The sequence below is a fragment of the Silene latifolia genome, chromosome 11, assembly GCF_048544455.1.
Source record: "Silene latifolia isolate original U9 population chromosome 11, ASM4854445v1, whole genome shotgun sequence".
NCBI lineage: Eukaryota > Viridiplantae > Streptophyta > Magnoliopsida > Caryophyllales > Caryophyllaceae > Silene > Silene latifolia.
Genome location: NC_133536.1, coordinates 205,802,458 through 205,946,636, shown reverse-complemented (window position 1 = coordinate 205,946,636; position 144,179 = coordinate 205,802,458). Strand labels below are relative to the sequence as shown.

General features: G+C 38.7%; 10 protein-coding genes, 1 long non-coding RNA gene and 3 other non-coding genes across 19 annotated transcripts; 10 read left to right on the top strand and 4 right to left on the bottom strand.

The window, feature by feature from the left end:
• Positions 1-42,282: 42,282 nt before the first annotated feature.
• On the top strand, positions 42,283-46,551 carry LOC141612443 (uncharacterized). Its single transcript, XM_074431220.1, has 2 exons — positions 42,283-42,738; positions 44,938-46,551. Exons 1-2 carry the CDS (start codon positions 42,472-42,474, stop codon positions 46,378-46,380), a joined length of 1,710 nt encoding a protein of 569 aa, XP_074287321.1. The 5' UTR covers positions 42,283-42,471; the 3' UTR covers positions 46,381-46,551.
• A 735-nt stretch (positions 46,552-47,286) lies between these two features.
• Positions 47,287-50,347, top strand: LOC141612442 (uncharacterized). The gene is made up of 4 exons (XR_012529096.1): positions 47,287-47,821; positions 48,215-49,243; positions 49,307-49,749; positions 49,873-50,347. It is a non-coding gene; the product is annotated as an uncharacterized LOC141612442 (long non-coding RNA).
• Positions 50,348-52,290: 1,943 nt separating this feature from the next.
• LOC141614752 (uncharacterized) lies at positions 52,291-53,574 on the top strand. Its single transcript, XM_074433498.1, has one exon. It carries the CDS (start codon positions 52,291-52,293, stop codon positions 53,572-53,574), a length of 1,284 nt encoding a protein of 427 aa, XP_074289599.1.
• A 2,101-nt stretch (positions 53,575-55,675) lies between these two features.
• On the bottom strand, positions 55,676-58,950 carry LOC141612438 (DNA replication complex GINS protein PSF2). 3 transcript variants are annotated; one of them, XM_074431213.1, is made up of 10 exons: positions 58,726-58,950; positions 58,533-58,582; positions 58,364-58,438; positions 58,133-58,247; positions 57,271-57,370; positions 57,146-57,176; positions 56,970-57,062; positions 56,682-56,834; positions 56,076-56,124; positions 55,676-55,835 (listed from the first exon to the last, which is right to left on the bottom strand). In XM_074431213.1, exons 2-9 carry the CDS (start codon positions 58,578-58,580, stop codon positions 56,104-56,106), a joined length of 636 nt encoding a protein of 211 aa, XP_074287314.1. In that variant the 5' UTR covers positions 58,581-58,582; positions 58,726-58,950; the 3' UTR covers positions 55,676-55,835; positions 56,076-56,103. The 3 variants fall into 3 exon arrangements, with proteins under 3 accessions (XP_074287314.1, XP_074287315.1, XP_074287313.1); XM_074431214.1 differs by having other exon boundaries at positions 58,533-58,584; positions 58,729-58,829; XM_074431212.1 differs by having other exon boundaries at positions 58,533-58,879.
• A 3,424-nt stretch (positions 58,951-62,374) lies between these two features.
• On the top strand, positions 62,375-68,102 carry LOC141612441 (triosephosphate isomerase, cytosolic). The gene is made up of 9 exons (XM_074431218.1): positions 62,375-62,579; positions 63,161-63,236; positions 63,333-63,456; positions 64,320-64,404; positions 64,530-64,662; positions 65,152-65,246; positions 65,735-65,813; positions 67,606-67,688; positions 67,777-68,102. Exons 1-9 carry the CDS (start codon positions 62,541-62,543, stop codon positions 67,822-67,824), a joined length of 762 nt encoding a protein of 253 aa, XP_074287319.1. The 5' UTR covers positions 62,375-62,540; the 3' UTR covers positions 67,825-68,102.
• A 1,973-nt stretch (positions 68,103-70,075) lies between these two features.
• On the top strand, positions 70,076-88,519 carry LOC141612439 (16 kDa phloem protein 1-like). 3 transcript variants are annotated; one of them, XM_074431217.1, is made up of 5 exons: positions 70,076-70,290; positions 71,189-71,254; positions 71,374-71,512; positions 71,659-71,794; positions 71,905-72,342. In XM_074431217.1, the coding sequence occupies exons 1-5, from the start codon at positions 70,224-70,226 to the stop codon at positions 71,965-71,967; spliced, it is 471 nt and encodes a 156-aa protein (XP_074287318.1). In that variant the 5' UTR covers positions 70,076-70,223; the 3' UTR covers positions 71,968-72,342. The 3 variants fall into 3 exon arrangements, with proteins under 3 accessions (XP_074287318.1, XP_074287317.1, XP_074287316.1); XM_074431216.1 differs by lacking the exon at positions 71,905-72,342 and adding an exon at positions 88,117-88,346 and having other exon boundaries at positions 70,117-70,290; XM_074431215.1 differs by lacking the exons at positions 70,076-70,290; positions 71,189-71,254; positions 71,374-71,512; positions 71,659-71,794; positions 71,905-72,342 and adding exons at positions 84,711-84,869; positions 86,064-86,129; positions 86,432-86,570; positions 87,291-87,426; positions 88,117-88,519.
• A 627-nt stretch (positions 88,520-89,146) lies between these two features.
• On the top strand, positions 89,147-89,218 carry TRNAK-UUU (transfer RNA lysine (anticodon UUU)). Its single transcript has one exon. It is a non-coding gene; the product is annotated as a tRNA-Lys (tRNA).
• A 987-nt stretch (positions 89,219-90,205) lies between these two features.
• LOC141616262 (small nucleolar RNA snoR143) lies at positions 90,206-90,372 on the top strand. Its single transcript, XR_012530618.1, has one exon. It is a non-coding gene; the product is annotated as a small nucleolar RNA snoR143 (small nucleolar RNA).
• A 59-nt stretch (positions 90,373-90,431) lies between these two features.
• Positions 90,432-90,601, top strand: LOC141616261 (small nucleolar RNA snoR143). Its single transcript, XR_012530617.1, has one exon. It is a non-coding gene; the product is annotated as a small nucleolar RNA snoR143 (small nucleolar RNA).
• Positions 90,602-94,227: 3,626 nt separating this feature from the next.
• LOC141612437 (expansin-A6-like) lies at positions 94,228-96,296 on the bottom strand. Its single transcript, XM_074431211.1, has 3 exons — positions 96,095-96,296; positions 95,353-95,671; positions 94,228-94,874 (listed from the first exon to the last, which is right to left on the bottom strand). The coding sequence occupies exons 1-3, from the start codon at positions 96,231-96,233 to the stop codon at positions 94,565-94,567; spliced, it is 768 nt and encodes a 255-aa protein (XP_074287312.1). The 5' UTR covers positions 96,234-96,296; the 3' UTR covers positions 94,228-94,564.
• Positions 96,297-104,080: 7,784 nt separating this feature from the next.
• LOC141614751 (uncharacterized) lies at positions 104,081-104,926 on the top strand. Its single transcript, XM_074433497.1, has one exon. The coding sequence runs from the start codon at positions 104,081-104,083 to the stop codon at positions 104,924-104,926; it is 846 nt and encodes a 281-aa protein (XP_074289598.1).
• Positions 104,927-109,010: 4,084 nt separating this feature from the next.
• Positions 109,011-112,642, bottom strand: LOC141615383 (uncharacterized). 2 transcript variants are annotated; one of them, XR_012529830.1, is made up of 3 exons: positions 112,019-112,642; positions 109,519-111,845; positions 109,011-109,345 (listed from the first exon to the last, which is right to left on the bottom strand). XR_012529830.1 is itself a non-coding variant. In XM_074433764.1 (2 exons), exons 1-2 carry the CDS (start codon positions 112,371-112,373, stop codon positions 111,700-111,702), a joined length of 501 nt encoding a protein of 166 aa, XP_074289865.1. In that variant the 5' UTR covers positions 112,374-112,589; the 3' UTR covers positions 109,011-111,699. The 2 variants fall into 2 exon arrangements, 1 of the variants encoding a protein (XP_074289865.1); XM_074433764.1 differs by having other exon boundaries at positions 109,011-111,845; positions 112,019-112,589.
• Positions 109,763-110,629, top strand: LOC141614750 (uncharacterized). The gene has a single exon (XM_074433496.1). The coding sequence runs from the start codon at positions 109,763-109,765 to the stop codon at positions 110,627-110,629; it is 867 nt and encodes a 288-aa protein (XP_074289597.1).
• A 3,876-nt stretch (positions 112,643-116,518) lies between the features above and the next one.
• On the bottom strand, positions 116,519-118,630 carry LOC141615382 (putative metal-nicotianamine transporter YSL7). The gene has a single exon (XM_074433763.1). The coding sequence runs from the start codon at positions 118,560-118,562 to the stop codon at positions 116,550-116,552; it is 2,013 nt and encodes a 670-aa protein (XP_074289864.1). The 5' UTR covers positions 118,563-118,630; the 3' UTR covers positions 116,519-116,549.
• Between the last annotated feature and the right edge of the window lie 25,549 nt (positions 118,631-144,179).

Below are 144,179 nucleotides of genomic sequence, written 5' to 3'. Positions count from 1 at the left end.
TGACGGCCAACTGGGAAGGACCCTACAAAGTGGTTGAAGAAATGAGGCCGGGTACATACCGGCTGACAGACATGGAGGGTGTTCCTCTAATGAGCCATTGGAACACGGACAATCTAAGGAAATACTTTGTATAACGGCGGAGGTGTCCAAAACCGTTGTGGGCACCCCAACGCATGATTATACCTTATGAAAAATGATCCAAGTTTTCCATCAAAGTACTTGTCCCCTCCATAAGTCATGCCAAAGAAGACGCCACGGCCAAGCTCGGGCAGTTACTACAAGTGCAGTTGAGACTCGCGAAAGCGGCCAACATGCTTAAGAACGTATACTCGGTACAGTTGAGACGCAAATCTAGCCGCCTCGGCCAACCGAGGGCCTGGCAGAGGAAGCGATCAATATGTCTACAGATACGAACGCTGTCGAGGCGTAACTCCGATTGCCTCGGCCAAAGCCGGGAGTGACGGGGACACATCGACCGACATGCTTAGGAACGTATGAGTACAGTTGAGTACGCAATTCTAGTCGCCCCGGCCAGTCCGGAAGTGGAAGAGGAAGCGATCAATATGTCTACAGATACGAACGCTGTCGAGCCGTAACCCCGATTACCCCGGCCAAGGCCGGGAGCGACGGGGACACATCAACCGATACGCTAACATGTTCACAACGGTGGTTGGGAAACGCAAATCTGACCGTCTCGGCTAAGACCGTGCGCGGAGGAGGAAGCGACCAACATGCCAACATGTTGATAAACGTTTAAGTACAGTTGAGATGCGCCTTCTAGCTGTATCGGCCAAGCCGAGGCAAAAACGAAATAGCACTCAATATGTTGAAACGTAATACCCCGGCCAAGCCGGGGGCAAAGAAACAAACTTTATTGAAATGTTTTATAGGTGAGGAGAATACAAACGACGGCCGTCCCCATGGGGATAGCCTAAACACAGCCTACCAAAGTTTAACAAAAAAATAAAAGGTACAACAAAAAGTTACAGACATAAGACTTGAAGCGCCAAAAGCTTGGCAGGGAGGAAAGGCTCAATAGTTGGCCCCCGAACAGCTGAAGCTGTCCGAAATGCCGGGTGAATCCGGTGACGACCGTCCGTCTCCCTATGCCTGTTTCTGCTCGTCACCGGCAGCAGTAGCAGCATCACCAGCGTTGGGCGGCCCAGAAGCCAACTTGGCAGCTTCATCTTCCTTAGCCCTCTCAGCTTCCTCCCTGGCCTCCTTCACCTTAGCATCCCTGGCCGCCTTCTCCGCAGCCTCCTCAGCGGCCTTTGCCGCCTCTGCCTCCTCCGCAGCCTTTGTCTCCGCAGCAATAGCCTTCTCATCAAGATGCCGGTCAAAATCTTGCCACGAGAAGTCGCCTTCGGGAAAGATCTCTTTGATCACATCCCTGGTAGCATCTTCAGCCTGGTCCCGGTACTGGGCACACATGCCAGGGATGACGACGGTTTGGAGCGTCCCAATGTCCTTCTCCCTCTGAACAAGGACAGCCTTAGTATTCCTGTGCTCCTTCGCCTCGACGCCATGCAGGGACTTCCATTTTTCCCTATGCTCAACCATGGCCTTATAGCCGACCTCAAGCTTGTCCTTCTCCTCCCGCAGCTTAGCGGCATCAGACTCAGCCTTAGCTCTCTCAGCCAAGACTGCCTTCTCAGCATCCTCCCTAAGCTTCCGCTCATCGAGGAGGTCCAGCTTCGCCTTCCCGGCCACCTTCTTAGTAGCAGCAAGCTCAAGCCTAAGCCGTTCCAGCCCAGGAGCGGATTGAGCCACGGCCTTTTCTTGCTCTATAATGTGAGCGCCGGCTAGCTCAGTCCACTTCGCCAGCCTCTTGGACAACCTTGCGCCTTCCGTCACAAGCTGAGCAGGGGAAACCTTCTGGGATGAAGAGTCAACGGTGACGTTTTGATCGCCCGCCTGCACAGGTTTCTTCCCCAATTGCCGTTCAGTGAGAGCGACGGCCGACGACGGCGGATCTGCAAAAAACTCAGACAAATCATCCATGTCAACATTCATTGACATGTCAGAGAGCCTATCATCAGGAATGCCTAAAGAACCGGCTAAATCCGAGCCGTGGGTTAGATCCGTACCAGTCTAGACCTTCTTGAATGGAGGGCCGGCTGAGTCCTTCTTTCCCCCCGCCTCGGTAGCAGCGGTAGCAGGCATTGTTTCTTTCCTTTTCTTCGAAGGAAGAGGACCCTCCACAACGGCGACCTCCTCATCGGTAATATCGACGACCACCACCTGCTCCTTTTGGACTTCGGGGATCGAAGATTGGGCTGGAGTTGACGTCGTGGCCGTCGTAGTAATTGTCTTCGGTGTTCGGCGCGTCACACGTCCGCCAATCTTCGCCTGAGCCGCCGCCACATCCAGTGCCTTAAACTGCTGCTCCATAAGTTCGTTGGGGCCGGTCTACGATCACGCGGCTCGACCTTAGGATGCCGCTCAACAACTCTCCCGTTCTTGTCAAGTCCCAACCTCTTGAGGACGGAGGCAGAGAGTTCCGGGCCAAATCGGTCTGCAAAAGAAACGAAGCAAGAGTTAAACAAAAGAAGTAAAACCAAGGTTCCAATACAGAAACATAAAAGCAAAGGTGGGCCTCACACCGACCCTACTCACCCTGGCGGAGGGCCGGTATGAGGCCGACGTGGCAAAGCGGCTCGTCCTAAAGAACGATCTGCGTTGGGGGCATCCACCCCTTCGACGTGCCGTCCTTCTCAGCCTCAAACAGCCTCATTGCCCGCTTCTCGTCCTCATTAAGATAGACCTTCGCGGCGTCCATCTTAATTTTATTACGGGAGACGTATTTTTCATACTCCCCTATTCTCACACCGCAAGTTGACACGGCTCTGGAATGACCGAGGCAATGGGTAATCCTCCGGCACCTCGACGTACACCCACCTCCCCTTCCAGTCCTTGCAAGACGACAACTTGGTAACGTTAATGAAACCCAGCTCCGTCTGAACGCTGTACCACCCCGTGCCACCTAGGGTGGCCTGCCGAAGATGATGGAGCCGGCGGAACAGGTTAACCGTTGGGGCCTCCCCCTTAAAGAGACAGAGCCACACGAAGCTAATAATCGTCCTGATGGCCAACGGATGCAGTTGAGCCACGGCGACGTTCATAGCTTTAATGATGGCGGCAACGTATGCATTCAGAGGAAACCGGAGCCCATACTCCAGGTGTCTGATGTACACGCCGATATGGCCTTCAGGAGGGCAACAGACCGCCTGACCTTCCTCAGGGATAACATTTTTATACCCCCTGTCAAAGGAGTAATGATCTTCAAAGAGGTCAGGACCGGAGCAACTAGCGAACTTATTCGTCCAAGCACGATCAGGATTGATCGAACAGGCGTCGCCGTGGTCCAAGAGATGCGGCCTCTCCCCATCAGAATGAGTCCTTTCCTCATCATCATCATCATCAATACCCTCCAAAAATTGCTCATCAATTTCAGGAGACGGCGACTTGGGACCCCCAAACCCTATCGGGGTGACGACCAGTGGCTCCTCTTCATAAGGATGCGACGGTTCGCCCCCCGGCACAGAGGTACTGGGTCCGGCATCAGCAGAAGACATGGTGACAGCAAATAATTAACAAGTAAAAAAGTTGAAAATTTTGTTTGTTTATCTTGGGAATAAGTGTTACGCCGAGTAACGCTTTGAAGACTAGAGAGAGATTTCTTCGAAAAATTAAGAGAGAGAAATTTTTTTGAGAAAATGAAGATTGTGCGGAAAATTGAGGGGCACACTGCTCTATTTATAGATGCAAAGCCCACTCAATTGACCAATCAGGGCAAAGCCCACGAAGACGAAGCGTCCACCAACCGACACCAGGACACGTGTCACGCATGCAGCCATGGAATGTCAATCGACACAACAGTTACCAAACTTCTTTAACACGCTCCTTGGTATGTACTTGGAAACCGGCCAGCTGATCAACCAAACTTGGCAGCACCGGCCGGGGGCAATCAAAAGCAGCCGGCACTCTCAAACCTTGGTCTCGGCCAGCGCCGTTTTCTTTTCCACATTGGATGTCCATTACACAACCATGTGGAGGGGGGATATGGTACGGCCTGAACAGAACCAAGGGAACAGAAGAAGCCGAAGAAGAAGAAGCCGATGGAGAAATTCAACATGCGCAGAATATACGCTCAACACTCATCGAAGATCCATACCACGGCACAGACTACGCTGGGGGCAAATTGATGGGGCATATTCTGCACCCGCTGACCGAGTCAACATATTGACCAAGGTCAAAGCTAAAAGACAACAAGTCAACAAGAAGGACAGCCTAGCCGACGAAGCATGCCGGCCTGTCACTTGGGTCTCGGCCACGACAACTAGCCAGCCGAGAGACAAATCTGTGTACTCACATCCAGTCCCCTCGGCATGAAGACAAATAGGCCTGCCGGCCTGCCATGGGTCACCCGGCCGAGGGTAGAACAGTCTTTCCACCTGCACTGCCACTTGGCCACTTGGCCACTACGTGACAAAAGGTGAAAGTCTATAAATACTCCACTTCTCTCAACGAGAAAAGGATCCAAAATCTATCTCACAAATCACATAATCTGGTATAAACTCCTTTATCTCTCTACAATATACTTCGCCAAGTAACATACAACTTATCTCTCTAAGTTTACTGACTTGAGCGTCGGAGTGAATACACTCGGCCCCAATAGGGATGTCAATTTCACCCGAACCCGCTCAAAATCCGATCCACACGATTTTTAAAGATGGATGAAAACCCGACTTAAATGGATGATGGTTGGATGACGGATGAAACGGATGACGGATGACGGATGGGTTGGATGAAGAAATTTCACCCGCCATCCATCCATCACCCGATTTTATTGCTTTTTGTTTAATTTTTTTTTACATATAATACATTATTAAGATATAAAATATGCAAATATTCAAATTTTTCTACTCTTAAATTATATATTTTGTGAAACTACCCACTAGAAAGTTAAACTAAAATAATTATCTAACATTATTTTTTGAATAGAATAAAAAATCATAATTTTTTTAAGTGGAAACATATAAATACACAACACCCGTTTATCACCCGATCCACCCGTTTCATCCATGGATGATGGATGGATGGATGACGGATGATATGTTTCACGGATGACGGACGGGTTGGATGAGATTTTAAAGCGACGGATGGATGACGGATGAGGCTTCACCCGACCTGAACCCGATCCATTGACATCTCTAGGCCCCAAGCCGAGTCCTCAGTTTGTTTATCTTAAACAGGAAAGATCGAAAGGAAGAGTAACGCAACGACATCATTCAACAAGCTCACGTGGTAACAACACTGCTCCGAAATTACACCCGGAACAGTCGTATTACCAAATCAAAGTAAAACTATCTCAGGACTAACAAGAATAGCTAGTAGTAAGACAGGTATCGAATCCACAGGGAGGCGGTAAAAGCTAAGTCTAAGAGTATTTAAGCTGTCTAGAAGTAACCGATTTCTGGGGGTTTGTTTGTTTTGATTCTATTAAACTAATTGCAAGTAATTAAATGAAGGTTTAAACGATATTATTAAAAGTCTAGGATTTACGGTTCACTAGGTCAATCAGTCGGGGTTATTCAATCAATTGCTAAATCTATCAAGTTGTTTAAGGTCATAAGATCGGTCGACTCAATTATGCCCTTTAGATCGATTCTAACATGCGGTCGCTATGGTTAGATACTCTCTATTTGATTATCGCAGCCTATATTAATTCTAACCCGGTCGGCGTTAGGATCAATTTGCTACACTAATTAATAACTCAGGCCTTAAGTTGATTAACTAGAAGAATTACAATAATCAAACAACAACTTTAACGATATCAATAGCAACTAATTAATTTTCCCTTTTTGATTAACCTAGATCCCCTTCATCCTAGATGAGGGGATTAGCTACTCATAACTTTAATAACAACAACAATAATGATTAAAGAGGAAGACATGATTGAAAGCATAGAACAATAATTAATGAACATAAAACAATCAAAGATTAATTAATGAAGAAAGATTAGTACCATAGAAGGGAAAGATTAGGGTTCTAGAGAGTTTTCCAGCAATATCCAAGCAAAATATAACGTACTCTAACAATAAAACACGAGTCTTTAATTTATAACAAAAGATTAACGTTTTAGGAAATTCCGGAAATAAGCCCGCCAGATAGGATCCTCGATCGAGTCAGAGGTGACTCGATCGAGGACAGCTGCTCGATCGAGTCAGCAGTGACTCGATCAAGGAACTTGCTTCACAGGTCATTTCTTCTCTTCTTTCACATCTAGTCTTCGTGATTCCTCGTTTCCCGTGCCATGCTTCGTGTATTCTTCTATGCCGTCTCCGCCATGCTAATCTTAGCTTGATCATACTCATAACGAGTCATTTCTGCATCAAAACACAAAATAGCGGCAGTATCGACAATTCATTGAAATAAAGCATATAAAAGGTATAATAGGCACAAAACGGTATGTAAAATGGTATAAAGGGAGCTATAAAAGTATATATGAAAGTGATACATCAAACTCCCCCAAACCAAACCTTTGCTTGTCCTCAAGCAAAGCAATCAGGCCAAACAAAGAACAATAAACATATGGTGAATGAATAACTCAGAGCAAATGTCTAGGCACATACAAATCTCAGCTGTCCATATCTATAACTAAGTAATGACCAAGGTTGTGCTAATAAAACAAATCCAAAAGCACGGGTAATAGACTAACGCAGCTCTTACTCAAGATGTGACATGATACTGAGACTCAGCGAAATACTTTTCAACCTTGCAAGACAATTTTGTTGGATTCTCGCGGTTTCACTCATGCACTCATAATGGGTGAGATATATGTAAGATAGAAAGAAATAAGACTCTCACTCAACTTATGAAATATGCATGCAATCTAATGTGATAAGAGATTCTCCAACTAATACGCATTCACAAAACAGACCAAGTACATGTATCAAGGACAGAAAGGTGGTAAAGTGGCATGGGTATAGAAGTGGCTTGTGCAAAAGCACGTATGGATATGTGAGGCTCATACGGTAGTCGCACCGCTAGACCAATAGCCAAATCTAATAAGTAATTAAACAAACATCCAACTTGGAGAAATAATCTTAACTTTGACAACATATGAGAGGAATGTAGAGGCTCTCCAAATGTGCATTAGACTCCAGTAATTACCACACACGACCTCTTAACAAAACTGAATGAAGCAAACATTTTTTTCTTCTTTTCTTTTCTTTTCTTTTCTTTTCTTTTCTTCTTCTTTTTTTTTTCTGAATTTTTCGAAACTCTTTTTTTTTTCATCTCTTTTTTTTCTTTTCTTTCTTTTCGAGACTTTCTTTCTCTTTTTTTCTTTTTTTTCCGTTGCTTCATAATACTTCTCTTTTTCAACATAAGAGGTCACACAATTGCTACAAAAAGATAGCTACTACCCACATGACAATAAAAGTCCCAACCCAACCAAAGTAGCTATAACAATAAGGACTCAAGCAATCTATGATCGTCCCGAAAAAGGTAGGCAAATTCTGGAATGTAGCTAAGAAATAGGATATAAAATGGCTACATGGTTCAAACGGGCTAACAAAAACTGAGTAATGTAAGGCTTATTTGAACAAAAAGAACCGCCTATCCTCATGTACTTAATCATGTGAACGCGCAAAAGCAAAGAAACTAATGTCACACTTATGCAGTTTGATATTACATATTCCACAAGGAGACCACACTCATCAGCCTAAATAACAATGAGACCGGTTTATTAATGTTCCCGGCCTAGGAAGCTCTAAAGACCTCAGAAATTTAAGTGGTTTACCAACAAAATAAAGTCAAGTCTACTCGGCATAAGGCATATTGTGACGGTCAAGACTTGAGTAAAGAGCTTTGTTCATCATAGCTAACAGGTCAAAACAAAGTACATGGACAACTAAATGAGACTCAAATGCAAAGACAAAGCAAATTATCATCATTGCTATACAATTCACCAAGACTCGACTCAAAGTAAATAAAAATAAATAAAAACATGTTTTTGTATTTTATAATTTTTTCAATTTTTTTGATTTTTTTGATTTTTTCACACACAACAGAAATAAAATCTAAAAGCACACAACAGAAATAAACACACTCCCCCAAACCGAAATGTCACAATGTCCTCATTGTGACGCCTACAGCATAGCAATCACACAGAAATCCAGCAACCTATGGGACACAACTAACAAAGGGAAGAGGGTAAAAAGGAAATGCAATAAAAACAAAATAAGGAAGATAAAACCAGCTGTAATGCAGTAGCCTCTCCCAAACCAGCTAGAAAGAGAGGGATGTAGTGACCAGCTGTCACTACTGGGCTCCATCATCATAATCATCGATCTCAGCATAAAGAGACATCAACTCAGGATCAGGAACTGGGGCACCACGGCCTCTACCACGAGTGGGTCTCCGAACACGGCCTCGACCACGAGTGCCTTCAGGAGCAGCAGCAGTGGAAGTAGAAGCACTAAACTGGCCAAACGGGCCTCTCTGGGAGCAAAGGATACCGGTGTCCTCCGCAAAAACAGAAGTAGGCTGAGGAGGGTGGACGGGAGTGTAGAAAGGACGGCCTAATGCACCGTATTCGGTGCTAAACTGTCCAAACTCCGTAGGGGTGTAACGCCCCGGATAAGCAGACAGGCAGCTCAAAATAGCTCTTTTTATTAAAAATAAACAACAGCTGAATTACAAGGGCGTCATCGCCGTATTCCCCCTTCGGAGAATACAAGGCTTATACAAAAATAAAGATAAATACAACTATTAAAGATAAAAACTAATAACTCTATAACATATTCATCCTATTGATTCATTGGTCCTATCTGAAATTTCTCACATTTGTCCTTCCCCGACACTTGTACCTGAAAAAGAATGAAAGTAACGGAATCGGCCAACCACAGGCTGAGTATGACTTCGGTCACCTCCACCGGCCCTACTTACCTCCATTTTAATATTTCACTTCTTCCTGGTAGCACAAGTACTATAAAATAGGTCATATGAACACAGTCGGATAATTATTAAATAGACATGCATATCCTGTCATTTCAGCATACAATAACTTACTTTACAATTATACCGGTCTACCATTACTGAATAGAGAGACATTACGGAGTAAAACTCCCTTAGGCTAAGCCCTCCTCCATGTACACAGGATCCCGAGTCTAAGACCCGTGTAAACCCCCTGGCACTTTCACCAGTAATAATCAGAACCGTAGTTCACATGGGGACGTGCCCCCTTCCATGTACACGGGATAAATTTATAATGTCATCTCTCCCCCGTAATCGTATCCCGAATGCTACAATTGGCCAATAGTACATTATAACAGAAGTACTGACATGACAGTCACATTTTCATATAGACAGTTAATATAACATGAGAGTAACATAATGATAATATAACATTATACGGTCGATAATATTATACAATAATCACTACTTATTATTACTTATTTATACGACGAAGGATCCCGAAATCATACCTTATTATTATTATACGGTGTAATAGAAGTAGTGTATATGTAAAAGGTGTCCTCACCCCTCTCCCATTTCCACGTTATTATATGTGAACATATGAAAAATACAATAAAATGTTGAATGGTAGGCTATTTATAGCCCCGTAATGTCGGTTAGCAAAGTTAGTAGGCAAAAAGGATTTTACTACATTATTTCTTAGTCATTAAGCAAATATTAAAGCTTATCCTATTTTACTAGGATATGTACTACAATAACCATGCATCTTTATCTAAATGTATTAATAAAAACTATTATTATTATTATTATTATTATTATTATTATTATTATTATTATTATTATTATTATTATTATTATTATTATTATTATTATTATTATTCGGGTTATTACATTCTACCCTCCTTAAAATAAGTTTCGTCCCGAAACTTAAAATAGAAAATGGAATTGTTAAAACCCCGGTTTCTCAAAAATCAAGAGAGTTATAAGAATTAATTGAACAAAAGTCTTTTAATAATCACATTTAGGAAATGAGTAAAAACGTAGGTCTTATATAATGGAAGGCACGAATTCCCGCCGCGAACAAAAATTCGAGTAATCCAATTCAAAGACAAAATAAAGTCATATGTTGGTAGGCGCTGAACCGGTTATTAGATGCATCTAATAACAAGTCATAGCATCCCACCAACCGCATAAAACCAAAGAAAACAAAAATTGAAAATTTCATTTTCAAAATCTTATTAAACGGTTTTTTTTATATACAATATAAAATTTTGAAAATATACGAATCACTAACTTAAACAAGTTTGAACTTTTGTAATACGAGAAATAGTTTGAGTATAAAAACTTCGAAATCATGGAAACAAAATCAAGATATAATGAGTGGAAGGATAAAGAGTAAAATCTTAAAGGTAAAATGCCCCGAAACTTTCTTAACATATAGCACACAAATAAATATGCATATATCTCATGAGACTCGCAAGTAGCAACTTCATGCAAAAATGTAATGTACGCAGAAGAAAAACAATTAGAACACCCAAACTATACATTATTAAAGCAATAAAAGAATTAGTAAACAAATCACTTAAACAAGTAATCCGAGACACTTTATATCTACCCCTCTCTCTTTTAGTCGGTTTTTATAAGTTTGATACGAGTTTTATACTAGACTCAAAATTCTATTCCCCCGCTAGACGTATAGCCGAAGGCTCAACACGCGGTCGCAAGGTTGCTCTGATACCATTTTTGTAACGCCCCCGAAAAGCAGACATGCAGCTCAAAATAGCTCTTTTTATTAAAAATAAACAGCAGCGGAATTACAAGGGCGTCACCGCCGTATTCCCCCTTCGGAGAATACAAGGCTTATACAAAAATAAAGATAAATACAACTATTAAAGATAAAAACTAATAACTCTATAACATATTCATCCTATTGATTCATTGGTCCTATCTGAAATTTCTCACATTTGTCCTTCCCCGACACTTGTACCTGAAAAAGAATGAAAGTAACGGAATCGGCCAACCACAGGCTGAGTATGACTTTGGTCACCTCCACCGGCCCTACTTACCTCCATTTTAATATTTCACTTCTTCCTAGTAGCACAAGTACTATAAAATAGGTCATATGAACACAGTTGGATAATTATTAAATAGACATGCATATCCTGTCATTTCAGCATACAATAACTTACTTTACAATTATACCGGTCTACCATTACTGAATAGAGAGACATTACGGAGTAAAAGTCCCTTAGGCTAAGCCCTCCTCCATGTACACAGGATCCCGAGTCTAAGACCCGTGTAAACCCCCTGGCACTTTCACCAGTAATAATCAGAACCGTAGTTCACATGGGGATGTGCCCCCTTCCATGTACACGGGATAAATTTATAATGTCATCTCCCCCGTAATCGTATCCCGAATGCTACAATTGGCCAATAGTACATTATAACAGAAGTACTGACATGACAGTCACATTTTCATATAGACAGTTAATATAACATGAGAGTAACATAATGATAATATAACATTATACGGTCGATAATATTATAAAATAATCACTACTTATTATTACTTATTTCTACGACGAAGGGTCCCGAAATCATACCTTATTATTATTATACGGTGTAATAGAAGTAGTGTATATGTAAAAGGTGTCCTCACCCCTCTCCCATTTCCACGTTATTATATGTGAACATATGAAAAATACAATAAAATGTTGAATGGTAGGCTATTTATAGCCCCGTAATGTCGGTTAGCAAAGTTAGTAGGCAAAAAGGATTTTACTACATTATTTCTTAGTCATTAAGCAAATATTAAAGCTTATCCTATTTTACTAGGATATGTACTACAATAACCATGCATCTTTATCTAAATGTATTAATAAAAACTATTATTATTATTATTATTATTATTATTATTATTATTATTATTATTATTATTATTATTATTCGGGTTATTACAAGGGGTCACTCCGTAAAGATGGAACACACGGCTGTCATCACCCGGAGTGGTGTAATAGGTAGGTGTCACACCCCCATACTGGCTCCCTGAAGTAAGAGACATGGCCTCCATCTGTTCCCACATCCTCCTCTCAGTCAAAGCAGTGTTGATGCCCGTATGCATCCTCACCTCTCGCTCGATAAGTGGATCAAAATGGTAACCTGAAGCATAGCCGGAAGTAGGATAGGCTGAAGGAGGTGGAGGAGGAGTAGAAATGAGCCGGCAGATGGGTAGTGGGTGCACGACGTCTCCGGCGCCCGCCGTAGTGGTAGTAGTACTAGACCCGGAAAAGTGACCGAAAGGTCCTCGGAATCGATAAGTAACGGGTGGGGGTCGCACCACAGCCGTACTCTCCTCGAGGGGGTCTATAGCAGGCAAACGGGCGCAAGGAAGAAGCATGTAAGACTCACCCCGGACCCTCCAGTAATGGTCCGTCCCATTCTTAATGTCGAGATAAGAAATGTCATACCGAAGGTGGTCATCATCAACAAGTGGCTCATAGTCAGCCATGGGCTCATATGGGTCATCACCCTCAAAATCACAAACAGCCCTAGCAATCTTGGTGACAAGAGCACCACAGTCGAGGTTCCCGTACCTCCCAATCATCCGGTCAAAAGCCATACACACAAGAGCAGGGGGAGAGAACTGGAAGGTCTCTTCCCTAAAAGGATTCAAGTTACCAGCAAGGATTAAGACCTCAATAGTGGAGGTCTTGCTCTTGTCGGTCCGACCATACAACAAATAGCTCAAATATCTCAAAAACATACGAAGACAAACGTGTTGGACGTCCAACAAAGCCATAGCACTAACGTCGGCATCCCCATAACCGATAAATAATGGAAAATAACGAACAGCGGACAACCCACCAACACCGTACAAGTCCCCGTCAGTATGCTTATCTATTCCCAGGATGTGTGACAGACGGTCAAAGTCTAAAGACCGTGAAACATTAAGCAAACGAAATTTGATTAGATGATCACTGGGAAAGTAAGTAAAAGAGCTCAGAAATTCAAGAGTTAAAGCAGGGTAAGATAATTCGTGGAGCGTGAATAGACCCTGTAACCCTATCTCATTAAACATGCCATACATAATGGCGTCTATCTTCAAAGTGCGCAAAATCTTTCTATCGACACATCGAGTGGCATTCATAGACTTAGTTAACAGATACTCGAACCTGTCCTTTTGAGCTTTGTCACGGAATTCGATAAATGGATAATCGTCTAAAGGAGACAAGTCGTCCTCCGAAGACACAACTTCTTCGGGAATCACCTCGGGTTGCGGAACCGGGGCTCTCCTTTCTCTAGTCCGCTTATTTCCTTGCCTAGAAGTCGACATTATCTACATACAAGCAAGTAGAAAATTAAACCTCAACCTTAGCATAAAAACAGTCCCGTTTTTGGCAATAATGGGTCCAAAAAATCAATTTTTAAGACTCCAAATGACAATGAAGCATCCAAAAACTTAGGGGAACATGAGTGTATCAAAAATAGAAGATTCCAAGCAATAGAACACAATTCTAACCAATTTAATGCATAATTTCTACCCGAATTTTGAAGAACCCTAATTCCCAAATTAGCAAATTAGGCATGAATTTCAACAATTAAGGGGCTAGAAAGCAAGGAAATAGCAACTGTATACTAGCAATGGAAGATTTAATACAACAAACTCAAGAAATAAGCAAGAAATTTCAGAATTTTCGAGACACATATAGACGATTCGTGACATACCTGAGCAATTTAAGCAATGAAATTGAGAAAATAAGCACAAGAAAGTGATGTAAACAAGTAATAAGCAAGTAAGCACAAGTTTTAGGTGAGTTTTGATGATGATTAATGAAGAATATAGAGAGAAAGAGTAGTAGAGGAGGAAGAATGCAGTAATGGGGCACGAATAGAAGAAAGGAAGTGAAAGAAAGTAAAGTAATTAGAGCATAAAACCGGCGGAAGAAAAACGCGGAACCCGGTTCAGGTTGGATCCTCGATCGAGTCGCAGCTGGCTCGATCGAGGAACCAATTTCAGGAATACCCAACTTTCGTTTTAAACTTTTTTAATTTCTTCACAGGTTCCTCGATCGAGTCGCAGCTGACTCGATCGAGCTGATAGGTTCCTCGATCGAGTCGCATCTGGCTCGATCGAGGAAGTAGGCTGGGGCTCCTTTCTTCGTCCTTTGTTACTCATAACTTCAAAACCCGTCAAAATTCCAGCAAAAGACACTTGAAAGCAATCAAGTGCCCTCTCCTCATCTCTCAAAGTTCAAGGAACATAAAAAAAAAACAAAACTTGAATTTAAAATCCTAATTACAAACTATTAATTTACAAAATCCGAGCTGCCTCTCGGTAGCGCTGGTTTTTGCGGTCCCGCACGTCCGTAATTCTTCATCGAAAAGAAGAATCAATGGGGAAGAGGTCAAGAGCCTCTATTACCCCCCCCCCCCCACAAAAGCACCTTCATAGTATGTTTTCAAGCATTGCCCATTCACTTTGAAGGTCTTTCCTCTGTCGAAATGCGCAGTAAATCGACCCAAATTTGTTCACATCGAATGCGATGAACGGTCCAGACCATTTACTCTTCAATTTACCTGGAAACAAGCGCAAACGAGAGTTAAATAAGAGAACTTTCTCACCAACATGAAATTCTCTTTGCAAGATATACTTGTCATGCCACTTCTTCGTTCGCTCCTTGTATACTTGAACACTATCATAGGCATGCAGTCGAAATTCATCAAGCTCATTCAACTGCATCAGTCGTTTCTCACCCGCCAGTGAGGGATCCATATTCAGCTCTTTAATGGCCCACATAGCCTTGTACTCAAGCTCCACAGGTAAATGACAGGACTTGCCATAGACAAGTCGGTAAGGTGAGGTTCCAATCGGCGTTTTGAAAGCAGTACGGTAAGCCCACAAAGTATCATCGAGCTTCCGACTCCAATCCTTTCTGTTCTTGCTTACTACCTTCTCCAAGATCTGTTTCAGCTATCTGTTGGAAATCTCTCCTTGTCCACTGGTTTGAGGATGATAAGCCAATCCTCTGCGGTGTGTAACGCCATATTTTTTCAAGAGAGAATTAAGATGACGCTCATTGAAATGCTTGCCTCCATCACTGATCACTGCGCGAGGCACTCCAAACCGTGGAAAGATAGTCTTCTGAAACAGCTTAACAACAGATTTAGCATCACAAGTGGGGGTGGCAATTGCCTCCACCCATTTAGAAACATAATCTACAGCTACTAATATGTATTGGTTCCCAAAAGATGTAGGGAACGGCCCTTGGTAATCAATGCCCCAAACGTAAAAAATCTCTACTTCGGAGATTCCAGTTTGAGGCATCTCATGCCTTTGCGAGATATTGCCCGTCCTTTGACATGCATCACAAGAACGGACAAAAGTAGTAGCATCCTTCAAGATAGTAGGCCAATAAAAACCCGATTGCATTACCTTAGCAAATGTCCTAGAAGGACCATGATGACCACCATATGAAGAAGAGTGACAATGAGAAAGGATGGCACGTACCTCACCCTCTGGGATACATCGTCAGTATATACCATCGGCACACTCTCGGAACAGGATAGGGATCGTCCCGAAAGTACCTCTTCACGTCATGCGAAAACCTCTTCTTCTTCTCGATAAGAAAGATCGGGAGGAAGCATACCTCCTACCAAATAATTGGCATAATCTGCAAACCACGGAGTATTTGCGGCTTTCTGAAACAATTGGTCATCCGGAAAAGAGTCATCAATGGGCAAAATCTCTCTTCCCGAGAATCGCAATCTGACAAATGATCTGCAACAACATTTTCAAAGACTGGACTTATCACGGATTTCTAAATCAAATTCTTGTAACAATAAAATCCATCTAATAAGTCTAGGTTTAGCCTCTTGTTTGGTTAAAAGATACTTTAAAGATGCATGGTCAGTGTGTACAATAACTTTAGAACCAACAAGATAAGCTCTAAATTTGTCTAATGAATAGACAACTGCAAGAAGCTCCTTCTCTGTAGTAGCATAGTTGATTTGGGCATCGTCGAGAGTCTTGCTTGCATAGTAAATGGCATGTAACACCTTGTCCTTTCGCTGCCCTAAAACAGCTCCAACGGCATAGTCACTAGCATCGCACATAATCTCAAAAGGAAGGCTCCAATCCGGTGATCGGATAATAGGAGCTGAGATAAGAGCTTGTTTGATCCTGTCAAAGGCTTGAATACACTTGTCAGTAAACACAAAAGGAGCATCTTTATGCAGAAGCTGAGTTAGAGGTTGAGCAATTTTAGAAAAATCCTTTATAAAGCGGCGATAGAACCCTGCATGACCAAGAAAACTACGCACACTTTTAACATTAACCGGCTACGGGAGTTGCTCAATTACCGCAACCTTAGCTTTGTCCACTTGGATACCCTTACCTCGACACCAAATGACCGAGTACCACCCCTTCAAGAACCATGAAGTGGCACTTCTCCCATTGAGAACAAGGTTGCTCTCCTCACAAATGCTATGAAAACTTTAGTCAAGTTTCTCAAGCAAATATCAAAATCAGTACCATATACACTGAAATCATCCATAAAGACCTCCATGATAGACTCTATGTAATCAGAAAATATGGCCATCATACAACGCTGAAAGGTAGCAGGAGCATTACATAAACCAAAGGGCATCCTCCTATAAGCAAATACACCATACGGACAAGTGAAAGTAGTCTTTTCCTGATCCTCAGGATGAATGGGTATCTGAAAGAAACCGGAGTAACCATCTAGGTAACAGAAATAACTATGACATTCTAATCTCTCTAACATTTGGTCAATGTAAGGAAGTAGGAAGTGGTCCTTTTTAGTGGCCGTGTTCAACTTCCTATAGTCAATGCACATCCTCCACCCTGTAACAAGTCTAGTAGCAATCAATTCATTCTTATCATTCTTTACAACTGTAGCACCTCCCTTCTTAGGTACAACTTGGACAGGACTGACCCATTTAGAATCAGAAATAGAGAAAATAATACCAGCATCAAGTAATTTCTGTACCTCTTTTCTTACCACCTCCTGCATTGGAGGATTTAGTCGTCTCTGACCTTGCGCAGAAGGCTTGTGGCCCTCTTCCAAATGAATTCTATGCATACAAAAGTCATGACTAATACCTTTGAGATCATCAATGCTATACCCAATTGCCTTTTTATGAGTTCTCAAAACAGTCAACAAAGCAGATAGTTGACCTTCAGTTAGGCTAGCATTGACGATCACTGGGTTCATTTCACAATCATCAATAAATTCATACTTAAGATGAGAGGGAAGAGGTTTTAATTCAGGCTTCTTTACCTCAGTTACCTTAGGTGTAGTACCGGAGTACCCAAACTGTATACCCTTTGATGGGGGCATTCCTCTCCAGTTAGAAGCCTCTCAATCTGATGAACTTCTGGACTCTATGAACCCGTCTGATCAGCTGGATCTGAAACCAGGGCAATCTCCAGAGGATCCCTGTCAAAACACATAGGAAGACACTCATCAATAGTAAAATCAACAACATCTATACTATGACAAGTCTCTTCTATCATGGGGTTTTTCAATGCTTTTTCTAAGTTAAAAACAATCATATCATCCCCCACAGCTAAGGTCAGTCTCCCTTGCCTAACATCTATAACCGCCCCCGCAGTATGTAAGAACGGTCTGCCCAAGATGATAGGGATTTGGTTGTCTTCAGCTATGTCCATGACAACAAAATCAACGGGGATGAAAAACTTCCCAATTCGAACGGGAACGTCCTCCAACACACCCAATGGGTGCTTAACAGTTCTATCGGCCATCTGCAATGTCATATTAGTAACTGTCAACGGACCAATATTTAATTTCTTACAAATAGAATACGGCATGACGCTCACAGTAGCTCCTAAATCACAAAGAGCTTTACTAATAGAAAGATGACCAATTTGACAAGGGATAGAAAAACTTCCTGGATCCTTTAATTTCGGTGGTGAGTTAATTGGCAACATGGCACTGCACTTCTGAGTGTAAGCAATAGTTTCCACCGCGTCAAAGGATCTCTTCCTTGTCAAAATCTCCTTCATGAATTTTGCATAAGCCGGCACTTGAGTAATTAATTCGAGAAAAGGGACACTTACTCGTAGATTCTTCACGACCTCCATAAACTTACCGAACTGCTTATCCAGCTTGGATTTTTGTTGTCGATGAGGAAAAGGTAGTGAAATAGTTATGGGCTCGGCTTGCTTATCCTTAGAAACAACTTTTGAAACACCGTCGGCTGTCAATTTTGGATCCTCGATCGAGTCAGGGGTGACTCGATCGAGCTGGGTGGATCCTCGATCGAGTTGCCTGTGACTCGATCGAGGAACCTTTACAGATTCAGCTTCTTCGTCTTTTTTACTTTTATCGTCAGCTCGTGTTTCAACTTCGTCAGGCTCTTTCTCAGTATCACTAAGATCCATATTACCCAATCCTTTGGGATGCATATAAGGGGCTTCATCAACAGTAATGGGCACATCTTTCTCAAGGCTTTGTAGGTCGGGATTCACGTAAGAAGTACCGCTCCTCAGCTGAATAACATTAGCTTGCTCATGAGCTTGTTGACCTTGAGGAGGAAGACCTATGGCCTGTTTTGATGGGTTTTGAAGTGCCATCTGAGCCACTTGAGTATCTAGCATCTTGTTATGGGCAATTAGCTCAGAAATTTGAGCCGTCTGCTTCTGCTGCATCGTCAAAGTTTGTTGCAAAAGGTTGCGCAACTCAGCCATATCATTATTCGGAGCTTGTTGAGGAGTTTGCTGAGGAGGCTGCTGATATTGATTGTTGAACTGCTGGCCTCCTTGATTTTGCCTTTGATACCCCCCTTGTTGCTGATTACCGCGATTGTTGGGAGGGATATAAGGATTCTTTTGCGGTTGTGACTGCTGCGGGTTTTGCACATTCTGGCTAGACCATTGAAGGAACGGATGTTCCTTCGTTCTTTCATTGTAAAAGTTGGAGAAAGGTGTACCTTGTCTGTAAGCCTGAAAGGCATTAACCTGCTCAAATGTGCTCATACAATCAGCTGCACCGTGACCATCCAAACCGCATCTAGCACAAGTCTCCTCTACTTGCTGACTCATAGCATGAACTCTCTCTTTGCTACCCAATGATTGGGTAGTCTTTATCTCAAAGAATCTGGGCGAAATAGTCTCCGGTTGTGCCGCCAAAGCACTATCAACTCCGATCGCGCGTGCTTCCCCTAGGATTTCCATACCTGGCGGTATGGGTAGCAATCTGATCAATCAACTTCCACGCGTCACCATCATTGGTGTTATCTTGAAACCTCCCATTAGCAGATGAATCCAAAAGGGCACGATGATCGTCAAACAACCCGTTGTAAAACTGGTTGCAAAGGAACCACTTTTGGAAACCGTGATGGGGAACTGATCGAACTAAACGCTTGAAGCGAGTCCAAGCTTCATTCAAATCTTCAGTAGGTCCTTGCTTGAAACTAGTAATTTGATTCCTCAAGGCATTAGTTTTTTGAGGTGGGAAGTACCTCTTGTAGAAAGCAAGGGCCAAGGAATTCCAGTCTGTAACTCCCTCAGTATCCATATCCATATCTCTCAACCACTCAGCAGCTCCATCTTTCAGAGAGAAAGGAAAGAGCACTTGCTTCACTGATCTTGTGTCACTCCAGCTTTGTTAATGGAATAGAACAAAGAGAGGGTGACAAATTTCTCCATATGCGTCGCAGATCCTCGCTTTGTCCCTCCAAACATATTTCGTTCCACCAAATTGATATAAGATGGCCGAATCTCGAATGTTCCATTGGTAGTAGTGGGCAGCTTAAATCCTTGTGGGATAGAAGCTAAGGTTGGCTCAGAGTGACTGGCTAAAGTAGGCATGATGGGAGCTTTGGGAATTTCAGTGATAACTGGAATGTCAGGAATAGGAATTTCGGCCTCTTCCTCCTCGTAGGACCGATCGGCTGACTCAGTGGAGCACGCCGTTTCGACGTCAAGTATACTCAAGTCTTCTACTTGACCCACTTCTTGATTAAATTTCCGTCTGTAGCGAAAAGTCCGCTCAGGCTCAGGATTAAAAGGAATAATCTCGGACCTGTTAGACCTGGGCATAAACGGAACTAACAAGAAAGTGTGAGAACGGTCTCAAGGAACTGGGTTCCCTGAGACAAAAAGACAAAATAAACACAAAAAGACTAAACAATTGTTGCCTCCCCTGCAACGGCGCCAAATTTGATGTGGCTAAAGTCGTATTACCAAGTCAAAGTAAAACTATCTCATGACTAACAAGAATAGCTAGTAGTAAGACAGGTATCGAATCCACAAGGAGGCGGTAAAAGCTAAGTCTAAGAGTATTTAAGCTGTCTAGAAGTAACCGATTTCTAGGGGTTTGTTTGTTTTGATTCTATTAAACTAATTCCAAGTAATTAAATGAAGGTTTAAACGATATTATTAAAAGTCTAGGATTTACGGTTCACTAGGTCAATCAGTCGGGGTTATTCAATCAATTGCTAAATCTATCAAGTTGTTTAAGGTCATAAGATCGGTCGACTCAATTATGCCCTTTAGATCGATTCTAACATGCGGTCGCTATGATTAGATACTCTCTATTTGATTATCGCAGCCTATATTAATTCTAACCCGGTCGGCGATAGGATCAATTTGCTACACTAATTAATAACTCAGGCCTTAAGTTGATTAACTAGAAGAACTACAATAATCAAACAACAACTTTAACGATATCAATAGCAACTAATTAATTTTCCCTTTTTGATTAACCTAGATCCCCTTCAAGACATGATTGAAAGCATAGAACAATAATTAATGAACATAAAACAATCAAAGATTAATTAATGAAGAAATATTAGTACCATACAAGGGAAAGATTAGGGTTCTAGAGAGTTTTCCAGCAATATCCAAGCAAAATATAACGTACTCTAACAATAAAACACGAGTCTTTAATTTATAACAAAAGATTAACGTTTTAGGAAATTCCGGAAATAAGCCCGCCAGAGAGGATCCTCGATCGAGTCAGAGGTGACTCGATCGAGGACAGCTGCTCGATCGAGTCAGCAGTGACTCGATCGAGGAACTTGCTTCACAGGTCATTTCTTCTATTCTTTCACTTCTAGTCTTCGTGATTCCTCGTTTCCCGTGCCATGCTTTGTGTATTCTTCTATGCCGTCTCCGCCATGCTAATCTTAGCTTGATCATACTCATAACGAGTCATTTCTGCATCAAAACACAAAATAGCGGCAGTATCGATAATTCATTGAAATAAAGCATATAAAAGGTATAATAGGCACGAAACGGTATGTAAAATGGTATAAAGGGAGCTATAAAAGTATATATGAAAGTGATACATCACTAGACAAGCTCAAGCTTTTTCCGATCCGAGCTTGGACTTTCTCAGAGCCGAGCTCAAACATCATTTTTTTAGGCTCGACAAGTTTCGAGATGAGCCTGAGCCTACCCAAACTCGAGCTTTGATCAACTCGTTTACAACCCTAGACATATATAGGTTAGAAAAAATCGTTAAAGTGATTGTAGTTGCAGCGAGAGTAATGCTAGCGCCGTACTGGAAGTTAGAGTTCTACGTACAAGAAGTTCCACTTTCCACAACCAAACAAAGGCCGTGTTATTTTGAACTTAATTTCAGCTCATTTAAGTGCAGTTTAGCACTATTCAGTTTAGTTTAACTTTTCTTTTCACAAATTAATTTTTACTTTACTTTAATTCAGCTCAATTAAGTTCAGTTCAGCTCCATTAACGTCAGTTTAGACAGTTTCAGGGCCTTACTTTAGTTTAATTCAGCTCTATTAAATCAGTTCAGTCCAATTCAACTTCAATCAATTCAGTTAAGATAATTTCAGTTTCAAAAAACAGGCAAAATTTTCATGCTAGGTATACGTCCAAATTGACTAGAGAGGAAGGAAATTGGTTGCAGCAAATTAGATATTAGTTTTGAGTTCCCTGTTTTTTGTATGGTATTTGTGTATATTTTATAGATCCCTAGATACCTAGTTGTAGATACCTCATTTCTGCACCTCCCGCAAACGACCCGGTGATGATTGGGCCGCATGTTTGATACGCGGAACGATTTGTGACAGTTCGTAAGATTATCGTCAAGTGATTGCTCAAATATTAATGTTGACCTCTTAGTTGTCATCTACGTCCCGATACGGTCGTTTTGGCAGTAATTAGAGTACATTCGGAGTCCGGGTCAAAAACCGTCTCCATTTTCTGATAACTGTTAAATCCCGAGTCGGAATGTTCTGGAATGTTCCGGATATTTCTATTCCATATTTTACAAATTTTATCTTTTGGCAAATAATATCCCGTAATATTCATATTAAATATTAAGGAATATCGGATTATTTCCGTCTTACCATAACTCAAACGCGGAAATCTTTCTTCAGCAGGAGGAAACCTCCTGGGAATAGACGCAGCAGGTGCTGCGCCTCTTCCAAGAGACGGGGTGGCTGCTGCGCCTCTTCCCAGGCCCTTCTCTGCATGTTCCACGTATCTTTTTCATATCTTTCCGAGATTCACTTCCAAAGAGTCTCCGAAACCCTAATTCCGTCACGTGATTAGTATAAATAGGAGCCTTTGTTCCTCATATTTCTCACGCGAGTGTCCGCCCTTCTCTTCTCCCTTTGCATTCTAGACTTTGTTCTTACTAATTGGCGCCTACGTGCTTGAACATTCGACCACGTAAGCTCGGATACTTCCGGGTACCAGCCTCTCCGTTGCATGACCGACCAATTTGACCAACTCCACAATAATCAATCTAATTAATCAATTAATCAATCGTTTTCCTCTTACGAGGGCACTTTCTTTGCATTCGCGTCGAGCATCACTAATCGATATCTTAGTTCTTCTCGTTTCGTCAACATGTAAGTCTGAGGGTGTATAATCCTTATTTATTTATTGTATTTATTTATCGTATCATCATTGTAAGGTTTATGTCGAAAATACCTCATTAAAACCGATTTCTAAAACCGTCTTTAAAAATCTCTTTTTACGGATTTCCAGTAGACAGACGAAGAGAAAGGACGCAGCAACTGCTGCGCCTCTTCGAAGGAGCGCAGTACCTGCTGCGCCTCTTCGTGAGGCTGCCGCAGTTCCTGCTTCCTTTCTTCTTCCTTCGTCCTCTGTAATTCGTTTCAACTTTGTTTGTTTCGTTTGTTCTGTCAATTCTTCGTCATAGTCATAGTATATAATTCACATGTATATTATTAATCATTCATTCACATGTTTAGTTCATTAAAAACCCGACTTAAATCCCAAGTAATCCATATTTGCGGGTTTTCGTCATAAATTCAATCCGGGTTTTAGAGATTCAATTCATCAATATTGAGTTTCTGGAATTCATCCTTTAATACATTCTAATCTGTTTATTCATTAATTTGTCACCAATTCACCATGTTTAGGCTAGTTAATTGATTTCAATAGAGGACTCATTAATATCTTTCACTCATCAATCATTCGTTCATGTAATTAATTCGTTTGCATCCGTCTCGTTCATGTTTTACTGTTTTTATGACCCATTCACATGTTAAATAACCTGCTAATCACTTTCATCCGAGTAAATAATTTAATCCATCATTAAATTTACCAATTAACATTAACGGCTTGCAAATACGGCTTCACAGCCAGAACTGAGCCACGGAACAGACGCAGCGTCTGCTGCGCCTATTCAAAGGGACGCAGCTCTGCTGCGCCTGTTCCTGGCTGAGTTCTGTCCCTGAACTCCGTTTCTGCATTAACTTAATTAATTAATCTACGTATTAATTAACTATTATCCGTAATATCACGATAATTTCTGTTCGTTAATTTATTTGATTCTTTTTCTTTATTCTTTTATTCATTTTTATCAAATTATCCGTTTTAAAGGTATTTTCGACATAAATCGCCTATCCATTGTAATTATTGTAATTTTCATTATTGTAATTTTATCCATTGTAATTTTTATTGCTTTGTATCATTTGTGTGTTTTCACATGTAAATGAGCATTAAATCCTACTTCGACCCAATTGTATGATTAATTAATTGTTCACCGACTTAGTATTAATCTTCACATGTTAGGATTAAAACTTGGATGTTGCATTGCATGCATATAATCGACGATACATCGAGTATGAATAACTTCCCTAATCATTAGTAGAGGCCGCTATCGAGGCGGGCGGGATTAGGTGTTCGATCAAAAGAGCTTTCTAATACGTACCCTCACCCCTTACTCCAGATCTCCGTGAGCACCCGTGTTCATTGGCATCCACGAGAGTCATTCTAGACATAGAATGCTAAGGGTAACGATTGCTTAGTGTTCATGTCACTACTTTATGTCTTGACATGACATGAGGTATTCGAACGGTTCCAATTTCCCATAAAAATTGGTGGCGACTCCATACAAAATGCAAACGCTTGTTTTCGCCTCTCACCATGCGCCCCCGTGGGCGGCCCGCTGTCCACAGTTTGGCGACTCCGCTGGGGAAATACACTTACGTGTAGCTAGGGTGAAACTCGAACAAGGTTAGGGAATAGTTTGTACAAGACAATTGTCGGTTTTCATAACTCGGTCTTCCTAGACCGTTTAATTCGGCCTTCCTAGGCCCAACCCAACCCATTCGACCAATCGTCCCGTCTAAACGGTCCTAATTCTTATTTGAGCCTAAGGATGGATAGCGATTGACGTCATCCATACCATGATGCTTACTCTTGTTTATATCAAGGGCCTTCACTACTTGAGGAAATGGACTAGGAATCGGCCTTACTCTTGTTTGGCACGAGCCTCTCCACAGACTTCGGGTTTGATGGTTCGGTATGGCAACCCACCCTTTAAACCAAAACCCTTCTAAATGCACTCAGCATCCCGTTATAATGCTTGTATAAATGTGTAAACCATACGTGATCACCACTTCTAAACAAAACCATGACGAATTTTCAAAAATCAAAATCCTTTCTTTCAAACAAGAATTTCGAAAAAAGGCCTTCAATTAGCGCAAAATCCGGTCAAAAATCTGTCCGTTTGTCGTGTCAAAATTCGGGCCACAAGCCCATTTCAAAACCTCACTTCGAGTCCACTCCTACAACTACACTACAGTTGACTAGGACACACATTTTCAAAGACCTTGTCTTTCTTCAAAACTCACTCAACACAAGTGGCACACACCCACTTCAAGAGTCAAAACTTTTCCTCTTTTAGCAAGTGTGATAGAATGGTCGATCGTGTTTTGATTCGTCGCCGATCTCTTATCCAGTTTCCAAGATGCCCGGATCAAGTGATGAAACAAATCTCCGCCAAATTCAAGATGGTAATGATCGAATCCTAGCCGCGCTAGCCCAAATCCAAGTCGCCCAAGACCAAACATACGATCGCCTTGAAACTATCGAAGGACGAATCTATTCCTTAGAAGGGAGACTTCCCCCTCACGAAGAGGAAGTACTAGGCAATTCCGATGACGAATCTAGAGACGGAAATCCTTTCATGGGGATGATCAGAGGGCGAGAAAAGACTCCAACATCTGGAGGAGCAATTGATGTACCTTAAGGGGAATGACATTTACATGGAGAACAATCGCAAGTATGAGGTCGTCGATGCCAAATTGCCAACTAACTTCAATATGACGGATATCCCTAAATTCAAGGGGCACGAGAACCCTTTGAACCACATCCGTGCTTTCAAAGATTACATGTCTATCAAAGGCATTAAACCCGGGATGTTCTTAAGGATATTTCCTTCATCTCTTGACACTATCCCGAAGCAATGGTTCTACTCTTTAGATCACAAGAAGGTCGATACTTGGGAAGACGCCGCAATCGAGTTCTCTAAACAATATGCGGATAATGCCGAGATCCAAGTCAACATGCGTACTCTAGAGGTTCTTACCCAAAATGACAAAGAAGGATTTACCGACTTCCTAAGTAGGTGGAGGAAGACTAGTACTCAACTAGTTGAACGCCCGGATGAGGCTACTCTTGTGGAAAAGTTCGTGGATAATCTCAAGCCCATATATGCCAATCATTTGAGATATCAAAACATCAAAAGCTTCAAGGACTTAACTGTACTAGGGACACGAATTGAAGATGACATCCGTAAAGGACTCTTGTCCAAAACGGTAGGTAGAGGATATCAAGGGTCCACAAGTCGTTCATACGGCTCTACTAGCAAGACCGATGAGGTTAACCTTCTCGAGCCATCCAAGAAAACTAGCCCACCAAGGAAGTTCACAAACCTTGGGGATACTTACTCCAACGCTCTAAAAAGGTTAATGAAGCAAGGTAAACTCCAACCCATACCTAATCCCGAACCCGAAAAGAAGTCTAAGTTCTGGAACGAAAATTCCTACTGTGAATACCATAGGGGCAAAGGGCACGACACAGAAGAATGCTACAAGTTGAAACACGTGCTTCAAGATATGATCGAAGATGGTCGACTCCCAATACCACCAGGAGGTAAACCCAACAACACTCAGAATACTCTTGGAGTTCTAGTGATTACAAGTGATGAATCTACCTTAGATTGCTCACACCTCATTTCTCCCACCGAAAATGAAATTCATGCGATCGAGAAAGAGGGGTTCTACTCTACCATCTCCCCTACCATTTCCGACTTTATCACATGGGCAAGGAGTGTAGATAGACAAGTGTGGGAGCTAGAGAGCATGGTAACAACCTTACGCAATCCCAACGCGATACCCGAAGAACACGCGCCACTAACCTTCTCTCAAAATGCCACCATACAAGAAGTAGTCACCGTGGTTGATAGACTAGTCGATCAAATCATACGACTAGAAAGTAATATCATGAGAATGAGGGAACTAGCTGCAATCAATGGGGTTTGGGCCGATAATGATGAGGATGAGTATCTCATTGAAAACTCCGTAGTCAAGGAAATAGTCCAAAATGGTGAAGACCAAGACGTGGATCACCTAACTCGTTCCGGTCGCCCATATCAAAACACTACTCAAAACGGTCCAACCAACGTCATCACGCCGAATGACAACAAAGATGACCCCACTGATCAGTTGCTCAAGCAATTACAGAAGACCAAGGCTGATCTTTCAGTCTGGCAATTAATAGCAAGCTCATTCCCACATCGCCAAGCTTTACTGCAAGCTTTGGCCAAGCTAAGTGTAGCACATAACTCCACTCCTGAGGATGTAGTCAACTTGGTCTTCCAAGAATCACCAAAGCTAAGTAATCCTATTACTTTCTCAGACGAAGACTTGCCACCTTTTGGCGCTATTCACAACCTCGCTCTATACATCACTGTCATTTGTCTAAAGAAGAATGTACCAATGACCTTGGTAGATGATGGCTCCGCGGTCAACGTCATACCCCTCAAAACGGCATACAAGCTAGGCATGAAAGAGTTGGATTGGACTCCCACCAATCAAGGTGTACGTGCATATGACGGTACACGACGAAAAGTGGTTGGGCTTGCTAGCCTAACCATAGCCACGGGACCAATCGAACGAAAGGTTAACTTCCAAATAGTGGACATCGAAGCTTCATTCAATATACTTCTGGGAAGGCCTTGGATTCAAGCTTCCAAAGCGGTGACATCCACCCTTCATCAAAAGATCAAGATCCCACTAAATGGCAAAGTAGTGACGATCACTTCGTCACCCATCAAGGCAATAATCGAGAAACAATCAAACAATCAAGTCCTTGAGGATCCCGTATACGAACTTGGGGGCTTCCAAAGTGTAAATGTCATAGAAAGTGAGTTGGCACCCTTATACTATAATCCCTACTCCAACTTAGTGGTCAACCACATACTCAAGTCCCAGGGATACTTCCCTGGAATGCCTTTGAACCCAATTCGGAAGAATACGTTTGCACCACACAAGAAAGGCAACTCAACAAGGATACCACTTGGACTAGGGTACAAACCTACAAAAGAGGAAGTCCTCGAAATGCTGGCCCAAGTCCAAAACCGCAAGCACGTGGGAGTCCAAATGAGGCCCTATCTCCCTACCTTAAATGGATACTTTGTTCAAGAAGGAAGTTCGGAGCTCTTTCATGGATTTCCCGAACCTTGGCATTATCTTGAGAGGAAGTTAGCCGGAATCGAGATCTTTCACGATTGCTATTTCATTCCTCCAGAAACGGTTCTTACCGTCAAAACCCGTCAAGCACCTTGCTTAGACGAGCAAGCTGTTAGCCTATTGTTTGGAGAAGACCGATTCATTAGGGCTGCGCAGGATGAGATCATTACTATGATACTTCAGGACGATCGCTTCAACCCTACCGCGTTGATCACAGAAACCAACACAAAGCAGCAGAAAGGGTGGAGAAAATCAATCAAATGGACCAACAACCAAGGAAGACTCTTCAAGCTCACCACTGGAGAAGGAGAGATGTTCAAAGGAGAACCAGAAGACGATGAGTTCGAGTCGGAGTCGGAGTCAGAGTCGGAGTCTAGAGAAGTCATTAGAGAGTCTACTCCTGTTGTCATCCCCACTCCTTTCGTTTCTCCTAGCTTAGCCTCGAGTAGTCACAGTAGTTTGGGAAATGCCCCAACCACTGTCCCTTTGCCGCCACTGACCATGGATCAGTTGGCTTCTTTGTTTCAACTTTACTCAAATCTTAATATGAATAAATCAAGTTCTGCTTACTCTCTGTGTTCTTTCGAGTGCAATTCTGTTTATGATGATACTGAGGATGACCAAGACCCAGACTTGACCGAAATACCTCCCTACGTAGCCAAAGAAATACTGCAGGAAGGGGAAGGGGGACCAGTAATAGAGGACACCGAACCCATCAACGTAGGAACCGAACTAGAACCCCAAGAACTTAGGATAGGGACTACCTTGAGCTCTACCGAAAGGGCCGATTTCATAGACCTCCTAAATGAATTCAAAGACGTTTTCGCTTGGTCCTACAAAGACATGCCAGGGATCGACAGGGATATTGCCGAACATAGGATTCCGATTAAGCCGTGGTTTCAAACCCGTGAAACAAAGCTTCGACGAATGAGAACAGAATGGGCTCTAAAGATTAAGGAAGAAGTTGATAAGCAATTCAAAGCCGGGTTCATCAAAGTTTCCGAGTATTCTGACTGGGTAGCTAACATAGTACCCGTACCCAAAAAGGATGGGAGAATCCGTGTTTGTGTTGACTTTAGGGACTTGAACAAAGCAAGTCCAAAAGATGACTTTCCTCTACCTCACATCGACATATTAGTGGACAATACTGCAGACCATGCATTACTATCCTTCATGGATGGATATGCGGGTTATAACCAAATCAAGATGGCCATGGAAGATATGCATAAGACCGCATTTGTCACCCAATGGGGAACCTACTGCTATACAGTAATGCCGTTTGGATTGATCAACGCCGAGTTACATACCAACGCACCGCAACTACGCTCTTACATGACATGATGCACAAAGAAGTTGAGGTATACGTAGATGACATGATCGTCAAATCCAAAGAAAGAGAGGGACATATTGCGAACCTTCGCAAGTTCTTCGCAAGGCTACGAAAGTACAACATGAGACTCAATCCTCAGAAATGCACAGTTGGGGTGACATCTGGCAAACTCCTGGGATACGTGGTTAGTCAAAGAGGAATAGAAATAGATCCTTCTAAAATCAAAGCTCTGATCGAAATGCCACAACCCCAAACAGAAAAAGAAGTCAGAGGGTTCCTGGGAAAAGTACAATACATAAGCCGATTCATATCGAAACTTACGATGATTTGCGAGCCTATCTTCAAGAAACTCAAGAAAACAGACCACACCATGTGGGATGATGATTGTCAAAAGGCGTTTGATCGAATCAAGGAGATATTGGCTAAACCACCAGTGCTCATGCCGCCACAACGAGATCAACCTCTTGGTTTATATCTCACAAGAATCGAAACCGCCATGGGTGCTATCTTTGGCTCAAACTCGTAGGAAGTGAAGAAAGAGCTATTTACTATCTAAGTAAGAAGTTCTTGGAATATGAGTGCAAATACTCACAACTCGAAAAGACATGCCTCGCTCTTGTGTGGGCAACGAAGAAGCTACGTCACTACATGCTTAGCTACTCCATCAAGATATACTCCAAAATGGATCCAGTCAAATACCTCTTCGAGAAACCCGTCCTCAACGGACGTCTAGCAAGGTGGACTCTGATGCTCTCAGAATTCGACCTTAAATATGTGCCTCTGAAAGTCATAAAAGGTCGCGCCGTCGCCGAATTCTTCGCAGAAAATCCTATCAACGACGCACAAACCATAGATACTTGGTCATTTCCCGACGAGAATATACTTCAAACAGATGTAGACTCCTGGGATCTATACTTTGATGGAGCATCAAACTTAAGAGGATTCGGAATAGGAGTGTTGCTCATTTCTCCTGAAGGTGAGCATACACCGATTCTTTGTCAAAACTCGACTTCGAGGTGACAAACAACGCTGCAGAGTATGAAGCTTGTCTCATCGGACTACAAGCGGCAGTAAGCTTAGGAATCAAAAACCTCCGAGTACATGGGGATTCATCACTGATCATCAACCAAGTCACAGGATCTTGGAAAATCCGAAGTGAAAGCCTCGCACCCTATCAAGCTAGGATAGACCAAGTGGCTCAATTCTTTGACCACGTAACATACCTACACCTACCTCGGGAGGAAAACCAATTTGCAGACGCTCTTGCGAAACTTGCATCTTTGATAAATATGCCAGATCACATGGTGGAAATGCCTTTGTGCATCGAACGACGGTCAGAACCGGCTTATGTCCACCAAATCACCGATGAAGAGGAAATCGCGCAGGAACCCTGGTTCCAAGCGATCCTGAATTTTAAGCTTAATGGTACCTATCCGCCAGATATGGACAAGAGGGGACAACGTACTATACGCCTATTAGCTTCCCAATACATTCTGATGCAAGGAGATTTATACAAAAGAACACCTCTTGGTGTAGTCCTACGCTGCCTTGATCATTCACAGGCACGAAAGGTGATGGAAGAAGTCCATGATGGAGAATGAGGTCCTCACATGAGTGGGCCTATGATGGCAAAGAAAATCACACGTTTGGGATATTATTGGACTACAATGGAATCCGATTGTATCAAATACGTAAGACATTGCCATAATTGTCAAATCTTCGGGAATGTACAACACGTCCCTCCTTCATTGCTCTATACGATGACATCTCCTTGGCCATTTTCTGCATGGGGAATTGACATAATCGGAAAGATAACCCCAGCCGGAACAGGAGGTCACTGTTTCATCCTAGTAGCAATTGACTATTTCACCAAATGGGTAGAAGCGGCTTCCTACACCAGTCTTACGGCTAAGAATGTGGCAAAATTCATACAAAACAACATTATCTGTCGATATGGTTGCCCACATGAGATCGTTAGCGATAATGAGTCACACTTCCAAGCTGAAACCGAGCAATTGCTAGCCAAGTACAAGATTAAGCATCACCACTCTTCGCCCTATAGACCACAGACTAACGGTGCGGTAGAGGCGGCGAATAAGAATGTTGTCACAATTCTCAAGAAAATGACCGACAACTACAGAGATTGGCCAAGCAAAATACCCTTTGCCTTATGGGGGTATCGTACATCTGTCAGGACGCCCACTGGGGCTACTCCTTTCTATTTAACCTACGGCATGGAAGCCGTACAACCAGTCGAGCTAGAAATACCATCCTTGCGTATTCTACTAGAAAGTCAAATCCTGGAAGCCGAATGGAAGAAGGATAGATATGAAGAACTCATCCTCCTGGATGAACGTAGGCTGCGCGCCTTGCATAATGTCCAAACATATCAAGCACGTATCAAACAAGCTTTCAACAAAAGGGTTAGGCCAAGAAACATCAAAGAAGGAGACTTAGTACTCAAGTCGGTTAGGGCTCTTTTACCTGTCGACCCAAGAGGAAAATTCAAACCTAATTGGGCCGGGCCATTTCTAGTCAAATCCATACTCCCAGGGGGTGCGGTTAGGATCACAGACCTAGATGGGAATGAGTTTTCCAACCCCACAAACCTTGACCAATTGAAGCGATACTATGCCTAGAATAGGACCAAACACGCGCCTCGCGTAAACCCATGTGTCGCTCTTGTGGCACTAAATAAACGGCCCCTGGCCAAGCTGAAATAAACTAGTGTCACTGTGCTCTTGCATTTTGACAAGATTGACATCCTCATATCATCAAATAAACTAAATTCGCACCTTGAGAACAAGCAAAAGCTCATGCTTATTTTCTATGTTCATTAAAAGCTCTTGCTTCGAACAATTATTCTTTTACATTTACTCGAACTACGCGCAAGGGTTTGATTTCGCTTTTTTTAAGTGAATACGTAGGCAATCCTTCACAGGATTCAACCCATTATATCTAAAATATAAATAGAAGGACATTTGCATTGCATTTGAAATTCGACAAGGATAATAAAAGAAAATCACAACGGTTTCATAACCTTTTTACTTTTTTTATTCCATTTGCTTTCTAATAATAATAGTACGTTACATAATAAAAGAATAGGCTAGGATTCTAAAAATCCCTCCTTTTTATTACAACGACAATAATAATCAAATAATAAATAAAGACTCGGGCTATTCTTCCATCTTCCCTTTGCCCTTGTCATTCTTGTTATATTTCTTGTCACGACCTCGAGCTGGGCGCTCTTGCACCACTTCAGACCTAATCACCAACGGTCTTTCTCGAGGCCTGACTCTTCCACTCTTGCCAACCACCATTTCTCGCGGGAGTAGTCTTTGATTTCTTTGAAGGACGAATGACCAAGCCCGGCTTCTTCTTCTCCCTCTGTCAGATGCTTCTCTTTCTCTTTCTCTCCCTCGCGCACCTTGTAATCAACGGGTTCACGTTTCCTCAGTCTCTCACGCTCTTCCGGAGTTGCAGCCTTTCTCCACCTCAGATAGGAATCTGACACCCATAAAGCATTAGCGGAGAAGTTCAAGAACCACATGTTTCTTTGGGCCCATTTAATAGCCCACTCTCTTCGGCTCTCGGTAGTAAGCGCCAAGGCAGTCTGCGGGACGGTGTCAAGCCTCGGGATCGTCTGCTTCAGCCCAACTTGCCTCATCAATCTTTCCGGAAAGATGCATACCATGAACTCCAATCCCGGAATGCGCACGGACCTAGTGGGATCCAAAGAAGACACTCCAGTAACAGACTTGAGGTGCCACCACGGTACGATCCACCTAATCAACGGACCATCATCACTTTTCAGCTTGTTCTTCCAATAATCGCAGACCCGGGTGAAGTCCACCATGTACAATCGCGTCCTCATCGCAATCATACGGGAATGATAGAAAAGTGCATGAACTGGGGGCTCGATCAATCGGAGCCGTTCCATAAGCCAAACCTACCAAAAGCAGGTATTAGACACTAAAAAACGAAAAAAAAAACGAAAAAAAAAAGAAAACAAAAAGAATAAACGAAAAGAAAAAAAAGGGAAAAAGAAAAGAAAAGATGTCTTTTACCTGCAGAATGACGGGACTCCCCAAAAACGGCAGATCGCGGTTGGATTTCCTATTATCCAAGCCCAAAATAATCTCCCCTAAGCATAAGCAAGCTGGGCTCATGCGCAGCTCCATTTGCTCAATAAGGCATAAAAGACGAGGATCACCTCTCAAGTCTTCATCAACATGCCCTTGGAAGACATACACATGCAACAAACAAAAGCCAAATGCTCTCCTCCTAGCAACATGAGAGACAGTAGGGTCGGCCCTGTTGATGAATCGATCAATAAAGTCCAACATTCTCACGCCTTTCGGGGTAACTAGACGATCCACCTCAAGTCTGGTCAGTCCAAGCAAGTCTCTGAATTTGCTCTTATACCCTTGAGAAGTGGAAGGAATGGCAGGTAAATGTTCAGGATCCCATCCACCAATAGCAGCTATTTCTTCAGGGAATGGGCAAATATCACCTCCTGGGAACGCGAAAACATGATAATTCGGGTCCCAATAGTCAAGGCAAGCATCCAAGAATGGTTTTACAATTTTAATGAGTTTCAAACTCAATAAAGATCCAAGGTTATAAGCACCCATGTCATGTTTCTCCACATTCGAAAATTCATTGGTCCATTCCTTCAGGCGGATCTCCAAAGTATTCATGATGATAATTTTCTCTTGAAGATTTATTTTGGGAGTTTTTATGTGAGTAGACGAAGAAAAGACGGAAGATTTATGTGAATTAAAACTCCATCGACGCTTCTATTTATACTAATTGCTGTTTCCAAAAATCCGCCGAATCGCAGACCGGGGAACAAAAAGACTGCGGCCTGCTTTGCGCCTCTTCAAAGGGACGCAGCTCATGCTGCGCCTCTTCCCCAGTCTCGTTTCTGTGATTTCCGCGTTGGATCTTTCCTAATTCTATAACGCATGATTTCCTATTCCTGCGAGGTTTTATTTTGGTAAATACGAGGAGATTACCATACTTCAACTTCCCTAAATTCGCGGGCACGCATTTCGAGGCAACGTCGAAACCTTCGCCATTTCGTCACACTTAATTTTTTTTTTTAGGAAATAATTTCCTTTTGATTTCTCTTGTTTTTAATTTCAACACTTCATTTCTACATTTCTACACTTATAGATTTCTCTTTTTTCTTTTTTTAGGGGGTAACCCTCCCTACCGTCCGGTCATTTCCGGCAAAATTTCTCCGGTCATTTCCGGCAAAATTTTTGCATTTTCGCATTTTCGTGTTCTTTCGAGTCTCATTTTGCACTAATTTAAGGCCACATGTGTATAAAATGTATGTTTTGCGTGATTTCCATGTAAAATTCGGCAGCATGACGGCATAAACCGTTATCTACCAAACCTGTTTAAAAACTAACCTGCAGATACAAGCAACACAACCCAGCAGCAAAGGCACTCAGGCCGTCGTATATACACCAAATGAAGAAAATGTACGACAAACTGGGGGCTTGCGCCCCAAACAAAGTCCAAAAATGTTCAAATCAGATGTCCAAATGTACAAGTCTACAAAACTACACAAAACTACTGTTGGGCACCCTCCAACTCAGCAACTCTTGCCGTAATAGCGGCAATCTCGGCATCCCGAAACTCGAGCTCCCTCAACAAGCGAGCCGTCTCCTCCCGAGACTGGGTCAACTCTCGCTCCAGCTCACGGCCACCCTGTAAACAGAAGTAAATTGGCTCATGTCAATCAATTCAAGCAAAATTGAAAATCAAAAATCAAAAGAAATCAAATGAGGTTCATGCCTGACGACCTCGACCACCGACGAGTGCCTCAATGGCAGTAGCTCGCAGCCGGTTGGCCACCCTCCATAGTGCCACAAACCGGGACGGCGCAACCTGCATTTCAAAAGAAATTCTCAGCAAATTGAACAAGTCCAATCAAATGTGTTCTTACACGGAAGTCATATAAGCTAGAGGCTCACCCTCCGAATCAGATGCTGCCAGTCGTCTAGGCCAGCATCCGTCACCGCTACGTCAAAGTCACGCAGCTCGGAGATCGTCGTCCTCCCGGTCGCGTCGGTGTACTCAAGAGTCTCGGGGAACACTGGGGCTCGATGCCCGCCGCCTCGACCTCCTGCAAAGACAAATAGCTCTCATTAATCGATGATCTTTCGTCGTAATTCTCAAAATCAAAATCGAGGAAAAATAAAAGATACTCACCACTACCGGCCAGTACGCCAACCTCCCGTAAAGGAACGCCGAGTAATCCTCACCAGGGAGAAGAAGATCGTCGCCACTGGCACCAGCCAGGTCCGCCTCCCTCTCAGCATCAGAAGGCTCCCTAAACATCGTCCTGGGAGGGTCAACGGGAACCGTCAACGCGTCCCAAGAGCACTGACGAGCCAAACGCTCGCTCAGATACCACACAGGACCCATCGACGTCCACAACAGCAGCCGACTCGGGCTCCTAGGTCGAAGGACCTCAACGACAAAAGGAGGCGCTCCAGCGTACTCCGCCCAAGGTCTGGGCACCCACTGCGACAAGATAAGGCAAAGATCATTCCTACGATCAATTGAAAGACAATATAAGAAGCAAGTGTATACAGATGAGATACTCACGCTGCTCAGCTGAAGGGCGTTCACGTCCCGCCGGTAGACGTTGTGAGAAGAACGCTTGCTCTTCGTCCGGCACATCACCCAATCCCTCACCACGGGATAAGCCTTCTCCAGCGGCTCCATCCTCTTCGGCGCGAGACTCGGGAAGTAGGAGTACACCCACGCCTATAAAGCAGAATAATCAGTGACGATCTTTCGTGGCTCGATAAAGGAAGGAATTTACTATTGGTCTAAAGGAAGGTTCATACCTCCAACAGTAGTCCAGGTCCGACAGCACCAGGAGAAGTCCCCTTGTCCATCAACTCCGGACGAACCATGGCCCTCATGAAGCGGATGAGGACTGCAAAACCAGCAGTGACCCAGTCCCAACGCCCTAGGGAACTCAGGTCATAAAGAAAGGGAAGAAGCTTCGTCGACAGCCTCTCGCCCTTGTCTCCGAGATAAATCGAAGACAGAAACCACCACAGCCACAAGCGAGCCCTCTGCTCAGCTGTACAAGGAGGAGGAGCCGTCTCCCTCCCTTCGATCGTCACCAGCGCCGGGGTCTTCCCCGCAAAGTAGTCTCGAACGTAAGTACTGGGTGCCAAACCCGGCACTGCAACAGCCTTCGGCGACAATTTCCAGCCGATCAATCTCCTCGCCTCGGCCGAGTCCACCCTCATGGCAGTCGCCGGCCACACCATCTCCTCGGTCCCACACGGCAGACCAGAAATCATGCCGTAGTCCTCCAAAGTGACTCCCACCTCACCAAAAGGCAGGTGAAACGTGGAAGTCGTATCCCAGAATCGGTCCAAGAAAGCACGAACCAGGCTAAGGTTAGCCCGCAAATTCCTCTTCACGATATCCCTCCAGACCTGAACCAGAGGACCGAACGCTCCACGCTCGATAATAGCCCTCTCCTCCGCCGACAGCCGCTCGTAGTGCTCCATCGCTGTCGTGTAACCCGAGAACGACCTGATGTTCCCGGCCTCCTATTATGATTTGAAACAAAGCTATCTTTAGTTTTGAATGAAATGTGAAAGAAATTTGGACAAAAAGAATGAAAGAGGATGGATAATGAGTAGTGAATTCCTATTTACCAGACTCTTCACCGTCCCGTAGGACGGGTGACCCTCGACACCCACACACCAGTGCCTACTCTCCCGTGTCTCGGCCCACGCAGAGCTCCCCTCGGTGACCGACGACCTCCTCGCCCAACGTTGGCTCGTCTCGGGATCTCCTCCTCCTCGACGGCCTCCTCCTCATGAAACTCAGCAGCCATCACCGCAGCGGTGAAGGCCTGCTCTAAAGCCTCCTCAACAGTAGTGGCGTCTATCTCCATGGGAGTCCTCCCAGAAGTAGAAGCATCATCACCTGCAGCATTGAAGTAAATTCAGGCCGCGTCACATGACGACAAGCCTTTGTTAAGGAGTTTTCGAGCCTTCAAAGCCCTGGAAACACCCTTTCCGGCCATCTTTGGCCATATTCCCACCAACCCAATCACTCATGTGATAAATTGGGTCAAGACAAGTCCAAGTCAAAGCCTAGTTCCGAGTTCGAGTCGAAAATTTGGCAGCATTTCGCTATAACGGCGATTATGCCCTAAAAGGTGTCCCGAAAAAGTTGTTACAAACCAAAATTCCGAGATGGTAGAAAGTTTACCCATCATTCAAGGATTCCAAATATCAAATTTCATCGCAAATGGGCATTCCTAAGGCTATTTTCGAAGCAATTTACGATTTAGCTGTAAAACCGTCTCAAATTTCACTCAAGGGCTCAAAACTCGACAAAAATTCGAAGCAAATACATGGTTATGTTCCTAACATTGCCTAATATCCGTTTCTAACATCAAATTGGCATGGCAAATCCATTTGGGGGAAAAGCCCCAAAATTTTCGATCAAAAGGGTCGAAAACCCTAAATCTCGCGGCTCAAAATTCAACAAATGTAGATGATTAATGCAAGATTGGGATACATACCTCGGTTAGTCATGTTTAATGCAAGCTTTTGGATCAAACCTCGACGGAAATGGTGAAGATTTGAGAGAGAAATTGCAAGAATTTGTGTTTCGAAATAATGAACACAATCCTTCTGAGTTCGCGTTTTTACGCAGAAATAGCCAATTTGGGGAAAAGACGCAGCAGGTGCTGCGCCTCTTCCAAGAGACGCAGCTCTTGCTGCGCCTCTTCCTTGTGTTCCCTCCATACGGATTTTCAAAAATTCGTTATGAGTTCGTTATTTGTGGGCCCATCTTTGGTGCGCCTCTTCCTCGACGCTGTTATATTCTTTTGGTCCATTTCAACGATTTTCTTTCGTTCCGTCCCGCATTTCATCAGCCAGCAGCGGACCATTGCATATTATTATCCAGCGCAGCAATATTTTGTAGTATTGCCCAAAATCCTTTTATCCAGCGCAGTAGTATTTTGCAGTACTGCTCACTCAAGATTTCTCCCATGACGATCAAGATGTCCCTAGTCGTCAATATATTCCCCAACAAGAGTTTGTTTGAGACCGACGCAAGCAGATTCAACCTCAAGTTTCGCCAGAGTTTGTTTGAGACCGACGCAAGCAGATTCAACCTCAAGTTTCGCCAGAGTTCGCTTGAGACCGACGCAAGCGGATTCCCCAGCAGTTTCTACCGACGTCCTGCTGCTCTCAATATTTCTTGTTTCCCCGCGAAGTTCGATTATATCTCAGGTATGGTCTCTTCTTATGGCTGGCGAGCTTCCTTACGTAGTCTAATGGACTTTAAACGACCCTCCCCGATAGTCGACAGACTCTAAAATGTTCCCAACGACAGGTCCTTGGCTCAGACCCCTTGAGCCGCCTCGCGTCGCCATAGTCGTCAGGTTGTAATCTTCGATTGACCTGATGGCTATACTTTGACTTTTGCCTTGTCCAAGCCTCGGTCAAAGTGGGGGCTCAGAGATACCTCATTTCGCACCTCCCGCAAACCACCCGGTGATGATTGGGCCGCATTTTTGGTACGCGAACGATTTGTGACAGTTCGTAAGATTATCGTCAAGTGATTGCTCAAATATTAATGTCGACCTCTTAGTTGTCATCTACGTCCCGATACGGTCGTTTTGGCGAAATTAGAGTACATTCGAGTCCGGGTCAAAAACCGTCTCCATTTTCTCGATAATCATTAAATCCCGAGTCGGAATGTTCGAATGTTCCTGGATATTTCTATTCCATATTTTACAAATTTTATCTTTTGGCAAATAATATCCCGTAATATTCATATTAAATATTAAGGAATATCGGATTATTTCCGTCCTACCATAACTCAAACGCGAAATCTTTCTTCAAATAGGAGGAAACCTCCTGGGAATAGACGCAGCGGCAGTCTTTGCGCCTCTTCTAAGAGACGCAAGGGCTGCTGCGCCTCTTCCCAGGCCCTTCTCTGCATGTTCCACGTATCTTTTTCATATCTTTCCGAGATTCACTTCCAAAGAGTCTCCGAAACCCTAATTCCGTCACGTGATTAGTATAAATAGGAGCCTTTGTTCCTCATATTTCTCACGCGAGTGTCCGCCCTTCTCTTCTCCCTTTGCATTCTAGACTTTGTTCTTACTAATTGGCGCCTACGTGCTTGAACATTCGACCACGTAAGCTTGGATCCTTCCGGGTACCAGCCTCTCCGTTGCATGACCGACCAATTTGACCAACTCCACAATAATCAATCTAATTAATCAATTAATCAATCGTTTTCCTCTTACGAGGGCACTTTCTTTGCATTCGCGTCGAGCATCACTAATCGATATCTTAGTTCTTCTCGTTTCGTCAACATGTAAGTCTGAGGGTGTATAATCCTTATTTATTTATTGTATTTATTTATCGTATCATCATTGTAAGGTTTATGTCGAAAATACCTCATTAAAACCGATTTCTAAAACCGTCTTTAAAAATCTCTTTTTACGGATTTCCAGTAGACAGACGAAGAGAAATGACGCAGCAACTGCTGCGCCTCTTCGAAGGAGCGCAGTACCTGCTGCGCCTCTTCGTGAGGCTGCCGCAGTTCCTGCTTCCTTTCTTCTTCCTTCGTCCTCTGTAATTCGTTTCAACTTTGTTTGTTTCGTTTGTTCTGTCAATTCTTCGTCATAGTCATAGTATATAATTCACATGTATATTATTAATCATTCATTCACATGTTTAGTTCATTAAAAACCCGACTTAAATCCCAAGTAATCCATATTTGCGGGTTTTCGTCATAAATTCAATCCGGGTTTTAGAGATTCAATTCATCAATATTGAGTTTCTGGAATTCATCCTTTGATACATTCTAATCTGTTTATTCATTAATTTGTCACCAATTCACCATGTTTAGGCTAGTTAATTGATTTCAATAGAGGACTCATTAATATCTTTCACTCATCAATCATTCCTTCATGTAATTAATTCGTTTGCATCCGTCTCGTTCATGTTTTACTGTTTTTATGACCCATTCACATGTTAAATAACCTGCTAATCACTTTCATCCGAGTAAATAATTTAATCCATCATTAAATTTACCAATTAACATTAACGGCTTGCAAATACGGCTTCACAGCCAGAACTGAGCCACGGAACAGACGCAGCGTCTGCTGCGCCTATTCAAAGGGACGCAGCTCTGCTGCGCCTGTTCCTGGCTGAGTTCTGTCCCTGAACTCCGTTTCTGCATTGACTTAATTAATTAATCTACGTATTAATTAACTATTATCCGTAATATCACGATAATTTCTGTTCGTTAATTTATTTGATTCTTTTTCTTTATTCTTTTATTCATTTTTATCAAATTATCCGTTTTAAAGGTATTTTCGACATAAATCGCCTATCCATTGTAATTATTGTAATTTTCATTATTGTAATTTTATCCATTGTAATTTTTATTGCTTTGTATCATTTGTGTGTTTTCACATGTAAATGAGCATTAAATCCTACTTCGACCCAATTGTATGATTAATTAATTGTTCACCGACTTAGTATTAATCTTCACATGTTAGGATTAAAACTTGGATGTTGCATTGCATGCATATAATCGACGATACATCGAGTATGAATAACTTCCCTAATCATTAGTAGAGGCCGCTATCGAGGCGGGCGGGATTAGGTGTTCGATCAAAAGAGCTTCCTAATACGTACCCTCACCCCTTACTCCAGATCTCCGTGAGCACCCGTGTTCATTGGCATCCACGAGAGTCATTCTAGACATAGAATGCTAAGGGTAACGATTGCTTAGTGTTCATGTCACTACTTTATGTCTTGACATGACATGAGGTATTCGAACGGTTCCAATTTCCCATAAAAATTGGTGGCGACTCCATACAAAATGCAAACGCTTGTTTTCGCCTCTCACCAAGCGCCCCCGTGGGCGGCCCGCTGTCCACACTAGTGAACTTATACTCCATTTTTATACTCTTTCTGAGAAGATGATTAATATACTTAACCTTTCCCAAAAAAAAAAACAGGCAAAATTTCAATTTATTCCATTCGTGATAATTAGTTTTCTCTCTCCCTTCTCTCTAAAAAACAAAACCCTAAATCTCCCCCTTTGCTGCCGCCGTTCTCCTCCTTCCTCCCACCGCCACCCATCAACCTCATACCATGTCGTCGGGATGGGGTCTCTCAAGACCTTTCTCCGGTGACCCGTCTCCTCTCTTCCGATTAACCCTCCTCCCCTTTCTTACCCACACCCGGTTCTGGATCGTACGGGTCTGCCCGTTCCTCTCGGTCTGCGTGGTGTATGTGGGCTGTTCGGGTCTTATCAGACGAGTTTGTTGAGGTGGTGTGGCAGGGTGGTGTTTGGATATGGCGGTGTTGTGGGTTGGTAGGGAGGCGGTGGCTTTCGTTTTTTTCCCCTGTGTTCCGCTTTGTTTCTTTTATGTTTTTGTTTAATATCCGCTTTCGTTTTTGTTTCGTCTCTCTTTCTGAGGGCTCTGTCCCCGTCTATCGGTGGTGTCCTTCTTCCAGTTTGAGAGCTTTCGTTTTCCGTTCGTTTGCGGTTTTAATAAGTCGCTGAGAAGATCGGCGTTGTTATAGATCGTTATATGGTTTTACATATTTTGCCCGATTCATGGTTACAATCAATCACGTCGGAAGAAATGGATACTCGTCGAAAGATTCGGAGACCTCTTATGAATGAAAGCCTTTTGCGGCGAATCGATGATAGAGACTCTGTTGCAGTGTTTCATTCTTTGAACAAGAATTTATTTCCTATGGTTGTAATCGATTTGTATCCGATTGAGCTTGACATATATTGTAAATGTTGTATGACTTTTTATTAATGATAATGATCTTTTCTTAAAAAAAAAATATTAATTGAACCCTATAAATATCGGATCGAATATAAAATGAAATCCCTTGTCCTCCATCCTACTTAACGAGGGCATCACGCACTTACTTATTATAGCCCGCGCGAACCCATCTCCTAAACCAAAACGAAAAATTAACATCCAATCACCAATTCATCATCAAACCCTAATCCCTAAAATCCCAAATCAAAATCAAATCGATCTATCCTTCAAAAAAAAAAAAAAATCAAATCGATCTATAATGGAGACATCAAGTGAAGAAATTAAGGGGGAAGCGTCAAGTAAATCTTTGAAATCTGTTAATGCGTGGCTACGTTTCCAAAATACAAAAAAGATTTTAAAGAGGAAGAAAATGAATTTGCTTTCTAATCTTAATCTTGATCATCATCATAATCATCTTGATCTAACTAACGATCTTAGCACTTGGTCTAACCGTCGTCGAATGAGGTGCATCCAACGTCGTCTCCCTGTTGATGATTATTTTCATCGCCTTTCTGTTATGAACTCGGTAATAAATTCTTATATGAGATGGTCTCATGATAATAATATTGTTTGTTATTTTAATGTGTTCATCTTTTATAATTTATACTCCGTATCATGTTTAGGGTACCCATGAACACTTAGATCAACAGTAAGGGACTAAGGGTGTGTTTGGATTGAGTGATTTGGAGGGAAAAGAAAGGGAGGGAGAGTAGGGAATTTAAAATCCCTTGTTTGGATAGCAAATAAGGTTGGAGGGATTTGGAGGGGAGGGATTTGGAGGGATCCATTTTCCCTCCTTGAAGGCAAATCAAAATCTCTCCACAATAGGCAAGATTTGGAAGGAAATTGTATCCAAACACCCACTCCCCATTTCCCCTCCCCTCCCTTTCTCTTCCCTCCTTCCCCCTCCCCTCCCTTTCCCTCCACTTTCGCTATCCAAACACACCCTAAGGGTTGCTCTAACTTAAACCTAGGTCTTGGGCTCAATTTCTACATTGCAGCCGTGTTAAAACTCATACCGCCCTAGCCCTAGTGGTCATACCCGCTAAAATTCAGATATTGTTTGTTTGGATTTTTGATGATAATTGGCCGGCATTGTTTGTTTATAGGTTTGGAAATCGGAATCGCTACCTTTGATACACATTGGGTATGGGTATTGGGTAATACCCGGACGTAGTTAATGACAGTAGACAGTAGTTACCGTGAAAGGCGTACTTAGGTTGTGTTTCCATAGTAAAAGTGGAGAGAAAGGGAAGGGAGGGGAAAGGAGGGAAGAGAAAGGGAGGTAAGGGATGGGGAGGGCAAATGGGATGTGGGTGTTTGTATACAATTTCCTTCCAAATCTCGTCTCCGGTAGAGAGATTTTGATTTGCCTACAGAGGACCTACCACATAAATCTTGGTTTTATATGTGCGAAAATGGATCTCTCCAAATCTCTCCCTCTCCATTCCCCGACCCTTATTTGCTATCCAAACAGGGGATTTTAAATCCCCCACCCCCCTCCCTTTCTTTTTCCCTCCAAATTCCTCAATCCAAATACACCCTTAGTGTGTGAGATGATCCTTGTATATATAGAAAACTTGTTTATTGATCGTTTTAATCTTTATACTCTATTTAAATTCTAAGCTTCTATAAGAGAAATTCGGACTTCAATTTTCAAACCTATAAGTTTACTTTGACTTTTGTATTATGTTTCCCTCCCTATTGGCTTTTCACTCTTTTTTTTCTATACTTTTGCATTTTGAGGTGTAAGTGATGATTCTAAAGGATGATTCATGTCCGTCCACCCCGAATCATTTTGGGATTAAGGCAGTGATGTTGTTGTATTGATAGTAGTAAGTCCGTGTTTAACGAATAAAAGGACTGCTCAACCCGTATTACTGTAAGGCGGTGTTACTTAATGAAAGTAGCTTGGAAATCACATGTCACATATATGAAGTGAATCACCCTTTTCACTTCGTGTAGTTCAGACTCCGCAAGACTGGTCTCAAGCTAGGTTGATCCGTGAGGATTTGTATGTGAGATAGTGAGACCTATACGGCCATAAGTTAGTTTATTTCTTAACCAAATGTGTCAACCTATACGAAATTTACGGACATTAGCTATATTATTGCACATTACACTTGAGTTTGACTATGAATTATGAGCATGGTTTCTAAGCCTGTTGTGGATGGAATAAAAATTTACCACACTGGATTCTGTAATTAATTAACACAGTAAATTTTTGGAGTAGACTTTTCTTTGTTAAGTATCATTAAGACTTGCCGGGGTTTTAACTTTTAAGAATTTTTAATGGTTTAATGGAGTAGAACGATATTTATAGAAGTCGGTTGGTATAATTCTTGACGGAACTTTCATTACTGGTGTGTACATTTGATCCCTTTATGCTACCATATGAGGACCCTCTGAAGTACTGTATTCATATCTTAGCATAATTAGCAAATATACTACTCGTTTTATATATACCCACATTCTTGATGATTATACTATATTCATCTCTTAGTAGTTAAGGAGTATGTTAGTAAGCCTATCCATGAGTTCGTGAGCTTTGACTGTGGAATTTGAGACTGATTTAGATTACTTATTACGGAGTATTTAATTACAATGTTTGAATTGAAAAAGACCCAATTTGCGTCTTCGAATTACCAAGTATATATAGTTATTACTATTGTTGTGTCTTTGTATGTTTTTCTATGAGGACTAATCAACAACTTGTTTTCTGAAGATAAATAAGGATATCCCAGGCACTACATTATGCAGCAAGTGTGGAGCCGTATTCTGTCCGACGAACGGCAATTTATGCAACAGTTGTCTCACATGTCTGAATATCCAAGAAGACAGTGTTGACGGAATACCAAGTTCCCTTGCCGTCAAGTATTGTCAAGGTTGCCAAAGTTATTCCTTCACAGGGAGAGCAAATTTTGTCCCGGCTTCGACACTATCAACTGCCTTGTTAAATTTTCTTCTCAGAAGGATTGATATTCATCTATATCGACTCCATCTAAGCTTGTTGGGCGCTTCGTTTTTGCCCACAGGTCCTAATCCAAGCAACATCAAAATCGCGTTACTGCTCCAAGAAGACGCGGTTGATGGGTTGAATCTTATGAAGCGTCATATTATCAACTACATTGTTGCTCCTCAAACTTGTTATAGTTGCTCTTCTCAGAAACCTGCCTCTCAATTTACCAACGTTGTGCAATTTAGGCGGTGTGATTCCGACAAGAGAACTATAGGAAGATTTATGCTCAAAATTGGTAGTCATCGGACTCATCGCCGTGAAGTAGCACTTAAGAAGATGGAGCTAGTGAAAAAGGGGTTGGACTTCTATTTCGATACCATTGATGGTGCAATAACATATTTCAATTTCTTATGTACTCGATTACCTATCAAGCCCGACAAACTTCAAATAAGCCCGAGTAACAAGGACTACATTATTCCGGCTTTGGTGTGTCCTATTGGTCATGAAGATCTAGTCTACATTCGTTCCAATAAGGTCTTGGTCGATTTGGGTTTTTCAGGGCCTCTAGTGATTTGTACAAAAGTTACTAATTGCATTTCGTTGTTGGATCCCTTGAAACTTATAGAGCGCACTATAACTGCTGATGAGTATTGGAACGAACCAAATGCTTTTGATCTTTATAAAAATGTTTGGGATCTCGTGGAGTATGTTGTGCTAGATGTGCAAATTATTTCCAAGGAAGATGAGTATTCTTTGGCGGATGTATTAGTTGCTCAAAGTGAAGATTTTGGTAGATCTGACATTGCCTTTACAACTCGGACTCATCTTGGTCACATTTTGAAGATCGGGGATTATGCTTTTGGATATGATTTATACAGCAGGAATAACAGTAATACTGGTAATATGGATGAACAGAGGGAGTCGCTACCAGATGTCATTCTTGTGAAGAAGAGAGGTGAACGAATGAGACCCCAAGTTCGGAGGAAGAATACCAGTCCAGAGTATGAAGAGTTTTTGAGAGAGTTGGATAACAACCCTGAAGCAATGTTTAATTTGTCATTGAATGGTGAGAGTAAAGATATGAACAAACAGCCTGTAAAAGATGGAGAGGATTCTGATTTCGACTTGGGAGGCTTGCTAGCTGATCTTGCGTTGGGTGATAAGCAAGATACCGATACCCCTGGGCGCAGCGACGAGCAACATAGGTAGGACTTACAAGACTTTATATTTGAAGTTTCTGAGATTATTGGTGAGAAGTTAATAAATGGTACTACCCTTATGAATTTTATGATATATCTGGTATCGAGATTGTATATCTGAACCCAACGGTGTATCCTGAGACGGTGTATTATAATAATAATTAGTTAATTACGATTACAATAACAATTAAGTAGTATGATGATAATAATTACGATTACAGTTACAGTAACAATTGAGGTAAACCATACTGTACCTCCGAGATTGGGGTAAGGATGTTGCTAGTGGTGATGTCATTATGACCTCATGTGATGGCTTATGACCTACACGGTTCACTATTTTGCCTAACCGGTCAACCGGTTCAATTCACCAAATTGTAAGCCAACACTCATAATCAAATATTGGTGCACGTATGAATCATAGGGTGGCAATCAGGTCAGTTAGGTCGGCTTTGAGTCGAGTCGGGTCAGGTCAGGTTTTATCTAGTTTGGGTCATATTTGGTCAGCTTATTCTTTTGGGTTAGCTTGGATAGTTTCGTTTAACATGTTGAGTTATTTTATTGCATTACTTTAGTTTTCTAATGTAAATTTTTGTTTTTAAACTAATTCACTCTCATTTGAACATATTAAGCTTGATTATCATGGGGTCATCAATATAAAAATAATTAAGTCATTATTGGATCGCATTCATATGAGGTCAAGTTGGATTTGGGACTGGGTCATCTGATCATATCAAGAGTTGAGTTGGAAATGTGTCAGGTCGGATCGGTTTTGAGCTATTAATTTTTCGAGTTTTGTCAAGTCGGAATTCAGTCAGATCGTGTGAAGTCTGTCGGGTCAAGTTTTGCGAGCTCTATTGATTTACCCCAAACTTTGAAGGGATGGTTCAGATCAACCTACTGATTGATTAATTTCAAACCTGCCTTTTTGTCGGTAGGAAAGAAAAAGGAGACGTAAAACATGCAACATCTAAAAATCTAAAAATACAAAAAAAGGAAAATTCATAACAGCTGTCCTTCCATTGAAATAATCTCCTCCACATAAAAAATATCGATAACCGACTCAAACACGTTGATACATATCTAACCGTCCATCTCACATCCACCTACTCAATCTCAACCGCACGATTCTTTCTTTTCCGTCCATAAATACGCTCCATCTCTTGACCTAATTTTCATACCGCATACGATCCCATCTCTTCTTCTATCTTATCAATGGCGTTTTATTTCCCTCCAAATTCTCTAGATCTACTCTTCTCACCTTCGAATCTCGTGTTTTTTCCTCGGGATTCGCGTAGTTCGTCTCCCGATCTATCTTTCGAGCCTACTTTCTCCGATTTTCGACCGTAAATCATATCGTAAATTTCATATATTGCGTTTACTTAAGCTGCTTGGTTGATCGATCGATCGATCTAGTTCTTGATGTTCTTCGTCTCTCTGATATCGATTTGATGGTGAGTTTCTTAAGTTCTTTGTTATTTCATTTGATTTATGTTTTCAATTGAATCTTCATGAATATTTGATTAGTTATCGTAATCCAATTGATGTTTATTTGTTCGATTCGATTTTTTTTTTTTAATTTTTATTTTTCGATTCCTCACCTAATAATCGTTCTTTATGTTATCAATTCGATTTAAAATCTTCATCGATTAGCAAATTATTTGAAAAATTCAATGGTATTAGGTTCATCTGTGTTTTCCTTTGATTTAAAATTACTCATATATGATTGATTTTTTTCCTCTATTTGATTTGATTCGATTTATACCTTGAAAGTAACAATTATTGAGCTAATATCTACGGATTAAGGTCTTCATAGTTATTGAGATTGTTTTTCTGTAATATCTCAGGTTGCTGATAAGATCTTTATGAAGCGGTTATGAACGAAGAAGACAATTGTTTACTTGATTGAGAAGCGGTTATCGAAACCAAAGAGGATCATCTTCTAAATTCTTTAAAGACTATTTTGATACGAAATCGATAATATATGTTTGAGCTAGTAGATATGAATCTAGTATTAGGTTCATCTCTATGTTAAAAGGTAATTTATTATTTATTTACAGTGAGGTAAAAAAATTGTGAGTGTAGTGTGTGGTAGTAAAGACCTTTGCCATGTCGGGTGCGCTCGCTTGGCAGGTTGCCTATCTCAATAAAAAAAGGAAGTTTGTTTGGTGTTTTGAGGGAGTAGGTACGGGTATTTGCCCGACTCTCCCTCGTTGTGGTGTGTGCTGTGTTCTCGTGTTCGGTTTTTCTTTTGCACTTGAATTTCTTGTGCTCATGAATAACGCGGGTATGGACTAGTCGTTAAAGACGGGATAAGTTGTTGCTAAACTCAAGTATTTGAGTTTATCATGTCCTCGCTGATGTCCATATCCGCGTTATTCTAGCATGTTCCATACCCTATTCACCAGCAGTTTTGCCCGCGCTCAACATAGCAAAGTTACTCGTAATGGGAGATTGAAGAGCGCACAGCCACAAGGTATAATTCGCATCATATTTTGTTTCCATGTTAGATTTATTTCCTCGTTTCGCAGTTATCTTCACTTCATGTCATAACAGAGTTTTTCCATAAGTCGGAGTCCCGAAAACATAAATTGTCAGCAATTAAATTCACTTCATCCCTCCGTTCTGATTGTTGGCTTTACCTTTAATCTTTTATATCATGGCAATTATTTTAACAAAAGGTAAACCAATGATTGGGAAGGAGGGAGTAGTACAGGGATTGAAGTAGTCAACTCTCAATAATTAAACTTCAATTCTCTACAGTTCTTGGGAAATACTCCTGCTACTACATCGAAGGATAAGTTCCTTAAACGTCTTTAGTTCAATCGTCTATTGTGTCACATCCTCAAATATCATCCTGAACACTCAGTACATCAGTACATGCACGTGTAGTTCCTTACATTTGAGTGATTATTATTGACAAGCAAAGTCCTTTTGAGCTTCGAAGTTTTTACAATTTTAATTAAGTTCGCCAAATTACTTGCAAAACAGTTCTGCATTTCAAATCGAATGATCTTGCAATTCATTTCATTTAATACCCAGCTGTAGTTTACTGTTCTGATTTCAACCACAATTTTCTTTTTGTTTAGCATGTTTGAGATTTGAGTTATACGGAAGTGTGTTCATTTTCTAGTAGTAATTATTTTACTAGCAGTAGTGGAATACCTCTCTTTGAGCAAGTAGCTAAGATTGCTGCTATGATTTGTTAGTGGAGGAGGTAAAATTATTGTTGTTTGTAGTAGAAATGTAAGTAGTGTGATATATAAATGCTTGTATAATAGTTAGTTATCAACAACCATGGCGGAAGGATCATCTGCTACCTATCACGGCGTTGAGGAATGCACAAGCTGTGGAGGCAACTGTCGACAGACGTTTTTTTGAGGTACTTAAGTTGTCTGATCCCTTCTGTTCATCAATACTTTGATATTGGAGTCCTCAACTGTATATGTCCGTCTTATCTTTCATGTTTAATTTCTGTACTGATGCATGCTTGTTCTCATACCAGGTTATCATCCTCATCTTACTATCGTGGCCGCGGAGGGAGCTGACAGGAGTAGTCGTCGTAGTAGATCGCACCTGTTCCTTCTATTCTGCATTTCTTCTGTTTGTTGAAGATCTGAAGGTTCTATGCCAGGCATTCAAACTTGATATTATTGGTGTCCGTGAGTGACTGTTGCATTCATTTTTGCTTGGAAGCTGGATCTTCCATCTTTGGGTGAGATGTTTTTCTATTATCATCAAGACAACTTTCGATCACTACATTATTGTCTCAATATTTATTTACTTTTACCGCATATACTACTGCTATCTTGGAGTTGGATCACTTGAGGAGTTGATGATGATATGCGCTCTTGTAGCTCGCTCCACTTTCGAATTTTAATTTTCTCGTTTTTCTTCCCGTCTTTGTAATGGAGTCTCTCTTGAATTGAACCTGGTCGTATCTTAATTGATGTGATTGCATCAATTCCTATTTTTCTAAACGTGAAATATTGTAGGGGGTATTGTTACTCTGACTGTAATTATTACCTAAATAAATCATAATCTTACTAGATTTGTCATAAAACAGTTGTAATACTGTGGATAGAATCGTTTTGATTGGACGAAGTAGAAAACTGAATTGTTCAAATCTTTTGGGTACGTGTAACCAGAAAATAGGACGATATAATTAAGAATATATTAATGGAGTATTACAAGTACTACATATAAAAATATCAAAAATATTAATGATTTCCTGTTCTAGATTAGATTATATATATCCTTAATTATATATCTGGGAGAGATGAGCTGCAAGCCTGCAAGGCATTCCACAATGTTGAAGTGCTGGTTCTTCGAACACACCAAAACCGTAAACACTGGGTTATTTACTGGGTTATCGCTGTAATATGACACTAATAAGCACGAGAGGTAATGTTTAAAACAACAGGAGTCATAATTTGAGGGTGAAAATGGAAGCTCCTGTAAGCGCTGTGTTATTTTTCCATTTCAAAATTGGGTTATTGTGTGGTTGATCCTGTAAGCTCAAATGGTTAGAGCGGCCAGACTATACATTCTGGTAGTTGGTGGTTCGAATCCACCCAGGATATATGATATGAGATGATAAAGGTAATGCCGAAGAAAATAAGATGAAAATAGTCTCTTTTTTGTTAAGTAGAGGAAAGTTATTTGGATATGAAAATCAGTTAAATAAAATAATTTATTTGGGGTTATTTACTGTCAGTAGCTAAAATCTTTTCAAAACCCGACAATAGTTACCATCACCAACCATAAAGAACTTCAGCGCAATAGTTGGCTATTGGTCCAAAGGAAAGCTTATATTGGGCTCATTAAGCGCAATAGTTGGCCTGCAGGATTCGTATTGGGTCAAAAGAAAACTTCTATGGCGCAGGGCCGAGTATCGGTCCAAAACCGATCAGGGATCAAAGACCGGACCTAGAAAATTCGGTCTTGGATTCAATTTGGTCCGGTCTTGGACCGAAATTTATATTTTTTCATTTTTAAGTGGATGATAGTTAAAGTAACCATTATATCAAATAAGTTAGTTGATTAAAGTATATTTAGCATAAATAACCACTAATGTAAGTTTCTAACATTGTTTAGACGATAATATAATTGATTATTTTACAAAGTTGCCAAAATTAGTTACAAAACACCTTTATTTCTCTCCATTCGGTCCAAACCGACCGGTCTAGGACCAGAGTGGATTAAAATTGAATCTTCACAAAGTCTGGACCGAGGATTGAACCAAAATGAATTCAGTCTGGGTTCGTTCTGGTCAATTTTCCGACCCAGACCTAAACTTACTCAGCAATTGCCGGCTTGGACCACTTTTTCTGTACCTTGTCGTTCCAGATACTTATATTCACAAATTCTCATTTGTGACGGGCATATCCGTTGCAAGCTTGCGACGGGCCAAATACAATCCACATGGGGAGATAAGACAAAAGTAAATTGTCTAGGGAATAACATTCTCTTTTATCTTATCTACCCATGTGGGTAGTATTTAACCCGTCGCAAGCTTATGACGGATATACCCGTCACAAGGAAGACTTGCTAAATTATATTAGTGAATGTTCCTCAAAATATCTTGTTAATCTCTTTCTGGGTATAATGATTGTAGACGAATTTGGTACTCGAATTTTTTAGAAAGAGATTAGGAAAGTATTGTTACTCGAATTTGGTAATTAAATACTCCGGATTTCCTAATATTTGAACGCCCCAGCCCTCAGGGGCTGTTTATTTCCTAAAAAAAAAACATTCCTAGTTTGGGTTAAGGTAGGAGTTTACCTTACCCTATAAATAAGATAGGTTTTCCAATATCTTTTAATCTGATCATTACATAAATATACACATCGTCTATTCTTATTGTGACAGAGAAAGAAAGTCTTTTAATTTTAATATATAAGAGCTGCAAGTTTGCTAAATCATGGAAGGTTTAGTATCGAAGAAGCGAAAAAGATGTACTAGAACGTTTCATTATAAACGTTGCAAGTGTGAAGGACAACGTCATATGCTTCCAGATGAAATGTGGCTTGACATATTAACAAGGTTGCCCATTAAATCTCTTTTTATAAGTCGAACCGTGAGTTCGTCTTGGAACATATTAGCCACCAATATAAGTAATAAGATCAACATACCACAGTGTGGCTTCTTTCTTGGTTCCCTCAGTACTTACATTTGTCTCGAATCGCGTAAGGCAACAAATCTTTATACCCTAAATGCCCCTGAGGAATGTGTTTTGAGTAGCGGATATGATACGGGTTATTTAGCTGATTTAGCCTTTGATTTTGGCGACTTGTTCAAGAATGCAGCTTGGAGACGGAATTGGGTCGAAGAAAATTTAAACTTCTGCACTGTAAGTAGAGGACTACTTATTTTTATATCAGAAGATGATGGTGAACTTCATGTTAAGAATCCTGTTACTAGGGAAGCTTTTATTGTTCCGAAAACCAATTGGGCAGAGGAATATGGGTGGGGGGAGGATGATTTTTATCTCGTAGTTCGTGGATTTGAGACAAGCGGGTACAGTAACTTATTGATCGTTAGATATCAGGAGTCGTATTTTGGTGTTGAGTATTACTGTCCTGGACTTGGTAGATGGTTTCGATGTTTGTCAGACGACCTAGACGATGATCTCAGAGGTTCTGAATTATTACCAGACAGTTGTGTTACAGTCAAAATTAATGAAAGAAGGATGATATTTATATTGACGAAAAGTAACTGTGGAATCGTCATAAAAGTTCCAACGGGCGATGCTTGGCCTGCTTTAGCTGTGGTTTGCAGGTTTCGGTTGCCTGAAACCGTAAATGATGAGCAAGGGTTCAATACAAAATTAGGGAAGTGTGGAGAGTGTGTTTATCTATCTCATTTGAGAGGAGGCTGTCTTTCGGTTTGGAAGCATAACTATAATGAAGTCGATGATACATGGGTCCTGTTGCGTAGAATCAACATTAGCAGACGGTTGAAAGTTGTTACTGCTGATGATCCCGTTTCAAATTTAGGGTTCCATGAGGATTCACTCATCGTGTACATTTCGACCAAGTCGTCAATCTTTTCGTATTGTCTAGCCGATGACACCCTAAAATTGATTGTGCAACTTAATGGTGAAGATTCCCAAACATTGTTGGGTTGTAATGGAGAACCCGAAGGTGTCGTACCTTTTACTCCATTTTTGGGGTCTTTAACTTCACCAAATAAGAATTATTTTTAAGTGAATTCATTTAAATTTTCATCAAATATGAAATTCTTTGAAATCTTGGAAATGGTTTTCTTTTCTAGAATTCAGCTTTAGAAATTGTAATGATGTTTGGTATTCATTGGAATTAAGGGGGTGTTTGGCCAAGCTTACTAAGTGATTTTGTAATTGTAAAAGTAGAAGCTGGGCCAAACACTATAATTTAGGGAGAAAAAAACTACTTTTGAAAAGTCATAAGTTAATAAAAAGCTACTAGAAACAGAAGCACCAAATTGATGCTTCTGCTTCTACTTCTCCCAAAAACTTAGGATTATGGAAACTAAAAAAAAACTAAAAAACAGTAGTAGGCCAAAGTGCCAAACACATCAATTTGTTAAGAAACTACTTTTACAAAAGTTAGGCCAAACAACCACAACTTTTTCAAAAAGTAGTTTATGAAAAAACTCATTTTAGAAAGTAAAAGTTATTTCACATAAACTAGGCCAAACAGCACCTAAATTATAGAGTTTCAATTCACAATGATGTTTGGTCACTGTATTATCATTAGACGTTTTCTTTATTATTGTAAACTAGTTTTGTAACTCGTGCAATGCACAAGATAGTTCTATGTTGTTTTAGGATTTTGACATTTATTTTTATCCATAAAATTGAACGGCAATGTTTGAATATAAATGTACAACAATTTTTTGCACAAATTACGATATATAGTACAAGACAATTACGTATTTTTTTTAAAAAATATTAATAGTTTGAATTCCGAACACAATTTTTTTTTTTTAGTGTCAATTACGAAAACAAATATATATGAACAAAATAGTTACCAAAATTTGCACGGGAAACTTTCCAACCCATTGACATATAATATGTGCTCTTTTATCTAAGTTTATCTATTAACAGTAAGTATCACTATAGACGTCCACTATCGTCTATAGCTATAGACGGATAGATGCTCTCTCACAAAATTAAAGTGGGAGAGCAAGTGGGAGTATCCATTTCCCACCCACTTGCACTATCTACTTTTTATTTGTGAGAGGGATACTATCCGTCTATAACTATCTATAACTATAGACGGATACTATAATGAGAATTTGTGATCCTTTAATAAAACGGAGTTGTAAGGGTCCATTACTACCTATCTGCATTTTAATACATCGCACAATTTTAGTTTCATTCTATTTCAAAGATTAGCAGCAACGAGATACATACCGGATTTCGTCTCAGAACAGCTGTTTGTGTTGCTCTGCACAAGACAGTCATTACGGATTTCTGGAGCATCCAGTTTCGTGAGACATGAAGACGGATATAATACTCAAGAAAGACAACCAATGCCTTAAAATAGGGTAATTACCACACTTGCTCCTTGTGCTAATTTTACTATAGGAATTGTTGGTGTAAAAGTAGCAGGAAAATTTGTTGAAGACAAGTCCTTGTCTTGCACAATTTGATCAGGTGCGGAACTAAATGGCACTAGAAACGCAGATTCCGTAAATCCGTAATCATTAACAGCATAATATCAAGTAGCGGACTTTATGGCTAATTTTGTATACTAATATCATTTTCTTCACATATCCGTCTATAATTAAAGAGGGGCTAAATACAAGACCACATTCCTAATAGGACAAGCAACAAGTGGGTGGTGGGGGTCAAAAATGTCACAATTTTCAAGCTATTTGACCCGTCTTTAGCTATAGACGGATATACCTGTCTATAGCAAGACTAGCTGCATTTTCCTATAGGCGGTTTGAAAATCATTGGTTGTCTCTCTTTAATGGAATAATGGAATAAATCAAAATGGCTCACTAAAGTGGCTGCTCTTCTTTCTTTTGTGAAGTAGCGGTCCTTCGATACAGTTCTCGACGCAATTTTCATCTTGAGTCATTCGGAAACAGCCTCTTTGTGTTGCTAACACAAGGGTAAGGCTGCGTACATCCGACCCCCCCCCCCCCTTACCCCGCAATTTGCGGAAGCCATTGAGGCATTGGGGTAATGTTGTTGTTGTTGTCTCTCTTTAATTGTCCAATGTTAGGGATTAATGATTAATCCTACTTCAAGAGTTCAAGGGATAGATTTAGTTATTTTTCCTCGAAAGAATATCGCAGGTGAATATGAAGCTATAACAGTGTGAGGCAGCCGGGACTTGACAGCCCATCATGATTGACAGTAAATGTTCATGTTTACAAAGGAATCTCAAATAAACTTACATAATGTATGTGCAGGGTACAAATATTACATGTTGAAAGCCTTGCCCTATAAACGCGGAAAGGAAGGATAATAACCTGCAAAAAACAGAAGTCCCAATTTTCAATTCATTTCATTTTGATTATGCGGAGAAGGCAAAGCTTTAAGTAAGTTCGTCCAAAGTTACGACTTGGAAAAATCCAGAAGTCCAAGGTGAGAAATTGTGCTATTCATGTGGGTCAATCATTTCTTTTGTCACTATGAGGTGATTTCGTAAATTTGTAACATAAATCTTTCTATATTCTGTAATGAAAAGCATGTATATCAGGAAGAGATACCACTATGCTCTTCAAGAAGCTTGATTCCCTAGCGACGTCGCAAGTCCCTCTGTATATGGAGAGAACCCAATCAGCTCAGTAAATAACCCAATTCCATTTTTATCAATCGATAAGCAACATGTATGCAACTAAGCAACTGCTTCAATGCAAGATAACCACAGAACATTAGAAGTAACCCAGTTCCAGTTTCGCATGGACAGGGAGAGATTCACGGAGAAGGTGAGAGCATGTACTCGATAATGTCTCTTCTCTTGTGAATTTTGAGAGGTTACTCATTGAAAAAAAGTTAAAAGTTTAGATACTTTCATCTTCGTAACTGTAAATTCAAAAAACCCTACTATTTCTACTTTAAGAACCATTTAAAGTTCTAAATGTCTGTTGCTTTGGTGCCGTGGCGGATCTTAAATCGGCTGCTTCTATATTTTATGTTTTGAAGAAATGGTGGTATATAATATTGCTCAAGCTGTATAGTCAAAGATATGAAGTGTAGAGAATGAAACATGAAGTGTAGAGAATGAAACATGAAGTGAACACACTATTATGAACTTATTTTCCGACCTGAAGTATGAAATTGTACATATAGACTAGCAAAACGTGACAACTTACCCTTGGTCCGCGGTCAGCTACTTGAGGTCCTCCACTGGACATTTGTACTGGTTGCTGAATCATCTCTGGACTGTCATGCTTATAGAATGCCTGCAGCGTCCTCACGACAAATGGACGCACTATATTCACCTCCATAGCAGAGAGATTTTTAAGCTGGTATCCAGAGGATGGCACCAAGAAATTATTATTTACGGTTCAGACATCATAGAACTAAAAAAATTTCAAAAAAGATAATAAGGGGATAAAAACAAGAAGCGGTATACTTAAGACTGAAGCAGCAAATAATACCTTCACAGCATGTGTTCTAGACGATATCGTCTCCAGGCCAGACTCAACCTTATGGAATCTGACATCCCTGATGTCTTCAATTAAAGATCTCACCTACATATTATGTATACACGAATCTATTAGGGTTCAAATACGAGAATTTTAACGCTTTAACTTCCAAGAGATTCTGAACTGACCATGTATATGTCAGGAATGTCATCCCTAGCACTGTGGCATAAAACAAAACAAAAAATGAGACTCAACTCATGCAATAAAATGCAATGAACTCATGAAACTGACATTATAGCTTATAAGCACTAACTGGTCAAAAAGAAGCCGGGAAATTTCCACATAATGGAAAGGTAGTGGCTGAAATTCCTTTGGAGAATCTCGTTCAGCTTCTAATACTTCTGTCAGCTTTTCTGATGATGGAAAAAAGATTAGATGAACGTCATAACTTTGTCTTACATAGAGTAGGTATCAAATTCAAACAGACAGATTTAGAGAAGTATAGATTCATAAGAGAGAGCACGTTAAACCAAATGAGACACACAGATAGATATCCGCTGCTACCATCAGACTTTAGATAAATGATACAATTCACATGCCATAACATTCAGGTTAATGAAGCAGAACCAAATCTGTAAGGTACTCCCCCTACAGGGTAACACGTCATGAAGCTGGTGTTTCACAAACTAGTACTACACTATTCATCCTGAAGTTGTAACTTCATTAATCGCTTTAGAAAATTCGTATCACAGAAACCTCGAGGCTTATGGTGAATTATTCTTAAGAAATCCCAACACGTGCTTCATGACATAATTATACTAGCATATACAGTAGCTCATTTATGACCTATGAATCTAGTTTTGGCTATTTTTAAGAGCATGAAAAACACTAATTTATTTAAATATAACAAAATTAAGAGTTCAGCAAAGAATAAGCTCCCAAAATTGTCACACTGCAATATAGAAGCAACTACGAACAACTCAAATACATATGAATGCAACAGTTGTCTCCCTACATAGCGACAACAAGACGAACTTTTCAGAGCACAGATAGGCAGTCATTGCTTGACTACTACATCCCAATATATCAGCATTTAAGATCACAGAACAACTAAAGGAAGCAAAGAAAACAATATTACTTCGTACATTTGAGTAAGCCCAACTGAAAGTACTCACCAAGCGACATCCACTCGGGTGGTCGAATCGTACACTTGCCTCTTTTCTTCAGTGCCATAGCAAGCCACAAAGGCACCTTTGTCGCTATTTGTGGACGGAACGGACCGTAATCACCCTAACAAACATACACACATACAAAATAAACACACAACAAAGATCTAACCTTTCTATTCAAATCAAATGATAATAAATAAACAAAAACAATAAATTAGAGCGTTAGACTAAGTTTACCGAAATTAAATTAAGTGGCTCCATTCTCATATTCGGCACGATTTCGATAATTTCATCTTCAGCTAAGAATTCCATCTACTTCCAATTAAAATTGAACTAAGTTAGGGTTTACACTATCAAATTAATCAGTAAATTGAACTGAATTGAACTAAAAGAATTCGAAGAATACCTCAGCTGCTGAAAATACTGAAGATTCCGGATCACATTGACCAGCCATTACTGGAAAAATGATCAAAAACAATAAAATCAAAAAGTACAGCAAATTCGAGTGTAACAATTGTAGTAGATCGATCAATTGGGGATGAAACAAACAAAATTAAGCACCATTGAGGTCTAATTAAGTTAAAATTATGATGAAATACCTTTGTTTTTAGTGAAATTAAATTAAGTTATCGGCAATAATTTGGGGATTTTTTTGGCTTCAAATTTGTAAAACCCTAATTAATTTGGCGGGAAATAGGTTAATGACTGAAGAACGAAATGTGAGGGAGCAAAATAGCAATTAGCAAATGGTCCGTTTTGGCCCAAATACAAATCAACTTTTTTCAAGAGATGAATATATTGGGGCTTTGCCCCTCTTTCGCACCAAAAAAAAAAAAAAAAAAAAGAGATGAATATATTTTCTTTTTTTGGATATAAATATTAATAATAACTTCAATCAAATGTTGGTGAGTGGTGACCAAAGAAATGAACAAATCTGAAGATTTTTTTTTTTTGATAAGTTAAGAAACTAGGTTGATTCAGGGTATGATCAACCTATTTCATCCTTTCGAATGAGTGAGGTAAGTAGAAACTACCGGCTTTCAAACCACCTCGAAAGAGTTAGACATAAATGTCCAATAGAAGCCATGAAGTCAGCAACCTTGTTGGTTTCACGAAAACAATGTTTAATTATCACTTCATCGAACAAATGAAGGTCTAATTTCACATCCTTGATAATACTAGAGATTTCCCAAGAAATTTGTCAAATACTACGGAGTGAGTTAATAACACATAAATTATCACCTTCCACAATTAAATTTGAGATTCCTAAATGTTTAGCGGCTAAAACACCTTATTTTAACGCAAGAGCTTCCGCAACAAGAATATTATTATATCCGCATTTTTTTGCTCCTAACATAAAGATTTTACCACTATCACTATGATCTCTTATACAATATCCTAAAGCAGCTTTATTCCATTCTATTCTCGAACCGTCAAAATATAGCTTCAGGAAATCGTTTATTGGTTTCTCCCACCATATTTCTTCCCTACTAGAATTGATTCTAGTTGACTTGTCTTTTTCGGGATTGTTGAGATCCTTATCTCTAGTCTCATTCCAAATCTTAATGCTATTATTACAAAAAATAATAATTTTGCTGATATTGAAATGAACATTGTTAAAGATAATGTCATTTCTATAAAATCAAGCATTCCACAAATAAAGATAATTTTAATGAAATCCTCTTTTGGAATTAAATCTTTGAGATAATTGAGTTTCATAAGAAAACTTTGACTTGCAATATTATCATAATTTGACAAGAATTTGTTAAAACTAATAATATTTATGTCTTGGATAACCAAACTAATCAAGGGACATTCGTAAAAGAAATAATCTTTGTTTTCAATATGATGATTGCACAAAACACAATTAGGTAGGACATTAATATGACTTTTAAGAAGTTTGCCTTTCGTTGGGAGACCATCAACACAAGCTTTCCAAAGGAAAATTTTTAACTTTGGAGGAATATTTAATTTCCAAATTCAGTGAAATTCACATTTTCAAGACTTTGATCGAATAAACCTTGACCAAATCTGAAGTTATATTGTAGTGAATGATAAATTTTGGAGGGGTTAGATCTTTAATAAGTGTGTTTGGAAAAAGATGGGAGAGAATTCGAAGGATGAGAAATCATTGTTTGGTTAGTAAAATGAATGTAGAAGGATTTGGAGGGGAGGAAAAATGAATCCCTCCATTTCCGTCATACAAGGCAAATTATTCTCCATAACATAGGCAAAATTTAAAGAGAAAATCACCTCCTCCATTCTCCATCCCCTCCCCTTCCTTTTTTCCTAAGGGTGTGTGTTTGAATTGAAGGATTTGGAGGGAAATGGAGGAATTTGAAGGGATGAGAAATCAATTGCTTGGTTAGCAAAAATAAAGATAAAGGGATTTGGATATGAGGGAAAATAGATCCCTCAATTTTCCTCTTCCAAGCCAAATTATTTTCTTTTCAACAACGGCAAAATTTGGAGAGAAAATTCCCTTCTCCATTCTCCCTCCCCTCCCCTTCCTTTACCTGATTCCCCCTTCACTCCCTTCCCCTCGGTTTACTGTTATCCAAACACACACCCTAATATAGTTATATTAACATAACTATATTAGCGAGTAAAATGGAAAGCGAAAATTGAAAAAAAAAAAATAGCTAATTAATGCTAGTTTATTCAACCTCTTAACATACACGAAACACAATTTTAAGCTTAACATGCTGTCTTCTTATTATATATGCTATGTGGTTTATTTGATGCCATCTAAAAATTACTAACTTGCAAGTTTAACACAATAATAAAAATTATTTTGAATTAAAACAGAGATGAACTAAAGTAAACAAACATATGATGAACTTAACTAAACTGGACATAAATCAATTAAACTTATTTTATCTAACTAATCTTAATTTAATTTAAGCTTAAATAAGTTTCATTTAATTAAGTTTTATTAAACTTAAGTTTGACTTGACTTAAATTAACACTTAACTTGACTTAAAATTAATCATGTTGAATTTTATCCAATTTAATTAAACTAAACTGTATTTACATAAATTTAAAATAATCTTAAGTTATCTAAACTTATCTTGAAAATTTGAAGTTGTTAATTTGGAGTTAATTTAATTTCAGGCTATAAATTATGTTCATTTTATTAAATTCAGTTATTTGTAGAGGATATAAAAATATAATTTCAGTTTTGTTTCAATTTTCTTAATTTATTTTTGTTTATTGTTTTAGATCATATAAATTTATCAATTATGCATATAGATTCAATTTAGAAAAATAAGGTCTCGTTTTGTCACACCCTCAATTCATGGGAATTCTAAACTCCCAAGAATTGAGTTTTTGATAACATGTTTGGTTACCCCCCATATTACAAAATGGGGGAGTTTACAATTTCAAGGTAGTTTTCAACTTCTGCCTAGGTAATTGGGAACTCCCCATCCTATTTCATTAAAATTACCCATTTGCCCATTTGTATAAATTAGTTGTCAGTAATATTACGGAAGGGTATATTGGTGATTAGAAACTAAAATCATGAAAATTGACACAGTTCAACCAAACATTGCATGAGAGTTTAATTCTTGGGAAAAAACAAACTCCCCCAAGGCAACTAAACATATTTTTATCATTTCATGGTAATTGGATGTAGGAGTTGGATTCAGTGAATTTCAAACTACTACATGAATTTTATTCCCTCATGAACCAAACAAGGCCTAAGTGTAAATAAACGAGATACAACTATACAATTTAAATCTAGCCCGTGTAAAGTTTCACAAATTCCTACTTGTACTGTCACAAACTTGTAACACTAGTCCATTTCCTTTTCGGCCGAAAAGAGCCGAGTCTGACCGAGTTGTATGAAGCTAAACTAGCAGGTAAAAGTTTTTTTGAATAGAGTTCAATTGAACTGAAATGATGTTATAAAGAACATAGCCTAATAATTGAATTAAATAATGTTTAAAAAGGGTCGGTCAAGGTCAGGTTAGTTCGGATTTAGTCAGATCATTACGGGATCAGGCGTTTTCGGCTCAGCTATTATAGAGTTTTTTTGCGGATAATTTTAGTATGGAACAATAAACATTAGGATTGAATTAATTCCCGTCCGAATTAACTTGATTCTTGAGTTCAAATATCGGATCAGATACGGATTAGATCATCCAAACCGGATCAATTTTACCACGTATCCGTCACGAGTAACTTGATTGTAAAGCTTTTCGAGAAATCTAAAAATCGAACCGACCAATTTTGTAAAGTCAAAATAGCCCACGAGATATCCGAAACGACAGTCCGTTGAAAGCCACCAATAAACAACAGAGTAAAAATATAACCCACTCACAGATTTATTTTCGATCACACAACACAAAACCTAACCACTTAAAAATCATCAAATCTCATTCTCCAATCCTTGATCATCTTCCTCTTAATCATGGCCCGTAAATTCTTCGTCGGCGGTAACTGGAAATGCGTAAGTTTTAAATCCTTAATTTCTTTTTGATTGCTTTAGTAGTATTTTTTTCGGATTTAGATGTTTTCTGATAATATGTTATTTACCGCGAATTCTTATTTGACACCGTCTTAAGCTTAAAACAGTCGTAAATTTAAGACGTTTTTACGTTTCGAGCGAAGTTTTGTTGATTTAAAATTGTATGTGATCTAGATTTTGTTTCATTGTGAAAACATAAAAGTACGTAGTACTCCCCCGGTCGCGTTCATTTGCTTACGTTTTGTATTCGCTGCAATGTGTATTTTAATCAAAGGTAAACAAATAATTGAGACGGAGTGTGATTTATATGATCTTGTTTAGTGAAATTATTGATTAAACGTAGATGATTAATATATTCATATGATGTGATCTTATTCAATCTTAATTGAGTTTAATTAGCATGCTAGTTAAAATTAACAGCATTGATTGCTTAAGTATGATTAAATCATCATGATTCAAGGATTAATTCGAGCTAGAAGTTTAGATTTATGTCGCGATTACATTTGCGAACGTTGTTGTATTGTTTTCGATTTGGTTATATGTTTGAACGAATTGTTATGTAGAATGGAACTACCGGTGAGCTGAAGAAGATCATTGAGACTCTCAATGCAGGGAAGGTTCCATCAAACGATGTTGTTGGTACGGAAATACGCATCTGATTGTGGATTTGTTCTATTTCGAGACTTTGTTTATAAATATGTTAATTTGTTTTGTATTGTTTATTTTGGACTTCAGAGGTCGTGGTTAGCCCGCCATATGTGTATCTTCCTTTGGTGAAAAGTGAGTTGAAGCCTGATTTTCATGTTGCTGCTCAGAATTGTTGGGTTAAGAAAGGTGGTGCTTTCACCGGTGAAGTCAGGTATATTCAGACTCATTGTTTACATATTTTTACCACTACTAGCTAGAGGGTTTTGTGTGTTTTGAGGACGTCAATTTGCTACGTTATAAATTAACAAGCCTGGGGTATCAGCTGAGCACTCAGGAGGAGCCTGTCTCAGTAAATTAAGGCTGAGTACTAATAACTAAATCGTAAATAAGAGGCTGCATCCAAATTATAACAAACTAACGCTCGTACTTACATTGGTATTCAACAACCAACGGCAATACTTACTCGATTACCAGATTGTTGTTGAACTGAGACACTAACGATAAGGCATACTAACACTATCATTAGTTCTTCCTGATGTGCTCAACCTCATTACTGTGGATAGCTAAACATATAGAAACATTAAAAATGGTAGAAGTAGACATGCCTCAGTCGCATAATCTAACATTCCCAATGTCTAAACACACGATCTTTAATTCTTGAATGGTGTTCTTTGCCAATTCCGTAATCCAGCATGTAAACGGTAAACCCACATTCCCACAACTTTGTCCCTTTCCCTTTTCCACCCCACCAACTGTAACCAAATAAAGGGTGTTGGTTCCTCTCGCTCCCTGCTGTATCCTGATTCCTGCCCAATGTTTCCCTTCATCAAAACAAGTTGATATCCACTTCTCTTCATGTGCTGCTGTTGTTGAGATGGTTTATATCTCGTTGCTATCCTCTTATACCTTGTGAACCACGACAGGAGGAAATCTTTGATACTTAGGGAGAATGCTGTATCTGTTATGCTAATAAATACCTCTATCGATATGATTACTTTGATATATGTGTACGTTGTTGGGGTTGCTTGATTCACATTATTGTCTGCATCTCTAATTGACATTGTATAAATGTAGTGCGGAGATGCTATCTGACTTGAGCATTCCATGGGTCATCCTAGGTCATTCGGAAAGAAGGGCTTTGTTGAACGAGTCTAATGAGGTAGATTTTTGTGTTGAATACTTGAATGTGCTTCAATAATATTATTGTTTTTTTTGGAATTCAGATTATTACCCCATTTTGTGTGTGGTCTAACAACTTAATCATATATTCTGTTTTTTCTGAAGTTTGTTGGAGACAAGGTTGCTTATGCTCTCTCAAAAGGTTTGAAGGTCATAGCTTGTGTGGGAGAGACCCTTGAACAACGGGAAGCCGGCACAACCATGGATGTTGTTGCTGCACAAACCAAAGCTATTGCTGGTAGGCATCTCTAGTATCAGTTACATCAGTTAACATTATAACTAAGTTGCAGTGAGCTTCACTATCCATGTGAATATGTGACAATGTCTAATCCCCATCTTTTGAATCCTTGACAACTGACGAGTGACATGCGCTTGTTTGATGTCCGCATCTGACTCACCCTGTATCCGCCTCAACTTTACCTGGGAGGATATTGTGCTCACCTCTTCCCAGAGTGAAGTATATATGTCTTATGTCATTTTTTAGGATTAAAGGATTGGTTCCTTAAACGGAGTATCTTATTTGGAAACTTTCATTTAGTTTCAATTTTTAAGGCATAAGTATAAAAAAAAGTATAGTTACGTCAGACTCTGTAGAGTTCGTCTTTATCTGAATGCATGATTCAATTTTGTAAGATATGTATGTTCATAATATTTTGCCTTTTATAATGCTTGTAATCTTGTATTATTTGAAAATTCTTAACTAATGCCAATTGTCTTTCTTCCACAGATAGAGTAACTGACTGGACAAATGTGGTTATTGCTTATGAGCCTGTCTGGGCTATCGGAACAGGAAAAGTTGCATCTCCAGAGCAGGCTCAAGAGGTGCATTTTCTTGTTTGAATTCTTTTGAACACTTCAAATATCTTTCCTGCTGCTGTTTATATACTTCTAATAGTTAGTACTCCCTCCGTCCCGGTCAATTGTTGTCCTTTGGTTTTGGCACAAAGACCAAGGAAAGAGTAAGGGACCAATTATTAAATGACAAGTGGACCAAATTAAGTGTGTAAGATCAAATTACTCATCAAATGCATTCCTAAAATAGAAAGGACAACAATTGACCGAGACACCCAAAAATAGAATAGGACAACAAATGACCGGGACGGAGGGACTGAGGGAGTACTTGCTAATGTTGCATCTTCTGCATGAACTTGCTAAATCTGTTGCGATTTGATTATACCATCTTCATGTCTAACTCTTAATTCATGCCATCTTTGTTTTACATGTTTCTGATTCTTAAAGTCTTCACTTTCTTTGTTTGTCAAGATTTTTATCGTGTAGTTACCAGCTCGATCTTATCTTTTTCTTAATAGGTTCACGCAGAACTCAGGAAATGGCTCGAGTCTAACATCAGTGCTGAAGTTGCTGCCACCACAAGAATTATCTATGGAGGTATTTGTTCGCCCCATTCAGTCCTGTCCATTTGCTTGCTGATTTTGACATTTTGTCGATGCGAGTTAACTTGTTTACCTATGAATGTTTGACAACTTCTACTCGTTATTTTAAATATCTTTTCCAATAAAGATACGTGACAGAAATCGTTTGCGCTATACAAATGTCACATGTGCATGTGCCACATTAATAAAGAGAAGAATGTCAAAACACATTATAAACGAATGAGTTGTTCTGCCCATGATCAATTGGTTTTGGGTTGAAAGTTGGAACCGTTTTAGGACTTCTGAGGTGGACAATTTATCCTCTTTGGGGTTGACCCATTCCCGTGTCATGATTTTTCAAGAAACGCCTGGAGCAATTCATTCCTCACCCCCTGCTGTCCAGATTGCATATTTGTAGTATGATCCTGGACTCCCAGCCTACTTCTCCCCCGTCTGATAATGATAGATTATCTCGTCTATTGTAAGCCATAAAAAATAAAAAGATCTCTGTTGCAGCTCTTACTTTCTCCCATGTATTAAATTAGCCTGTCTGAATCATGGGTTTGTGCTTCTGTCTCCACTGTTTCCTTACATTGCACTATGCTACCATTTCCGTGATCCCTCTTTTGATAACCAAGAATCCCTCTATGGTTGGTCTTGAGAAATGAGACACTATTGTTTTGTTTCATTAATTTAGGTTCTCACCTCACTATCTCAGATTATCAGCTACTCTAGTCATTTAATATGGTGTTAAAACTGTCAACTTTGACCTATATGCTTTCCATTTTAAAATGGTGGTCAAACCATATCAACTTTGATAAATATTTTCTCATAATACTATTTTTTTTCTTCAAAATAGTGACATGAAAATATATTTGGAAAAAGAACTTGATAACTATAGTGGAGGCATAATGCCACTGGTATTATGGCTACGTGACTCCGTCCACGGGAAATTATACAAACAAATGCATAAAATATCATATGGGCTCACTATTTACAGTGGAAACGCAGTGGAAAAAAGTGAAAATTACCGTGGCATTAGGCTTGCATTAAATATAATGGTATCTTTTCATATATTTGGAGAAATTAGTTATCAAAGTTGACATCGGGTGGACACTGAAGTCGGATGAAGCCAATGAGAATGGGATAGAGGTATTATTAAGATTGTTGACGCATGGTTTCCCATTTAATTTCCCCGTATACTCTGACCACTGTGTAATGACCAATAGGGCTCCTCAGTGGTGTGTTCTTGAATTGTTGAAAATCTTCAGCTGTGGTTGGTTCCATACATATAATAAGCAATGTGCACTCCTTTCTGTGTAAGCTAAAAACTCAAAGCATAGATCTATTAAAGAACTGTCTTTGAATTCCTGAACCCTCTTTCTTTAGGCTTAGGTTGGCCATATTTCCACATGACATATAATGACATCCAATCTATCATAAGCTAATTTGGGACATTTATTCATTTATCTTACAGTTCATACTACAACATTACCTCAATGCTTCAAAGTCTCTTGACTAAGGCACGTCAAGACTTGAGAGCGTCAAAATGTGCGCAACCTTATCTGTGTTAACAACAGTGAGATGTTTCAGGATGACTCATGATGAAAATTCTGTTGTTAATTGCATAGAACGGGTTCTAATTCACAATAATAAAGGACAGCTCCAATTTAGCGCGCCATATAAACAGAAAATCTTTGTCTTATAGCAAATGAAAATTGTGGAACAGTTCATACTCTTGTGGAAATTTCAGTTCTTTTTATTTATCTGCATCTTTTTATTTATCTGCAATATTGTTGTGATTGCAGGTTCAGTGAGTGGTGCAAATTGCAAGGAGCTAGCTGCTAAGCCGGATGTGGATGGGTTTTTGGTTGGCGGCGCCTCTTTGAAGGTAGATATATCTTCTATAAATTGTACTTTCTCGTCAAAATCTTTCCTGTTTGACTCTAGTCCTCTTATCTTCTCTCCTTTTCATACAGCCCGAGTTCATTGACATAATCAACTCCGCAACTGTAAAGAGTTCCTAAATCTGCGACGGGTATGTGAATTTTGGAGTTTCCGAGCTTTAGTATGGACGAGATACTATTTCGCTGAACCTGGTTTTTGACAGAATAACCTCTCTGTACTTGGACACAGTCATGCTTTTTTGGCTATTGTGTAGCTAAATAACCTGACATTTTTGACAGGATTGTTTTACCTGAAGTACATCATATTCAGTCTTGTTAAATCTTTGAAAAACATTTTTTTTTTTCCAGAACGAAAAAAAAAAAGAGTATTTACAAGTCTTCCCGAAGGCTTGATTGCATTTGCAGTCCTTATAGAGTAATCCTATATCCTTATAAAGGTTTGATGCTACTTTGGGTTTTACTTCTTCCCTCGTCTGACAATAACTGGGTTAACTGAAACGGTCTCTAAAAAATGACAGATGCCTTGCTTGCTTATGTTTTCAGAACACTGGAATTATTTTTATGAGCTTTAGCCATTACTTTCATGGTCCACTGTTGGAGATAGTCATTAGACAGATAAACTGTGTTGGGAATCAGTGATGAATTGTCTCTGTGGTCGGACCATGGCAGTGTGGTTGGTGCCCTGGCAGCGTAGTGGTAATTTCGTGTTGAACATACCAATGGAAACATAAGTCGCTTACTTGGTTCAATGAGTACAATGACTAATTAGTAGGTTTGTTTTTTATGGATACAAGTTCAAGTTCACATTTTGTAATTGTCCTCGAATATACTCCCTCTAATTTCCTATTATCTTCCCTTTTTTCTTTTTCACACTAGTTTGATCAGCTTCTCTCTTTCCTTTTTTGGCAAGTTTTATTCATTCTTTATTATTTTCAATTTATTATTTTTTTCTCTCTTATAAACTTCACAACTTAAACCTATTTTATTCATTCTTTCCATTCTTTCTTCCCATTTCTTATTTTTTGTGCCCAAAAGAAAAGGGAAGATAAAAGGAACTTGGAGGGAGTATATATTAGTTCTTCTTACTATGAAATCGGATCGTAATATCGTATTATGATTCTTTCTCTAGAAATTTTCAAATGAATAGAATCGTAAGATTTTACAACCATGATCGAATTATAAGATCTAGAATCGGTCAAGTATTTTTAGATCGTAAAATCGTAGTATCGAATCGGGATTCCGATAACAATGATCAAAACCTTTCTACCCCGGCGACTTTGCCCTACCCATATACATCACCCTCTCACTCCAGCTTTCTATTGGCGACTCCACACTACCTTCGTCAACCTCTTTCCCCCACCCTTCGAAATCCTCACTCACAACCCCTCCGCCACCATCCAAACATAAATATTCACTCTCCATGACTCAAATTCCCCTCGCCCACGAGGGATCCAAGTGTTGTCACTGAATTCTAATACCGCGTGAGGAAATCATTTTCGCCAAAATGTCAGTTAATTATCGAAACCTATTCAATGATTTTATGGGAGTATATTATAGTTAATCATCTTAATTTACTCCCTCCATACCACACCAATGATAACATTGAGAATATTGGCACTATTCATAAACGTAGAGAATCTTTGATATTATTCTTAATCTATAAAATAAAATATAGTCATGTGAGATTTTGTTTGATTTATCGTCATGAATGCTATAAGAATATCAATTTTTTATAATTTTTAATATTGTAAAACTAAAGATATTCACGTTGCAAAAAATGTCTCGACAAGTGTGAAAAAGTCAATGTTACCATTGGTGTGGTATGCAGGGAGTAGTATTACTCTATATTGAAGTCAAACAACAACTAGGAGTAATTCTCCATTTCTCCCTATTAAAATGGAAAGACACAATTATAAAAGTTCCATAATGAAATTCATGATTAGAATGCCACATTACCATACAACAAGGTTAAAACGGGTTAGGATCATCTCCATTATCTCAAAAATAATAGATGGTTCATTACCTCTAATAGGTTCATTTAATATATTATTTCTCCAACACATCACCAATTCACCATCCATTACATAATGTTGTGATCATTAGATCGTTTCGTGATAATATTTAGACCGTTAAGAGGTAATGGAAAGGAAAAATAATGGAGAGACCCAAATCGGGATAAAACAAATCAAGCAAGAACACATGAAGTTTCTTATCTCAAATTGAATTAATTTAGCTAGGCTGCGTTTGACCAAGTCTTGTTGACTATATTGAATTAATTTGACTTCTTCTTCTCTGTCAAGCTCAATACATATTGACAATTGACCTACTACATTACACTATATATACATCCTCGTAATTTAAAGATCAAATTAATAGAGTTCTTAAGTTCTTGGAAATTAATCTCATAAGAAAATCAAATACAAAATAATTTGTATTTTCAAATTAATCACCAAAAAATAAGAAAATTAAATACAAAATCATTTGTATTTCAAATTAATTACCAAAAAAAAGTGGGAAATATGGCACACGGTGTACTTGAGATATTGTTGGTCGAGGCTCATGGTCTTCCTCACGCTGATTTTCTTCGTAAGTTTTGTTTATTTATTTATTTATTATTATCGATTTATTTATTCCGTTTTATTTCTTTGTTTTGTGTTTTAAAATTTAGATGATGTTTTTAGTTGATATTTTTCTTGGTTTGTAATAAGAGTATAGATACACTCACAAGCAATTTCAAGACTCAAGAGTCAGCTAACTTGGTAGTCGAAATTATAAGATACCCATGTATATTCTCACAATATGTGTTTAAACACAAATTTTTGGTTCAGAAGAACCATTTTCGTCTTTTCAAAAACACGGGATTTTGTGAACATATTATGATCAAATGTAACCACATTGGTCCATCTAGTGTTACATCTTATGGTAACTTGTTTTCCGAAAGTGTCACATTTGGCTGTAAAATGGTGTTAAAATCCCATCTTATTATTTCAGACCAAAATGACCCGTTTAAGGGAGACCAACTAGTGTTTAAAACTCGTCAATGTCAATATTACCCTACTCTTATGGCTATCTTCAATGATGAAAATTAAGTACCACCAAGAGCTATGAAATTCAAGTATTCATTATTTCTCCATATAATTTTTGCAACAGCAGGTCTCCCTTGTGACGGGTCGGATCTTGCGACGGGTATTTTGTGAGTGAAAATGGGTAGAGGGGACAAGGTGGGCACCCATCCCATGTGCTCCTTCTCTCACCCTAATGGGTTTTTTGTGAGAATTTGTGTTTTTGCAACTTTCGAGCCTACTTGTATCTGTCCTTCATACTACAGCCTCGCTTTAATATTAAAAACAATAAGTCTTCTGAGTGACCGTCTCTCACTCGTTAATATTTGTGTAGTTGTAACTTGTAAATACAGTCAAAATTAACAAGAAAGTCGCATCTTCGCCTTAATTTTTATCGACATTCATTTTTTTTTCTGTCACAGATAAAATTGATCCTTATGTTTTGGTTTACTACAAAGGCCAAGAGCGAAAAACCACAATTGCAACAGGTAATTTTGTGTAAAGCTTCACTCTAAAAAAACCTTAAAATTATATATTTTCGATTATTTATACACTCTAAGGGAAGCCCGAATATTAAAATTAATAAAATATAGATGTGAAATGGCAGGACAAGGCGGAAACCCGAGGTGGAACAAGAAATTGAAATTTAGGGCAGAATATCCCGGCTCGGGAAGGGACTATAAGCTAACATTCAAGGTCATGGACCATGACACTTTCACTTCCGATGATTTCCTTGGCCAAACTACGTAAGCTTTATTTGTTTACATTTTTTTTATTTTGTAAGGAGTGAAAGAAAACAAATGTAAATTATTGACTAAGATGAAGGGAGTATTTAATTAGCAATTAATCCTTTAAATTATGTTTTAACATATTATATTCTTGTAAAATAAAGGATTCATGTGGATGATCTACTATCCTTGGGAGTAGAGAAGGGGTCTTATGACATGCGTACGACCAAGTATAGATTGGATGCAGCTAATGGAAATTATTGTGGTGACATTAAAATTGGTGTCAAATTCACTTGCGAGGTACGTATTTATTTGGTCTGGGTCCAGTAAGAACCACTGATATAATTGATATTAATTAGTTGATCATCAATATTTATTTTGGAATTAATGACAACTTTTATTATGAATAGGCAATGATGAACGATGAAGATGATGATGATATTGGAGGATGGAAGGATAGCGTTTATGAATGATGAATATCGATTCACTCTACCTGTCAAATTGTTAATTACATTCAAATATTGTACATTTGTAGGTTGTGTAGAGAATTGTGTATATCGAATAGTTAGATGATTGATATTTTTTTTTACTATGTCTCCGTATTAAGGAAGCAAAGTATTGCCGCCCTTACATGTCTTTTATTTTCGAGTTTTGTTTAATTTCATTTAATTTTATTTAAGTTGTATAGTTGTTTGAAATGATGTGAATTCATGTCTCAATTTGATGAAGCTTGTCCAACTAAAATGTAAATCTTTATTTCACTCTCAAATTTAGTTATCAAATTGATCACTTGTCTACACTTATGAAATTATCGCATTGTCAAGAAACATAGTATTCGTCGAAATAAATTTTACACTTAAAACCTTGCTTATATTCAGCTCTATCTTTCATGGCTGCTTTGTCATGAGACGGTTGTGTGGTAGTCCGACGTGATAATAAAAAAACAGAAATTTAGGAAAAAAAATCAGTATTTGTCTATGAGTGTTGCGTATGAGTTTTTAGGAATTGAGTAGAGGTGATCACGGGCCGGGCTAGTGCGAGACTTGTGTAATACCCTGACTTTCTTAGCTATGCACTGAGCTGAGTACAGCAGAATATTCGATCGAGTGACACTCACTCGATCGAGTGAGTGGCCCGAGTGCCCTCTGGGCATTAACCCAGCTCTTGGTTGTGAACCACTCGGCCGAGTGGCTGGTGCAGTCGATCGAGTGTATGGGCTGAGGGACAGTTTTGGCGAGGTGGGCTCCATGTGTTGGGCCATAGTATATAAGCTTCATTTTCAGATTTCCTCTTCATTTCTCAACCCTAAACATCTCCAAACTTCCTCTTTGCCTTTCAAATCCTCTCAAAACATCTCAACAACCTTATCCTTTGGAAATCTTACCTTATCTTGACGATTTGGTGTTCAAGCTTCAACCTTTTCATTTCTTTACATTTGATGTGGCTTCCTAGAGGAGGATTAGTGTGCTTGTTTGTGATAATTGGAGGATTGCTGAAAGGCAGGTTTCCCTACTCAATTTCAATAAGTATGAGTGTTTACATGTATCATTATTGTGTGGTCGTTGCATTATAACATGATTATTGTGGGAATTGTTGTTAGTCTCATAGTAGTGTTGAAATTTCATTGTGGCATGATAATGAATTGTTAATGTTGGTTTCATGATATCATTAGAGTTGCATTGTAACATGTCAAGTGGAGATTTCATCTTGAGGTAGTGTTATGGTTATTGGTGTACATGAGTACATGGCTTAATTGGCATCTATTTCATATGAGAAAGAAGTATGTTTGATAATCATTGTACACGTGAAAATATCATGTTGGCATATTGTGTTGCATATTGAGATATATGTGATTGTGATGGATGTTGGAGATTGTGATGGAGTTGTGGTAGTGATATATGATTGTTGAGGAGACATAAGACGGGTCGGAAGACCGTCTTACACTTGGATCGCCTCTTCGAGCTTCCCACTCCAAGAGGGATGTGCACGTTAATGAATTGAGTATGGAGGGGCTCGTGTTTCGTCACAACGCCTGGCAAGGGTTTGGTTAGCGCACGGGCTTGGTACTACGGATGTGCCCCGACTCCCGAGTATGTACCAGTTTTACGGACTTGCGGTCCGGCTGTTTGGTGGGCGGTGCTGCGGTGCCATCACCGGGTTGTTGGTACCGTGTGTGTGTCCCTGGTACCGGTGAGGTGGTTGCAGAGTTGTGGTGGATTGTGTCGTGTGTATTTCATTGGTGTGTCGCATATTCATATACATGTGTCGTATCTTAAGTATTTATATTATTGAAACTGACGTGTGTTGGTTGTGTGTAATCGTCATCTATTTCCGGTGTGGCCGGTGTTGATCCATATGATATTTCCGATCATTTGGGGAGCAATTTGAGTACAGGTTTGGTTTGGTAGCTGGCGGGAGATGGGTTGAGTCACGAGCTTGAGGATCACCGAGTCATCATAAGCTAGTCGACATAGATTGCATTAGAAAGGTTGTAGTAGCATTAGACTTGCATCATTCATCCGTTTACTTGTCATGTAATTCACCAAACATGTCATTTATATAAAATTTTACTTAATTGTAGTTCCTAATCACTGCTATGGGAAACCCCGAGATGGTGACACTTTCCGATTATCTTGTTCGAGAAAGAAGGAGGTGTTACTCCCGGACCGTGCCTTTCTAACAAAACGAGCCATTTGTATGGGCTGCGTTGGTCCAAATGCGTAGACTTATTTATGAAGCCCAAACCTGGCCCTTATGGGTTAATTGGGTTTTTGGGCGTAAATGGGCTTTTTGAGCTCTTAAATTTACGACTTATCCTAAAAAATAATTAGCATATGTAGTTTATAAAATTACGACTTTGAAAAACATATGTAGTTTATAAAATTATACTCCCTCCATTTTTCTGTTTTCTTCCCATTTCATTAAAATACTCCTCACATATATTAGACAAATGAGAAAGAAACAAAAAAATGAAGGGAGTACAAAATATGATGAACTGCAAATGAATTGCTCTCCAAAATAAAATAAAGACAAACTTCACCACTTTAAATTGTTTAATCATACATTCGTGAATATGATTTATATTATGTACACATTGTTTTATAAATCTAAAAAAACACACAAATTGTTCTATAAGACCAATACTTAGCTAAGACTAACCCCATTGCAACAAAATTACTTAATAAAAATATGAAATACTACTTTTATTTTAATAACCTAATATCTTAAATTAACTGTTCAGGGTGTAATTCCAGAGCAGATATTTGTTCCCACTCGTGGCTCGTAGAATGATGTCTTTGCTTGAATCCTCCTTGCAGTCTCCTGAAACGATGAACAAACTGAGGGCTCGGCTTTGGCCGAGCGTACTCACTCCGACGCTCAAGTCAGTTAACTTAGAGGGATAAGTTGTTGTTACTTGGCTAAATGCGTATTGTAGAGAGATAAGGAAGATATTACCAGATGAATAGTGATTATTAGGTTAAAATGTGGATCTTTTCCTCAATGAAGGTTGAGGAGTATTTATAGACTTTCACCTTTTGTCACGTAGTGGCCAAGTGGCCAAGTGGCTAGCAGGTGGAAAGACAGTTCTACCCTCGGCCGATGGACCTATGGCAGGCCGGCCGAGGGGTCTTGGATATGAGTACGCGGATATGTGTCCCGGCTGGATAGGTGCCAGGTAGAGACCCAGTGTGACAGTAGATGGATTGCATCGATTAGGACTGTCTAAGTCGTTGACTTTGCTGTGGATATCTTTGACTTTGCTCAATATGTTGACTTGGTCAGCGGTGCAGAATATGCCCCATCAATTTGCCCCAGCGTAGTCTATGCCGTGGTATGGGCTCCGATGTATGTTGAGCGTATATTCTGCACAAGTGATTTCAGAAAATTTTTCTGCATCAGCTTCTTCTACTGTGTCGGCTTCTTCTACTGCGGCCTGGTTCTTATTAGGCCGTACCATATCCCCCCTTCACATGGATGTGTAAAGGGCATCCGATGTGGAAAAGAAAATGACGCTGGCCGAGACCAGGGTTGAGAGTGCCGGTTGTTTTTGATTGCCCCCGGCCGGTGCTTCCTAGCTTGGTTGATCATGTGGCCGGCGGAGAGCAGATACCTAGGAATTTGTTGAGGAAGATGAATAGGCGAAGAGATGTGAATGGGCGTGTTGAAGACGCTTGGTCACTGTTGCATTGATTGACGTTCAACTGTTGCAACGATTGACATTCCGTGGTTGCATGTCTGACACGTGTCTGTTTGCTGATTGGCTGACGTTCATGGGCTGTGCCCTGATTGGTCCTTCTTCATTGGCTTTTCCCTATAAATAGGGCAGTTATTCCGTGATTTTGGCCACCAATTTCATTTTCTCAAATTTTCTCAAAAATCTTCATCTCTCTAAACTTTCAAGGGCTTTCTTTTCTTCTAATCTTCAGAGTCTCTGATCCGGCGAGTGTTTTTCTTCAAGGTAAACAAACAAATTTTCTTTTACTTTGTTAGTAATTGTTGTGAACATGTCTTCTGCTGATGCTGGACCTAGTGAACCTGCGTCGGGGGGCCCTAGGTCTCCTTCTCCTGAAGTTGATCCTCAAATTCTGGAGGAATGGGAGGATGATGATGATGATGGTGATTTCGGTGATGATTTCGGTGATGATTTCGGTGATGATGCGGAAAGGGCTCGTCCTAATGAGGGGAGGCAGTACGTTATGGATCACGGCGACGCCTGTAAGGTCCGTCTCGACCGTGCTTGGACCCATAAGCTCGCCAGTTGTTCCGGCGAGACACTTTTCGAAGGCCATTTTTTCTTTGGTAGGGGATACAAAATTGTTATCCCTGAGGAGGGTCAGGCCGTCTGTTGCCCTCCACCGGGCTACACCGGCGTATACATGCGGCATTTGGAGTACGGGCTCCGGTTTCCGCTGAATGGGTACGTTATGGCCATCATTAGAGCCATGAACGTTGCCGTTGCCCAACTGCACCCGTTGGCTATGAGGGCCATAATCGGCTTTGTCTGGCTCTGTCTCTTCAAGGGAGAGGCCCCAACGGTGAATTTATTCCGCCGGCTTCATCATTTCAAACCATCAATCTCTGGCCGCGTCGGATGGTACAGTGTGCAAATGGAGCAGGGTTATGTCTCTGTTGACAAACTTTCTTCTTGCAAGGACTGGCAAGGTCGGTGGGTGTACGTTAGGGTGCTTGGATGACTATCCGCCGCCCGCTCCTTCCAAAGACCGAGTTAATTTGCGGTGTGAGACTAAGGCGGAGCATGACGGATGGGTCACCCGGAAGAAGCTTAAAATGGATGCCGCAAGGTCCCTCTTAAGGAGGATGAGAAGGCGGCGATGAGGCTTTTGAGGTGGACAAGAGTGGGCTGCCGAAAAGATGGATCCCCCCAACGCAGATCATTCTTCAGGATGAGCCGCTTTGCCATGTCGGCCTCATACCGGCCCTAGCACAGGGTGAGTGGGGTCGGTGTGAGGCCCATCACCGTTCTCAATGTTCGTGTTTCTCGAATTTCGATTTATTTCTTTTACTTAACTCTTGCTTTGTTTCTTTTTGAGACCACTTTGGACCGACTGTCGAGAGGATATCCTCCGGAGAATGGGGCTGCACAAAGATAAAACTGTTGCTAACTTGCATCCCAAGGCTCTAGCCCATGACCGCAGGACGTCGCCGAATGATCTCATGGAACGACAGCTGGAGGGCTTGAACATGGAGGAGGCCCAGGCGAAGGTTGTTAGCAGCATGGCGCGCCGGACGCGGAAAACAAAGTCTTTGGCGGTGACAGCGTCGACACCGGTTCCACCTCCCATCCTCCCCCCTAAGAAGGAGACGGTGGAGATCGTTGATATTACTGATGGGGGGGACTCTGACGCGGAAGAATCTCCCCTTGTCCGTAAGAGGAAGGAGACAGCCTCTACCGCTGGCAAGGAAATGCGTCCTCCGGCCAAGAAGGCCAAGCATGGCACGGATCTATCCTATGGCTCAGATTTAGTCGGTTCGTTAGGTGCTTCTGATGACAGGCTCTCTGGTATGTCAATACGTGTTGGCACTGATGCTTTCATTAAATTTTTGCAGACCAGCCCACCGCTGTCGGCCATTGCTCTTATTGGGCGAAAGGCGTAGTGGAGGAGAACCCCGTGCGGGGTGATCAAAACGTCACCATTGTCTCTTCATCCCGAAGGCTTCCTTTCCCACCGCAGTGGTGATCAAAACGTCACCATCGTCTCTTCATCCCGGAAGGCTTCCTTTTCCCAAATGCGCAGTCGGTGATCAAAACGTCACCACCGTCTCTTCATCCCAGAAGGCTTCCGTCTCCCAGCTTATAGAGGAAGGCACGAAGCTGATCAAGGAGCTGGCGAGGTGGAACGAGCTGACCGGTGCTCGTATCATAGAGCAGGAGAAAGCCGTGGCTCAATCTGTTTTTGAGCGTAATGCCATCAAGCAGGTGGCCGTGTCGGCGAAGCTAGATTTCCTCAATGAGCAGAAGCTTAGGGGAGACGCCGAGAAGGCGCTCTTGGCTGAGAGAAAACTCAGGGAGGACGCTGAGAAGGAGGTCCTTGCTGAGAGAGCCAAGGCCGAAGCTGCGGCGGCGGAAGCTGCGAAGCTGCTGGAGAAGTATAACCTTGTTCGGAGGCACGGCCGACCTCTACCTCCAAAGCGAGGAACGAATCCGAGGGACTGTTTAAGGCCCAGGGGGAGGTGGTTCGGAGCAAAGAGGCCATCATCAGGCAAAAGGAGGAGGACATTGAGATGCTCCAAACCGTCATGCTCCCTAAAATGTGCGCCGAATTCCGGGATCTGGCCGAAGAAGCTGCCAGGGAGGTGATTGGGGAGCTTTTCCCTCTTGACGGTTCCTTTCCGTGGGGCAAATTTGACGAGCTGCTTGACGACAAGCTCGAAGCTAAGGAGAAGGCCGTGGCGGAGAAGGCCAAGGAGGCGGTGAGGGTGAGGATAGAGAAAGAGGCGGCCGCGGAGAAAGCAGCTCTTGCTGAGAAGGCTAAGGCGGCCAAGGAGGAAGCCGAGAGAATGAGGGCGGTGATCTTCCGCCGAGGCTAAGGCCGAGGCCGTTGAAGCCGAGGCTCTTTGAAGATCGCTTGGGTTGCCCATCGAAGAAGATGCGGCTACCGTTCTTGATGGCAAAGAATAACAGGCATAGGGAGACGGGCGGTTGTCACCAGGCTCACCCGGCGTCTCGGATAGCTTCAGCTGTTCGGGAGCCAATTATTAAGCCCTTCCTTCCTGCCATCTTTTGTCGCTCCAAATGACATTTGTAATTTTTGCTTTTCTTTCCTTGTATTTTGTATAACTTTGGTAGGTTGTGTTTTGGCTTATCCCTATGGGGACGGCCGTCGTCTGTATTCTCTTCACCTGTAACCTGTTTATCATTTTTAATAAGAGTTCGTTTCTTTTGCCTTCGGCCTGGCCGAGGTCTTTATCTCATTTCTTACTCCTCCGCTAATAGTTGAGCGTCTCAACTGTTTTTAGCGTTTTCACTTTGCCTCTGGCTTGGCCGAGGTCTTTTCTCGTCTTCGTCTGAGTTGCCTTCTTACGTTATTAATTGAGCGTCTCTTTTTGTTTCCGCCTCGGCTTGGCCGAGGCAGTTTAGAGTGCGTACCTCAACTGTGTCGAATGCTTCTAAGGCATTTTGATTGCTTTTGCGAGAATAAACTGCGCTAGCCGTGACTGTCACGGTGTCTGCTTCCTGAGGATGATTGCCGCTCTTGTCGGTTATGACAGTGTGAGCCGGCGTCGGTTTCTTGATAGCGTGTTACGTGGCGTCTACCACTTGGAGTGACTGCCGAAGCGTCTACTACTTGGGGTGACTGCGACGGCGCTATATTTCTTGATGGAGACTGCCGCTCTTGTCGGTATGACAGTATGAGCCGGCGTCTGCTTCTTGATAGCGTGTTACGTGGCGTCTACCACTTGGAGTGACTGCCGAAGCGTCTACTACTTGGGGTGACTGCGACGACGCTATATTTCTTGATGGAGACTGCCGCTCTTGTCGGTATGACAGTATGAGCCGGCGTCGGTTTCTTGATAGCGTGTTACGTGGCGTCTACCACTTGGAGTGACTGCCGAAGCGTCTACTACTTGGGGTGACTGCGACGGCGCTATATTTCTTGATGGAGATCGCCACTCTTGTCGGTATGACGATATGAGTCGGCGTACGCTTCTTCATAACGATCTGCCGCTCTTGTCGGTATGACGGTATGAGCCGCGTACGCTTCTTCATAACGACCGCCGCTCTTGTCGGTATGACGGTGTGAGCCGCGTCGGCTTCTTGGTAGAGATCCGCTCTTGTCGGTATGACGGTATGAGCGCGTACGCTTCTTCATAACGACTGCCGCTCTTGTCGGTATGACAGTATGAGCCGGCGTCTGCTTCTTCATAACGACTGCCGCTCTTGTCGGTATGACAGTATGAGCCGGCGTCTGCTTCTTCATAACGACTGCCGCTCTTGTCGGTATGACAGTGTGAGCCGGCGTCGGCTTCTTGGTAGAGACTGCCGCTCTTGTCGGTATGACAGTATGAGCCGGCGTCTGCTTCTTCATAACGACTGCCGCTCTTGTCGGTATGACAGTATGAGCCGGCGTCTGCTTCTTCATAACGACTGCCGCTCTTGTCGGTATGACAGTGTGAGCCGGCGTCGGCTTCTTGGTAGAGACTGCCGCTCTTGTCGGTATGACAGTGTGAGCCGGCGTCTTCTTCCTGCAAATGACTATGGGGAAAATGAACATTTTGATGGAAGACTTGGTCGATTTTACATTATACGAAAACATGCGTCGGGGTGCCCACAGCTGTTTTGGACACCTCTGCCGCTATACAAGGTCTACCAGTTTCCTAATGCCTTATTAGAGGCGCTCCTTACCTGTCAGCCGTCAGTTGCATCCATGAGGTCGCCCTCCTGTTGTAAGGATGGGCTTTTCCCCCTCTCTGTCTGTTTTGCCACTTTGAGGGATTGCATGTTGCATCCTCTGGCAGATATCTGGACGTTGACCACCTCGTCCTTCTCGTCCTTGGAGATGAGCTTATGCGCTTCCCCCCGGTTCGAGACATACATTAGTGTCAGGGCCCAGATGGACATCACTGTGTCGGCCTCGCTCAGAGTGACTCGGCCTATGAGAACGTTGTAGGCGGACGAGCCGTCAATGACTACGAACTCAGCTAGGACATTCTTAGCCGCATTCCCCTCGCCGAGCGTTACCGGCAGTCTGATTGAACCCAGGGGTACCAGGCCAGCCCCGGAGAAGCTGTACAGTGGGTGGGTGCAGGGGCTCAAGTCCTTGATTTTCAGGCCGAGGCTGTGGAAGCACTCCCTGAACATGATGTTCGTGTAGGCGCCTGTGTCAATCAGACACCTCTTCACCAGGTGGTTGGATATGTCCAAGTTGACTACAAGTGAGTCGCTGTGAGGGGCGATGACTCCCTCGTAGTCCTTCCTTCAAATAGTCATATCGGGAATGTTGGAAGCGGGGATCGATGTGTTGGGCACAAAGTTGATGGCCTGATACAGCTCGTTCAGGTGCCGCTTGTGCCCATGAGCTGACCCACCATTCTCGTTGCCCCCGATGACTACATGGATCACTCCTATCCGTTGAAAGACGGATTTCTTATCTGAACCGCTGGCGTCAGTTTTTTGGCCTTTGGCAACATACTTGCCGAGGCTACCCTTACGGATCAGCTCTTCAATGGCATTCTTCAGATGCCGGCAGTTGTCAGTGAGGTGACCGGTGTGGCCGTGGTACTCACGATCGGCTCGTGTCACCGTCCCCCTTTGGCTTGGGGGGCCTTTCCCATGTCTGGCCCTCTTTTTTGCTCAGGGTGAAGACCTCGGCGGCCGATACGACCAGAGGGGTTTTATCATGGTAATGCCTTTGGTAAAACGTTCCCGAACTCCCCCCGGCGCTCGTCGAGTCCTGTTTCCTGGCGGATCTCTCAGACCGTGACCTATTATTGTCACGGCGTCTCTCATCGGACCGTGACCCGTTATTGTCACGACGTCTTTCATCCGGGTTGTCATCCCGGCGGCTCTTCTTTTCTGAGGGCTCGACCTCGCTGGGGCCTACCCAGGTCTTGTGATAGTCTTCCACCTTGATGGCCTGGTCGGTCATCTTCCTAGCGGCGTCTAGGCCCAAACCCCCGTACTTGATGACCTCATCTTTTAAGTCTCCCCTCGGGAGGCCTTTCATCAGTGCGAAGGCCGCTAGTTCGGGATTAATCTCCCGAATCTGCTGAACCTTGCCGTCGAACCTCTTCACATAGCTTCGTAGAGACTCGCCTTCCTCCTGTTTGATAGTTAGGAGGTCCGATGTCTCCACGGCCCTTCTTTTGTTGCAAGAGTACTGGGCTACGAAGGCGTCCCTTAGGTCGGCGAAACAGTATACCGAGCCGTGCAGAATATGCTCCATCATTAACAACTTACAAATTTAAATATGTTAGTTTTCCTTATAAAGTATAAAGTTATCAAAATAAAATCAAAAACTTAATATATCAATGTTTTTGTTTGGGCTTTTCTCCTATTAGATCAGTCTTATACTATAGGACGGTATTATAGGAGAGTTGCTGAAAAAAATATAGTGTGGCGCTGTTTGGTAAACGACATATTGGCCAATTTTTGGCATATTTAAGGGTTTTAGCATGTTTGACCAATCAATATGCTAATTTTAGTGTTTGGTAAATAGCATATTGAAACAACATATTTGGGGTCAATATCTTTGTTTTACAATATCTTTGCTTACCCCAAAGATATTGGTTAGCATATTGTAAAATAGGAAATTTTTCTCCATTTTACAAAGAAAACTAACAATCTACTAATCGTAATCTGCCAATTACCAAACACTCACATTAATTCTGCTAATTATAATATGCTAGTCAAATCTTCTGATAAAATCTGTCATTTATAATCTGCTTTTGCAATCTGCTTATGCTGAAATCAATCTATTGTTTACCAAACACGGCCTGTGTGTTTGGCCCGACTTTTAAAAGTGCTTTTCAACTTAAAAATACTTTTGGCCGAACACATCTTTATAAAAAGAAATTTCTCAAAAGTCGAAAAATCATCTTTTTGCCCATAAAAATAGAAGCAACAATTTGATGTTTCTGCTTTTGAAACACACTTTTAGAAAATTAAACTTGAAAAACAAAAACTCATTTTCAACAAGTTAGACCAAATATGTTCATGAGTTTGTAAAGAGTTTTTGTATTTCAACACCTTCTTCACTCTCTACTCACCACCAACATCCATCTGACCACCACCACCCTTCTCGGCACCCCACCCTTGGCTTTTTGCCGGCAGCTTTGCCCTGCCCACATACATCACCCCCTTACTCCGGCTTTTCGTTGGTGACTCCACCCTACCCCACCACAGTACCTTTTTCGTCAACCTCCTTTCCCCATCTTTTAACCCCTTTACTAGACACCACCATCTAAAGATAAATATTTACTCTCCACCACTCAAATTCCCCTCCCCCACGTGGTATCCATGCATGTGTTGCTGAATTCTAATACCATGTGAGAAAATCATTTTCACCAAATTCAATATTATATATTAAATCCAGAAACCAATGGACTTTAACGTAATTAAAGAGAGTTATACAAATTAATTATACTATATAGTTTTAAATAAATAACACCGTGTGATGGACCCGATTAAGGGATCTCAATGCAAATATTATATAGCTTGGGTTAAAATTAAATTTCATAGAAGCTTGGTAATTTTCTTAATCATGGTCAATTTCCTTAAAATAAAATAATTAATTAAGATGGTCAATTTCCTTAAAATAAAATAATTAATTAAGAAGGTCAATTTCAAGGAGACTAAGAGAAAGAAGATGTTTGGTAATTTTCCTAAATATTTATAGAAGACTAGAAGATGGTCAATTTTCCTAAAACAAAATAATTAATTAGTATGAATATGCACACTTATGGTATTAATTATTATCATCATAAAATTATATATTAAATAATTTTATTAAACTTTATAGTTTATTAGATGTATAGAGATGTTAATTATTTAACATACAAAAATATAATAAGTAGGTTATAAATAATTTAAGTTAGATTCCATAATATATAATATTGCATAATTCTTTCGATTTGATTTAATGCATATATGTAATATATATTTATATAAATATAAAATCCTCTTAAAATTGCATGACTAAGTAGTAAAAGTAATTTCGTCAGTAAAGAAAAGAATTGTAGTAACATTGGATATTTGTTATATGATAGTAATCAATCATTTGAATAGTAAAAGTAACAATATTATCAGCGAGATTAGTGAAGTGGTAAAAACAACAACAGGAGTAGTGAAATAATCAATATTAATGCGGCAATAGTGAAAGTAACAATAATTACGACGGGAGTAGTGAAATTATCAATATTAATGCGGCAGTAGTGACAGCAACAATAATTACGACGGGAGTAGTGAAAGTAACAATGATTACGAGCAAGTAGTGAAATGTTATTACTATTGTTTCATTAATAGCAGTAAATCATTAATAGCGGGAAGGATGAATTTGTCTCAAAATTTATTTCATTGTAATTTTAGGATATGTTATAGAAAATATATTAATGATAAATTTATGCGTTATGCAACTTTAAGTAATTTTAGTTAATGAAAAAAAAAAAATTAATGGTAGGTAGAGGTAGCCCGGGCGAAGCTGGACACCAATACTAGTGTTAGTAATTATCAAAACCTATCTATTCAATGATATTATGGGAGTATATTATGGTTAGCCATTTTAATTCAGTAGGTCTCCCTTGTGACGGGTCGGATCTTGCGACGGTTATTTTGTGAGTGGAAATGGGTAGAGGGGACAAGGTGGGCACCCACCCCATGTGCTCCTTCTCTCACCCCCTATGGATTTTTTGTGAGACAATATGGTATCCGTCACAAGTTTGTGACGGATACCCTCCGTCACAAGCAATATTTTGTGTTTTAATTTACTACATACTGAAAGTCAAACAACAACTAGGAGTAATTCTCCCTATTAAAATTGGAAAAACAAGATTAAAACAAATAAAGAAGAACATATGAAGTTTCTTATTTCAAATTGAATTAATTTAGCTAGGCTGCTTTTAATAATTGACCAAGTCTTGTTGACTATTATTATTGAAAATTAATATGACTTCTTCTAATATGTCAAGCTCAATACTAACTACTGACCAACTCCATCACCCTATATATATGTTTTCATAATAAACATCAAACTAATAGGGTCTTTAGCTCTTGGAAATCATTTTAGAAGAAAATTAAATACAAGATAAATCGTAGCCAAAACAATTAGCAAAAAAAAAAAAGTCGGAAATATGGCACGAGGAATGTTGGAAATATTGTTGGTCGAGGCTCACGGTCTCCCTCACACCGATTTTCTTCGTATGTTTTTCTTTTTTATACTCTCTTCATTCCAATTATATTGTTATCCAGTATTATTTTTTAATTTAAGTTGTAAGTGATGTTCCTTAGTTTGATCTTTTTGTGGGATGAAATTTATACGTGTTATTTCATATTTCATGTGACAATATTAAAGTTTTTTTTCCCTGCAATTTTGAGATTTTAAAAGTCAACCAGAGTACTAGACTATGTTTGTTCCAATTATAGGTGTATAAGTAGGAGAATAGCTCCTATAAATCAGATGAAGTCTTGGACATAGTTGTATGATAATAAGTTTTTCACTATCCAAATCTACCAATCCTCACACTAGTTTAAAAGGATTCGACATGGTTGTCTATCTAAGTGTCGGGCTTCAATGAAACATTTGCCTATTTTGGCTTAAAATGAGGTCTCTTACCCATGTTTAAGTGTCGAGTGTCGGATACAGTAAGGGAGAAAATAACAGGAGTTGAAGTTAAATATAGATCCAGATTATTGATTTCAATTTTCAATCCATCCTTGAAACATCATGAGGGAAAACACTAATATGTAAAGAATTGAGAATAAATGTTCGTCGAATATCAGCTTTTGGTTCATTTGATATAGCAAGTCAAACCATGAAATAGTATTTAGGTTCGTGATTTAAATTTAAATCCCGTCAACAATAATATTACCCGATTCTTTTAAACCTAGTTGTATCGATCATCAATCGCTAGGAACTACGAGTTGATAATTCCATTATATTTATTGCTACTTGTGGATCTAGTTGTATTTGTCTATGAAACTTTAATAGGACAGCCTAGATAGCTCTATATGAGAAATAAATCAATAATACATGCGTCGTTGTAACTTGTAAATAGAGTCGAAATTAGCAAGAAATAGTCACACATTATATTGGCCTTATTTTCCGAGAAGGCAACCGGGCTGCCGACTGGTTGGCTAATGCAGGGGTGTACTCGTCTACAAGTACAACAGTTATCGATGTGCTACCTGATGGGCTCAGGACTATTTTACGCGAGGATATTCTAGGGGTTGCAATACCTCGTTTAGTTAGCATCTAGTTCGTCTTTTTTCTTCGGGGCTTCGCCCCTCTTATGTACCAAAAAAAAAAAAAAAAATATTGGCCTTATTTTTATTGATTAATAATTCTTTGTTTTAATTGTTGAAAAGTTGACATTTTCAATGGTTTTGTTACAGATAAAATTGATCCCTATGTTTTGGTTTATTACAAAGGCCAAGAGCGAAAGACCACTATTGCAACAAGTAATTTTTTTTGCACTTATTAATTATCGGTTTGTATCGATTTCAATTCTCAATGTTACTTATGATGTTTTAACTCCGAATGAGTCCCGCATTAGAAAATGATGTAAATTAGTTTTTACCAAGAAATCTCACTTGAACATATGTGACGGGTTATCATTACCGATTTATCTTGAAAGTGATAATCAATTTATGGTCTTGTGTCGTAAATTCTACTATAAGAATTTAGAAACCATAAAATTATATATTTCGATCATTCATAAGATCAGGAGTTCGAATATTAAAATACAAATGTGAAATGGCAGGACAAGGTGGAAACCCAAAATGGAACGAGAAAGTGAAATTCAAGGTAGAATATCCAGGCTCGGGAAGGGACTTTAAGCTAACATTCAAGGTCATGGACCATGACACCTTCACTTCCGATGATTTTCTTGGCCAAACTACGTAAGCTTAATATAATTAATACTTAAACTAGTATAGAGCCCGTGCGAATGCACGGTATTTTAGAATGTCATGTTAGGAGAACTTAACAATTAGAGCTAATAATAATATATAAAATGAACTTTGATTTTTATTTGTACTTATCTACAATGGTTAATTTGTAAAAAAACTAAGAATAAAAATAGAACGAATTTTACATTTTCTTACTCGGAATAAGTTTATGATTAAAAAAAGAAGATTGTTAGTTTAATTATAAAAACTTATGTTTATTTTTACGCATTTGAAGCATATAACTATTTTTGTAATTTTTATTAGAATATACGGAGTAACAATTTAAACGGAGTAAAAAATTTAAAGAATAAAAAAATGAAAAGTACACACTGATTTTAATAATATGAGTAAAATCTGCATATGTTTTAAATAGAAAATTTACAACATTTAAAATACATATATTTGACTAATGAGATAATAATGAATAAAATAAATTTGGCCCAACTATAAAAGTTGCGGTGTTTGATAAGATACTTTGACACATAAAGACCATATATCAGGTCCAATACATATCTAAATAAAGTTAGGCCCAATTTCTAGTTAAAACCATTTAGGCGGGAAAATTTTTAGTTTTCTTATTCTTTTAGTTTAAGGGGGATAATCTTATTTAGTTAGCAATTAATCCTTTAAATTATGTTTATTAACATATTATGTTCTTTATAAATAATAAAGGATTCATGTGGATGATCTACTATCTTTGGGAGTAGAGAAGGGATCTTATGACATGCGTACGACCAAGTATAGATTGGATGCAGCCAATGGAAATTATTGTGGTGACATTAAAATTGGTGTCAAATTCACTTGTGAGGTTCGTATTTATTCTTTTTGCTTAATCATTTCCCATTATTTCGATTTTTTTTTGTGTAAAAGAAGTTAATAAGGGTGATTTTGATGCAAACGGGTCTGAAACCAAGTCATGAATACTATACACTTCTCATAAGTTATAACTTACCTATTAAGTTAGTTGAAATCTGTTTCATTATTTTCTATTAGTAAGACTAAGGTTAAATATATATATCTAATAAATATACGTATATTTATTTTTTCTGAGATAAAATTGATTAAAGGCCGCACAAGTCTAAACTTATAGGAAACACTTGTTTAATTTTGAACATGTAATGTCCGGAGGTATATGTTCAATGTACTCTAGAAAGAAATAGACAACCAAGAATTTCCAATCATATATTGTAATTGATTGGAAATGCTTGGTTGTCCACTTCATTATGCAACATAGAGTTTATATGTATAGTACATACTACTAGGTTTTAGAGTACGTCATAAATGTTACTACATGAACCTTCTAGAGTACATTGAACATATATCTCCTAACATTCGATCTTGTATATATCTATGATTAGTGATCACAAAAATGAGAAGTTCAAACAATGTTAGGACGATGAGTAGCATGACAACTTTACTTTGTATTATTGGAATTGATAATTTTTGTTAGTTGATCGATATCTATTTTCGAATTAACAGTTTATATTATGAATAATAGGCAATGGTGGATGACGAAGATGATGATGATGATATTGGAGGATGGAAGGACAGCAATTATGAATGATGAAATATCGATTAACTCTACCAATCAAATTGTTAATTACATCCAAATTTTGTACATTTGTAGGTTGTTTAGAGAATCGGGTCAAATAGGTAGATGATTGATTTTTATTACTACGTGATACTAAGAAAGACAAATATCGCCATGAGAAGGAGTACATTATTACATGTCTTTTTATTTTCGAGTCTTATTTCTATTTGATTTAATCTGTATTGTTGTTTGAAATGATGTAAAATTGTGAATTCATCATGTCTCAGTTTGATGAATCTTGCCAAGCTCAAATGTAGTATATCTTTGTCTAAAACTCAAACTTAATTATCATATTGATAACTTATCTGCGTAATTCCATCTTATTATCGTATGAGTGAATATCAGTACATTGAATCATAGCGACTACTCGACCCGCCTACTGCGCACATATAATATATATACTCCCTCCATTATTCTTTATATGTTGTTTTAGGTAATTGATAAATTTACTTTTTATATGTAATTTTGCATTTTCTATGCACTCTCTTTTATAGTGGAATTGCAAATTAATTATGGGTCATTAATTTCATTCCTTACAACATTTTTTCATTGGTTAGCAATAAATAAATTCACTATGTATTGTAAAGAATTAAGCATTTTGCTTTTTCCATAGTTTTATTTATTGCCTAATTAATGTTATAAATACATTTAATTTACTTTCTTAATATTTGTGTTTTTTTCCTAAAACGACATATAATGAATAATGGAGGGAGTATCATTTTATATCCTAATACGTTCGCACTAGTCTGTATAAAGCTACAACACATTCACGTTTTCATTGCAAAAGTCGATTAACTTATCTGTTAAAGTCATTAGAGATGGTGTTCATAATTTGGATTCAAATCCCGTTAGCATCTTTAAACCCATATTCACGTTTTCATTTTACTCACCCACTCCATTGTTATAGGATTTGAAAAAACTTGATTTAAGCAAAACAGCCGTCTTAGCTCAGTGGTAGAGCGCGTGGCTTTTAACCACGTGGTCGTGGGTTCGATCCCCACAGACGGCGATAATTTTTTTTCCCTTTTTTGTTGGGCTTTGTTTTGTAGTATTCCTTTTAGCGGCCCAAGGTAACATAAGCCCAAAACCCTATCACCAATTCATCTGCATATAAACTCAACTATCCCCAAAACCCTAAACACAACATAAGCCGAAATCTCTTCTTCCTTCCTCATTCATATCACCATAAGAGTTTTTTTTTTTTTTTTTTTTTTTTTTTTGTCATGAATTTTAATAAGGGCAGTAATATTGTTGTTTTGGACTCGGTTATCAGTCATACCCTTCCGATTTGCTCAACCGAGTCCAGAACAACATTATCACTACCCTTTTAAATTTTAACAAGTCTCCCTTAAGACGGATCCACTCGTTTTTTCTATGTATTGTGCTTTTGTTTTATCCGTCTATGAAAATTTATGTTTAAATTTTACATACGGGCGATGATTGCAAAACTACAAAAATTACTCTCTCTCTACTCGCTTCTTTCTTTCTCTTTCTCTCCCTTTTCAGCTTAATGAAGTTGAATCGTTTATGTCACTGCCTGGTTTCGAACCCGGGACCTCGTGGCAAATCTATACATATATATATATATATATATACTCCCTCCGTTAAGGTCATTTGTTGTCCACTTCTATATTCCATTAAAATGGGCAATGATTTTAAAGAGAGAGGGTAGAGTTTTGGGGGATTAATTTGCTCTCAATCTATTTTATTCAAATTTAATTAGAGATTTAAATTAATTAAATAATTAAAAACGCCGCTCCCTTTTTTAATTAAGGTTGAGCTATATATTTTTATGTATTTTGGCGTTTTTAATTTTATTTTTTATTTCTTAAATCTCTAATTATTTCGAGTAATTTAGGTTGATTGAGGATTTTGCCCTTCCCCCAACGATGAAGATTTTCTCCAATTTACACTTGATATGAGCCCTCTAATTTTCATAATTAATTTTTGTTTTAATTTTATTTAATTGCACTCTAATTATATAGACACCCATTAATTAAATTAATAATGGTGTGTCGTTTTATTAGTTGTGCATAAATCAATGGCCGAATTTATTTTATTTTAATAAATAAAATAAATTTGGCGGCGGCCAGACAACCGTGGAGATGGATCCACAGATTAAGCGCCTTATGCGCTTTTGTCTACTAAATCCATCTCACATTTTGCGCTAAAATTTTTCTTATTCTCTTAGTATATACGAAGTAATTGTGGTTCTTATGAAATTGCATTTGCATCATAGGCCACATTATATTTGGTAATGTGGCTTGTGAGCGACGATGCATAAAAGAACAGCGGTTTCTTATGAAATCGCAGCGGCCAGACAACCGTGGGGATGGATCCACGGACGAGTAGCTTATAATGCTTTCTTGTCCACTAAATTCATCTCACATTTTCCCCAAATCTTCTACTAGATTAGCGTTGTAAACTTGAACTACCTGAGTGACATTGGAAAGCTACTTGTATTTTGATGGACATGATAATTCTTTCTGTTTTTAATTGCTCGCTAGTCGCTATTGGTTCATGAATGTAGATCTCGGTTTTGTAAGATGTTTGGTTACGACGAGAACGACAGACTCCAAAAACATATGCCAGTCAATGGTGCAATTGATTCGTAGATGATCTAGTTTTGCGCACCTGAATTTATCCGATATGGTATGAGAGCATAAATGGTACTCCCTCCTATTTCCTTATATCTTCCCCTTTCTTTTGTGCACAAAAATTAAAAAAGGGGAAGAAACAAGGAATAAAGTTGAATAAAATATTGTAAGTTGTAAAATTTATAGTTGAGAGAAAATAATAAAGAATGAATGATGAATAAAGAATAGATAAAGTAATGAGAGTTGTTGGTTTTTTAGGAGAGATAAATTAATAAAAAATGAATGAAACTTACCAAAAAAGGAAAGAAGGAAATAATCAAACTTGTGTGAAAAAGGAAAGAGGGAAGATAATAGGAAATTGGAGGGAGTATATAGAACTATGATTTTTAAAACGGTTTTTCTAAAGGGTATTGCTCATTCAAGTACACATTTTACTTAATCATGGACACTTTTTCATAAAATTTCCATGTGCTACCCTTTTACCATACAAAGAATTCTCTCCCATTAGCTAGGTTACCCTCTTCATCCAAATTCCAAACGCACTGCTTCCGGTCCCGGCGCTGGACCACCATACTACATCTGACAACCCCGCCAACGGAGTACCCTAAAACTGCCGACGACGAGTTGCACCCCCAACCATACTCACACAAAAATTAAAGACAGTAATCTGGGCTCATCCCGATAAATTGTTTTACATAGTCAATCAATAAAACAATAATTATATCTAATCCATAAGTGATTATAATCCTTGATTTTTTATAGTATTATGTTAGGCAAATAATCATTGTAATTGGCAAATACACATATGCGTTCTTTATATGCAGGCAAAATGAATCACATTATCACTTCCGTGAAACCCTCAAAGCTTCTCCGGTAGCGTCGCTTCCAAAATTCGACACAAAACCAAACGATTAGGTAAAAACAGGCCAAGTATGCCCAATCGATTTCAGGTGGAGGCTAGGCGTTTAGGTGGGGTTGTCCTGCGAGAGAGTGAGTGGCTGGACTGGGATCGATCGGTCGTCTTGGAAAAATATTATTGAGGAGAGAGAGAGAACGAGAAGAAAGGATGTAAATAAGAGGGGTAAAATTGGAAATGTTGTCCATGATTAAGTAAAATGCGGTTTGAAAGAGCAATGACGTTTCTAAAATGTACTGAACTTAAATTGTTGTTCTATTTGAACTTGCAAATTTGATAACTAATCTAATCTAAATCCAAGAGGATATTGAAAGAAGCCTGAATTGCTGTCTGGTATATGTACACAAATACTTGTGAAGGACGGATCATAATTGTAATTATCTCAACGTTAGTCGATTCAATTTGGCATTGGTTTCTCTCACAAATACTTGTGAGGGATGGATCATAATTGCTGTCTGGTATATATGTACACAAATGCATTCTGTTTAGAAAGGAATTAGGATTTCGATCTGTAGGAGTTTTGGTTACTATGAGAATGGCCAGCTTATTAAAACCTAAAACTTTAGCCTGAACTACATATCCTGTGGTCAGTCGCCCAATCCTAGACGTCTTACTCAAGGGTGACAATCCCCAAGCTTCGATGACTGGCTCGAGTCGTGCTGTTATAATAGTTTTATTACGAGAATGACATACATTACAATATGGGATTTGTTGCATTTGTACAAGAGGCAAATCCGTCTGGGGTTTTTTAGTTGCGACCTTAATTAGTAAATGAATGCACCGGCGGAAAGACTTCAAGGGGATATATAGTCTACGGGAGCTGACTCATTTGGTTGCAAAGGCGTAAGCAACTGGGGAATACATCCCAAATTTCTAATCCGTTTGTCGATAAGCCAGAAAAATCATCTCCAAGGATGTGCACTTGATAGAGAATAGACCATAGTGGTTGTTGAGTTTGAGCATTTGACATTTTGAGTAAAGACGTTGTTCTTTTTAATTGGAGCTCCGTATTATTCTTGTATTCACTTTGGCTAAATGTTACCTCATTTTAAAAGGGTCGTCAAACAAGTCTAAAATCAAACTCAGTAATCTTGTATTCAATTATTCATTTTGGCTAAATATTGCCTCATTTTAAAGGCTCGTCAAAGAACTCTAATATCAAACTCAGTGGCAGTAGCGGAAACAGGATTTACTATTAGAGAAGGGTGATAAATTTCAACGGGGCCAAATAAGTATTGGCATAAAGTAAACTTGAAAAAAAAAATCTATAATTTTTATTACATAAAATTCTCATTTGTGAGGGACGATCCATATTCGTCACAAACTCGTGACGGGTTAAATATTCTCCACTTGAATAGGTAAAGACAAACACTTTGTGATCTTATCTACAAAAGTGGGACATACTTGATCCGGATAAGCTCGTGACGGGGATTGTTTTAATTAAAGTTTCGAATTTTCTCTTGACCAGCAGAGGCGAGCCCTCCAGCTAGCCTCCCAAATCTGCCACTGCATAGTAATTTTTATTTAGCAAAAATTCTTTTTTACAAGTTTACAGCCGTTGTAAAACGAGAGTGTAAACTTTTTGTTGCGGTAATGGTACATGTCACCCCTTTGTTGTACTAACTTATTACGGTTATAAGTAAGACTAATTGATATTCTTTCGGTCCTTGTTATTTGTTGTCATATTCTATTTTTGGGTGTCTCATTCAATTATTGTCCTTTCTATTTTAGGATTGCATTTGATGAGCAATTTGAATTCTTTACACCCAATTTGGTCTAATTCTCATGTTGTAATTGACCCCATCTCATTCCTTAATTTTTGTGCCAATCCAAAGGACAACAATTGACCGAAGGTAGGGAGTAAGTTTTTTGCTTGTACCCTAATAAAGTTTACATGAGCCATAATAATGTGTGAGTTAGGTATACCCTACAATTATTTATCCAACTACTTTAAACCACCTACTTATATTACTAGCAATGTTGTCAGGATCGAGATTCTACTTTGGATCGATGGGGAGGATGGGATCGAATCGGTAGAATCGGATCGTAGAATCACAAGATTCTACAAACTCACTAAATATAATTTTTTATTTGGTAATTAAATATAATTGAATATCAAAACACTTATTTATTAATATTTATTCATAAAATATTGTAATTAATGATTTTAGTATCATTGTATGAACAACTTACGTGAAATTTGGGTTTTACGTTGTCGTTATATAAAATTATATATTAATTTTTTTATTATGGAATCGGATCGTAGGATCGTAAAATCGTAGGATCGTATTATGATTCCATCTCTAGAAATTTTCAAATTAATAGGATCGTAAGATTCTACAACTATGATAGAATCGTAGGATCCAGGATCGGTCAAGCATTTTTGGATCGTAAAATCGTAGAATCGTTGGATCGAATTGCGATTCTGACAACAATGATTACTAGTACATTTGACTTTAATACACCCATTATACATCTACTAAACTAAAATTAAGTAACTACAAATTTGAACATAGACTTTGTAAATTTGTAAACACTAAATAGAAATGTATATATATATATATTCATAGTTTCATACACAAATTTCCAAGTGTACCAACTTTGTAGGCCACTTTCATTCCTTAAGTATACAACATATTCCTTAAACTAGACTTATAAAACCTTCTAAAAGAACAAGTCTTACCGATGACGGTTACAACCTTTTTAAGTATTCATCACGTCTCACAAATCGTGTGTTGATCGTCATAAATAAGGACTTGTATAAACCTTATAAAAAGACAAAAAGACCCTTAATTTCCATTCCCCTTGAGCCAAAACAACAGGGGTATATTGGTAAATTCACTTAAACCATGAAATTTTTTCCAATAAAAGTTTGACCAAATTGCCAATTAGCAGGAGCAACGTTCCATGAAGTAGAAATGCGTCCGTCACTGGCTGTAACACGGAATGAGAGTGATTGACCAACCAAAACGGCGTCGGATTGCCAATTTTGACCCCAATTACGACTTAAACTCATCCAATTTGTCCGTGACCCTTTGATGCTCACTCGCAATATGTCACCCGCACCTGCGACGTTGGTGATTAATACCAAGTTGAAGTAACGAAATCCATTTATTGTGAATCTTATTCCACCTTGCTTTCTACACGGAACCCTGTAATATAAAAAACATAAAGAATTAGTCCTGATTAAGACCGTTTTAACTTTTAAATCAATAAAATCATCCGTGTGTATGAGTGTATCTAACAATAAGTAAAACATATACAAATATCATATTAAATAAAGAGACCGTTTTACTTTTAAAACTGTTACTAAAAAGATTATGTACGAAGTACGGAGAAACATTTTTTGAGAAATGAAGATTTATCGAGTGTATGGACGTTTTTTTCTTATACTAGGCGTTATATACTCGTAGTTATAGGCTTGTAGCTATATAGTCAAACCTCATATAGTCATATTCCTCGTCGATTATGGACCCAAAAAAAAAAAAGATAATCATCAACGATTATTATTTTAATACGACTTATAAAATTTTATATAAAACCGTTTTATACTAAGTACTCCATAGTCCATAATCACAATATTTTATCATTTGAATGGTTTTATGCTACGTAATTAGTTTATGTTCAAACCTGCGGAAAGCAACAGGAACAATGCCAGCGCGGTATTCAGCAATCTTAAGGAACATAGGCATGGCAAGGTCGAAATGCGGGCGAGGCGGGTTACACCACCCGCCATTATCACTTGGCAAGGCGTAGTTTGGCGGGCAGAAATTAGTCGCGGTGATGAAAATTGATGGACTGCCTGGATGGCACCACCGCGGGTCATTTGCACATTTGAGCTCGAAACATGCCCCGCAGCTCTGCCCGCTGTTGAACAAGGCTGTGCTCAATGCGGCCGTGTTAACTCCGTACCCTTGGCTGTACAAGTTTCCGTACCCACATGCTCCTCCTGCATACATACATAGTTAAGATAACGTATTTTACGTCTGTGTGTTTATTGGGGTTCTAGTGGTTCGTACGTTCTGGTTTGAAATGTCTTAGCTTAATTTTGTTTAATTTGTTATAGATAATATTAAATACGAACCACTGGAAACCAGGAGACATTCCAAACCAGATAAACTTTCGAAACTAGTAAAACATGCTCCTCCTGCACACACACATAGTTAAGATAACGTATTTTACGTCTTGTGTGTTTATCGGGGTTCTAGTGGTTCGTACGTTCTGGTTTGGAATGTCTCAACTTAATTTTGTTTAATTTGTTATATATAATATTATATACGAACCACTAGAACCCAGGAGACATTCCAAACCAGATAAAGTTTCGAAACTAGTAAAACAATGTAAATAAGTAAATTTAGTATTGAGGAAGTACCCATGGTTCCAGAAGCATCAGAACCACCATAGAATGTGGCATGAGCGCTTTGCCAAGCACCACCGGTGTACGGGCCATTAAACCGAGCATGAGTTAGCGAGAAAAGGGAGAAGATTATAAGTAGGAAAATGGAGGCCATAGCTAATTAAGTGGAAGGGGAGTATATAGTGAGAAAGGAGAGTATGGAGTTAAGATGGTGGGAGCAGAGGAGTATATATATAGGGAAATAATTAAGCTTGATTTTATTGGTAGTTTTAGTGAGTAGTGTGTGTGTGTGAGATTAATTTTTTTGATTGCCTTTTTCTTACGTAAATTAGGCTTTGTTCTCATTCTCGTGACTTATGAGTCATGAGTCATTTGAGCCAACATTCCAATTTAGATTTTACTTAAAAAAAAAACACATTTGAATTTATATTTGTGTGTAAACTAATGTTATCATTTAAATCCAACCATTAGTTGCTCATACTTGGCAAACAACTCAATCGGGTCGAAATCTGGTCGAGCTGTTCGGGTTTAACAGAACTCCGACCATCTCGGACTCGGGTCGTTATCGGGTTATTATCAAGTTATTTAGGGATCTCAATCTCAATTTTCAACAATAAATTCTTAAGTTAGATGATATAGGTTGATGAGGTCAATTCGGGTTCAGGTCAAGTTCGAGTCTTCTATTCGGTTGTTGGGTCGAGTTATTCGGGTCAGGTCAATTTTGCCAGGTTTACAAGGGATTACTATTGTTTTGTAAAGAAAACGAGTGTCAGATTTGTTTTAGAGCGTTTTTTTTTTTGCCTTTGTTACATGTGACTGATGATCTTATTTACACGAATAGCAGAATTATAGGTTATTACGTTTGTCCAAAAAAACGACCCAACGTGTTTAAACGAAAGCGCTTACGAGTTTCATAAACAAGCAAAAGAATAATTCATCCACATAGTACAAATAAAATGGAGCTATTAAGCTATGATTGTTATCTTCAACTAATTATGTCTATTCATCAAGTAATTGATGCACAAGGAATGTTTACCGTTCTTTTAGTAGTATGTTGGCATTTGTTCAAAACCAACGGCTCCTGCGGAACTAGTTAAAATCAGAAATATGAATGTAACTATGGTGGAATTTAGCAGGAAAATGGAAACAATCACTAAAAAAAGGTATTGAATTGATAGCCAAATATGAAACGGTTTTGCATTAACTACAAGTTTTTTTTGCTATGTATGGCAATCTTTGTTTGACTTTTTTCATTTTCTTAGGTCACTTGTCACTAGTATCAGGGTGTCTTCATCAGGCAAAATGCTGCATACAGATAGAACTTCCACTCTAATTACATTGTACAGACAAGAGAGTGTGTACCTGTTTTTTTGGTGCCGAATGAGCCACTAGAGCAAATTTGATGTTAACGGAATTTGAACATGAGTCATAAGTACTCGGAAACCGAAGAGGTCAAAGAGCGTGTACTTGTGTAATTAGCTTAGCCAGGCTGCATTATTTCGATATGAAAATTTCTGAACTCAAATGAACTAAATTAAATTAATTTATTGTGAATTGGAGCTGAAGTGGAGTGAACTACGGAGTAATATATTAAACGTAAAATATGAGGCCAAATATGAGGAGTAAGCCAATATTATTTTTGTATAGATTACAATCAAATTAATACTCCGTATCAAGAGAGGTGAAAGAAATAGAATTATCGTAAATATGAGATGTTTACATACAAAATTCTCAAATAAGACAATTATACACTAGTATGTACAATGTACAATGATGATTTTATAAAGTAAAATAAGTGAGTGAATAAGAATAAGAATATCAAACATTCAAACTTTTATAATTTTTATAATTTTTTTTATAACCGTTCTTCTAAGGCTTGCATTAGCTAAGGGTATAAATTAATATAATTGAAAAATTTGGAAATATAGACAAGATGTTCTCCTGAAATATTCATGTATATACTCATTTTTAGTTTTTTTTACCATAATTAGCGGGGAAAATCTTTTTTTTTTTCCTTTGACAGAGATTAGTGGAAAAATCTAGTTAATCTTAATACTCCGTATTTATTTACTCTTTAAGGCACACATTAGAATAACCGATTAAACAAAATCCTATAAAATACGGGAGTGAATAAATTTTTAAAAGATTTTAACCAGTGTTGTGTACTTGTGTAGTAGTAAAATCTAACTTTCCAAAATTGTTTCTCGAGGTCCTTAATCAATAACCACTGAGCTAAATACGACTTGTAAGAAAGTGTTTTTGATGGATAAGAAATTGACAAGAAATAGTGTTTGGTGGCACTAAAAATCAAATTAAACCGCAAGCAATGGAAAATGGAGAATTTGTGTTGAAGCACAAAAGTAGGACCTAAATACGCCCGCATTTTACGCCGTGCGTTTACCGTACACACTCTCCAGTCTACTCTCTTCTCTTTGTTTTCAATGTTAGTTGCTAGTTGCTAGTCTTGCTACACCTTCCCTCGCGACATTGTGGATCATTTGTTGACAATGTCTCAAGGTCACTATTATGGTGGCTGATTGACCTTACTCGACTCAATAGATTATTTACGCTTTTATTCATTTGTGAGGGATACTTTAATAAAACGTAAAGAATCTGTTGAGTCGAATGTATTATTTATTACTTGTCATGATGAGTTAGAGCTGACAATCGAGTTATTTGTATCGGGTTAGTGTAGATCATATTCAGCTTGAGTTTGTCAAGTTAGACTGGTCTTTTGTAACTGGGTTGGGTAACCTTGTAATAGTTATGTTCGATTGAGCTATTACTGGTCAGATTATTGATAAATTGTCAGATATTTTTTAGAATAAATTAATTCTCAATCAAAATGAGGTATATTCAATTTTAGTTCAGTCGAGTTAGCATAACCTTTTTCTATTAGGCCAGGTAACCTTAAAGCATTTTAGCTCATTCAAACTGTTACCAATCAGATTATCAATGAATTGACAGACATATGTAAGAATAATTTAATCCTCACTCAAAATGAGTTGAAACGTGGAACCAGAGTTTATGAAAAATACTTAAATTGTTATTTATTTTTTATTTTAGAGTACGTGTATTAGTCAATCGTTATTTGCTTCTAATTTGTAAATATTTTATAATATCACATTTTCTTGATTGTTATACCAAATTAATAGATAACTATTAATGGAAATTAACCAACAACCATTATTTTAGTGCAAACTAGGACACTAGTTAGTTTTAAGAGAGGGAAAACACAATTGAGGTTGTAAGGTTGATGCATCCTTCCAAGTTAAGGTCTAGGTGGCAAAGCTCAATGAAAGACAAGTGTGCAATTCAAATCACAACAACAAAATCTAAACAATATCATCCAACTCATCAAAAATAAAAGGGATGGTAAGTGTGTAACATATAATTTTAATAAGGAGGTGGTGTTTCAACTACATATTTGCCTACCTATTTACTTGTATCATCATCTAAGAAGAAACAATCTTGTAACTTTGTTGATTTCCCTTCTCTTTAAGGGATTGAAGAAGCTTCCTTTGTCTAATATATGTGGCATTTGCATGTGAACTTCTCACCCAACAATATAGTCTAAGCTTGGACTAATAATAACTCGTTTCTAAAGTTTTTTTTATTGTTGTAGAAAGGTCAATTCATTGACTTTTTATTTTGAGTAGTTTCAACTTTTTTGTAAAAGAAAAGATTACAATTAAAGTTGTCTTGGGAATTAATTTTCAAGGACTACTTGAATAGTACGGAGTAGTTGATCATTTGCTCACATTGGTTATAATAATTCAGTTTTGATCTACATTTGTTATATCGATTCAGTTGGTGTTGATGACTAATTTTTGACATTTACTCTCTCGAAATATTTATAAAGTTATGAAGTGTAATGGCGGAAGTTGTTAGTAGAGATGGCAATCCGGGCCGGGCTAAGGCGGGCGGCACGGGCACGGCACGAGTCCGGCACGGGCACGACACGATACGGATGAATAATACTGATGGCACGGGCACGGCACGAACGGGTTTGAGGCGGGCCGCGGCTGCATTTTTTGGAAATTCCCGTGCCTAGGCACGGCACGGCCCAAGCACGGAGGGTCCGACACGAACCAGGCACGGCGGGCCTGGCACGGCACGGCCCGGGATTTGACCCGTTTCTTAATTATTTAACTAAATTTCATTTTTTAATATCGTTTTTTAATTATTTAATTAAATCTAGTACATTAAAAATACAAGTAATCAACTAATCAAGACATCAAATACATTAATATTTAATAAAATATATATTTAAATCGTTAATATTCATTATTTATATAAATAAAAGTGTATTTAGAAAAAAAATACTAAGGTTATTGGGTCGGCCCACGTGCTAGGCACGATTAGCCCATGGGCAAGGCACGGCCCGAGCACGAAATTGGGCGTGCCAAGAGCGGGCCGCGGCGGGGATTTGGGTGAGTGGGTCAGGCACGGCACGGCACGGCCAGCCCAATATCCGTGCCTGGGCCGGGCCATTTTTTGGGGAAGGCACGATGGGCCGGCACGCGGGCCGGCCCAGCACGGCCCAATGCCAACTCTAGTTGTTAGGCTCTGGTTCTAGCTGAATAGAGCTGAACTGAACTGAACTGAAGTAAGCTGAATTGGACTGAACTGTACCGAAGTGAGTTGAATGTGGCTGAACTGAAATTGAGAAAGGTAAAATGAGCTGAATTAAACTTAAATTAACTAACACTTTCATGTTATATTATGAAATAAATTATTTTATTGTTATCATAATATTTTTCGAGTTCACAATAATTTGGGTGATAAAAAAATTATACAACACATTATAAAACACATTGAAATATGGACATAAAACAACATATATGGTATATTTATTATTTCCTATGTTGATGTGTCAAGCAAAGAGTAGCATGGGACAGAAGATGAGACATCATATGGGACAGAGAATCCTCACTGCTCACATTGTGAGATGGTCCATTTTTATTAAAAAATTATTCATTTTATTGTAATAAATGAGTTTATCATTTTTTTACATAATGAGACCGTCTTAAAGTGTGAAACCGTCTCACATAATAATTATTGTTTATATAAATAACGGATAATTCACGCGGTACCCCTAAGGTTTGTCACTTTGCACGAAATACCCAAAATTTTGATCCGAAAATCTTAAAGAGGTTATAACTCGTGTTTACGAGTTCGAAAAGTGACGAATTTTTTTTCCAAATCGCTCATCTTTCCGAGAACTACAATTTGAAAAAAAATATTGTCGCATTTGGATTCCGCTAGTAGGAGTTATTGTGCGTCAAAAGTTTTTTGACCGAACAAACTTTGAGTGAGCATATCTCCTGGTCACGAGTTCCAAACTCGTCAAACTTTTTTTTCAAATCGTAGTACTCGGAAAGATGATCGATTTGAAAAAAAAAATCTTCACTTTCTGAGTTCGTAAACACGAGTTATGGCCTCTTTAAGTTTTTCGGATCAAAAATTTGGATATTTTGTGCAAAGTGGGCAATTTCAGGGGTACCGTATAAATAAAATATATTTATATGACCCAAACCAAAACATTTTGCATAAAAAATAAACCCTCACATATCTAAAAAAAAGTGTATTTTCACCCATCTTAAAAAAGCCTCACCTATGCTTTAAAAGCCCTCACACATGACACACTGTTAGCTAAATATATTACTTAATATTAATATTATATTAATTAATAATAAGGTTGAGCCGAGCTAAATTTATAGTACTGAATTTAAGAGAGCTAAACTGAGTTGAAGTGGGCTGAGTTGAACTAAAGTAAGCAGATCTGAATTGAAATGGGCTAATATGAGCTGAATAAGAGTTAAAATTAAGCCGAAAAAACATGACGTTAATGACCCAAATTTAAATATTAACCTCTCAGAATTTTCAAATGGGTTTAATGAAATACAGATTACTACAAAGTATAATTATATGAATTCCTAGTGAGAGAAAACTCCTAGTGAGAGAAAACTCCTGCAAAAAATGGAGAACACCGGAAATGGCCTCCCACTGGATGATCCTCCTCCATCAAATACAAAAAATTCAAAGCGTAAGACCATGCATTTAAGCGAATTTATTCATAACCCTCCATCCAATTCCTCAAGAGAATACTCATGTCGTATTGTCCAATCCCGTGTCCAATGAGAACAAACAGGAGAACAGAACGATCCTTTCCTATTCTGATACAGTTCGTGGCCTTGGCTCAGAACCGTTTTTGCTTGATGATCTATCCCTAGACGATATCGATATAGATTCTGAGGATGATGAAGAGGAGTTACTAGATGAAGATGATGCTATTTGCCCTCGTATCACATTGACTAAAGATGAGAAATCATCCCTACGCAGACCATGGAGAAGATCTCTTATCATTAAAATGTTTGACAAAAACATAGGTTATCTATCTCTCATTCGCAAGCTTCAATCGAAGTGGGCAATACGAGGAAAACTAACACTAACGGACCTGACTGGTTCATATTATATTGCTCGATTCACATCGAAAGAAGATTACGAGTTCGTCGTCACCCAAGGACCGTGGATGATTGACGATCACTATCTTACAATTAGGAAATGGGTTCCAAATTTTGTCCCGTCTGAAGACAGCATCAAGTTTCTAACGGCGTGGGTTCGTATCCCCAACCTACCAGTGGAATATTTTAATGAATCCTTTCTCAAAAAAGTTGGTTCGAGAATTGGGAAGGTTATTAGAATTGACAAAAACACTGCCTTAGCAGAACGCGGACAGTTTGCGCGGATAAGCGTGGAAGTCGATATCTCTAAGCCCCTGCTATCCAAATTCCGGTTGAATGGCAAAATCTATTGCATTCAATATGAGGGCCTAAAAATGATCTGTTTCAAATGTGGGAAGCTAGGTCATGATTCAGAAAAGTGCCCAAAATCAGGATCCACGAATGCGGATTCTGAGAATAACTCAGAAGGACAGAAACAGGGGGAATACGAAGCTATACAGGTGAATGCGAATTCTCTTGAAGCAGGTCTACGACCGGAAGAACAAGACGATTTTGGCAAGTGGATGATGGTCACTAAACCCCAAAGGAAAAAGCCAGTCAGTGGACAAGGGAAGCAGAACCCCACCTCCGGCCAACCTATTCCCGCCAAATCTATTTTCAATTTTGCTAAGAGCAGCGCAAATCCCGGGTCAAGATTTGAGATATTGAGCAATCAGGAAAATATTCCCACTATTGGGCAATTTCCTAATTTAGAGACGGAAAATATTCAATTTTCCTCCAAGAATTCCTCAGAAAATAATTCCAAAATTAATCAAAGAATCCATTCCTTTAATAAACAAGCTAATAAAATTCTTTCCCAATCCCGTACGGCTTCTCGATCAACCAAATATTTAGCTAAAATCAAAAATAATCCACCTTCCAATAATACTAACTCCATTAATTCTTCCCCTATTTTAAAAGATATATCCAACACAGTCAAGCCAGCACAGTCAAACACAAAATCAATCAAAATTGTTTCCCCTGTTCATGTAAACAAAAGCAATACGCTTTCATCGTCCTCTGTTTCCAACAATAATGGATCCCCACATTCCATACCTCGACCTCAAACTACCACAACCTTGTTACCTCCCACAACTTCCTCAATTCGAAGTGATACCACCCACACAGATGTTGAAGAAGTCGGTATGGAAGGAGACTCTCGCACCCTTTATGGCGGTGACGGTACCGGAGTGCCCGATACTGGACCTCACATTCAAAGCAATCCAGCAGGACCAATCGACTCTTCAAATGGAGATGTCGATTCCATGGAACACTAATCAAATTCTCTCGCTTGTAAGTCGAGCTTATCTAACTCACCTTTTATACGCACCGTATCATATGTCGGATAGAATACCAGCTTTGACTCCCAATTTGTCCCCCATAACTTGTATGGTTTGGAATATACAAGGGACAGGAAATAAGAATAAAATTAAATGCTCTCAAGGAAGTGGTTAGAACGTATAAACCCGCTATTATCGCACTTGTTGAGACTCATATGAATGGTGATCATGCCCTCAAAATACAAAAAATTCTTGGGTATAATGGTCATACGCGAGTAGAAGCCAACGGGTTCAGTGGTGGTATTTGGTTGTATTGGAGACCCGAGTTTGTTTCTGTTTTGCCTGTCAAAGAACACCCGCAGTATATTACTATTGAAGTCTCGCGCAATGGTGAATTGCCCTGGTTTTTCTCGGCTGTATATGCTAGCCCAAATCCCTCAAATCGAGTTGAACTTTGGACAGAGCTGGAACGGTTTGCGCGGAATAATAATCACCCCTGTATGTTAGCGGGTGATTATAATGAGACTCGGTCTTTAACTGAGCGACATGGAGGCAATAATAACATGGCGCGTAGATGCGAGCTTTTTAATAACTGGATCGAAAGCTGTCAACTTATCGAGCTTGAGTTCTCAGGCCCTGCTCACACTTGGTCACGAGGGAATTCTGAAGCAACAATGCAGAGTGCTCGTCTTGACAGAGCGCTATGCAACAACGAGTGGGGTACAATGTTTGGGGATGCAAGCGTAAGACACCTCCCTGCTTTCCAAAGTGACCATTGCCCATTACTAATATCTCCGAATGGTTTTGCCCCACTCAATGCGGTCCAAAGACCGTTTCGATTTCAAGTGGCATGGATGACACACGAGAATTTCTCATCCTTCATTGAATCAAATTGGACGACAGGCAATAATTTAGTTACAGATTTATCAGAACTTTCTAATAAATTGCAGAGGTGGAATGAAGATGTGTGGCAATATTTTCCGACAAAAGAGGCAGCTGATAGCACGCATAGAAGGATGTCAGCGCATCCTCTCGACCCAAAGGCAGAGCCACTTGATTAAGCTTGAAGCAAAGTTACGCAAAGAACTAGATGACATTCTCCAAAGGGAGGAATTACTTTGGTACCAAAAGTCACGGGTGTAATTTATTCGGGACGGCGATCGTAATACTTCTTATTTCCATGTAAGCACGTTAATCCGACGGTGGAAAAATCGCATTAATACTCTAAAGAACAATGAAGGAATATGGATAGAAAACAGTGATGATGTCAAGAAAATAGTGGTGGAGTATTATAAAAATCTTTACACGAACGATACTCCAGACGACTTCGAAGCAGACATTCCATATGACCTTTTTCAAGACTTTAGCCATGAGCATTGGACATGGCTAAATAAATATTACTCCAGAACCGAGATTGATAACGTGATTATGCACATGGGTTCGCTTAAAGCACCCGGACCCGACGGCTTTCAGGCCTTTTTCTACCAAAAACAGTGGGATATCGTCAGACGAGATGTATATGATATGGTGATGAAAGCACTAGAAGGCAAGGGAATGCCTGCTGACCTAGATGATACACATATAGTGCTGATTCCCAAGGTTTCTGCCCCGGAACACATATCCCAATTCCGACCCATTAGTCTTTGTAATGTGGCGTATAAAATTATAAGCAAGACCATATCCAACCGTATTCGAAAAGTCCTCCCATGGCTCATATCGGAAAACCAAAGTGGCTTTGTCCCAGGGAGACAAATAACAGATAATATCGTTGTCTTTCAGGAAGCAATTCATACCATGAGGAAAAAGAAAGGAAAGACGGGCTATATGGCAATTAAAATAGATTTGGAAAAGGCATACGATCGTCTCAAATGGAGCTTCATTAGACGCACTCTAACTGATATGGGACTCCCTTTACTTATGATTGACACGGTCATGGAGTGCGTGACTACCACAACGATGAAGATTCTATGGAACGGAGAATCAACCGAAACTTTTAAACCCTCCCGTGGGGTTAGACAAGGTGACCCGTTATCCTCCTACCTTTTTATGATGTGTCTTGAAAAATTGCAGCAAGCGATCGATACTCGGATCCGTAGTAAGGACTGGATTCCCATACCCATATGTAAGCACGGTCCCAGCATCTCCAACCTTTTTTTCGCAGACAATATGGTCTTATTTGCGGAAGCAAGAGCTGTCCAGGCTCACGTCATCAAATATGTACTAGACAATTTTTGTCGCGCCTCGGGGAAAAAGGTTAGCGTGGCAAAATCGAGACGTTTCTTCTCTAAGAATACAGATAATGCGGTCACTGAAGAAATTAGGAATATTTTGGGCTTTGAAGTCACAAATGATTTGGGTACATATTTGGGGATGCCAACCATTAATGGTCGTGTGACAAAGGAGACCTTCGCTCACCTCGAAGAAAAGTTTAACAGAAGGCTAGCGGGATGGCAGACAAAACATCTATCACTTACCGGTCGAAATACTCTAATTCAATCCACTTTGTCTACTATGGCGAATTATAGTATGCAGACAGCTAAAATTCCACGCTCAATATGCGACAATCTAGACAAGAAGACTAGACGTTTCCTTTGGGGAGGCACAGAGGAGCAAAAGAAAATTCACCTTATTTCATGGGATACAGTCCAAAAACCCAAATCAATGGGGGGTTTAGGCATACGATCGTCTCGACAATCTAATGCAGCCTTCCTAACAAAGTTAGGATGGAGAGTTCTCACCGAACCACAAACCTTATGGGCTCGAGTTCTCCGTAATAAATATTGTAATGGTTGGTGCGATGTCGATATGTTTCGGCCAAAACCCAACATGTCTAATGTGTGGGCCGGTATAACATCACAAGCTAAAATAATTAATCGGGGCAGCACTGTTGCGGTTGGAAACGGGCGCAAAACTCTCTTCTGGGATCATTCTTGGGTGGACTCGGGAAGTTTATCGGATAGAAACATCCTGCCTACACCGGATGATATTTTGGGGGCTACAGTAGCCGACATGTGGGATGAATCCTCGGGATGAAAATGGGACGTTTTTTCCAACTTCTTATCACGGGAGGATCTCTTAAAAATAGCCGCTTACTCTCTCTCCCGGAGCCATACTTAGAAGACTCTCTTTACTGGAATGCCTCGTCAAGTGGTAAATTTTCTATAAAATCCGCTTTAGCTCTCATCAAAACAGCGGATACTCCACCAGAAATGGATACCATGGCATGGCATGTCATCTGGAAATTACCGGTCCAACAACGAAACCGTATGTTTATTTGGCTAGCAGCTCACGGCCGGCTTATGACTAATTGCAATCGAGTAAGACGTGGTATTCATGACGACCCTATATGCCCACGATGCCTAGAAGCCGATGAAACAACTGATCATCTCCTTCGCAAATGCCCTTTTTCGACCGAGATTTGGGAGCAGCTCGGTGAGTGTGCTGTTTCTTCTACTTTCTACTCGCTGTCCTTCTCAGAATGGGTTTCAAAGAATGCTAGCAACAGTATACCCCTCGCTACTCACGACTGGTCCATGAAATTCGCTTTGACTTGTTGGTGGATTTGGCGTGGGCGTAATAATGTATCCTTTGGTCGTGCAAATGAAAACCCGACTGATCTGATTAGCTTCTTGCGAGGACAATTCGAGTGCACAAGGAAAGCTCTCGACCCGTTCTCCTTATTCATACCCATTCCAGGTACTGTACACGAAGAGCGCTTCATCCGATGGTCTCCTCCTCCGCATGATTGGCTATTGCTTAACACTGATGGTGCCTCTAAAGGGAACCCGGGACCGGTTGGAAGTGGAGGCATTCTAAAAGATGAGGCTGGTAATTTTGTTAAAGCCTTTCATGTTTCTTGCGGCATCTGTAATTCCATGAGGGCGGAGATGAAAGCATTGGTTATCGGGCTGGAACTCGCTAGATCGTTACGGGTACGAAAATTGTTGGTTCATATGGATAATTCACAATGTGTGAGCTTTGTCCAAGAGGAGCAACTCCTAAGCAATAGTCTTCGACCGCTAGTCCAAAGATGCATCGAACTCACTAAGCTAGAAGGATGGACCGTTAAGATCGATCACGTGTTTCGCGAAGCTAATAGAGCAGCAGATTGGCTTGCAAACGCCGGGGTTAACTCGAGTATTTCCGTGACTTATTTCGATGCCCCTCCTGATGGCTTGCGCAACATTATTCGTGAAGATGTACTCGGGGTAGCTATCCCCCGAATAGTTCGTGTTTAAGTTTGTATTTTGTTTGGGGCTTGGCCCCTTTTATGCACCAAAAAAAAAACAAAGTATAATTATATTGTGGAAACAACGACACAATTTGGTACACTCGTGTGAAAATTTGCAAATGGGTCTAATGAAAAAACATGGTTTTAAAGGCTAAAATTACGGGCTATTTTGCAAATGTGTCTAATGAAAAAAATGTTTTTAAAGGCTAAAATTATGGGATATAATGATACAAATAATCTAAGACCTGGCTATATTTATTTTTTTTGGTGTAAAGGGAGGTGAAAAGCGAATTCTAACCAGATTAACCTAGGTCGTAAATAGGTCGTAAATACCCAATAGAGATCACCTGTCTCACTTTTATGTCACACCCCCTTAAGATCTTGACACATAACACTTAAAATAATAAAAATGGTAATATTATATCAAGTGCTAATGCGTTATTAGGAGAAGTAATGGGACACACGATGAGACAGAGGATCTGCTCTGATAAATACCACCTCCCATAATTGTAACAGTTGAAATAGTTGACATCTGCACCTGTTCTGTATTAATGGTTGACAGTTCTCTACTTCTCTCCGATTATGGATTTGGATAAATAGGCCAAAAAACATGCTTATGTAAGTTATATTTCTGCTTTCTCTAAACAGTAGGTCTCATCTGAAGGTTTTAGACACGTCTTATGTGACCATTTTAGAGTTAGATGACTCAAATGTGACTATTTTTAAATGGTACTTCCTCCATTCTACAATGATGTTCCCATTTACTTTTGGATCAAAAACCAATGCATAAAGATTAGAAGCAAAATGTGTGTTTAATTATCAAATAAAGTACATCTATTTAGTGGTGGGGTATTTGTTAATCTTCCCACCAAAAATCAGGTTACCTGGTTTCACAGAAAAAGAGAGGGAAAAATGTGTGGGAAAAGATATTTACAAAATGAGAGGGAAAATGAAAGTTTTAAATTTCCCACCAAAATACATCACATCATTAGACTTAGGCTAAATAACATTACATAAAGCATTGAGCCTAACAAATTACACTGCCAAAGTAAGAAAAACCTCCTCAAAACCAGAAACTACAGCAATATTACAGCAACATTTACAAAAAAAATTACAGCTAAAAAAATTACAAAGAACATTACAACAACTTCTTTTAGAAAAAAATTTACGAAATCGAGTTTACACTATGAAAAAACCAAACTTGAGTGACGATGAGAGGCATAGGGTTGTGTGCCTTCTGTTTTGAGAGCTGCAAAAACGGAAACCAAGACATGGGATGATGAATGAAGTTGCGAGAAAAATTCAATGTCACAAGGAAATGCATTTTTCGAGATATGGACAAAGACTAAAAGACAGGGGAACATGAAGTGCCTATCAATGTAAGGAGTAAAATTAAAGGCAAGAAGGGTAAAGCAAGGGTACCTTGTCCAATAGAGGTCATCATGGCACTTGATAAATCAAAGAGAACAACTTTGAAGAGGTTGGGCAAGGCTATAGGTCATTCACAATCTACCTGCCATAGATGGGTAAAGGAAGGTATCATTAAATCTCACACAAACTCTATACATCCAAATTTCTGAGTGAAGATCACAAGATCATTAGGTTACATTTTGTGTTGGGTAAATTAGTCTTTGATAGAATCTTGAGGTGTGTAATGTTTAAGGACATGGGATGTATTATTCACATAGATGAAAAGTGGTTCTATATGACAAATCCAATGTGTAGGTACTACATAGGCAGCAATGAAGCACTCCCATATAGGAGTTGTAAGAGCAAGAGATACATTACAAAGGTAATGTTTTTGGCTGCAGTTGCAAGGCCGACTTACAAGGAGAATGGTGAAGTTCTATTTGATGGCAAAATAGGTATATGGCCATTTACATTCCAAGAACCAGCTAAAAGGAGAAGCAAAAATAGAGAGGCTGGAACACTGGTGACAAAACCAGTTGAATCAATCACCAAGAAAGTCACAAAAGAAGCATTTATCAACAAAGTTATTCCAGCCATTAAACAGAAATGGCCAACTTCAGCAAGTAAGAACATAAGCATTCAACAAGATAATGCAAAGCCTCATTTTAATGGGAAAGATAAAGATTTCATGGAGGCAGCCACATCAAATGGGTTTAATATAGAGTTAACACAACAACCAGCCAACTCTCCTGACCTAAACATCTTAGATTTAGGTTTCTTTAGGTCAATACAATCACTACAAGATGAAAATCCAGCCATGACAGTTGATGAGTTGGTCACAAATGTCACAGAAGCATATGAAGCAGAAACAGCATTAACACTAGACAATGTTTGGCTAAGCTTGCAAGCTTGTATGGTTGAAATAATGAAAAAAAAAGGGCATAATGATTACCCACTACCACACTTGGCCAAAGGAGCACAAAGAAGACAAGGGACACTTCCTAGAGATTTACAAGCTGATGAAGAATTGGTGAGGGAGTGTATTCAGTTTTTAATTACTTGTGGATGTATAGGTGAATTAGGTCAACTCATGTTAGACCTAGGTATTGAAGTCCCATTTTGAGAAAACCCAATTAGGTGTTTGGTATGACAAACAATCATCATGGAACTTTTTGACATGATTGTTTGTCAAGCCAAAAATCAGAAACTAAGCAACATAGTAATGGTCCATTTTGGTTAAGTATGTAAGCAGTCAGTTTGTTGACAAATGAACTATGTAAGCAATCAATTTGGAAATGCAAATGACTAGAAGTTTTTAAGTTTAATGTTCATTGCATTGTTACTCTCAGCAAGCAAGTTGTCCTCATTGAGTAACTTGACCACATATAAGTGCCTCATCAAGGGCAATATAACATGGAAACTCAGTAAATAAATAGTGTGCCTCAACATGAAAAAACCCTTGGTGGCATCAAATATGGGTCATTAATCATAAAAACCTAAGATGAAGTGTAACTCAACATGGCTACATCACATAATGACATTAGTGGCAACAACATGGAGCACTTATTTTAGGTTTAAATCAAAAGATTTGTGACAATCAAAGAACATTAACTTAACCTCTCAAATCACTTTAGGACTTTCATTGAGGTTTAGTGTAGGATTGTGTCATGGAAGCAACATTAACTTAACCTCTCAGTCACTTTAGAACACCCAAAAACACCGTAAAACAAAGAATACCTTAAAACCTGCAGAACCCGTAAAACAAATGCAAACCTAGAAAACAAAGCAGAACACCGTAAAAAAAAAGAGAATACCGTAAAACAAAGAAAACCAAAAAACAAAGAAAAACCCGTAAAAATCGCAAAGAAAAACCAGAAAAAAAATGAAACACCGTAAAACAAAGCAGAATACCGTAAAACAAAGAGAAAACCAGAAAACAAAGAAAAACCCGAAAACTGCAGAACACCGTAAAACAGCAGAATACCGTAAAACAAAGCAGAAAAAACCGTAAAAAAAGAAAAACCCGTAAAAACTGCAGCAAAAAACCAGAAAACAGCAGAAACCCAGAAAACAGCAGAACACCGTAAAACAAAGAGAATACCGAAAACAAAGAAAAACCGGATAAAACAAAGAAAAAACCAAGAAAACAAAGAGATATGGAAAAGAAGTGTTAGAAAAGAACCTCCCTTTTGATCAAGTTTTTTTCCCCTTATGTAAGTATTTATCACAAAACCTTTTGAACCCCTTTGACTTTGGTGACAAATCAGCCGCCGATCTCTGACTTTCCCCCGACATGAATTTCTCCTCAACAACCCCATCGACTAATATATCAGGGACATCTACAAGCACATAACAAAAACAACCCGTTATTATTCAATTCAAGAAAAGGTTATGGTATAATCAGACGATGGTATAACAAGACCAAAAATCAAAGACCAAAAATTACCAAAAATTAAAAAGACCAAAAATTAATAAGACGATGGACAACTAAATTAAAAAGAACAACAATTACCTCTCTTTTCTTCCCTTTTCCTTTGCCTCTCTACGCTTCGTTCAATCAACTCGTTGAATCTCCTCGAACTTGGTGATAAATCACCAGATCTACCACATGCAGCAACATCATCAACTTTCTGAACATAATCTGGGACATGCTCAATCACAGAATCTGGGACAAAAGTATTTACATCAGCGTTAAACGCCGATGTAGCCTCGTTATCGTCGTCGAGGTCAGAATCAAGTAAGCTCCCATAACCCGAGTATGTATCAGGAGCAACATGACCCAAACCTGGTAAATATAAACAATGATCAAGCGATGCATGATAAGAAGTTCCAGATTTGTGATTTGATGACAAGTTTTTTGTAGACATAATGAGAGATTAATCAAAAATCAAAGAGGATGAAGAATGTAAGAGGTCTGAAGTTAGAGAGAGGGAGAAAGAGAGATCTAGAAAGAATGGAAGGATGAAGAATGTGAGAGGTTGAAACGGCGCAGTGTGAGAAGAGAGTTGTTTAGGGTTTAGAGTGGAAGGATCTAGAGAATAGAGGGAGACGGATGAGAGAATTTATGATGAGAGGAGAGAGAGAGAGTGTTTTAAATGTGGAAAGATTTGTGTATTTATCACAAAATATGGTGGGAAAAAAAAAGGGAGGGAGTTATTAGTAAAATAGATTAGGTTAATAAGAAAATTAGTAGTGTTAATTGATGGCATTTTATGTAAATATGGATAAGTAACAAGGACAATATAGTCATTTATCATACCCAAAAATAGAAAGAAATGAAATGGGTACATCAAAGTGAAATGGCCCAATAAGGAAAATGGGTATATCAAACAAGAATGGAGGAAGTAATATTTTACCAATGTAACCATTTAAATACAAAAACTTTAGAGAGACGGTCTCTCAATAGCGTTATTGAGAGACCTCTCACATGATAAGGGAATGAAGTTATTTAATTCATATTTTCCATATTATATCTTCCACTAATATAATGAGAGACGGTCTCTCACGAGACCTACTACCATTTAAAAATGGTCACATAGAATCCATTTGAAACCTTAAGACATAATAAGTTGTTTGAAATGAGAATTTGTATCGTCAAAAATCACACAACTTTACGCAATGTATCCCTAAGGTACAATCTAAAATGGTACCAAGTTTCTTGAATAAGCAACTGCGGAATCATATATTGTTATCTCTCAAGATTTTCTACTTTTTCCCGGCTAAGCTACGCATGTTTAAGCATGTACAACACTTGGTCCACCCCTTATCAATATTTTGGTTGCCACTAATAATTCAGACATTAATTGTTTTACTATTCATTTAAATTACAACACAATTTAAATGTTATAGACGATATTTCGTAATAACTATCTAGTTAACCAACTTAACGGTACTTCATCAATAGCTCATGAACCATTCCTTGTGAAGTACTTAATCTACATGTGTGCTAGTAAGGTGATTAACCAGATAGCGTTAATTTCAGTATCATCTTTTCACATATATACTGAGAACCCCACATTATTCCACATTATGGAAAAAGAAATGCGTAAGGTCTACATTTTAATTATATATGAGAGGATGGTATTGAAATTCAGTACGACCTAGTACATTTTCCTCTCTGAAATTTTTAGTGAACATTTTGTTTATTGTTGATTGTTATAACTTCTAAGAAGTACTAAACTATTTTACTTATAATTTGTTACCATTTTATCACTCTTTATTTGTATCATTTTTACCTTAGATTGTAAATTAGTCTTTTACAAAGTAAAAATTTATTGTGAGACTATCTCTCAGGAGTATTGTTTTGGACCACAATTCTGTATTAGATCATTTGTAAAATTCTAAGCATTATGCCAATTCTATTTTGAGGTGACATGCAATGACCGAGTACAAAGATTAATATCGACTAACTATTTCACAATTGTTGATCGAGATTGTACAATGTGGTCTCTCCATATTTACACCCTTTTCTTATTTATCGAAGTCTTAAAAAGTAAGAAAAACATTGTGAAAATGTGACGGAATACACTTAGGATAGAATTTGATCTCGGATAGATATCAACTTCAGAAAGGATTATATATTTGAGTCCTTGTCGAATACCGACTAACAATGTTGGTTGTTCTATACAAGTCTATTTCCTAAATATGATAGGAAAGTATTTCAAAGTCTATCGGAAGTTTTGATATCTATCCGAGATCAAATTTTATCCTAACTGTTGGAATCCATATGATGCAAGGAGAATAGGAGATGTTGCTTTTGCTAATTCGAATTAAAGGGTGATATAAAATTAGCTGATTTTTGGCATCATATCCATAGTTTACCCAACTTAAATAAATTAAAGGACCCATGTCAATAATGCACAAATTAATTACATGAGGCATAATGATAGCTGCTTACACATGGGGATTTAAATTTGATGCAAATATTATGGATTTGTCCCCCTCTTTAATTCAACAATGCTTTTAAGTTACACTTGAATATTTGATCTACCTATACACCATCACATTGCGTCATATATCACCTCCAGAGGGAAATTCAAATGTTTGTTTTCTAATTTTGGCATTAATTCTACTTCCACAAATTCTCATTTGTGACGGGTCAAGTACTACTCATGTGGATAGACAAGACAAAAACAGAGTGCCTAAGGAATAACAATTTGTTTTCTCTTATCTATATACATGAGTAGTACTTGATCCATGGCAGCGACGGATATACCGATCACAAGGAAAATTTTATATTATTCTTCTTGTTCTTTGCGCTCAATGATTCTTTTTTGTTAGGAGCCTAAGGTAGAGTTGGCAATGGGATGTGTTGGGCTGGGCCATCGTGCTTTTCTCCAAAATTGGCCCGGCCCAAGCATGAATATTGGGCTAGCCGTGCCGTGTCGTGCTTGGCCCACTCACCCCAACCCCCGCCGCAACCAGATCCTGGCACGCCCAGTTTCGTGCTTGGGTCGTGCCTGGCCCATGTGCCTTAAATTTATTTATTTATTTATTTTAAAAAAATGTTTTATAATTGCTATATTTTTGGCACTTTTTGTTTAATAAATAATGAATTGCTATATAATTGCTATATTTTTAGTATTTTTTTGTATTATAATTGTTATATTTTTAGTACTTTCGTGCCAATTTTTGGGCCGTGGCGTGCCTGATTCTTGCCGGCGGCCCTAGTCGTGCATGGGCACGAAAATTTGAAGAAAATCGCGTCGGAGCTCGCCGAAAGCACGGTCGTGTCGGGCCCGTGCCTCCTCAAAGAACTCGTCGTGCCGTGCCGCTCGTTAGCTCACGGCCCGAATTACCAACTCTAGCCTAAAGCCTAATTATTCTTTTGTTGATTAGTAGGAGGGTAGGAACTAACAATAGACCCTAGACAATTTACAAATATGAAAGTGTAAGTTTCTCTTTCACTTAGCGCAAAAGTAACGAAGCAACACATTGTATGAAAAATATTTATGTCCTCCCTTACACACAAAGAAGAAGCATCAAAATTGTAAGGAGGACGTTTCAGAGAAGACACTAGAACTTCTCCACATTGTATACTCATTTTGCGCCTTTAGATTTTTCGATTATGTGTCCTAAGCTGATCGCTCATTTTGTAGATGCCGATCTTGTGCTGGCTAGTGTTTAATACAGGACTCGTCGTCCCGATCATTTGTTTATCTTTTGAAACATAAACGAAGAAAATAGGAAAGAGCTAATTATTGAATAGCAAGTGGATCAAATTATTGTTAATCAAAGACATTGTATTAAAAAAAAAAAAACATTGCTAAAATAGAAAGATAAACAATTGAATAAACACTCCAAAATAAAATAGGTAAACAAATAACTGAGACGGATAACTAATTTCCCTAAAAAAAATGTCAAAATCTTCAATAATCTAAATGAAATATTCAGTCCGGTTAGCAAACTAGACTCTAGCCCAAAATAGGCGTCGCGAGGATGTGAATAATAGTTAAGTGGGCTACATAGATGCTGTTGTATACTCGGCCCGATTCACGTAGCTCCCTACTTGAAATATGGAGTAACAACTTTTGATTTATAAGACTGTCTTATAGAATAATAAAAATTTAATTTAATACAGCCGAGTTTTGGTGCGACAAAGCCAAAGGAGAAACATTGAAGACATAGAAATTGAAATTATTTTGCGTTTGGTTGCAACAATTAGGTAATTTGTTATAATAACCGACCTATATAAATATGTTGGTTATCATAAAGTCGTTATCAACATAATACTTGACCAAATTTTAACTAAATACGAGTATATTTTGCCCTTAATATCCACTGATTACTAAAATAATTGTCGAAAACATAACAATTCCATCTGAAAATATAAAACTTTGTATGATTAAACTGATACTTCGTACCGACTAGCGATCGTAAGAAGATGAATCAATGAGTTTAACAAATAACAATAGGAAACTCTAACATTAACGAGAGAACGTCTCTAACTATATTTAAAAAAAAAAAAAAAAAAAAAAAAAAAAAAAACAACAACAAATTAACAGAAGCATGAAAATCTAAAATCCTAATTAAGTCTAACCAGATCAAGCTGGAGCTTGAGCTTGAGCCCTACTGATAACTTGCAAGCACATCGGGGGTTTAACTCCGGCCAACGCTAGTAACGAACTTGGCAACGTCCAAATTCCGTCTCCACAAATCAAACCAGATGCAACTGATGGTGCAAATGCATCTGCCTTAGCCTTATTCCTATACTCCCATATAAACAATATCAAACTCCCTACACACATATCTATTACAAAATACCCTCCCAAGTAAAACGGTATCGCCATCGCCATTGGGACTGGTATGAACCCCTTCCACCTCGGCCACCACTTCTCTACTGCGTCTCGAATCCCGTTCACGGCCATAGAGGCGAAGAAAAATATGATGCAGAGATTGAGGCAGTACTTTGGCAGAGCACCAAACCCTTCAACTCCTAAACTAGCCATGCTTCTGTAGATTGACCCGTATGGTGCGGCGTACTGAGAACCCGAGAGGCCGAGATCAGGGAACGCCTTGTAGAAGATCCAGAAGACACATGGTGACATTACGCACCCCATTGCGGTCCCAATGACTTGTGATATGAACATTGATCGCGGCGAAGCCAAAGTCAAGTACCCTGCTCTGAAGTCTTGTGACAGGTCTGATGCTGTCGAAACAATATTCATCATAACTCCACACGCGGCTAGTCCCGCTACAATACCGCCTTGGGACGCTCCGACCCAACCTCCGATAACAAAAATCGCGAGTTTCCCGTATGTTGAGGCTAAAGACCAGTCGGTGAGGCCAGCTCCATAGGCATTGCAAAATCCCATGACAGGAGCTACAAAGTACATTAGTAGGACATGATACCATTTTATTTGGTGGAAGATAAGTGGGACCACCACGATAGCGATAGCAGCAAGGGCAATATAACCGGCGATTGCGAACCATAATGGGATTTGATCTTGGAGAAAGTATTTCGTTCTTCGTTCGTCATCAAATGATTCATGTTCTTCGGTCATTAAATTTGTATCTTTATTCGGGATTTGGTTGTAGAGTCCGTATAGTGTACGAATAGAGACCGCTAAGAAATTGTAGAGTCCGTCTCCAAGAATAATGGCTATTGAAATAAAAACCCGGTAACCTTGAATACCGTGAAGGCTCGAGGCCGACACGTCTTTACTATACCAATCACCCTTCTTTGTTCCAATCAAAGGCCACATGATACCCCATGATAAAATCGCTCCAATCATCAACGATATATTTATAATATAAGGACATATCATTCCGACTCCAACATATGTGGCCGAGAAATCAAAATAAAACCGGCTTTTATACGCTTTCATTCCAAATGTCGGAAAATTTGAAAACCCACAATCTTCCGTCGCCGAGAAAAACCACTGAAATAATCCCCAAAAGAAACTGAATGAAAAGAATTTACCTAATTCCCTGACCTTTTTCTTGGCTAATTCGGCACCGGATGGCGTATGAAAGCTGTTGATAAGATGTGCTGTTGCAGTTCCGCTTGGATACTTAAGTTTGAAATCAATAACCATAATCTTACGAAGTGGGACCACCGAAAACAAACCCATAAAACTAACAACAAACATAAAACCAATCATCCAACTAAGTGCAAGTGTCTTGGTATTACCAGGTCCATATTCTTCACCGGCTGCTTTCGATATTCTCTCCGTCATCCCAAGTATATAACTTCCAGCTCCTCCGGAAAAGGCAATACCCGAACACGCTACCACACAAGTTTGTATAACTGTATTTTCTTGACGGGTAAAAGGTTGTTTAAGCATACCAAAATATTCTAAAATCTTAGTCCATGTCTTGACGAAGAAGAATCCTAATAACCCGGCCGATACGTTCAATGACGGTATAATTCCTGTAGTAAGATTTAATTTCATGACGATGAATGTGAACATAATATTGAGTATAAAGCTCACTACAAATGCCCTAATGGTTAATTGTTCTCGCCATGGTGGCACTCTTACGTCAGCGAACGCTAGCTCCTCCGTTGTCTCCTCCGTATCCTCTTTGGGGTTCGCCTTTTCCAAGTCTCGGTCCATTGCTAAATTGTAACAAGATTATTGTGAGATGGAAGAAGTCGTAAATTTTTTTGATGAATAATATGGGTACGTGAAGCTAGTATTTATAGCAGAAAGAATATAGTCCTATATTTGGCCAAATTAAGAATCCTACTGAATTTCTAAATACAGAATACAGAATCCTAGTAATATACGGGCTGATTTATGTAGTTCCCTACTTATCATCGGATTGTTTCAAAGTGAAGTATACTTGATTGGGCCTAAAACTTCTGAATTCTCAAGAGGGCTGATTTATATCGACGACGTTTTAGTAAATATCGACGACGTTTTTCATAAAAAAGACGATAACTGCCCTTCCACTCATCCAACACTTTCTCTCTCTAAAAAATTTCCTCTCAACTTCAACTAAATAAAAAAAAAAAAAAAAAAACAACAACAACAATTAACAACACGACGAATCTCGAATCACCGGTACTTAAACAACTTAATCGCTTCATTATTTGGTTAATTTTTTTTTTGCGCACCGTTAAATCCATTCGATAATTGATTTACGTCACATATTGACTTAGTAATAACAAACATTGCAATTTTTCTGCGTAAATCTGAATTTTGTACCCCCAAAGTTGAACCATGGACCAAACTTTGAGATCTAACGTTCAGCCATGGACCAAACGTTGGAAACCAACGTTTGCCGTGGTCCAAATGTGGGAAACCAACGTTGGCCGTGGTCCAAACGTTGGAATCCCACGTTTGGCCACGGAGATTTTTTTTTTTTTTTTTTTGAAATTTTTCAAAAAAAAAAAAAAAAAAAAAAAAAAATAAATCTCCGTGGCTAAACGTGGGATTCCTTGGCAAGTGAGTCATAGAACATGTGTAGTAATGACCCGAAAGATGCAGTTGGTTCATAATCCTTTGTTGAAGACAGTGAGTGTAGGGTGTTGGGAATTAGTGTCATGTTAAGTTTTGTATGAGTTTTGCGGTAATAAAGAAAAGAACTTGAGGATCTAGTGTGAGTGTATGTAACGAGTGTAGATCGTGAGTTATGCTCTTGGGGAGATAGGTGCTTTACATAGAGAGGTATGTTGTCTTGCAGTAAGAATGGAGAGTTAGTATGGTGATTTTGCTACGAGTTTTATGGTATAGGTTAGGTGGTGTGCCGTATGAGTTGAGGTATGCGAAATGTTTAAGTAAGAAGCCTTGGATATGTTCATGGCGAGTGTTCAGGCAATAGGTGATTATCTTTAACATGCGGTGATGATGAGAAAATGAAAAGATATATCTAGGATTTAGTATTAGTGAGTTACGAGGACGTAACATTTATTTTAAGAGGAGTAGGATGCGATAAAAGAGATTTTGATGGTTGTACATATGGTAGTATATTTGGAAGTAGAGTGTTGGTGTAGCATAAGGTATGGATTTGTATATGTTGTGGTTGATAGTGTTAAAAGGTCATGGATGTGCTTATAGTAGTTCGATGTTAGGAATGCGAGAATACTTGATAGTGTTGTGATTGGATGATGAGGTTATGAGTGTGAGTAAACTTCGAGGACGAAGTTCCTTTTAAGGGTGGTAGAATGTAACATTCCGTTTGATGTTTATATAGTTGGTTATGTATGGAGTTAGTGTCGGGAGAGTTTATGATGTAGTTGATACGACATCGTGAGCGAGGTGTGGAGGTAGGAATAGTTGGTAGAGTTGGTGTTAAGAGTTCATGGTTTCATATTTTGTAAGTTGGGGTTTTGTTTTGAGTTCTTGGTAGCTTTGTTGCGTCTTGACCGAGTTAGTATGTTTGTTTTTATGTATGGGTTGAACTTCGGGGACGAAGTTCTTTTTAAGGAGGGAAGACTGTAATACTACAGTTTTATGAGTCTCTGGGTACTCTATCGAGTAGGCCTTACTCTGTCGAGTAAGGGTGTGTTGCGTTTTAAATTAGTTTCTGACCTGTTGGTTACTCGATCGAGTAACCTTGATACTCGATCGAGTAAGGGGGCACTCGATCGAGTACCTCAGCTACTCGATCGAGTAGCTCGGTTAGCGGGTGATAATTCGACGGGTTTTGTTAATAACACGGATTAATATATAAATCTTTCCGTCACTTTCATAATACACCTTTACAAACCTAATAACATTAAAAGGGAGATTCAAGTTACGTCCTTCGCATTCATCCGTGTTGTTGACAAATCCCGGAGCTTGAGAGGTCGGATTCCATCGTTCTTTATACCTTTGTGATCCTTGCGTCGAGGGTAAGATCTACATACCAATTTTATAGTATTTCGTTAAGTTTCGTTAAACCCTAATTTTGGGATTAGGGTTTTTGTTATGTTTCTTGATTGGTAGCAATTGCATGATTTTATGTTAGGAGGAGGGTTCGTAGGAGAGGAATTTTGATACAGCTGTTGAGACCGTCTTATTGTGTTGCTGTTCCAGGTAGGGTTTCCCTACTCAGTATTACTTCCATAATGTGTGGTGATTGTGCTGTAATTAGTGTAATTGGTTGATTCAGACGGTTGTTGATATTGTGATTGTGATTGTTTGTCTGTGGTTCTCGAGATGCGTTCTCGGCTGAGTGGAGTCACTTGCGGGAGTGGCTTCACGTCCTAGTTTCGCCCTTCGTGGAACCCGCCACGGAAGGGGATGTGCACATTAATGGGACAGGGTTATCGCTCGGTATGATGAGCGGGGCTTAGGTGGGAACGACTGCGGTCCCCCACTGGCAGGGCTGGTCCAGTGGACAGTCGGTGACGGAGATGGAGTGGAGTGCTTGATTGTGTATGATTGCTTGGGCTGTGTTGGTTGCTGTACTGTATATATATAACTTGTGTAAATAGTACTGACCCCGTTTAAATGTTTTAAAAACTGTGGTGATCCATTCGGGGGTGGTAAGCAGTTATTGAGCAGGTATGATATGACGCGTATGAGATAGCCGGAATGAGTCATCACGTGGCGCTAGAAGTCTTCCGCCGTGTCGACGGTGTTTTATAGCTTTGATAGTTTTAGCAAAGAGACCGTCCGAGTATGTTGTATTTCGATTTATCGCTTTGGTTTTTAATCATGTAATCACTTAAACTATTTACTTTTAAGTATGTTTCGTTATTGTCTTATGATTATCATTGCCTCGGGAAACCAAGATGGTAACATCCTTATACCTGGGTGGTCCTGGTAAGGCACTTGGAGTATGGGGGTGTTACACAACACATACGATCCCGGCAAGTACCCCATGTGACCGGTTCAAAATTGAAGGGCGAGTTCGCGACTTTAGGACGTCTCCCAAGCCTTTGCATTAGCTCCTACAACTTCTACCTCGGGTTCATTTTAATTTGACTCCCTATATTCATTAGGTTCATTTGTTACGAGTTTCGGGATCGTCGCTCGATACCACTTTGTGACACCCCCATACTCCAAGTGCCTTACTAGGACCACTCAAGTATAGGAATGTCACCATCTCGGTTTCCCGAGGCAATGATAATCAAATAACAATGAAGAAACATAATTTAAATAGCAATAAGGTTTTAAGTGATTACATATTCAAACCCAAAACCGATAAAAAATCTTTTGTTGGGGCGGTGTCCTCTACGATTAGTGCAATGACATATAAATCTCTAAAAGGATCAAAGGGTATACTTTTGTATTATTATCGGTTGGTCCACGTTTATCAATAACGGTTGGCTTGCTAGATAAGTTTGACGTTATTGTCATACTGATGGCGGTGATCAACTGGTCCCTAAAAGTCACACCTATAGGATACGTTTGAGAGATGTGACGGTATGAAAATACAGTCATGTTGATGCCTAATATGACTAAGCAGTTAGTCGGAGTTATTGACTAATAATTAGTCAAACACGATGTTGAGATATTTATTTAATACGGATTAAATAATAATGGCTAAGGCGAATTAAGCAGTTAATTCGTAAATTGAATTTAAACGATTATATTCAATTAATGTATATTGAATTAATTAATTATACAATATTGTCATTGTCGGACAAGTATTAATATATCGACCGAGTCATGTTACTAGTTGATATTTTAATAACCGATAACCGATGACGATTTATAATAAAAAAAACCCGTCATATACATTTTAGCATTTTGAGTCGGACCACGAGTTAAAAATAAGGAGAAAGTGAAAGCCCACTTCCCCATGAAGCTCACGGTTTTGGCCGAAACAAACAAAAGGAGAGCTTTCTCTCCTTTTGACCTAAGCATATTCATTTTGCACAAAAATTAGGTTTTGGAGGCATTCTCTCTGAAACCTAGATCTCACATCGAAGACCTCACAAAAACTCTCTCAATATTGCAAGGCAATTAGAGAGTACTTTCTAGCACAAGGGACATAGTCTCAGACGGTCTTGGGTGCAACGATTAGGAGGAAATCTATATTGATTTCTGTTCTTAGGCCGTATTTACAAAGGACCCGAGGTTGATTCTTGTTCTTTATCGTTTCTCTATTGTTTTTCGTTTATGACCATAAATCGCATGTTAAACTTACGTTATAGTCCTAAAATTTAAGGGAATTTTACGGATATTTCCCTACAAGTGGTATTAGAGCCAGGCCACGTAATTTTTTCATGTTGATTTTCATTAAACGAATTGAATCGATTAACTTTTTGCATAAAAAAAAAACGTGCGGCTGGATTTTTTTTTTTTTTTGCGGCTGGATTTTTTTTTTTTTTTTTTTGGAAGCCGTGCCACACGGCTTTCATCACGATCGATCTCAATCGTCTGATTTTGTTTTTCGACTTGTTCTTTGCATAATGTTATTTTAAACGATAATCATAGCAATATGTTAAATATTTGTCAATTGTAATTTTGTTTTAATACGGATTATGTTCAAATTGCAATTGGTGTTTTTGTTCAATTGTTGTTCTTGAATGCCGCGCTGAAAATTGAGCCACTGGATAATTTTTTTTTTTTTTTTTTTGCTCTCTTTTCTTCTCGGCAAAACCGCTGGAAAATAAAATAAAAAATTCGTGTTTTTCTAGCCGTCTTTGAAAAAAAAAAAAAGAATTTGTGTTTTATTTTTTTTTCGGCCCTATTGTGTAAACAATACGGATTTTTTCACTCGCTTGATAGTGAAACGGTTCACTCACGTACCATTTAGTTATTTTAAAGCGATTTAAAGTAACGGATTGTAATGAATTAAAATTAAGTTGATTAAAGCGGTTTTGTCACATAATTTTAATCATTAAAGGTGGTTTGGATAAATTTAACATAATTACGGAATTATGTCACGAATAAATTTTGTTTTAGTTGATGCATTTTTATTTATCGTTATTTTGAATGCCTTGAATGTTTTATTACATATTTAATTTTACAAACGGTTGTAACTTAGTGTGGCCTTAGGTGAACGTGTTACCATAATGATGGAACACGGTCTTGGTTGTATTTTGAGATCTCGCATCTCCGTTTTGATTTTTCCTTGTAATTACAGTTTTAATTTAGAATGTAAATAGGTTTATATTTTGTAAATTTTAAATTGTATTTTTGAGAAGACCAAAGATGGAGATCGGATGCTCACTCCCGCTGCATGGACAAAGATGGAACATCAAGACAAGCTTCTCGGGTCCAACAGTGGATTCCAAAGTTGTATTATGTTCTTTTTACTAGGATAGGCCACACTAGGACTTTTATTTACGTTTTGCATTCTTTTACATTTTTTTTATTGTAACGATAGTTTGCATCATTTTCGGCCTAAAACCAAACCACCTAATATTTGCATGAAAACTGACTCATATAGAGGTTACGCGTTAGTTTTCTATGATATACAGATATCACACGTTTTTATAAGCCATCACCTAAATTAATTCATTCACGCAATGCTAGTTTTTCGTTCACTTAAAATGAATTAAAACTAAGTTGATGGGATCTTCCTCGTATAAACAAAAATTGAGAATAGTCTTTATAGGTCAAACTCCAATGAATCCCTTCTTCGTCGGTAGGCATAATATGACCCCTTCTACGTCGGGTAAGTTGGAACTGATTGACCTATTTTATCTCAACACTATGGTCACTCGTACGATCCTGTGATTATGGTGGACTATAGATAGGATTTACGGAAATCTGTAATACCCGGTATTTTAACATGATATTATATTAGGCCGAGTTACCAGCTTGGTCGCGTAGTGTATTTGTGACTCGGGTAATTATGTGACTCGTGTTTTAATTAATCTAACTAGGCTAGGCCCATATCGTCTTAATAGCACCTATTCTATATGTATAACTCATCTAACCAAACCCTAATCTCCCTATCACCATATTCACTCTAACCATGAGAAAAGAGAGAAAAGAGAGAAGAGGGAGCCGTGTGTGAAGGGAGCCGCGTGAGGCATTGCGGCGATTTCTCACCTATTCTCATCCTATTTCGTAAGTAGACTATCCTATTACCTCTTTATTCAATTATTAGCATAATTATAGTAGTGTTGGGATAATTTTCGTAACCCTAGAAATTGGTTTGGGGGTTTTGATTATAAATTGTATGAGATAAATGAATAGAATAGTTACAGCAATTTACAGATTCGTTGGTCTGTGTTGTTTGAGTGTTTTACCTGTCTTAAATTCGTGAGATGCAAAAAGTTAAAGAAGAGACTCATGTTTATTCCAAGCCTAGTTTATGCCTGTGAAAATTGGTAGCATTTCACCGTGTAGTTTTTCCTGAAGAAATTATTTGTGAACGTCTATCTAAAATGTCCGCGAATCAGTAGAGGCTGAAAGATTACTTCTAAAACATAATTTAGATATTGAATTGGTGCTGGGTCTTTTTCATATGTTTAATTTTAAGAGTTTAGATGAGTTAGGCGTTGGTTTTACTTAAAAATCATTTGTCAAACTCGTTTTATGAATCAATACTCTTTATGCGACGGTTTCTGTCAGTTTTTGGAAATCAGTCTGAAAACCCTTGATAAGTTTGGAATTTGAGAAAAACACGTTAGATATAATTTGTAGATAAGACTCATGGGGTGCCAATTCAATTAGCCTTGCATCAATTCGAATTTTCTGGAATTAGTTATTCATTTTATACCGAGTCTGCCATGCGCAGGAAAATCAGGGAAAGTCGTGTTTGTTCCTTAAGTTAATATTCCTATTAAATTACGATGAGTCTAGGTTATGTGAATGATTAATCGACTGAGTAGGTGGTAATTATACATAATTATGTTATGTAGGTGATGGATATGTGAAGGATCATAATTGATTGCTTGTGCGTGCTTGGATTGCGAAAAGGTATGGAAATACACTTGACTTCTTATCGTGTTATTGAATTGTGTTGACTTGTTTGTGTTTCATATGACCAAAATTGTGAACGTGACTTGATTCGTGGTTGTTGATTACGCTATGACATGGTTGACTGAACTGTACGTGTTGAGTGTGTTATCACAACATTTGGTAGCTGGCATGATTTCATTCATTGATATACATATTGTATTGCATTGTTTACTGTTGAGCATTCATATGCATTGGAGATGGAGGATGTTGAGGTGATGTGGTGTGGTGATGATGCTTTGTTGTGATAAGGCCCGGGCGGGTTCTGCAGACTTGCCCTGGTGTCCTCAACAAGCGAGCTGGTAGATCGGCTACGGTCGATATCTATAGTCTCCGGGATCGGTATGGTTTGGGTTGTCCGGTTATGAGTTATGAGATATGAGTTATGAAATATGAGTTGAGATGGAGATGGAGGTGACGGAGGAGCATGCATATCATATTTTTGTTGTTTCATTGTTTTCCCTACTCAACCTCGTGGTTGACCCTGTGTATTCGTGAACACCTGTGATGAACCTTTTAATGGGGAGCAGACTTGACAGGTTTAAGAGATAGAACGGGAGCTTGATGGGCGTGAGACACTGGATCGGAAGACTTAGTAGCTAGATCATCATTTAGAAGACTTTCACTTTTATTTATGTTAGTTCTTTGTATTTTGACGTTAAAGAGGTTTTGTAATAATTAAGTTAAGAATAATTATATAAATTGCCTTGGAGTTTAATTTGTTATTCACTACCTTGGGAAACCGAGATGGTAGCAGTCCGGTTTATTAGGGAATGTCTTGCTAAAGGCTCCTTCATAAACCAGGGTGTTACAAAGTGGTATCGAGCAAACGATCCTCGGCCTAAACCAATGAACCCAATGAACGTAGGATGTGTCTAAATAAAATGAACCCCGGAATAAATCGTTAGGAGCTCACGGTGCGGTTAAGAAGGCGCCCTTAATGCGTGCTCTTTTGCCCTCTCGATTTTGAACCGGTAACCCGAGATAAATTGAGTGAATGGGGTAGTTAGAAGGAAAACCTTGGATATAATCGAGTTGATGTATACCTTGAGACCCATATATTCTAACCATTCTGCAGGACAACGTTACGGTAAGTATTTTGTATGAATGATGACGTGATCATATGATGTTGTGGAGATGAGAAATAAATTTTCGTGTTCAGGTTGATAATCAATGAAGTGTTGGATTGTGGTAATCGTGAGCGTAGAAATAATTGCGAATTGATGATATGTATCTGGATGGATGTTGAATGATGTGTCGATAGTACTATTATGTCTAATGATATGCGGTTATGTGATCCCGAAGCCATGCTAGTATAGTATTGTGATAGTAATCAGAAACACTATTGAATTGCATGTTTCTAGTCATAGCAATCGTGATTTAGATGTAAGGAGTAAATCGAGATGCGAAGGGATTCTATGGGATAGATGTTTATGTAAGTACAAAGTGTGAGATTTAAGTTGGGATGGGTTAGTATACATAGTATGTTCATAAGAGCTTGTAACATAGTAAAGGATGACCTAGTGCTGAAACTCGTTTTGTTTGATTTTACTCTTTAATTGACCTTACTGCCATTTCTTTTCTGTTTATTGCCTATGGATGAAAATTTTATGGGAGATAGCCTCGTGAGTTAGTGTTCATTTGGCATTGGTTTCATGCTTATAGGATATACGGATTAGGAGGAATAAATATTTTAGTGGGCTGTGGTCAGGAAGTTCCTGTGCAGTGTTGTTTTGACCAACGATTTTGTAAAAATCCTCATTTAAAATGTATTAATATTTTTTGCATAATTCCAACTCCATCGATCAGAAGATTCGCATATGTTTTCAAATTGGTAAGCCACGAAAATTCTTGATGTCTTTATATTAAATGGTAAGTTTTGAAACCTGACCCAAGTTTCGGACCAATTGCTGTCACATACTTGTTTGGACCAACTGAGTTGTAAAATCCTTTAAAAATTGAATTCTTGATCTTTGGACCTCATTCTTTTTCTCACGAATTATTAACTCTCTGTATGTTATAAAAAGTAATATAACTCAAGTTTTCGTTGAACGGTTATTTATTCGTGATTTTTGGAAGTTACAACGTGAATCATAACTTTTAAAATGTGACTTCTATGTTGAGTTTTCATACAGTTGTTCGATTATTTCATGAGCCTTATTAATGTGAAATTATAGTGTCCTCATATGATGATAGTAGCACACATATTCATTGGTAATGTATCTTAACAAGTGATAAAAAAAAAAAAAAAAATTTAAAGTTTAGTTTATAACATTGTTGGCATGATAGTATGAGTGAAATTGAATAGCTTAATCTGATCCTTAATCGAGGGTGAAATATTTTATACGAGTCCAGTTGTTGCATATTTTATATATGTTTGGCATGTTGTAATATCTCTGGTGTGTTCATCATATTTGTATAGTGCTCGGATATATATAAATATAAAACTATATTGTCATATCTTGGTAAAGTTGGTGGCGTTAAATGTTAACTTGATTGTTCTAATATACTCGCGTGAATATTTATAATAATTATGTTTAACTGTTTACACATGGATGGTAGTAATGAGTATGTCTAAATGTTCACACCTGTAGGATGTCATCTGAGTTCTCATGTCTTTTATGTGAGTCTGTGTGCCTATAGTTATACTTATTACTTTCATTGCATTAATTTATTTTAGTTGAACCTAAACTTATGAGATGATAATTAAATAGTGTTGTTGTTCCTTATTGGATATGTTCATAGTTGTATGGTCATGAAATGCTAAGGTGATTGTTGCAATTGTCACGATATTTGAAATATAGTTGATATAGTTACGATATAGTTACGATATTTGACATATATTCTCGAACCGTCGAATTATAATGAGATAACCCTTTGATGATTCACATGTCATGCGTATGTTTAAATGATAGTCGTTATAGTTACGTTTAAATGAGCCGCGAGTTGCCTATTTGTTCAAACCGTGCAAACCAGAGAACTTGTTCACCTTACTAATCTTTTGTCATAGATAATGTTTTACAAGTTATATGATGGTATATGTACATGTTTAAGTTGTTTATGCGATATCTTTTATTTTTGCTGAAAATGAATTATGTTGAGTTGATGGATACAATTGAATGGTATGGTTGCTAAAATGTTAAACATATGTGTGATATGGAAGTAATTTTGTTGTTATTGTGAATCATATAACTATTAATACTCAATTGTAATTTCAGTTGTTTGACTTCTACATTATTAAGTTAATTACTCATGACGCACAGTCGATGGTTCCGTAAGGAGTTTAACTGGGAATTTTATAGTGTGCCTCCGATCTAAACTAATAATCTTCTTATATTGACTATATGGTTAGACTCTTGTCTAGTTCTTATGACGTGATAAATCGTTTTAAAATTTAACATGTAATTGAGTTGGTACTTATACTTGGTGTGACCATGCAACCTATGATAAATAGATCTGTAATAAAGAGGTAAAATTTTGATTGAACACAGTTAATTTGTAGTTACTTGCTTTACATTATGGTACGAATCGTATGCTTTGATGAGACGTCACCAGGAAATGTGTACTATCTAAAAGGTCTCCGATTAAATGTTGTAATCGTGTTAGCCGTGAATATAACTGAGTAAAGAAGTGCAACTAAAATCCTGACGTTGAGGTAATAGTCGTTCATTAGTAAAGATAGGACTGGAATGAATAAGATGAACCTGTAAATTACGATATATAAGTCCACACCTAAGCTTGTATTGTTTGAAGGAAGTGAGTTAAGTTTATCTGATATTGAGTTAAGTGGATTCTATGGACGGCTCTGTTATAAGATTTATGTTAAGCAAGTTATTCACCGTCCAAAGATGAAAGTAAAAGTTTTGAAAATGAAGTTAAATTTTGTCGTGTGAATATAAATTCGAATGAGGTTCCCGGCCCGATGTCCGTTGTATGGTTTCATGATATTTGCTAGTCTGGAGGAATGAAGCTAGAACGGAGTCACAAATAGTGGATTAATTTAGTCATGTTGTTCGTTCATGTAGTGAATTGGTGGGTTGTGGTTAGTTACGAATGTCAAAACGGGAAATGTAATGTGGTGATTTAAGTGAGTTGTGTGTTAACATGGTATGTTGATATTAGCATGATATGTAATGAATATTTGTAAAAATTGGTGTAGATAAATACATTTAATCTTTTATGTCATTGTGTTGGGTGCAGTTTAAATATATTTAACACCAAGAACAAAATTTTATGTATGATAGTCTTGTATGTTAACTTTCCAATATCGCTGTTTACTCGCTTGACTGACTCACCAATAAGCTTGTAAAATTTGCCAATCAATGTGCATTCGTCATTCGTGAATAAATCCCAACCCTTTGTTATGAAGATTAAAGATATTTCTAGGACGATAAGTCTTTGCGAAACTGTTGTCTTCATTTTATGGGTGATTCTGTCTTGACCTAAATCGGTGATTATGTAAAGGAAAGTCGATCGGACCTATTAGGTTACAAATTTTCATAAATCGATTTATTAAGTTTTGACCCTAATTCCTTTCTTATGTTGATTGATTCCCTATGTTTCTAAGGTATGAGATTACAATGATTAGTGAAATGAATAATTACTAATGATTTTTACTAGTAACCTTATAAAGCATGGTTCCATCCATAATTTGATTATTCACATGAATAAATGTTACCAATATTCCTTGGAAAATATGCTATTTGACATGAACCATATGTGAGCACCTAAGCATCTTCGTCTTTGTAACCTGAGTACTAATGTATAAATTAGATTGACAAGCAGATCCTATGAATGTTATTGCATGTATTGATTGATATGAAGAGTGTTTAGATTAATACTGAAATGTCTTAAGTTATTCAACGTGGCTTTTGCTCCGATCCGTGGCGATGTGCTGTAGCAGCAGTAACTGTAGCTTCCTTGAGAGAGCTTGTATATTGATTGTCTTTAGTAGGGATTAGTTAACTTGAGCGTGAGTTGTGAATCTTTTATCCTCTTTCAGTTGTTAGTAGTAGTTTGTGTTGGACCTTTAGTCCTAATTAATTGTTTTGATAATGACAGTAATGATTTGTATGTGGACTTAATATATAAACATATGCGTGTAATTGTGTGCTTAAGTTTTAATTTAGAAAGGAACAATTACAAGACGCAAGCTTGAAGTTTGGACCAAGGAGGTACAACTTCAAATACACTTGATCGATGTATTCAAGCAAGATCAAGACCAAACAACAACCACGAGACTCAAGATGAGAGACTTGTGAAGAGACGATTCGTGTACTGAAGATCTACTGAAGATTAGATAGTATAGGTCGTCATTCGGTAATGGTTTTACTTTGTTTGATTTAAAGGTTAGTGAAGTTATGACCTAATAGACATAACTTCATTGCTAGACAAAAATGATGCGTTAATTTTTGGAAAATATATTTTTAATGGTTTTTAAAAATAAGAGAGTATTTATTTGGTTGGAATTAATTAATTAGAATTTAAGTTAAATAAACTATTGGTTTGTAACACGATATTTATATCGTCATGCAACCTAGGGCTTTAACTAAATTCTATCTCGATTTGTTGCGGGCTAAAGAAGCAAGTAATGGACCGTTGGAGGCCTAGAGGCCGGCCAAACCCTAGAGGCCGAAACCCTAGGTGGGCCGAACCCCTAGGAGGCCGAAACCCTAGGGTGGCCGAATCCCTAGGGAGGCCAAACTCCTTCCTTTGTTTCTTTCTTGTTCTTCAAGTCATTTGTTTCCAGAACATTCCTATGCCCTAATTCCAGAATATTCCAAACCCTAATTTACTCTACTATAAATACTCTCATTCATTCAACATTAATTGTTGACACACACATCTACAAATTTCAAGAGAGAAAAAATATTTTTAAGCAAAAATCATTTGAGCTTTAATTCTTATTTTCATATTTGCTTATACAAAAATCACGCATCAAATTTGTCAATCACTCGAAGAAAAATCGTTATTGGATATTAAATACACAAGGATAGTATACTCACTCGCATAACGTGAGATTAGTATTTATCGTTGTATTTTTCTTATTAACGTAAGAGCAACCTAGAGTATTTAGCGATACTCAATCTGAGTTATAATCATATAGTTGATTATACGAGTGGATTGATAATTTTTGTAATCCGGAGAAAGGTACTAAAAATTATTAATCGAGAATAGTGGACGTAGGTTTCGACTTGTGAAACTGAACCACTTCAAAATCCTGTGTGTCTCTCTTTCTCTCTCTCTTTATTATTGTTATTTCGATTTTGTGTTTATTGTTAATAATTTAATTAGTTGATTTTAATCAATAAAATCAAGTAATTAATTTATATCATATATTTCAAAAAGCGGTCATCGTTTTAATACTCAATTCACCCCCCTCTTTCGTATTCGATCAATAGACTCCACAATTGGTATCAGAGCCTCGTGCTCTTGATAGCCTAACAGCTAGAGTTGATCGTTTTTTTGTAGTCTATTTATCGTCTTTTCCGCTGCATTTATTTTTTATCAAATGGATTCCAAACACCTAAAGTGTCCTATATTCAATGGGAAGAACTATGGTTTATGGAAAAATATGATGACCCACTTCATTAAGGGAAACGACTTGGGAGTGTTGGTTGATTATCAAGAATGGTCCGAATAAGATCTTACTTGCAACCAGTAATGGCACTACCGTCGAAAAGAAAGAAGAAGATTATATTGAGGCGGATTATAAAAAGGCTGAGAAGAATTCAAAGGCAATAAGCTTATTGCAAAACGGTATGATTGCCACTGAATTCGATCGTTTCTCAACCAGTTCATCTGCCAAGGAAATATGGGATGGTCTAGAATTAGCCTATGAGGGAACCACTGTTGTCAAAAAGCAACGTATGGCATTGCTAATGCGAAAATACGAGCTGTTTGCCATGGAGCAAAACGAGTCAGTTGATAGCATGTCCTCTCGCTTTTCTAGCATCATCAATGAGCTAAAGAATTTAGGAAAAACTTTTGACTCCGAGGAAATTGCTAGAAAAATACTCAGAAGTATGTCTCGCAGATGGAGACATAAAGTATCTGTCATAGAAGAATGTAAGGACCTAACTTCATTATCCTATCAGGAGCTACTCGGAACCTTAATGGCTCACGAGATTACTCTAAATCAGGATGAGGAGGAAGTTAGTACAAGCAAAAAGATTGCCTTACAAGCTGAGTCTAGCAAAGTTGATGATTCTTCATATATTGAAGATGAAACTGCGTTACTTGTTAAACGTCTTAGGAAACGGTCTTTCTTTCAAAATCAAAATAAGACAAATAACAAATCAAAGCAAACTCCCAAGAAAACTGTTGAGTCAAAAGGGTCCTTCTCTAACCCTGGATGCTTCAAATGTGGTGATAATGATCACATGATCAAAGATTGCCCTACATGGAAGAATATTAAAGACAAAAATCAACGTGACAAAACAAAGAAGGAGTTCAAGCAAGTCTTGATGGCTTATTGTTGGGGAGACTTGGACGCTGAAAATAACGAGTCCGAAGAAGAAGAAGAAGAAGTCAATGTTTGCCTAAACAGGCGTCGTCTTGACCTATTCTCCGACAAACAATGAAAGTAAAGCCGAGAAGTGTCTTGTTGGAAATTGATTGATTCGAGGGATGAAGAGGTAAGTCTTCTTGAACTTAAAAAGCAAGTTAATAGATTCTCTAAGAGTGATTTAGTTAAGACCTTTGAACAAACCCTCGATATAGTTCATGAACAGAAATTAGAATTAAAAGACCTTAGGGAACAAATCCTAGACATTGCTGAGGAAAACCAACTTCTAAAAGCCAAAGCCAAAAAGCTCAAATCTAAAGTTATGGCTACTCCAGCTATAACTTCAGACATGACGAATGCTTTGAGAAGAACGCTCTTGAATCAAAAGTTACGGCTAGTGATGCCATAACTTCTGAGCTTAAACTCAACATTAAACATCTTCAAGCTAAAGTTACAGCTAGTGATGCTATAACTTCTGAGTTGAAGAAAGTCAATGAGATTTTAAAAGATGAGCTTAATGGCAAAGATAGTGTGGTTTCCGAACACAAGAGAGAAATTGTATTTCTCTCTAAGCAATTGGATGAAACTAGTAAAAGTATGTCTCAACTCAAGGTACAACATGAAAAAGAGAAACGTGTCATGAATGAACGTTTTGATAAATTTCGTGAAAACTTTGAGAAAGGTAGCTCTTCCAAGGATTCAAATGTAGATCATTCAAAATGTGAAAAAGAAATTGAGTCCTTGAAAGAACTACTTTTACATGCTCGAAAAGTTCATGATAAGTGGGAAGGTAGCACAAAGGTTTTAAACTTCCTTACTGAACAATCTGACAACAACATGAAGATGGGACTTGGTCATGAATGCTACAGTCGTAGAGACCATGATAAATGCAAATCTAATCCTTCTGAAAATGATTTGAAAAAAAGAAAATACGTTAATCTTCCGAATACTTGATTTGCAATTACTTGTGGCTCTCTGGACATATACAAGTCAATTGTGTCAAACTTGCTTGGGATAAGAAAAAGAATGTCGAAACTGCTAAGACTTGTGATTTCATAGTAGAAGACGATGTCTCTACTATAGATGAGCCTAACGACAATGAAGAACGCAATAATGAGTTTAGATGGACTTATGATATGGCTTTTGATTACTCATCTGTTCCTTCAAAATCAAACAAAATAAATGAGAATCGAAAGCATACATTCAAGCCCAAAGTTCAAAACCCTAAACCTAGAGCGTCTCATGAAGGTACTAGACCTAGAGCTACTTTTGTTAGAGCTAAACCTAAAGTACCTTATGTTCGGATTGTTAGACAACCCAATGTCAAAGCCAAAAGAATAACAAGACAAGTATGGGTTAGAAAGGATCAAATATATAGAATTACTAACCATAAAGGACCCAACTTAGCTTGGGTACCTAAAAGTTGTATTTGATTCATCTGCAGGTAGAAGTGAAAGAAAATAATTTATGGTATCTCGACAGTGGATGCTCGAGACACATGACAGGAGACAGAAGTCTTTTTCTTTCACTAGAGCCCTTCTTTGGAGGCAAGGTTACCTTTGGAGATAACAAGAAGGGTATGATTATTGGAGTAGGAAAAATTGGAATATCAACCTCTCACTCAATCGATAAAGTATATCTGGAAGAAGAGGATCCAGATGAGCCCGATTTCTTTCTAGCAAGAAATGAGCCTTTAAATGAAGAAGAAGATATTCAAGGTATCAATGATGAACTAGAAAATTCTGCAAACAATCCTAAGAGAAGTGATGAGTCCATAGTTAATGATACTATCGACCCTTCCTTGGATAAAGAAAGAGATCTTGAAGTTATACCTAATGATGTTGTAACTTCCGATCCAAATCATGATATTTCTAATGAAGTTAGTGATGCTTCTGAAGAAAATCCCGAGTCCAACTCAAGGGGAATAAATCATGATTCTTCGTCTGCAGATGATGCTAGTCCATCAAATGATAATGAGCCTAGAGTTCTCAAAAAGTGGAAACATCAAAGCTCCCACCCTTTGGACAAAATCCTAGGGGATCTAGAGCAAGGCATTAAAACTAGAAGGTCCTTGAATAATTTACGCTTTCGTTCTTTTCGTTTCTATCAACCATTGAACCTACCAATATTAAAGAAGCTCTTGCTGAACCTGATTGGATAACCGCTATGCAAGAAGAGCTTCAACAATTCGAACGCAATAAGGTATGGCACTTGGTGCCACGACCTAGTGATCGAACTGTTATTGGTACTAGATGGGTGTTTAGAAACAAATTGGACGATACAGGACTTATTACAAGAAACAAGGCACGACTAGTTGTCCAAGGCTACAATCAACAGGAAGGGATCGATTATGACGAGACCTTTGCACCTGTAGCGAGACTTGAGGCTATACGTCTCATTATTGCATTTGCCGCTCATAAGGGAATGAAACTGTTCCAAATGGACGTTAAGACAGCATTTCTTAATGGTTATTTGGAGGAAGAAGTCTATGTAGAACAACCTCCTGGATTTTTAGACAAAGAAGTTTCAAAACCATGTCTATAAATTAGACAAAGCTTTATATGGTTTGAAACAAGCTCCAAGGGCATGGTATGACAGATTATCCAAGTTTTTGTTACAAAATAATTTTACAAGAGGATCTGTCGATAAAACCTTGTTCCTAAAATCCGAGGGTTCAAATTTACTTGTTGTACAAATTTATGTAGACGATATTATATTCGGTTCTACTAATGAAAAATTGTGCAAGTATTTTTCCGATCTAATGACTTCGAGTTTGAAATGAGCATGATGGGAGAACCAAGTACTTTTTAGGCTTACAAATTCAACAAACAAAGGATGGTATAAAGATACACCAACAGAAATATATCAAGGAACTGATTCGAAAGTTCGGTATGGAAAATGCAAAATCATACGATACACCTATGGTACCTGAAAAGAAGATGACTATAGATGAACATGGTAAGTGTGTCGATGAGACTACATATCGAGGTATGATTGGTTCACTTTTATATTTAACTCGCAAGTCGTCCCGATATAATGTTTAGCGTATGTGTTTGTGCTCGATTTCAATCGTGCCCTAAAGAATCACATATGATTGCAGTTAAACGTATCTTGAGATATTTAATTGGTACATCTAATTTATATTTATGGTATCCACTTGAGTGTAATTTCGATCTAGTAGGATATTCAGATGCAGATTATGTTGGATGTTCGTTAGATAGGAAAAGCACTTCTGGGTATGCAACGTTTGTTGGACCTTGTATTATCACATGGGGATCAAAGAAGCAAAATTCAGTTGCAATGTCTCTTCTTTGGCCGAGTATGTGTGTGCAGGGATCGGTATGTTCTCAATTACTTTGGTTAAAGCAACAACTATGTGATTATGGTATAAATGTAGGACGTATGCCTATTATGTGTGACAATACGAGTGCTATAGTAATTTCTAAGAACCCCGCCAAAGACACTCGAGGACCAAACATATAGATATTCGACACCATTTTCTACGGGATCATGTAGAGAAAGGCAACATTTCACTTGAATTTTGTAGTATCTTGAAAGGCAATGGGCTGATATCTTGACTAAGGCATTAGCTAGAAAACGCTTTGAGTTATTGAGACTTGAGATTGGTTTAATTAGTGATAATTAAATCCGTCATAATTATGTCAGGGAACTGAATGATCGGCTAGGAAGATAAGATTGTACGATTGTGTCCGTATATTTTTGTTGCAAGTTTAATTGTGTTAAATAATATTTATTTTACGTATTATATCTTGCTTATGTGTATGGTAATATTTTATATTCTGCATAATCACATTTCCTTACAAAAATCGACAAAATCTACAATAAATTGCCTTAATATAATAAAGATAATTCTATCTTATTATATTCCTCCACAAATCCTACCTAAACTCCATCAAAGATTTTCTTTCCTAATCTTATATCAAATAGGAGATAATGCCAAAAACAAAAAAAAGAAGTGCGGAAAAAAAAGGAAAAAAACGCACGAAACAAAAAAAAAAAAAAAAAAAAAAGGAAAGTGCCGTGAAAAAAAAAGGGGCACGAAACAAAAAAAAAAAAAAAAAAAAAAAAAAAAAAGGAAAGATGCCGAAAAAAAAAAAAAAAAAAAAAAAAAAAAAAGGCATTAAAGAAATAAGGAAATTGGTATTATTCTCTATCTTTTAAGGAAACCTAATCTTACCTTAACTCAAATTCCTTATACTATATATACCCCTTTAATCTCACCTTAATTCTCATCAATCATAATTCTCTAAACCCTAATTACCTTTTACTACCTTCTATAATTCTCACAATGACTAATCAACCTACAACCCGTTTTCAATCAAAGAAACATGTTGTTATTAGAAAGAAGGTAAGCCAATCACCACCTCGCACCCGCTCCACCTCACCGGCCGACCGTCCTCGTTCCCCACGGACTGCCGTCGACCAACCGGCCAACCTCACCAAGCGTCGAAAGTTGTTTAAGGGTAAGGGAAAGACGGTTCCGGAAATTGAGGTATGTTCTAAGACTGAGAACTATAAACTTCAAGATGGTTCTTCACGTATTCTTTACGCACAGCATATGGATGATTACACCAACAATGGACTAAATAATCTTAGACTAACTCAAGGAGAAAGAAGAGATGTCAATCAAGTTGCTCAATATCGCATTCACGCAGGACGAGTATATTCGATTGATTGGTTAAAGAAATACAAAGCACTTGGGTTTTTCAAAATTTTCTCAAGGATCAAGGATGGGAAAATATTGTTCTTTGTAAGTGGTCCTATCTTTCCTATTGAGGTATATCAATTTTATGCTTCTGTTCATCTTAAGGAAGGAAATTTGTTTCTTTGTGGTCAATGAGACTTCCATAAAAGTCTCAATTGGTGATTTCTGCGACTTGGCTCGAGTTCTGAAGGAGGAACCGAGATCAATCAAGCGTAGAATGGGGAGGTTTGTTACCTGAAAAAAGGTTGATAGTGAAACGGTATTTCAAACAAGATGCTACTTAAATGAGACTATCCTAGCTGCGAAGTTGTCACCTAAATTGAGGTTCTTTTTGAACTTTCTTTGGAGTACTATTGTCCCTAGAAAAGAAGGTAGAGATAAATTTGGGGCACATGAGATGATTATAATGAAGGCTTGGCTTGAAGGAGAAAAGGTTAGTCTACCCTTGCTTGTGTTTCATAAAATTATACAAGCTAGTGTAACGGCTAAGATGGAAGATTTTGCTTCTACTTTAAGTTTGCCTTATGGGAATTGGATCTCACGAATTTTAGAGAAGAAAGGAGTAATTGGAAAGCAGAGTTATGGAGTTATCACTAATGACGAGATGAGCGATCTTTATTTATCTTATATGAAGCTCGTTATTAATGGCAATGAATTAGGTTTTGAGGTAAAAGGAGAAAAAGGAGAAAAAGAAGGAAAAAGCAATGTGAATTTTGATATGTTGGATTCAAAGATGGATTCAAACTTTACTTCTATTCTTGGACGAATTAATGAACAAGACAAGAAATTGGAAGAATTGTTTGACCTAATTACAAAGCAAAGGAGAATTGATACTAGTGGACCAAGTGAAGTTAGCAATGCTCACATCAAAACCGTGTTGTCACGGTTTGATACTCGGCTCGAAGGTGTTTCGAAGGCCGCCGTGCGAACTCACTCTGAGTCTGTTCAAATAAAGGAAGGTATGGCTAGTTTGGTTAAATTTGGTGATGATCTTTTGCAATCTGGGAAGGAGATGAGGTCTGAAATGCAAACTATATATGAAGCAGTTAAAGCAATGACTTTGAGGATTGGTAACTTTGATACTCGCTTAACCGCTCAAGCTGCACTTCTCGACCATTGTCATGCGCGACTCGAGGACTTGGAATACCGCACCCGACCACGGTCCAACCCGCCAAGCCCACGCTACCCTTGATCAATTTGCCCTAATCCATTCACCTTAGTCTTATCTTTTAAATCCTTGCTCACAATAAAAATCCATTCTTATGGATATTAGCTTTTTCAATTCCGCATTATTCCTTGTGTGATTCCAGTTTATATTATTATTATGCTAATTACGAACTAGATTACGTTTAATATAATATGTTTTCATGATTATTTCTTGTTTCATAATATATTATTCTGGTCGTTTTATGTTTGTTCTTATCTTTTCAATGATGCCAAGAGGGGGAATTGTTTTTATGATTTGCGACCGTCTCAGGTTAATTCTCTCATGGCGTTCTATAGTTATAACTTTGAAGAGATCATTAGTTTCTGCGCTCAACTGTTCTATAATTTGGGAAGTATTATGTTGAGGGGGAACTAGACTTAGACACAAATCATAGGAGACTTGTCATCATCAAAAAGGGGGAATTTGTTGGACCTTTAGTCCTAATTAATTGTTTTGATAATGACAGTAATGATTTGTATGTGGACTTAATATATAAACATATGCGTGTAATTGTGTGCTTAAGTTTTAATTTAGAAAGGAACAATTACAAGACGCAAGCTTGAAGTTTGGACCAAGGAGGTACAACTTCAAATACACTTGATCGATGTATTCAAGCAAGATCAAGACCAAACAACAACCACGAGACTCAAGATGAGAGACTTGTGAAGAGACGATTCGTGTCTTGAAGATCTACCAAGATTAGATAGTATAGGTCGTCATTCGGTAATGGTTTTACTTTGTTTGATTTAAAGGTTAGTGAAGTTATGACCTAATAGACATAACTTCATTGCTAGACAAAAAATGATGCGTTAATTTTTGGAAAATATATTTTTAATGGTTTTTAAAAATAAGAGAGTATTTATTTGGTTGGAATTAATTAATTAGAATTTAAGTTAAATAAACTATTGGTTTGTAACACGATATTTATATCGTCATGCAACCTAGGGCTTTAACTAAATTCTATCTCGATTTGTTGCGGGCTAAAGAAGCAAGTAATGGACCGTTGGAGGCCTAGAGGCCGGCCAAACCCTAGAGGCCGAAACCCTAGGTGGGCCGAACCCCTAGGAGGCCGAAACCCTAGGGTGGCCGAATCCCTAGGGAGGCCAAACTCCTTCCTTTGTTTCTTTCTTGTTCTTCAAGTCATTTGTTTCCAGAACATTCCTATGCCCTAATTCCAGAATATTCCAAACCCTAATTTACTCTACTATAAATACTCTCATTCATTCAACATTAATTGTTGACACACACATCTACAAATTTCAAAGAGAGAAAAATATTTTTAAGCAAAAATCATTTGAGCTTTAATTCTTATTTTCATATTTGCTTATACAAAAATCACGCATCAAATTTGTCAATCACTCGAAGAAAAATCGTTATTGGATATTAAATACACAAGGATAGTATACTCACTCGCATAACGTGAGATTAGTATTTATCGTTGTATTTTTCTTATTAACGTAAGAGCAACCTAGAGTATTTAGCGATACTCAATCTGAGTTATAATCATATAGTTGATTATACGAGTGGATTGATAATTTTTGTAATCCGGAGAAAGGTACTAAAAATTATTAATCGAGAATAGTGGACGTAGGTTTCGACTTGTGAAACTGAACCACTTCAAAATCCTGTGTGTCTCTCTTTCTCTCTCTCTTTATTATTGTTATTTCGATTTTGTGTTTATTGTTAATAATTTAATTAGTTGATTTTAATCAATAAAATCAAGTAATTAATTTATATCATATATTTCGAAAAAGCGGTCATCGTTTTTAATACTCAATTCACCCCCCCCCCCCCCTCTTTCGTATTCGATCAATAGACTCCACAGTTTGAGAACTTTTGTTATAATAATGAGGGTTACGAGGACGTAACCATGTTTAAGGAGGGTAGGATTGTAAAATCTTTATACTTTCATGTGTGATTTCTCAGTTTGGCTATATTGGTTATGCGTTGTGTGGGTTATGTTGGAGTGTTACATGATGTGTTTCTGTTATGGTTAAACTTCGGGGACGAAGTTTATTTTAAGGAGGGTAGAATGTAATACTGCGTTTAATATTCAATTTGGTGGGTGCCTTACATACTTTTGTATATGCGTTTCATAATTCGTTTGCGTTGGTTGGTAGAGAGGGTAAACTTCGGGACGAAGTTTCTTTTAAGGAGGGTAGACTGTAATACCCGGTATTTTAACATGATATTATATTAGGCCGAGTTACCAGCTTGGTCGCGTAGTGTATTTGTGACTCGGGTAATTATGTGACTCGTGTTTTAATTAATCTAACTAGGCTAGGCCCATATCGTCTTAATAGCACCTATTCTATATGTATAACTCATCTAACCAAACCCTAATCTCCCTATCACCATATTCACTCTAACCATGAGAAAAGAGAGAAAAGAGAGAAGAGGGAGCCGTGTGTGAAGGGAGCCGCGTGAGGCATTGCGAGCGATTTCTCACCTATTCTCATCCTATTTCGTAAGTAGACTATCCTATTACCTCTTTATTCAATTATTAGCATAATTATAGTAGTGTTGGGATAATTTTCGTAACCCTAGAAATTGGTTTAGGGGTTTTGATTATAAATTGTATGAGATAAATGAATAGAATAGTTACAGCAATTTACAGATTCGTTGGTCTGTGTTGTTTGAGTGTTTTACCTGTCTTAAATTCGTGAGATGCAAAAAGTTAAAGAAGAGACTCATGTTTATTCCAAGCCTAGTTTATGCCTGTGAAAATTGGTAGCATTTCACCGTGTAGTTTTTCCTGAAGAAATTATTTGTGAACGTCTATCTAAAATGTCCGCGAATCAGTAGAGGCTGAAAGATTACTTCTAAAACATAATTTAGATATTGAATTGGTGCTGGGTCTTTTTCATATGTTTAATTTTAAGAGTTTAGATGAGTTAGGCGTTGGTTTTACTTAAAAATCATTTGTCAAACTCGTTTTATGAATCAATACTCTTTATGCGACGGTTTCTGTCAGTTTTTGGAAATCAGTCTGAAAACCCTTGATAATTTTGGAATTTGAGAAAAACACGTTAGATATAATTTGTAGATAAGACTCATGGGGTGCCAATTCAATTAGCCTTGCATCAATTCGAATTTTCTGGAATTAGTTATTCATTTTATACCGAGTCTGCCATGCGCAGGAAAAATCGGGAAAAAGTCGTGTTTGTTCCTTAAGTTAATATTCCTATTAAATTACGATGAGTCTAGGTTATGTGAATGATTAATCGACTGAGTAGGTGGTAATTATACATAATTATGTTATGTAGGTGATGGATATGTGAAGGATCATAATTGATTGCTTGTGCGTGCTTGGATTGCGAAAAGGTATGGAAATACACTTGACTTCTTATCGTGTTATTGAATTGTGTTGACTTGTTTGTGTTTCATATGACCAAAATTGTGAACGTGACTTGATTCGTGGTTGTTGATTACGCTATGACATGGTTGACTGAACTGTACGTGTTAAGTGTGTTATCACAACATTTGGTAGCTGGCATGATTTCATTCATTGATATACATATTGTATTGCATTGTTTACTGTTGAGCATTCATATGCATTGGAGATGGAGGATGTTGAGGTGATGTGGTGTGGTGATGATGCTGTTGTGATAAGGCCCAGGCGGGTTCTGCAGGACTTGCCCTGGTGTCCTCAGCTGCGAGCTGGCAGATCGGCTACGGTCGATATCTATAGTCTACCGGGGATCGGTATGGCTGGGTTGTCCGGGTTATGAGTTATGAGATATGAGTTATGAAATATGAGTTGAGATGGAGATGGAGGTGACGGAGGAGCATGCATATCATATTTTTGTTGTTTCATTGTTTTCCCTACTCAACCTCGTGGTTGACCACGTGTATTCGTGAACACCGTGATGAACCTTTTAATGGGGAGCAGACTTGACAGGTTTAAGAGATAGAACGGGAGCTTGATGGGCGTGAGACACTGGATCGGAAGACTTAGTAGCTAGATCATCATTTAGAAGACTTTCACTTTTATTTATGTTAGTTCTTTGTATTTTGACGTTAAAGAGGTTTTGTAATAATTAAGTTAAGAATAATTATATAAATTGCCTTGGAGTTTAATTTGTTATTCACTACCTTGGGAAACCGAGATGGTAGCAGTCCGGTTTATTAGGGAATGTCTTGCTAAAGGCTCCTTCATAAACCAGGGTGTTACAAAATCTATCGACCGAGAGTTCTAACGGTAGAACTAGCCAAACAGTGGGCTTATCAATTTACAGAAATTGAGTCTCGGGATCATTTGTATAATTCTTGAGGTAGATCGATTATGCAAGTGCAATGAGTCTACACGTTAAAATGAATTTTAAATAGACTTAAATCACCTCGATGAGTTGCTTATTTCGTTTTGTTTTTCCTTTCTTTTTCAAAGTGTAGAACACGATCATTTAAACTCGCTAATAACAAAATGGTGGCCGTTTGAACGACCCAATGCCAAGTGCCACATTGGGCCGTGAGTCCTGGCCGCATCTTCATGAATCGGATGAATCGTCTACTCGATCAAGAATGATCGATCAAACTTCGCGGACCGGGAGGGGCATTACGGAATGCTGCCGCCGCCGACGGAAGCTCAAATATCCGACGAGCCCATCCCGTCAAACCCAGGCCCCACGGCTGGAGCTAACGAGATCGCCAAGTATAACGATTTCGTCATGGAAGCGGGTGCGATTAAAAACGTACTCATTTTTGCAATGGAATCCAATTTGCAGAAACGCTTCATAGCCCAAGGTGCAAACAAGATTTTCACCACGCTCACTAAGGAATTCTCGAAAGCACCGAGAATCGTGACCTATGAGCATACCACTCGCTTATTTGATGCGAAACTCCAGAAGGGCCAACCGGTTAGCCCACACATTCTCAGCATGATTGAGAATGTCGAGAAACTGGAAGTGCTTGATTGTAAAATCAGCGAGAACATCGTGATTG

Coding starts and splice junctions, on each gene's coding strand:
- LOC141615383 (XM_074433764.1), bottom strand. CDS start 112,373: ATGTCTACAAAAAACTTGTCATCAAATCACAAATCTGGAACTTCTTAT. Junction 111,846..112,018: donor GAAAAGGGAAGAAAAGAGAG/GTAATTGTTGTT, acceptor ATGTGCTTGTAG/ATGTCCCTGATATATTAGTC.
- LOC141614751 (XM_074433497.1), top strand. CDS start 104,081: ATGAATGGTGATCATGCCCTCAAAATACAAAAAATTCTTGGGTATAAT.
- LOC141612438 (XM_074431213.1), bottom strand. CDS start 58,580: ATGGCTGGTCAATGTGATCCGGAATCTTCAGTATTTTCAGCAGCTGAG. Junction 57,063..57,145: donor ACATTCCTGACATATACATG/GTCAGTTCAGAA, acceptor CATAATATGTAG/GTGAGATCTTTAATTGAAGA. Junction 56,835..56,969: donor CTAGAACACATGCTGTGAAG/GTATTATTTGCT, acceptor TCTGGATACCAG/CTTAAAAATCTCTCTGCTAT.
- LOC141614752 (XM_074433498.1), top strand. CDS start 52,291: ATGGAAGGTTTAGTATCGAAGAAGCGAAAAAGATGTACTAGAACGTTT.
- LOC141612439 (XM_074431215.1), top strand. CDS start 84,803: ATGGCACGAGGAATGTTGGAAATATTGTTGGTCGAGGCTCACGGTCTC. Junction 84,870..86,063: donor CCCTCACACCGATTTTCTTC/GTATGTTTTTCT, acceptor GTTTTGTTACAG/ATAAAATTGATCCCTATGTT. Junction 86,130..86,431: donor AAAGACCACTATTGCAACAA/GTAATTTTTTTT, acceptor GTGAAATGGCAG/GACAAGGTGGAAACCCAAAA.
- LOC141612437 (XM_074431211.1), bottom strand. CDS start 96,233: ATGGCCTCCATTTTCCTACTTATAATCTTCTCCCTTTTCTCGCTAACT. Junction 95,672..96,094: donor TGATGCTTCTGGAACCATGG/GTACTTCCTCAA, acceptor GTATGTATGCAG/GAGGAGCATGTGGGTACGGA. Junction 94,875..95,352: donor GTTCCTGTTGCTTTCCGCAG/GTTTGAACATAA, acceptor TTTATATTACAG/GGTTCCGTGTAGAAAGCAAG.
- LOC141614750 (XM_074433496.1), top strand. CDS start 109,763: ATGGGATGTATTATTCACATAGATGAAAAGTGGTTCTATATGACAAAT.
- LOC141615382 (XM_074433763.1), bottom strand. CDS start 118,562: ATGGACCGAGACTTGGAAAAGGCGAACCCCAAAGAGGATACGGAGGAG.
- LOC141612441 (XM_074431218.1), top strand. CDS start 62,541: ATGGCCCGTAAATTCTTCGTCGGCGGTAACTGGAAATGC. Junction 62,580..63,160: donor TCGGCGGTAACTGGAAATGC/GTAAGTTTTAAA, acceptor ATTGTTATGTAG/AATGGAACTACCGGTGAGCT. Junction 64,663..65,151: donor ACAAACCAAAGCTATTGCTG/GTAGGCATCTCT, acceptor TTTCTTCCACAG/ATAGAGTAACTGACTGGACA.
- LOC141612443 (XM_074431220.1), top strand. CDS start 42,472: ATGGAGACATCAAGTGAAGAAATTAAGGGGGAAGCGTCAAGTAAATCT. Junction 42,739..44,937: donor GCCTTTCTGTTATGAACTCG/GTAATAAATTCT, acceptor TGTTTTCTGAAG/ATAAATAAGGATATCCCAGG.